Here is a 127,960-nt window from a genome sequence, read left to right on the forward strand (position 1 = left end):
TTCTGATCTAGTCACAGATCACATTATTGAGTAGCTTGTTTTAACTTGCAAAAAGTAGCAATTGTTTGTCTACGTCTCACAATGAAATGCTTACTCTGTATAGGAATAAATGATGCACCAGTGGGTTTCAAATTGTATTTTAATGAACACAGTGTCTGCATTGTAAAGCTGCTGTAACTTGTGTAGCATTCACACAAAGAAACAAAATAGCTCTTAGACTCAGTCTTTTTGTTTACGCAACTTAACCCAAATAGATGTAGTCCGGATATTAGTGACCTTGTAGAGGCCATTCTACAGCAAGGCTCTGCAAGCATTTCCATTGTATGAGAACTTCTCTCGCTTCTGTCCTAAGTAGTTTTTAGCTTCTTTTCCTATTCCTGAAGAGTACCTACAGGGAAGAAATATATATTAGTTTTTTCTCCAAAGAAGCTATAGAGACAGGGCTGGTATCCCTTGTGATACGGACAGCTATACCGGAGCCAGGCACCATACGCTTCATTTGGAGTTAATGGAGAAACCCCGGCACTGCTGGCATACATCTCCCTTTACCCCACAGCAGGCAGCTAAACCAGACTGCAGAAACCCCACTTGAAAGTGTTACTGCTCCCCATTCATTACAAAAGGAATTTAGGGGAGCTAACTCGTATGTTAATTGTTATGAACAACAACGAAGCATGGTGAATCCCTAGCACCACTGTCCAGCTCAGTGCCATTTTCATTAGGTTCTTGTGAATTAACAGAAAATTACACTTAGCAACATACTCTAAGCTGCTTTTCAGCATCTCGGTAGTGAGAAGGAAGAAGGAGCCAGCACCATCTGGGCAGCCAGCTCGCCACTGAGCTCCACCACACGCTCCACAGGACGCGCTTTGAGAGCCACTGTTACACAACATGGCATTAACAATATTTTCATTGCACTAGCGTCTGGGGATGAATCCAGCAGAAAAGATGCACAAAAGGCCCTTTACAAGCACACAGACGAGGGCTACTCTGGCAGACCTTATGAAAACGGTTTGGATTAGTGTCTGAGGGAGGAGGAAAAGGCAAAACAGCACAGAAAGCCACTAATTTCCAGGAGGGAACAGACCTAAGGTTAGCCCCAGCTCACACTTGACCAACAAATTATTTGCGTAAATACATGTTTACTTCTAGCATACATTCAGTCATTAAAATCTCTTGATGTTGTCCTAAATACTTTGTCTCTGCTACAGCCAGGTCTCAAACCACGCAGAAGCCATTTATTGGCATTCTTTAATGCTCCTTAATAAACATCACGTTTAATAGTGCCAGCAATTTCAAATATTATGACTATCTGTGACATTTTCAAAGTGCTCCCCTGCTAGGAAAGACCGTCTGGGAGTTGTTTGAGAGCAGTCACCAGGTCCCATCCAGTCAAGCGGGCACGAGTCCAGGAGAAGGGGAAACAACTTGAACCTTTGTATTAGGCTTGTAACAATATTTGGAAAGTAGGCTTGTCCTGACATGAACTTCCTTCAAAATGTGGAGCTCCTGATCCCACATGAATTGGCTTTGATGCTTAAGCAAATTCAATTTTCAGAAGAGTTTATACACGACTTGAGTAGATACATCAAAGTATTTTTCTCTCCATACATCCCTATTCAGGCTCACCAGAAAATTATTTTATTTGGCTATGGAGCTGTATTTAACTTCACTGAAGTCTATCAGGCAGAGAACTAGGATAGGAAGAGCACTTTCCTTTATTTTAGATATATGGCTTCAGCTTGGACTGCAGGACCACAGTTTTGTCTATGAGGGCAGAGATTTATGCGGCTGCATGCACTTGAGCACATTCACTTTGTTGACTCCCTGAGGCACACGACAGGTTTCAGAGTGGATAGGCACAGGCTGTACCCTAGAGACTAAGACTCCACGTGCCATATCGTAGATAATTTTAGTTTTTGTGGCTTCAGAATTGCCACTTTACACAATGCAATACAAATTCCCTCTCGTGTTTTCTTTCCATCACACCTCAGGACTTCAGATACGTGGACGCTCTGCACCTGGAAAATGCAGTCCCAGAAGAATCACTGTCGCAGTCCCACCACCTCATCACCACTAGCAACAGGAGTATGTATTGTGATAATGCTTCGCTCATCTGCCTGTTATGGGTGATATTCAAATTCAACCTGATCTGGGATGTGATTCAGTGAACAGTGAACTTCTTCCTGGCAGAAGGAAGCAGGAACAGCTAAGCCAAAGCCATTCCCATCACTTCACCTGCATACCTAATGAGGGAGGTGGCAGGCACTGAGAGAGCAAAGCAGGAAAAGAAAATACAGTCTCTTTCCTTGAAGGAAGAGAAATGGAAGTGAAGACCGTGATGTTTTTGGCTTTAAATCCACATAAAGGGGTCTTTAATCTCCATAAGCTCTGTATCCACTATAGTGAGTGAATAAATCTAATAGCTGTTAGAAATCCATGGCTTTGGGACAGATTAGGGAGTGTACAAGATAGGGAAACATCTGCTTTGTTTATTGCTCTCCTTCCCCAAACATCCATTAGGACCAGAGTCTGAGCTAGACAGTTCTTTAGTGTGACACTCAGTTCGTCCCTCAGTTCTGATCAAGAGATTGACTAATTGTGTTGGGTTTGTGTGGCAAGGTTTTGGTAGCAGGGGGGCTACAGGGGTGGCTTCTGTGAGAAGCTGCTAGAAGCTCCCCCTGTGTCTGATAGAGCCAATGCCAGCTGGCTCTAAGACGGGCCCGCCGCTGGCCAAGGCCAAGCCAATCAGCGCCTCTGTGATAACATATTTAAGAAGAAGAAAAACACTTAGGGAGAGCTTTTGCAGCCGGAGAGAGGAGTGAGAAGATGTAAGAAACTCTGCAGACACCAAGGTCAGTGCAGGTGGAGGGGGAGGAGGAGCTCCAGGCGCCAGAGCAGAGATCCCCCTGCAGCCCGTGGTGAAGACCATGGTGAAGCAGGCTGTCCCCCTGCAGCCCATGGAGGAAGGATGAGGGGGTGTAGCGATTCCACCTGCAGCCCGTGGAGGACCCCACGCCGGAGCAGGTGGAGGCACCTGAAGGAGGCTGCGGCCCGTGGGAAGCCCGCACTGGAGCAAGTTCCTGGCCGGACCGGTGGACCCGTGAAGAGGGGAGCCCACGCCAGGGCAGGTTTGCTGGCAGGACTTGTGACCCCGTGGGGGACCCCACGCTGGAGCAGTTTGCTCCTGAAGGTCTGCACCCCATGGGAGGGACTCCATGCTGGAGCAGGGGAACGATGAGAGGAGTCCTCCCCCTGAGGATGAAGAAGCGGCAGAAACACCGTGAGATGAACTGACCGTAACCCCCACTCCCCGTCCCCCTGTGCCGCTGAGGGGGGGAAGGTTGAAGCCGGGAGTGAAGTTGAGCCCGGGAAGATGGGAGGGGTGGGGGGAAGTGTTTTAAGAGTTGATTTTATTTTCTCATTCCTCTACTCTGTTTTGCCTAGTAATAAATTAGATGAATTCCCTCTCTAAGTTTGGTCTGTTTTGCTCGTGCCGATAATTAGTGAGTGATCTCTCCCTGTCCTTATCTCGACCTACAAGCATTTCGTTATGCCTTTTCTCCCCTGTTTAGTGAATGAGGGGAGTGAGAGAGCGGCTCTGGTGGGCACCTGGCCTCCAGCCAGGCTCAACCCACCACACTAATTAACACTGTTATGTTCTCAGACTTATCTCTTGGAAAGATACACTTAGATCCTGGAAATCACCAATGAGCAAAGCTGAGCATTTTTTTCCCCAAGTGAATCCCATGGTAACTGCATCTGTGAGCTATTTTAAATATCTAAGTATTTAGAGAATAGACTTTAAGGCCTAATTTTCCAGGTATAGGCCCCTTTAAGTCTGATTTTAATTAATGAGAGGTGCTTGAATACACTGGTAAAAATAATTACTGCTCCTTCTTTATTCCACTGAAGCAAATAGATTTTCTGTAGGCTCAGAACATAGCCTCATGATTCTTTTATAGCTGAACAGAAGAAATCTACAACAGACAGAGGTCATGCTGACTACAGCCCTGAGAACAACACTATTTCTAATTGATGTCTTTTGTTCTCTAAAAAAAAAAAAAAAAAATTAAGTCCCTAGTCAACTAGCCTAATGTTTGATCTGGCCAGAATAACACTATGGTAGTTGAATAAACAACTCATAAATTTTCTGTAATATACACTCATTTTATGTTTAAAAGCCCTCATATAAAATTTCATTACCCCATAACTTTACTGTAGTATGTTGGTTAATGTAATGAGAGCTCTAGCCAAGTAAAATACAGTTATGTGGTTTTTATTATACCCCTTCAAATAAGCAGGCACAACTTTCAGCCCTGATGTAAGAGGGCATATCTTAATCGCAGTCATTAGGGTCTGTCTTTAGCTCTTGATGTTGAAAGCTAGAAAGATGAAACCTGTTAGATGAAAGAGAATGTCAGTGTTTGATGTATAACCCTCCTTCTCACTCCCATTCCTTGACCATAAAATTTATATCCATGGAAAACCAGAACATTTTTCTAGCGCTATTATCAAGCTTTTATTCCCCAAGCTTTGCTATACATTTCACTTAAGGAATTATGACTTTGATTTATATTTACTCTAAATCGAAATGTTAATTACTCTACAGTCTTTATGTGCCTAAACAGAATCAATGAGAGAAAAAGAAAATACATCTCTCAACTTCTTTATTCTCTACACGCTAACCATCTACCAAAGTTGTTTAAATGGAATCAAAGACAGAATCTTCTTGGAAGTGTTTGTTAATGTGCAGAGGCCTGAAGTGAAGTCAGAAAATCTATTCCATAGTTATTTATATATGGTAATATACATATATATTTATCTGGGTGAGAATTTAAACAAACGCGCACAGTGACCCAGCAAAATAAACTCCAAATCACAAGTCATCACTACCAATGAGGGCACAGCTTCAGTAACGGTTCCATTTCCCACATCCATTTCTACTGAGACAAACATTCATGTTGACAATCAGTTACACCATCACCTAACTGTAAGCTGTTAAATTCACATCTTTTAGGAAGGTACTTCAGCAGAAGGAGCATAAATCAGCTTTATTGATTTGCTACATATTGCAAACAACTACAAACATGCACAGGACCCATCATCATGTTTCAGCTACAGATCTAACCAAGTAGGTTCACCACTCTGTTTCCAATTACGTGAACGTATCCAACTCTTCTCTTATTCTCTCACTTTCTCTGGCTCAGTGGATAATTGTTTAATACAAAGTAGAATAGCTCCAACACAACCTTCAGACAAAGAACTCTTCATTCCCTTTCTCCAAAGTGGAAGCAGATGTGGGTTCAAATCTTTCTTTCAAGTCAGTCAGTCCCAGAAGAAGCTGGACTCGGGCTTACTATACTTCTGGAAAGTTCTCCAAGTGGAAGGTTAATAGCTATTCGAAGAGGCCTTTCCTCTTCTCCTTATGGAGGGAAAAACAAGACTTAAGCAGGAGAATTTAAGCAGGACTTTGGCCAAGCTAAAATGTGAATGAATCTATTGGTTTCTGATTGGGCTTCTTAAGTGCTTTTAAACAGTAGTCCATCTGGTCTAAGTTAAATCAATTGGTTTTGAGGCTACACCTATAATCATAAAATATAATTTGATTCAAGACGGCCCAAGGTTGCCATGATTGTCCATATTGCTAATTTGTTAGCTTCTCTAGTACAGCTTTGGCTAATGCCAACTACTAATCTCCCTGACAACGTCCAGATTGGGAAATAGATGAGGCCACTCTGGGGAGGTGAAAAAGCCAGATGCAAAAAAATGCTAAAAGTCATTTGCCATCAAAACCACAAGCCAGGCCCTGGCACACTTGTTTACTAGAACAGGCACAGACAGCCTGACTTTCCTTGGGTACTTTACACTGTGCCAGACTGTCTGTACGAGGCAACAGGCGATCTAGAAGTTGAGTCTTGCAAAAGATAAATATCTGTGGCAAAACAGTCTTCACTTTCTCTGTGCCTTCCTTCATTATATGTACAATGGGATAAATTTTAATTCTTTTTCCCCTTGTTGGTATAAGTAAGTAGACTGTACACTGTGACACACACCCATCATCTGGCAATAGCCCAGTTATGCACAAAACCAGGGGAGAAATTCATCTCATGAATACATCCATTATCTTGAAGCCCTGGAAAGACAAGAGATGTGAACTACAGTTACCATTTGCCCTAGATGCAAGGAAATATCCTCGATTAGCGACTACACAAAAGAACAAAGAGGTCACATAACATGATGCTTTTATGTTGGCCTTTTGAGGAACTGCATATGAAAATGTGTTTGATAGATAAAACAAGTAGTATTGATCACGACAGAAAAAGAAACAAGGCCTTTATATCCAGGGACATTTGCCAACAGTGTTACCTTGGTTTAGAAAGAAAGAACGTTCACATATGGGGAAAACAGGTTCACTGAGAACATGCCAACAAGATGAAATTAAAGCAGCAAAAGAGTAGGAAGCTTTCAACAAATCACCAAGTGAGAAAAGGCAGCACCTTCTCATCTGTGAGGTTGCCATCTGGGGAAAATTTTTATCCTGTTCCTTTGCCTTTCTTTAAAGCAACAAAAGATTTTGAAACGTTGACTGAAAAAGCAATCAGACAATAATCACTCTCCTTGCAAAATGCAAGCAGTGCTTGCAGATGCATCGCCCAGGACTCTCCATGCTGAGGGAGGTTTCCAAAGGTGAGGGACCAGCTGCTGGGGAAAGGAGATATGCTATGGGGCAGCTCTGGGCCATTTCTAGGATAGTGCAATTCGTGGGAGCCGTGCCTGAGGGCACAAAATGGCCCGTTTCACAAGTTGTTCTGCATATCACTATAAGGCATTCCTTCTGATCACTTAGTCCTAAACCATGAGCTGAAGTTTAGGGCAATGCCCCTGTTCCTCTCCAAGTACGTGCTGCAGGGAAAGGGGAGGGAGCAAGGAAGGGCACTGCATGCCCAGGGTATAGTAGTAGATCCTGTCCTTCTGCAGTGACAAGATGGTCCCAGCAAGAAGATGAAAGTGGGAATGAAAATTAATCAGCAGTGAGGTGCCTTTTTCTTTTTTTTTTTTTAAGTTTAAAACACTCCTTTGTGAGCCTTCTTCCAAGTAGATCTAAAATAGAGCAAATCAAATTTAGTTTTTGTGGGGGAAAAAAGAACAGCAGATGATTTCCTTTCTAATTCCTCAGAGGTAAAACACATTGAAAAGTAACTGTACATTTTTAATACAAAGTCAAAAAATTCCAAGAAGAAAGACTGAGAGAAAGAACACCTGTAGAAAGATGGTTTAGTCACCCCACTCCCAGAACAAAGCAGATTTCAATTCAAGTTTCTGCTTCAAACTGGGCATACCAGGTCAGGTCATCCATGTACCCAAAGAGTGCTCTAGCTAGAAATCTGGTGCCTCCTCCTTGCGTAAATGCCTTTTCCTGCTAACTATGCAGCTGAAATCGTGGCTACCTTGAAGTCCGTGGCAATCCTTTCACTGAAATTGAAGAACAAGAATGATATAGTGTTATTAAACATATAAACTACCATTACATTAGGCTTATGAAAGGAGACATTGAGTGTTTAGCAATCTTGAAAACCGTACCTTTTATTTAGGTGCTAAGTATCACATAATCTTCGTAGCATAATTATTTTTCATCTCTTCTGCTAATTCCTGATTTTTTTCCTTTAGTTACTGAAAAAAAGTATGCTTATTTTTGGTATTGCAATTTCCAGAATTGAAAATAGAATTTTTCTGGTCCCAAAAACTCACAGAAAAAGGAGGCATTTCTTCTCAATCCAAGGCTAAATATCCTCCAGTCTTACTACTGGATACATATAAAAAGATCTTTCTTCCCATAATTCACTGTCCACTCCATGTTTTTTTTTTTTTTTTTAAAGGCTGAACAGTTTTACGGTTAAAATTCGTATCAGGACTAAAGTAAGACAACTTCTTTTCCTGGTGTGCCAGAGAGGACCTTTATGTGCTTCAGTCTGGAAGAAGTACCATGGCTTGATGAATGCCTCTTGGAACAGCTTGTCTGGTTTAAGCCAGAAAATTGCTTCTCTTGAGAATGCTCTGCTCTCTGAAGTATATATCTTTAAGTGTGCCAGCTTCTCAGCTGTAAAAATCTATAAAATAATGCCATGGTGTTATAACACAATGTATTATGAGGATAAGTTCTCTACTGTTTTGGAGTTGCATGAGAACCGATATAAAAATCATTACAGAAATCAATTCCTAAAATAACTAAACTTGTTACACTGCCACTCAGTGTTTAGTGTAGAGTTTCTCCCTACCACTGAGTTTTGCATTGTTTGGACTATTTACTTTTCCTCTTGCATTTGACCATGTGGAATCAATTCTTGGCTATCTTCCGCAGGTATTCTGAATTACTCTCATTTTCCTGTTTGACTTATTTCTCCATCTCTTTCAAAACTCTTTCAAATTTGATGTTATCTGCAAATATCATTAATGTTGCAGGTTTCCTTTTTAATTGTAAAAAATGCAGGATGGAACTACATGTTTTTAAGAGAAATGCATAAAATAGCTTTCAGTGAAAAAAGTTAATCTATTTGCAATATATCACTGACCAGAATTATTTGTAGCACTGCACAGGAATACGGGATGTACCTAAACTGTTGATAGGAACACCACAATCGGATATATTACACAGGCCCATTTCTTACCTGGCAAGATCTGATTCAGTGGGTTTAAGCCAAGGATGAACCTATCTAGCATATCTTTGCTGACATCCGTTGAAATTCTGGGGTCATACATTAACCATCTGTTGAAATGATTTCACGACATAAGAATAGCCAAAGCTTCTAAGGAGTAAGACATTAAATTTATCAGCACATATGTTCAAAGAATTTAAGGCCAGAAACTTTGTAAATATTGAAAGCACATTTACTTTGTGACTCCAATGTCATTTATTGTAGCTGAGTCTTTCTTCAAAGTGTGTGATTCTCAGATGCCAAACTAGGCAGTGCACATCATATTTATTTTGAAGTGGACTTTGAAAGGCCTCTGTCTTGTGTCACAAATTGGTAAGGCAAAAACTAAAAGTACAAAACAAAACTGGTTTCAAACGTCTGTATGAAACTTTACATATGCCCCCAAAATACTACTTCAGATTTCTGATTCCCGAAGTTTATCATTCATGGGTAATTCGTGTTGTCATCTGACTTCATAATGCAAGTTGGAGACATAAAGAAACAAAATCAATTTTGTTTTGAAGTAGATTTGAGGCAAATATTATTTTACTTGTATTTCCCCAGGACAACCCTATTTGCAGAAGTACATTTGCACAGTGCTGATTTTTTTTTCTCCTGTTGTTAACTAGGTAAATGTAATATAGTAACTGGGCTCATTTTGCAATGAAACAGTCCAAAAATGTAAACTAAAACCTGTTCATAAAGCTGTACTGATCTTCAGGGATTGTGGGTGTATTTGACCTTTCTAGATATTTGTGACATCCTATCATCTCCCTCTACATAATGAGCACCGAAGCAATTCCAGATAAAATATCATACAATGGCAATTAAATAAGATCAAACATTTAAAAAGTAATGGTGCACATGGATACCATGATAGCCCTTACAACATATCCACTGCTATCTAATAAGCAGTGTAGAGAAAACAGAGCAAGATTCTGACAAAAAATAACTTGTTCTGACTCTCATACCACTGCTCATGTCCCCTGCTTGATGCCCTTTCTTTTCTAAGTACCAGATTATCAATGCTACAGGTTACAAAAAAAAAAAAGTTACTTTTAATTATTTTCACAGCTATTTCAATTATGATCAAACAGGATAGAAGCGAGTTTAATTGCCTTAATGCTTCAAGTTTTAGAAGATTAGCTCTGGAAGCATCTAAATGCACATCCCTCCCTGCTTTCTCCTTGCTCCCTGGGAAGAGGGAGTTATCTGCCCACCTAGCCCAGCAATAAATTAAGGTACCCCCCTACTGTCACAACAGTTCCGAAGATTGCTTCCTTGCTACGCTGCTCCAGAAAGAGAGTAAGCAGGTGCATATATAACCTTCAATTAAGTGTATTATAGAGCACCATCTGTGCGTATCTTAGGGATGATGTTCAGCAATCAGACAGCATGATTCCTTAGCTCGGGCTGGACTGCCTGTAGATTTAGAGGAGCAAGGTTGTCACAGAAGTGGGTTTACCCATCCTTAGGATTTTTTCCTCCTTTCTACATTGGGCAGAAAGTTGAGAATCTACACATTTTCTGTATCTAATCACCTGAAACCTCTCTTGAGAAATTCAGAATATTTCATATTTGGTCTATCCAAAATGTTATCATAAAGATGTCTGAGGTGAAATGAATCATTCTTTTGAAAAAACCAAACCAAAAAAAAAAAAAACCAAAAAAACAAGGAGCTGATTTTGGAAATCAAGTGAAACATAGGGGTTTTTTTATAAATCATGAAAAAAGTGTATATATTTTTCAAGTTGGAAAAGGTTGTTTTTGAAGAATATCTCACAGTCTTGATGAATTGACACTTTATGATGGGAGACTAAGAAGTTCAAAGAACTTTTTCAAGTATCCCTGGTAGTAGGATCTTATCCTACATTTCCCTGTACAAGTGTTCTTGTCCTCTGTTTAAAATCAAACTTTGTGTTGCCAAAACTTCTCCTATCACTTCTAACGGAAATGCTACATTAATTCCGAAGGAAAAATCTCTATATCTAAAGTATAATTGATAGCACACTGTGGCAAGGGTCTCCATTTCATTTTGATTATGCGCCCCCAACTTCACGCTGTTTCTAAATAAAATGGCAATTCTCCAGAGAAGTGTCATAGCTGAACTGTCACTTTTCCCCTGAACTGTGATAAATATAGAGTAATGTAATTAATGCAGCAGCAAGAAAAGTGCTGCTCCTCGAGGAGAATTCGTAAGTTCCCTTGTGTTGTCCTAGCAACTTTGCAGAGTTGACATAGATTCTTCTCTTTGAAGGAGGAGTAGGTACATGTCAGTTCTGAAACACTGGTGTTATCTGTCATCAGATTACCTTGAGCACTGAATAGAATAAAATACTGTTTTTGCAATTTGACTTAAAAAAAAAAAAGTCCTGCATGCTAAAATAGATAATCAAGCAGATGAACTTCCCACTTCAAAGTTCACTGAAGTAAACAGAACAGGCTTGTCCACTTCAATTTGTTTTAGCTAAAAGAAGAGATTTTTTTAAAGGTGTCAAAACAGCCAAATCCCTTCATAAGCCCCTCAAATTACAGGAGAAGTAAGCATTAACATACTTTGAAAACTTTGGTCTGCATCACTGAGAAAACAAACATCATAATTATTGGTGTACAGAGATGTGTCTGCCTGTTTCTGGAGATCACATAGCAACACCGAAGTGAAATGCACCGTGCTATTGCATAGCACTGACTTCGATCATTTCTTCTCCTCTGCTGTGGGTTCTTCTTAGGGTTGGGCTGCTATGGGTTGTTTGTCTTGGACAACGCCATTTCCTGGTGCCAGCAGAACAGCTTCATACACGTGCCCATATCTTGGCATTCAAAGCACACAGTCCACCACTATCACAGCTTTCTTCTTATTCTGGCAGACACAGGTGACCTGCTTGTGGTTGTTCCCCTTCCTGCTGGGAAGCCTCCATCAAGAGTTTTAGCCAGATGAATTTTGCATTACTGTCAAGTGAAGCCTGTGGTTTCATACTCTATCCATAGTTTCACTTTCCTTTCCCAGATCTGCAAGAGCTCCCTGTTCATCTTGCCAGCGCATGCTTCGGCCATGCCGTTCCTTTGCCTTTTCTAGTATTTTGTTTACTTTAAGGATTTCCCTTCAGTGCTCTTTTTACCTCGATAAGGCACCAAATCTCTCAACTTAGATAATTCCTCCTCCACCTGTGTGACAGCTGCAGCTCGAATCTGGTCGTCCCTTGGGACAGCCCATTCCTCCTCAGTTCCAAGCTGCCTCTCACCCACCTCTGATGATGCCTCAGAAGGGCTCAGATTTGAATCTCTCCCTGCTGTCTCTTTAGTTCTCACTCGTAAGCTGTTGATTTTCACTGCCCCTTCCTGGTTAAAGTAGATTCAGTTTTATTTTCTGCCAATACAAAGACTGAGGTTGCTGCTCTTACCAGATGCTCGATCTATCCTTGAACCAAGGACGGGTGCTCTGAATTTCAATTATATGCAGGTTGATTTGACTTCGAAGGGGCATGAAAATATGGACAAAACCAATAATTATATCCTCCTCCTGCTTCATGTTTTGTCATCTTGCTTTTACCAGTGATTTGCTGTAAACTATATTTAATATTCTTTAATTATACAAGACAAAGTACTACTAGTAGTACTTTGGTTCTTTTTTTTTCTTTCATTGAAAACAGTATTAAAATAAAATATAATTTCTCCAGATTAACCTTTTTCAATGATAAAATATTTTGATGACATGTTCAAACTTTTTCTTACACATCAGTGATGTGCTACAGCTACCTGAGAGATATCAGCCTCTGCTGCATATTTTTAACTAATTCAAAAGATTGTTAATTGATGCATATACCTTCAAGAAAGGCAAGTAGGACAGTCAGCATGACTACAAGCCAATTAATCTAACATGGACAAATTCTCAATTAAACCCTATATCAGTTTATCAATTAAAAAATAAGTGCTGGAACATAATTACAGCCAGTGATGATGATTTTACAGAAAGCAATCTTACTGAGTAAATCTTATTTAATTACTTGATGAGGTCACTATTTTCTTTAAAAAAAAAAAGATAACTGTGAAGATATATTTCGACTTTTATAAGGCATTTGACTTTTGCATAAGCATATTATAAACTGATCTAAAAATTAACACTATACATTATTAATGAAGCTCACATTAAGTGAATTAAAAAATGGCCCACGAATCTCTAGGAATAGTCACAAAAGGGAAAACACCGTGGAACCCAAGTAATTTTAATATGATTCCTCAGCGTTGGCACTGGACTTCAGAATATCTAACATTTTCATAAATGATTTTGAAGTAAGGCTAATGTAATCTTAAAACAATTAGAGATGACAAAAGCAGGTGGAATGACAAAGAGCAAAGATGGAAGTTATATAGAATGATCTGAAGTAATTCAGCATATGAAACAAGCCCACAAAATATTTTTAAAAAAATCACATTCACATTATACATCTAGAAAGAAAAATGCAAATCATACCTATAGAACAGAGGGTGTATTGGCACACCAATGACTTAAAATGAATCTAGAGTTAGAATGGACAAATGAATGATAAAAGAAATTATTTTATCATTAGTATCTGAGTGTTCACATTTGGAAAATCATGGCACAAAACTGAAGAGACACAAACATGAAAGAATTAAAAGCTTATATTGCCTACCGTCTCAAGAAGAGACCTACAAGGATGCTGAGTCAGAGCAGGATTTGTAATCAAGCAGAGGCAAACTGAGAAGCAGTGGTAGACAGGTCAAGTTGAACAAATTCAAATTGGAAACAAGACTCAGTTTCAACTGCAAGAGTGATTAAGCACCAAGACCTTCAAATCAAGACAGAGTACATGTTTGGAAGAAAGTCACAGACCTTTTACAGTCCTTAGTTCTATCAATCTATTATAGCTTAATGAACAAGCAATCAAAGGTAACAGGGATCCAGCTTGTAGCTCATTGCCATCTGAAGACTTTTCCCATTGAGCTAAGGGCCACAAAAAGAAAAACTGTGACATTTATGAAGTTTTTAAACCTGTAAAGTAACACTTGAAATTGAAACAGAAGGTACACTTTCTTCAGCTCAGCCCATTCTTCTGTCTGGCTTTGGGCATTTCTTTGCAAAGAGCATTAAGCAAAGACAACGGTCAGACCACAGCATAAAGGACACACAGCCTCTACCTTATGTATGCCAGAAATACACATATTAGGCCAGACATCTATTAGCATAAATCATTGCAGGCACATTGTTGTGGCTCAGTCTCAAGGGAAAAGATGCAATTCCCAAAATCAAGGTTTTGTCAGACACGATTTTCACACAGCCTAGAAGAATCATTAACATATTCCTCAAATAGTTGTAAGATGCTCTGAAAAGATTTTGTGATGCTGTCCAAGTGGCTTGGAAAAGGTTTTCCAGGTAAGTAAGTATGAAAGGAGCTATAAAAAGGTTTTAAATGTGTATGGGATCTATTAATTCAACCAAATAGTCCAACTCAGTTAACCACTTCTTGTTTCCATAAGGCCTGGATTACATCAGAATCACCCCACATCTGATGTTTAACTTGCACGTTAAAAAGTGCAGGAGTAAAATCTCTTCTCAGTGTCCCATTTTGGGCTATTCAGCTGTTACAGTAACCTGTTAATTCTAGGGAAGAATCTAAGGAGGATCACTGTAAAGAGCCAATAAGGGTGAAAATCCAGTCTCTCCCCTCAAAAGACAACATTTCCTTGACCTATCCAATCTTAGCAGAAATCAAGAAAAGCTCACATATCTTGTCACTAGAATATAGCTCCAACAGCGTTAGACTATTAGGAATGAGTCACCGACAAATCCAAAGAGCACTACGTAGGCTTGGGGGAAGAAAAGAACCAGGAAAAATTAATCATGGTACTAAATCAGCTCAGTTCAGGATCCACGCAAGCAGACTAGTGCAAACCCTTGCTGAGAAAGCTATCCATTGCGAATGCAGGGCAGCAGTACCCAGTCTCGCTTCCCTGACAGCCATGAGTTTTGATAAATGACAGACCGCAGCCTCGTAGTCACGGCGTCAGCACCCTCAGGTGAATCCCAACCACCCCCACAGATTTTAAGAAAAACAGCCTTTCTGCGTAGTCTCTAACCTGTTGCTCCCCACTGTTGGTTGGCGTCTCCCTCCCAAACTGCAGAAGTCAGGGAGCAAGCTTGCCTATGAACAGCGAGGACAAAAGGTCTTGGGAATTTCAGCTCTGTCCCCCCATTGCCTATCACTAGGCTCTCATTCACCAAAAGGCACATTTTTTCCTGAACTTCTTTTGGTAGCTGGCACATTTTTGGAATCCATTCTTACCATCTTTAATGTTCCCTGCTAGTTTTAGCTCCAGCTGGGCTTTATAATTTCTAATTTTGTCCCCAAGCAATGCTTTTACATTCTTCCTTTGTTGCTTTTCTTTGTTGCTGTCCACCCTTTCCTAGACCAACCCTTGGAGAAAACTTTCTTCATCCCACTGATCCAGCCTCCGAGTAAACATCAGAGTAAAAATTAAACACATACATACATAAAGGATGCTCAAACAATGTGGTGGTGAGCGCGAATATGATACAAATACAGAGACAGAAGCAGAAGCTTGCCTTTGCTGTTTTTTTAAATAACCCTTTGAAGTCACCTTTTCACCTCACTAAGAGGTTAGCTGCAGGAGCACAACATTTTGCACAGAATTCAAATTAGGAAAAAATATGAATGCTGGACTCGTTGAGACCTGTGTCCATTTGCTTTGGTATCCTCCATCTGACAAGGGGTAACAGGAGACGTTTCAAAATAAGACAAGCTCATTGAGGGCAGCTATAGGACGACATGCTCTTTGAGAAACCAGTTTCCTCCATTCAGATATATAAAGGCTGTCTTATGACCTGAAGCATGTAGCTTTATGTCCTTTTTTTTCTAAAGTCTTTTTTATTTTAATCTCCTCTAATATGTCAGGAGATTTTCTCATTATCTATTATCCTTTTTTGATCCTATTAAGCTTCTGGCTGCAATGATATCAAGAGACAGTAGAGTTCAGAGGTTAATTGTGCCTTGTATTTAAAAAGTACTTCCTTTTTTCCATTTTAACTGTGTTCATTTTTAAATAATGCTAAAATAGAAACTGAAGAAAATCTATAGCTCAGTTTAAAATAAAAATGAAAGAAAAGAGATAGAGAGTTAAATTATGACATTCCAATAATTCTTTCCTGTAAGCCTTGGGGAAAACTTGATGGCACTGAGAAGTTAATGTAAATTGCCACTGTTAAGGTTAGATTAAAAAGAAAATTTAAAAAATAACTCTTTTAATCAGCTCCTCAGCTGGTGTGAATCAGCTCAGTTCTTTGTGAGTTATTGAGCTTGAAGTGATTTATATCACCTGAAGATCATGCCCTTTGATCTTTAAATATCTAATATTTTTTTATGAATCTCCTGCGGCCTTCTTTTAATGTGTGTACATCTTTCTCAAGACACGGTGTACAGAACCGGACCTTCTACTTCACATATGGTCTCACCTCCTGCTTCCTATGCATCATTTTCCTGTTCATAAATCCCAGAATTAGATTTATCCCTCTTTTGCAGCAAACCTCACTGATCCCTATTCATCTTGTGATCCATTATAATATCACCACCCAGTCAGTAACTCCCCATGTCATATAAATAATGCCCCCTCCCTGCCTACAAATACGCATCTCTTCCCATGTATTTAGCACTTGAACTTACTGGATTTCATCTCACTGATTTCAAATCAATTATGCAAGTAATCAAGATAATTTTGAATTCTAATTGTGTCTCTCCCTTTCATTCTTCCTCCAGGAACTGCCTCCTGCCAGCCAGGGACTGTCCTGTCTAGCTACAAACTCAGTTCTGCATCAGAATAATTTCATTCAAGGAATGTAACGAGTGGAATACTGCTGGCTATACAGCCACCTTGGGACTCGCTATACCCAAGCTCAAAATCAAAGATTTTAAGATTTAGTTTCCTCTTTCATAATATACATACCATTGCATTGTGTATTACAAACCTACCTACATAATATGTTTCAGCACTGAATATATATATCAATCCTGCTTCTGACCTGAAGTATGCACACACACAGCGATTCCAACCATCTCATGAAAAAGTGCAGATTTAACTGAAGTCATTCACCCATTTTTGCTAGTCCCTGCCTTTAATTATTCATTCTTGTTATTAATACAGTTGTCAAAATTCACATTAAAACCCCTTATATTCTCCATTTCAAGCACTCATTTACCACCATTCACTCCAAAATCCTCACAGTACCTTCCATGTGGCATAGTCTGAAAATGTAATAGGCATAACCTTTATTCCATCATCCACACTTTACAAAAAATTACAGATTAGGATTCTAAAACTAGCACCTTGTGCATAAGGACTATTAATGCATCCTTCAGGCTTAACGTGTCTCTAGAGGTTGCATTTCAACCAGCTAGGACTAAACTTCATGCTATTTTCATCTACATGGTCTTAATTCATTAGTCTAAGCATAAGTACCTTTGAGATATCCTAGGACAGGTGATAGATTCACACAAGATATGACAAAGGACCTAATGGGGGCCATATATTCCCCTGGGCCAGCAGCTGGAGACCTGGTGAGATACCAGATGAGAAAAGACAACGGTATCTCAAATTGCACTTCATGTTTAGGCAACTGAATTGTTCTTTACATATTTCCCTGTCTTATTATGTCGTGTAATGTGTCAGTGCTTGCTTAGGTATAAGCCTGGATTCATGTGAAAGATGCTTCCATATGGAAGACGACTATATTGCAGCTATGCTTTGCTTTTCTGAAAGAAAGAGTTTTGTGCCTCCCATCTACATGTGCTTTTGACAGTTAATGAGTCAAAGGGGAATTGTTCAAAGCTGCTTGTCTTAGGCTTAAAAAGGTCTTGAAAAGAACTGAGCACACACAGATCTTGTCTTTGCATGCACACCTTCCACTTGCTAGAGGAAAACACTGAAATGGCTGACATATTCAGCAACAAAAAGTGCAGTCTATTTTCAGTGTCAGCCAGTCAGCAAGCAGAACTACTCCTGTGGACATATACTGTGTAATGTAGGCAGTAATTATTTCTTTCAGAAAGATCCAAGGAATACAAGTGCAATCCTGCTTTTCATCCTCTTTACAAACCTTTGGTTGTGCTCTCCTACTGGGATCAATCTTATCTCCCTTTCTCTTCAACATCCACTTGAAGGAGGAATAGCAACCTATAGGTTTCTCTGCCAAGAACATACAGCCGATTCCCCATTTTACTCTCCACAGATGCAGACATTGCTATCTGTAAAATGCCACAATGCCTGGCAGGAATTAGTTCCTGTGCAAAGAGCAGCAAACTTATCCTGACCTTACAGAAGATCTAACAATGATCCACAGAGGAAAGTACTTCAAAGAACTAGCTGGGGCATAACCTGCTTCTTTTATCAGAAACATCAGTCCCCTATTCATCAAAATGGTGTGAAGCTGACGGATTCTGTTCCATCCCTGATTAAGCATTGACAATCATCATTTGTGGAGGAAACACACATAAAAAGCCGTTTCCCATTAAGTGCACACATTTAAGAACAGTATTTCCAGCCAAAGCTGATTGCCTGTTGACAAAATTACAAAATATGTCCGGATTTTACAAAATTAAGCCCATAATCTACTGAAGTGTAGAGGGGGAGTGCTGTGATAGATGAGTAATGGCAGCAAAGGGGTTCAACGGAACGTGCACCTGCATCAAGGCTTGATCCTGCATCTCAAAGTTGTCAACAGAAAACAGCTCATTGCCTTTGCAGGGCCTTAATAAAGGGTCCTCTTCTGGACCCAGAGGAGAAAAGAGGTGATTTGCCCTTTTTCCATAATACCAGAAGCTGGCTGTAAATAAGCAAGGCATGGGAGTGGTGGGGCTTCCCATCCAGCTGTGGAGGTACCTCTGCTGTGTGGTCAAAGCAATGACCAAGGAGCAGATTTCAACCATGATGCACTGAAGTATGGCTCCATGGACCTGTCTCCAGGTTGGCAGTGATGTGATAGATCCGCACTGGAACTTTCTTTAAAGATCATCAGGTGTCATTTATACTAGCTTGAAGTATTTATTATCATTATTAAAGTTAGAATCTCTCTACTCAAAAGTCACTCTTTCTCTGGGGTTTTGCTAAATTTTTGTCCATGGAAGTTCTTTCTCCAATTGCCCAGAAGAGGCAATGCTACTCCTTGGTTGGCTGTTCTTGTGGCAGCCAACATCAACATCACCCATTTTCTTTCAGTCTCATTATCACACTAGTGCTTCCTAATCTCTTTATGACCCTTTCCAAAGCCTTAGCACCAATACAACACGACACAATATCATCAAAGAAACAAACTGAAGGAACTCCAAATAAATCCAAAGAATAAATATTTTCTGAGGAAAGTATCAATGTTTAAACAGAGGGAGTGTTTCAGTGATTAAGACACCACGCAAATCAGCTTTACAAGCTCTGTGTCAGATGCAAATTGATGTTAAATATCTGGTGGCAAAGAGCAAGAAAGATGACAAGCTCTCTTATGCAGTAAGTTGAGCTACCAGTAATTACATGCCTGAGACACACTTTAACAAGGTACCTTTGGCCGTCCTCAGCCAGCATCTTGCTGATCACCCTTTCTTGCTGAACATCTGTAAGCAAACCAACATGTCTACTATTTTTACTGAGACATCTGGATTTTAGTAGCTAGCTACTCATTTGGTTTCTTTATACAACTTGTTTGAGAGCATGAAGTTCATAAATATCTTTAAACACCTTTTCCTATTGTAATGGTCATTTTACCTCCAAAAGTTGACTGAGAAAATGAAAAAGAAAAAAAGAATGAGTTCACAAAGGCACTTAACTGTACTTCACATAAGGACTCCTAGGAGACACTAATTTGTACCATTGTGCAGCACTTTCCTGTTTTGTTGTTACAGGTACAGAGATTCAGAGAAGCCTTTGAAAAAGGAAGATTGTGACATCTCTCTTTACTTATCAGGAGTTATCAGAATAATTCAGGACATTCTAACTTACCAGAAGAGGAGAGTTGGCAAAAACTGCCCTTCTTTTCCTGTTCACTGCAAGACCTAGACCACCACAGGCATTTTTAGAAAAGAAAGCAATGTTTCAGAGGAGGAAAGAAAAAGAAGAAAAAAATAATGGAACATTACTTAAATACCCAGCATCTTAATAATAATTTGCATTTCAGATTGCCAAGAAATGACTTGAAATAATCTAGTCTCTTTCATCTAATCAGGGCAATTATCAAAATAACACCACTTACTTGCAATAGACTTCATTTACTTCACTTAGGCAGTTATATTTATAAAGAAGGAAGATCCTAGAGAGAAGTAAATGCGGGTTATCTTTTTAAAGGAAAAATACAGGAATACCCTGAAAGAATGATGTAAGAACGAATTGCCTACAACGTGTAATGAAACACAACGCACCCACCAGCCCACTTTCCCCAGCACTGGAGAAGCAGCCCCCGGACTGCTGAACTCGGGGATACGCAGCTGCTGCTGGGGCTGCCTCTCTGCAGCTTTTTCACTTCCCCCACCTGCTGGCCATGCTGCAAAGCAGCACAGCACCAATGTAGTCTGTAATATGAAAATATCCAACTCAAGGGATTCACCGAGGTACTTTCATAGGCCATTCATGAAGTTTCTCTGCATTTTTTTACTGCTAAATGTGAGATCAGCATCTATGATGAGACATCCCAGTAAAACAACAATTAAAAAAAAGGGCAAAAATATCTGATCATTAAAGCTTTTCAAAAAACAGAAGACTTCTCTCACTTGAAAGCATTCCCTATCTGCTTAGATTCCAAATACAAGAAAGAATATGACTGCTGGGCTAAACTCAATGGAAAGGGTCAATATTTATGTTCACAGCGTTATCAGATCATTGCTAACACACGATGTGTTCACTACAGGCTTTTCAAGTCTCTGAAACGATCTGACAAAACAAACATTAAATAAAACAGAAGACACATCAAAAAAACCCAAAACCCACCACCAAAATTATTATGTCTATACTGGTCCACAGTATAAGAGAGATAAGGATAGCAATGCTTGTACGGGGTGGATTTCCTCACGATGCCCCAAAGCTACCGCGGTGCTGCAGAGTAAAATCATTGCCCCTGGGAAGGCTGCACATTCAAAGAAAACAAAAAAAGCACGATGTACTAGCAAAAGACAGGCAAGCTGAAAACTCTCTGTTCTCTCAGTATTTTGTACCTGAGACGAAGGCAAACAATTTTCCCTTCCTCTCTCAGTTCCATGTTTATTCACTAGATTAAAAACTACTAACATGAAGCCTACAATCGAATGCAAAAAGACTCTCATTTCACAGCTGTTGTATCTCTGCATACACCCCACTCATATCAGCAATTAGCAGTGAGGATAGTTTCCTTATTGCCACTACAGCAAAGCAATCACCAAAGTATTCAAAATTCAGGGCAGGCTTTCCGGAAGAAGACTGTTTTGATTTTGTATACTGCGTCTGGCTAGCTGTCAGACAGCAAAACTGACAGGCAGCTTGAATGACGGTGTTTTCAAAGCATGGCAGGCGCACCCAGCTTCAGCAGCGAACGCCTGCCCCTCGAGTGCGCACAGCACCACGTACCTGGGAAGGGCTGGACACGCAGCTTTGTGCGAAGCGCGGCGTGGCTCATCAAGAAGATAATGCAGGTGGATCCGCTGATCTCTGAACAAAAAATTGCCCTGATGCTCCCGCCACAAAGGAATCCAAAGCTACGCTCACCTATTTAGAGCTGTTGAAATCTGTTACAATAAAACTGTAGAGGGAAGAGAGGAACTGGGTTGCAACTACCAAGCAGATTTCATCCGGCAGTATTGCAGTAGCACCCAGACAGAAGTACCTTAAAGCAGTGCTTATAAGGTCATAAACGAGCACTAAATCAGTTATATCACCCGATAAATATGAACTTTAAGTTATAATACAAATGAACCGCATAAACTCAGCAGGTCCAAATAAGAGTGTTCATTAAAAATGACTCACAACACTCAAAGCCCAGTCATGAAACCATTGCCAGGTACATACAGTGCTGCTGCAGCAGGTTTCCACAACAGGAAACACATCAACACCCCAAAGGAAAATCTTAAGATGTTACTCACAGGTCTAGCACGATACAACAGCAGAAAAAGGTGACTGTGAAAGGTATTCTTCATAGTAACATGACGGCATTACATTCTGGGTGGATTCCCAAATAATTGCAATTTTTGTATGAAAACGTTCTCTCAATTATGTAAACAGAAGTTACCAGCAATAACAAAACATAACTTCTGACTTCAGCGGATGCCAAATATTTAGACACTTCAGTGGACACCTGTCTCAATATTTGTTATAGCTGTCACTTGGTAGGACTGTTACAGATTTTATATTTCATCTCTGTTGATTCTGAAATATTTCCCATTATGATGCCCTAAGCAAAGCTACTGATTGCTCACTCTTGCCTACTTTACATAGCTAAAGCTAGATTCCAGCTCATAATAACATGCTAAGATCACCAGAGTTAATTATCATTTAAAACTTTGAATCTGAACAAACGAGCCCCAAAACCCAGAAGCAGCAGCCTAATTTTATTACAAAGCATACCTAGAGGCCTGTATTTGCTGTCAGACAAGCTGTAAGCCTTCCTCTAGGAATTGGTCTAAATCTGGGCTAATAATTCATAACATGAAGTAGTGACAGTAATATTGTAAACAAACAATCCAAATGATACATACACAGAAAATTTCCCTACTTTGAAATGTGCCAGAAAATAGACTGTTCTGAAGCTATATATAGATATTTCATAAGTAAAAATAGTCTTGTGATTTTTTTGTTCAGTTTTAGGGATCTGATGAAAAACCAAAATTCAGTCCTTTACTGAGATTTAAGGGAGAACATAAACACACATTTTTGTTCTCATTTAATTTAGAATATTTCTATAGACTTAATGAAACTGTAGCTCATCTACAGATGAAAATAAAAAAATCTCTAGACTCCAGCGTTTCTGATTGCCGTCCGACATCTAATTTCTCTTTATATACTCACTCTTGTGAGGTACCTACAACAGCAAGTATTTTCCCTCTAGAAAACAGGCTTCAAATAAAGCCAAATTAAATAATGAGAGGTGATACTAATAAACTAAGGAGTAAAAGGACAGTGTCACCTGAAGGATTGAGACTTTATGCTTGAATCTCTTGTGGAGCAAGAGCTTTTTTATCAAGAGCGAAACTGATTCTTACCCCATATGAAGTACTACTTCATCCACTGCCAAAGCTGAATATTGTATTAATGCCATTTAAAGACTGTGGATCACAGAGAAAGCAACAAGATACAGAATTTAGATAAAGCAGAGCTATTTTATGCCTTCAGCAGTTACCTTCACATTTAAATGCAGAATTATATAAGGCTGGCATCTGGATGCAAAAACGTTCTCTTACCACTTCTCCAAACAACAGGGAAGTTTTGTAATTACAGGAGACTTGCTGGCTGGCTTGCCACCTGCGGTGATGCCAAACAGGAAGGGGAACAGCCGTCATGCATCTGACAGATCTGCATGCTGGTGAGCTCAGAAACAGTCTACACAAAGGAGGCAGTGTACTACAGTAACGCAGTGTGCTATGCTAGTTATCATAGCGTTGCACAAATAATGAAAAAGATAGTTTTAAAACTAATTCACTAGTCTTGTCATGTGTGTATTTGTGACTTCAATGAGTCAGGCAGGTATTTCATTCCCCATTTACTAGAAGGAAGGAAAAATAAAAACAAACCAACCTTCTTCCAGCTTCTTAACCCTGACTTCCTGCAAGCCCATCTGAGGGGCTCCACAGGTGGACTTTAACTAAGGAAATCACCTGTTTCAGGTCAAACACATCCTACCCCAAGGTGAATCATTAGGGAAGACACCTATGACTGGAAAAGAATTAAGTCTGGTTTTGCTTTTTGCACCATCTGGAAACAATCTCCATGTAGAGATAGCATTACCTTCATTATACAGGGGCCTCCTCCTCCTCCTCCAACATAGCAGTACGTTTACCACAGGAAATAAGCACTTCTTACTCTGCATGTAGCCAAAGGCTAACTGAAACAACATCATCACTTGATTACATGCAAGTTTATGCAGTTTCATGACTTTTCTCAACTCTTGTCCCCTCAATAAGCTAAATAATTTTCTAAGATTCTTACAATTTACACTATCAACTGTGTTCTCTTTCTGTGCTGCCCTGCTTCAGAGGGGCTGCAGTTCACGCTGCAGACCAGAGCCATGGGTGAAAGCTCAGAGCCCACCCCAGCTCAGGTTGGGGGCATACTGGATCCTGTGGTATGTGATCCACGAGGAAGGGGCTGCTGCAATTATCAGGGTCATTGTTCTCTGGCTCTTCCAGAAGCAGAAGAGAAATGTAAAGGGAGAAAGGGTTCCTTGCTCCTACCCCAACAGTGGATTTAGACCCTGCTTCCTCTGCAAGGAATAGACTGCAGCCTGTTGCCTTAAAGCTAGGGTGTGAGAAAAGTGGCTTCGGAACTATTTTAAAAGTCTCTTCAGTATCATCTTTCCTCTGCTTTGTCTTCAATTATTTCCCTCATTTGTTCTTCAGATTCCCCGGAGCAGAGCTCTCACAGGGCTTATTCCCTCTTACCCCATGACCTCATTGTCCTGCAGTCAGTTTCTATGTCATTGCTCTCCCCTCCACATTTCTTCTTTAATAAGGTATCCTTTTCTTTATTTATTAAATATTGCCCTTTCTTCAGCAGGATTTGGAATCAAAATCCATCTCAGTAGATCAGAGCAGAGTTCCCACACTATCAGTGTACAAGCTAGGCCAGAACCAACACAATTCCTTCTGTCAGCAGATACTGAACTTTACAAGTACTTAGCAGTTGGCATATAAATTATGACACTAATTCAATGACTGTCACTGAGTAATAATTAGGATTTTGGCTAAGTTAAACCTTTTAGAGAAAATAACAGGCTACCAAAGAAAATCATAACCTGCTGAATGTGCCAAGACATTCCTTTGTTATCCGATAAGCAGAAACCCTACCATTCCAATATTAAACACATTTTCTACTATTAACTCTTACTTTAAAAAAGGTCTAGAGAGCCCTAAAAACCTACATGTGAAGGCTTCCACAATAATTTCCCAGAAAGTTATTCTTCAAACCAACATTCATTTTGAATCAGCACAAAAAGGAAGGAAAGGAAGAGTAGGTCTGACCAAGAAAAGAAGGGTATCATGTAGTAGTACTCCACAGTAACATGGAGAAGAAGCTGCCAGGTCAGTACAGAGTGAAATATCTCCAATTTCTGACTCCTAAGAGCCAGTGTGTCATAAGAAACCATAAATCCTCCTGGAAAACGTGGAACAAAGCAGCTAATTTTCAGAGTCTGAAAATGCTGCATCATGTACATTTCATCTGATTGAGGATCATGAAAAGTGGCCTAGGCAATTAAGTTTTTAAACTTCTCTACTTTTACATGTTAGACAAGCCATGACAAAATCCAAAAGTATATACATACTTTACTATACATTTTTCATGTTAATAAAATTAAAAATTTAAAAATACAGGAGAACTTGTAAACCAACTGGAAAATAAGAGGCATAGGAATGGGGAAAAACCCCTCCGTATTGTACAGGTCTCCATGCACTAAGTAGTCCCGAAGTCAATCACAGATTCAGTTATGTACACAAGTTTAAACATAAGTGGCAGCATTTTATTAGTGTATATGTTTTTTCTTTTTAATAATCTGAGACTGCCTTAGCTCCTCAGTCCCATGAGCATATGGGCAAGATTCAGAAGGCAAAGAACAACCATCAGGATGATGAATGAAAAACCAACAGAGACGTGTTTTAAATGCTTCAGCTGAAAGGCGTCGTTTCACTTCAGGCTTAGTTTTCCTTGATGGTTTCTCTTTTCTCCAGTCACGAATATGAACTCTCCCATTTAGAACTAAGATTTAAAAGCAAACAAAAATGCATCTGTTAATAGACAGTCATGGGAATTATACTGGAAAAAATGCATAGTGACATTCTGTGAATGAAATATACATTCTCCGAATGGACCACTCAGGCAAAACCAAATGTGCTGTTTGTACAGAAATAGAAAGAAGTGCACACTAAACCAAGATAATATAGACACGGTCTAAAGAAGAATTGATTTATTTCCCTGTGAGATGTTTTACTGTGATGCTGAATAGTTTGAGGCACCTTTCTATCATCTTTGTAGAGGCTTGTTTGTTTAAATATAGCAGTTAGGATCATTTAGACTAAAATCCTCTGAATTTAGATTGTAAGTCCTGACAAAGAAGTTTCAACTTCAAGAACTGTAATCCTTCTTGTGTTCAAAACTATTACTCCATATTTAAAATGTGATTACCAGCAAAAATCTAGTAAGAGTCTTCTACTACTTTCACTACACAGAAATGCTATTGCAGGCAATGGTTCACTAACCCAAAAATATACTGCACCAAAGAGATGACAAGTATAATCCTTCATATGACTCAATAGTGAATTATCACTGGTTAATAAAGATTTGGCACTTTGGGTTTTTTAAATTCATTTGCTGTGTTAAGACCATAAACTGCACACGCACATTTGTGAATCTCAGTAAATTCCTTCAGTGTGAAACAAAACAGGATAAAAGTTAGTTAGTAAGAGAGAAGGAAAAATGTAGATGAAAGACAATGGTGAAAATTAGGAACTTCTAAGTTGCCATGCTCTATTTTCACATTCTGCTTCAATCATACCTTCTGTTTCACACACTTGTAGTTTGGAATAGTTAACTGATACCATTCCGCATTCTGATAATCGCTATTCAAAAGGTAATGAGTCTAGTGAAAGCTTAATATCACACATTCGGGCCTGGATGAATTCATCCCTCCAGGTTTCCTTGTGATACACAAACAGATCTGAACTCGTACAAAGCCAATCCAGAAGTGGGTTCAGCAAAGTTTTAAAATCTCTCTCAAAAGATGAAGAAAAATGAGCAGATATAGTGCTATTTATGATCAAGCCTATTTTCTTCTAGAAAATCAGTCCTGTATTGGACAAGATGCCTGATCAAAAGAAACTGCCACAAATCAGTTACTCTAAGCTCCTTCATATGTGTGTGTGTGTGCATGTGTACATACACGCATCTGTTTTCCATGCCTTTAAAAGGAAAATATTTCAGTAAAGATGACAAAAGAGCTGTAGCCATGTTCTTCTCTTCCCTCTTTGGCATGAGCAATGCCCTTCCAGACCACCTGTTGATAAAAGTCCCTTGTTACAGTGACATGCTACTGAAGGAAACAATCAGTCTCTACTGAAGCCCCAGGGACTCTCCATGTGATGTAAATTACTGAGAAAGATCTGGCCTTAATCCTAGTCATTCTTCAGAGGTAATGTGCAGACAGCATCCATGCCAAATTAAAATGCTCATTCCATTTAACAGGTTGTAAATCCATTCCACCTATCCCTAATGACAGGAAATCAAATTCAGACACATAATGAATGCAGTGTGACCAACTCTTTTCAATGGATGGTAATTCAAAAGGATTTCAGTATGGCTTCACATTTTATAACTGCCAAGTGTACAGAAAACTTTAGTGGATGCTAAACTTGGCTAAGTTAACCACTGGCAGCAACTAGATTGCATGCTCAAGATTCTTTGCCATGGATTAGTTATCAACATTTTACAGCTGATGTAGAATTGTTGGGACACAAGAAGTCAACACACTTCCAAATCTGAAGCAGCCTTAATACTGATAAAACCTTGAAGATCTTGCATTACTGCAAAGCTAGACCTTAATTTTGCAAAACCCCACGCTGACAAAAAACCAAAGAAACCCACACAAGACACACCACCACCACGTTACAACAGTGAAAAAAAGCCCCAAAACCAGCTTTTAACAAATGCAGCCAAGCACAGAAACTTGCTACTGAGTTCTTTCTGCCATGCTACCACAGGCTATATAAACACATCAAGCCTCACAGTTACAGGTTCTTATGGAGACTAGTTTTATTTTGTGTCAGCACTTACACTGTGGGGGCTTGGTAAGGCCAGACTAAGTCTGAGTTATGTGTTTGAGTGAACATGCTCTGCATTTCATGGCCCAAAGTCATCAATACTTTATAGGAAAAATAAAAATTCTAAGTCAAACAATAGCATCAAACTAGCCATTTTAACTAAAGGGTTGTCTTTTCAGATAGAGTCAGTCTAGAACACCACTTTGCTGATAGATGTCTTACCAATCTCATTCAAAAGAGTTTTACTAATAGTATTCTTGGAGCAATGGGCACATAAAGAATATTCAGTTTTCCACAAAGGTATAGAAAGCAGTTTAAAAACCATCACCATAGTAATTTTTCAGTTAACTGCATACAGAAGAGACAAAATAGATGACTAAACCAAAAAACCCCAACCAAACCCCCTTCATCACCTTCAAATACTTGATGATTGTTCTTGAGTAGTGTCTGCAGGCCTCCATATTCACTCTTTAGCCTTTTTAAAGTCTCTTTATTTAAGTGTTCTGCTACTTCTTTCAAGGAAAGGCTTTCTGCAATAAGTAATGGTGTAGCTATTAAAAATGTATATACATATATATATAAAATCCGAAAAAAAATTAACTTCTATAGAAATTAAAGATTATGAGCAGAATCTATGAATTATCTACCAGTATTGGAGCAACTTTGTACTCCTAATATCATGCATGATATATATTTTATACGTATATTGTCTGTAAAACAGCAGCTTTCATTCTGCTGGACTCAAGTCAGAATTTCCATAGCAAGACACATTTTTTATTTTCCCTGCTTCTTTTTTACAGTAGCATATAACCCTCATTGTGATAAGCACTGTTTACATGCATGCAGTTAGAGAGAATAGAGGAGAATGACTCAAGGGATCTCCTGTAACAGTAATGTATGACAAACTATAGCGAGTAAATAATAAAAATGGAGAGAGGAAAATGGAAAGATGGTAGTAGTGAGAACTAACTGAATGCTTATAAAATTAACAGTTACCTCTATTCTTTTTCTACCTAAGACTAAACTAAAAATTCCTAATCACATCATAACCAAATGGCACTTCAAAGCACTTATGCAATTCTTACAGAATCATAGCTAAATATTATGTGACTATCCAAAAGGAAATTAAATATTCTCCCCAAATAGATATAGAGTGTTCTATTTTGGTAAATCGGGAGGAGTTCTGGGTTTGGTTTGTTGGTTTTTTTAATAAAAATTGATTCTGTCCTAGTATTTAAGTATAGAGGGAAAAAAAACCCCACACCAATTTCAAAATACTCTTATATGCCTTATTTGCATCCTACTGTGCAATAAAACACAGCAGGAAAAAGTCTTTGATTGCTACTGTACTGTTCTTGGTATTTCCTAAAATGTATTTCACTTACTAAATGTACAAACATGTACATTCATTTGAAAAGACATCCTCTACCAGCAAAAGATAATGTAAAGGAAAGACAATCCCACCTCCTTGATTCCAGGTATTCGTATTTCCACCATACGTATTAGAACATGATTTTTGGGGGGGTGCATTTAACAGCAAGTTTGCCACATTGAGAACCACATCATCTACAAAATCCCGAGGGAGGGAAGCACAGTTTCTGATTTGTTCTACTTTTTCTCTGGGTTGAAATCCAGGCATCCAAATTGTAGCAGCAATCTCAGTCTCATTTTCAGGAAGTTCTGAGGCTGCTTCTTTGCATACACCATCAGAGTGATCCTTATGACTCAATCCAACTCTTCCGTTACACGTGACCACAGTACAGGTCTGACGATTATTTATATACTGTGTTATCTGCTTGTCAATTACAGCACGTTCTGTAGGTGGATATGTCCTATTTTTTCCAATAAGGCTTACCTATTTTAATAGAAACAGGTAAATCACTATTTACACAGAGTCCCAGACTTACACACAGTCCCGCAACCTGCACATGTCTTATGCAGGCTTCTAAATCTACCTACAGGAAATAGCCATTCAAAATCAATGCTCATTAACATCTGAGGGTATTTTAATTTTAGTTTTCAAATATTGGTGTCACAGAAGAAACCCAGTAATCAAACCATAATCCATCACACACAGATCAAAAAGATTGTTCCTGACCCTCAGATTATTTACAAAATGAAAGCTGGACACCTCTTCTTACTCTGAGAACATTTCACTTTGAATTTCACAGGACATGAAAAACAACAAAATTCAATAAAAATAAGCACCATAGGCAGCTGGAAAAATTAATGCAAAAAAAGTTTTGTAAATTTGCCATCCTGTAGGGTTGCATAAGAAACAACCATAAAATCTTCCATTCTTTCTTATCTTTAGGATTGTACCTATGACATCAAGAGCAGAATACCCAAGAAAACAAGAAGTATTTTTAGGCCCTCTTCGGAGCATATTGTCTCAAGTAATGCAACTGACTATAGTCTGATCTTACAACAGTAATAATGAAAAAACAATAATAATGAACAAACATCCATATGCTTCAGACAGCTAGCAGCTTTAAAACAAACAAAAAAAAGACAAAAGCCTACACAGTCCAAAATTACCCTCTTTGTTGACGGAATTCTAAGGCAATCTTCCTCCACATGAAAGCCACATACAAATCCCACTTGGGCAACAAAATCAAGATATTCTCTGTACTGAGTTTTCTTGCTTTGTCTTCGGCTGTATTTTCCATGGAAATCAAAGAAGCAACATGGCAGCACAAAGTAGCAGCATGAATAGGAAGACCTACAAGGATAACAAAACGCTGAATGGAAAGTTATTTCAGAGAACACACAAATTTAACAAATAACCCATCAGATAAAAGCAATAACGGAAATTTTTATTAAGTAACACAGCTTCATGAAATATTTATATGTTTCTCTTTCAGTAGATCTATTAGTATAATCAAAAATACTGTTTCACAAAGTATTTGCTATAGCAAATTATTGTGCCAACTTGGTTTGCAGGACTAAATCTCTAGATATTAAACTACTGCAGTTGGTTGTGAAGAGGACAACGGTTGAAGGAAAGGCAGAACCAACAGCAATTTGTATTAAAAAAACCCAAACACCACAAACAACAAAAAACCAAACAACAGATTCGTATCTAAAGAATAAAAATCAGTTCTGTTTTTTGAGCTTCAAAAGCAGAATGCTGTACTGAATTTTATAAGAAAGTAAATACTACATCTGTGCTTCTCCACAGGAACAGAAACATTTTGTAAAAATAATCAATCAGCATCAAAAGTAGCAAATCCTGCAAGGACAGCAGATGTGGCTGCAATAGTAACAGTTTGCATCTAGCCCACATAGGTAATTCTGTTCTGGTTTGTTTTTTGTTGTGGTTTGGGTTTTTTTGTTGTGGGGGGGTGTTTTTGTTTGGGTTTGTTTGTTTGTTTAATTCCCTCCCTCCCACTCCCTTCCCTCTGCAAATACCTAGCTGCAATTACAGGTATCCACGGTGTTAGTTCATCTGAATGGTTTCCTATAAGCCAGTCCGTATCTGGAAAAAGATGACTGTCACCTGGCACGATTGTAGATTCCTAAAAAAACAAACAATACATTAAGTGAAATTTATTACAGGTGTCTTAAAATGCATATTACTTGTTAATAAAGCACTAAGCAACAATATAGAACCATACAAGCTAACAAATAAGGTGAATGAGAACCACAGACACCAACAATGCTTTCCTCAATCTACATTTTTGCCAGGTAGTAATTTATAAGCTACAAAGAAGTAATATAGCAACAGCTACCAACAAATTATTTGTCAGAGTGGAATAACAATTCTGATTAAGATATCTGGCACCCTAAATATTTGTAAACAAATATCATACATTGAATTATGATTTCTTGCCATTCTCCTTCTGTCATGTGTATGTCTGGACTCAATTTTTCAGCGAGTCAATTTGCTGTGTCTTACAGTCCTAGAACTTGCACAGCAATTAATCAGAACACAGCTTCACTACTATCTTTTCTTTTTGCACAGCCTCTTCCCAAATCAAATCCTAATATATAGAACACCACTCTTCACACCCTGTCATTCACATATAACAAACCTAATCGAGCCTAACACTTTCCCTCTTGTTTATATTGCCATTCCATCCCTTTTCAAGTTGTGTCAAGACTACTTGAGGATACGTGCCAAATCAGGAGCAACAATAGGAAACAATAGGTTAGAGAAAGAAGGCTTCTTTGGTGGCCTTTAGAATAGTATTTTGTCTCATGGAAATTCAATATATATGGATTGAGGAGACATCAGCACAGAAGTCGTCCCACCACAATATTGACTCACAGAAGAGTTATTAGTCTCAAGAATACCCTATCCTGATATTCTAAAAAACAAAAGACAATAAACAAAGCAAAAAAACAAGACCAACCACCAAACAGGATGAATTCTTCATACAGGTTAAATATTAAAAGTTCTGGAGTGCCTTTAATGTTTGTGTCTCACACACACGTTTTCTTACCTTGAATTAAGTTTAGCAAAGAAAGTAGTTAAAGATGTTGATAATATGAAAGTACATACTCTTCTCTAAAAATGTGTATGACTCAAAATAATTATTGGGCGGGTTTCAAAAAAAAGTTTTAAATTTGAATCTCCACAGACCTTTAGGAAAAGTCCTGAAAATGATGCCCATGCTCTGTTTTTATATACAAAATGCATGTTTTATGAGCTCAAAATTCACATGAATATGCAAAGTAGTATCTGTATAGGAATTAAAACACCCCACAACCATAACGCTTATTAGGGAATTTCAGAAGACTGACTACCTCTATTACATCCCAGTTCTCCTCTTCAGAAAGCACTGTGTTAGGTGTTTTAAGTATTACTGTTCACTTTAAAATACTCAATCTCTGACCATTTGTAGTTATGTATATATATTTCTAGGTAATATATGTAACAAATTTCTTTTTGGCAGGTTAGTAGATGTTCAACCAAGTGCTTGATAAGTGTTTTCTTATGGTTGATTAAACAAGTTACTCCTACATTACATTTCAGTTTTGATCATTCCATTTAGGCATAGGATGAATTATCAGTGCCACACTCCACATTTTGACAGTCACCCATAATCAAATTTGCATTCACCATGTCTGACAGCAGCTTGGCAATGCAGAGTGCCACCTGTTACATTCATTTATATTGTTAGTATTGGCACTGAATGTCACAGATGGCAATATTCATCCTGCAACTCATGTTTTAAGTAAAGATCAAAACAAAATTAGCTTTGAGGGTAACAAAAGGCTGTGAGCAGGTGCTTTCTCCTTGGGTGGCTCCTGTAGCTACAAGAGCCTTGCAAAATCATTTCACTCTTCCCGTCCGTTATCTAACTCCTTCCCACATAAATTAGTACTTTCCTTATATGCATATTTTGGATATTTTTATTGTTTCTGTCTGTCTTTTTTAAGTGGTCTCTGTGAATATTTTTTTTCTTTTAAAAAAGACAAATAAAACCCATCCTTTTCTATTTTGTTCCCTCATGCTGCAGAGAGGGACAGCTGATGCTCAGAAGTTTCCTTATGAGTCAGGAAATCTGAGAAACTGTAAACGGCCAGACCTTAACATGAAATGAATATACAAAATGCAAAGATTTCCACAATACAGAAACATGGGCAGAAAAGGGAATATATAACATGAAAGGAAAAAAAGACAATGCTGTTTGGTATGATCAGAAGTGACTTAATATAGTACAACAGGAACTAAAACTACTAGAGAATAACTACGGCAAAATAACGTATTGGAAGCTGACAATTTTTGAGAGAACAGGGGGAGATATTTTAGGAGTCTAGAGAGTAAGAAAGCAGGAACGCCTCACCTCCAAAAGGCAACTGTTCATCAGTGCCGCACTTTCAGGAGTATCAGACCAAGAACAGCTGGAGTTAAAGAGAATGTTCCTGTGCTCGAATTGTTCCTGTTCTCATAAAAATGCTAATGTGGAACTTGAAATATAATCCCCCTTTCAGACTCATTTTCCTGTTCCTTTTTTTTTGAAGGCTATTATTGCAATTACTTACCACAAGGTCAGTACAGCAGAGGATTGTCTCCTTTGTGGTTCAACAACAATTTTGTCCCCGAAACATCACATAGCACTAGAAGGTCAGAATCACTTTCAAGAATAAACTACTCACAGCTCTGGATACCAATATCTTTTATGAGGTACCGCAGTGCAAATAAAGCTGCTTAATATTGGTCTTCCCATAAAATCAAAGATTTTTCATGGTGTGCATGTCTGTACATGCAGTATGAAATCATGCTAGTCTTCTCAGCTGAAAAATAAGTTGCAAATATGCAAGAGTATGATACAGCACTGCTCTCATAATCCCTTTTACAACTTACTTTATAGCCCCACAAGACATACAGGTGGCATCATACCAAACCCATAGATCACTTTAGACAATTGTCTGTAACCCAGTATGTTTGATTACATTTGCATCAATACAAATGAAGTAATGAACAAATGAATAAAGTTACAAATCAGTAAGATTGACATACATTTGCATAATACCTCTAAACGAGTTTCTGGTCCATACATGTCCCATATTTTTCTTCTCCTGACATCAATTCCTCTACCTGAATGCTGAAATATTTGAACAGCAAAAAAAGTATTATTTTTAAGTATTATTTTTAGCAGAAATTGTCAAACAGGCTTACTAAATGCACATATTAACATTGATTATTTCATTGGAGTCCAAGCACACTTTTCCCTGTGTGAACTGATGGGAAAAGGAAATAGGACTGGAAATTAAAGAAATAAAGAATGTGTATGTAATTGTATTTGAACTTCAAGAACCCTGTGCAGAACTAACCAAAATCAATTACTAAAAAAGTCTCATAAAACTCTCACAAACATGATTTTTGACAGTCAACAATGTTTGTCAGTGCTACAGCAGTGATGACCTAATGATGTACGAAAAGAAATGTCTACGGGGAAAACAACATCTTGTATTAGATCAATATTTTCTGGCCACACAAGGATAAACAGCTTGTGTCAGGTCAACTTGGACTTTTTCCCCCTCCCAATGACATCTACTGATGTAACATGAGACTATTAAATTCCTCTACAAATTTTACCATGTTCTCTCAAAAGTGGAAAAGAGGTTTCTGAAACAGACAGACCCAACTTCATCGGGTTCTGGTCAATCTCACTGACCTTTTCTGTTGTTTCAGAAACTATGCCTCAAGAAACTGAACATTTTCACTCCCAAAAGCACAGTATGTTGTTAGGCATTTTCACAATTAACAAATCCCAGGATGTTTTTAAAGATATAGAAAAACATTTTCAGGACATGAAAGTAGAATTCAACTTCAATAAAATAAGTTTGTGAAAAACATCTCATTTAAAGGCTCTTGTGGAAGAATCTCTGTGTTAAGATTCCCCATTCCTTTTTGCTTTGCCTACAGCATAACTAAATTACACCATTACTTTTTCTTTTCCCCTCTTAGTTTCTTACCTCAGAAAAATAGCCTTCAATTGAAATGAAATGTGCTCATAAAAACAGATAAATAAGTGGAAGGTTTCTATAGCTCTGCTAGGACTTTTTCCTGGTAGCTAGAGTGACAAAATCCTATTTTAGCAACATGAATTAACTGAGTTTTGGCTATCTGCATGCCGGATAAAAGGAAAGCATAACAAGAATATTGACTATGTCTATTTTTTAATTATTATTTAAACAAGCACTCTATTTACCCCTTCATTGTTTAGAATATGAACGAGTAGACCATTTCCACATCCAAGGTCTACAAATGACTGTTTCTTGGTCAACCCTTTTTCCTTTCTCTCTTCTTCCCAAAGAACCTAAGACAAGAAAAGAAAACATTTTAGACTTCTGCTCTCAAGTTTTCCTGTAAGAAAGCAGCAAAGGTTAATGGAAATGAAAGGAGAAAGCTAGGAAATGGGAGATGTGACAGAAGACACCCCTGTACTCACAGAGAGAATAACTTGAGAGGAGGAAAACAACAACACTAAAACTGTTTATGGAGAGGGGCAGGAATTCTGTTGCAAAACATTAATCATTTTTTTAAGTGCTAAGCACATCCTCCACTGCCTTCTGAGTCACTGGAAGTTGAAATTAATCAAAGCTATACAACGCTGGGCTACAGTGAGCATAAATGTATAACAGGTTGTTAAAATGAAGGGTACAAGAGATGACCAGAGGAAGCAAGGGAAATAGTAGCAAGTAAACTTCAATAAACTTCCCTGCTTTGTACATAAGTAGTTACTTTTACATAGTTATGTAATTCATAATTAGTTATTAATTGGATGTTTGTCTGCAGGGCATGGATTAGTGTCTATCATTGTCAAACTCTTTTTCCTTCAATGAGAAGCTACAGAGCACACATTCATCAACTCTGCACACATTTTTTACTATAACTAACAAATCATCGAGAGTATTTAACAGCAAAAATCAGTATTTCTAACATTGCTGCTTGTTAATTTGCCGGTTTTGCTAGAGGGAAATAAGAGGTAGAGAATCCATGAGATTATCAGGCTGTGTTTACATCTTTAAATGTACCAATCATTGCACTTCTGCACTCCAGGCTGTATTCCAGAAATCCCTAATCATCTCCTACGCAGATCACACCTATCCTCCATCCCCTGCCGAGTTTCTCACGATACAAACTGAATAGCTACTTCTTTGGGCTTGTGCCTAGACAGCTGGCGACCCTAATATGACTGCAGAGTAAAATGAGGTCAGATGCCCCTCCTCACATCATAATCAATGTAGATGCTGTAAAACCATAAAAATTTAACACTGGACCTACCTTCTCTTAACCACCTGTTTACATACTTCTAAATAATGACATATACTATCATACAGATATCTGAAAATTTGGCAAGGAGGTTAGGTTATTAATACCATATCTTAAGCTTTCATTTATGTAAGCCAGTTATTAGATGACTTTAATAACTTTTTGAAAAGTACTGCTATGTCAGTTTTAGCTACTGCTAAAACACATTATCACTGTAAACTAACGTACCTTTACGTAAAAATGTGCAAAACATTTTCAAGAGTGTCATTACTCTGCCACTCACATGGCTACAACTATTTTAATTCCTAACATACAGGACCTAATTTTCAACATGTAGCGTTATCATGGTGGTAAAAATGGTACAAAATAAGTCTATTATATAGCTCTTCCCACAAGCCAGTATCATAGAATAGTTCAGATTCTTATACTGGTAGGTGCCTTAGAAAACTGCACCAAGCATTTATGTGCGTTCCGAGCATCTACAGTTGGTCTTACTGCATTTGAAGATGGGATTTGAGCATAATTTTTATCAGGGAAAGGCAAAGCAGTGAAAAACCTTTAGCATAAAATTAACAAGTCATAGAAATATTTATAAAACATAGCTTCTAATCTCCAAATCCATCCGTCTAATCAGTATTTTTTTGCTACATCAGCGCTTTTCACTTTATCACTTTAAAAACTCAGAAACATCTTGTCCATGTAGGTCATAAACGTCCTGTGACAGAGAACTGCAGATCTTCATCATATCTTCACAAAAAGTTTTAGTATCCCTCTAAACTTAATTCTCATTCTTATTGTACTGATTTTTGTGGTATAGGGCAGTATAAAAAACAAATTTATTTTCCCTTTGCTTTGTCACATTAATCTTTTTTCCAATTCTGTTACAAAATGCTTACCTTCTGTAATCACTTATTATACGTAAATCCCTGAAATGCTGTTGAGACTACTACCGAAGAAGATCAGAATACAAACACAACTTGAATAGGGTTATAGAAATGAATTTCACTTCCAGTTTAAGTTACGCTTGAAAACATTGTAATAAGAACTTTGTCTCTCTGCTTAAAGGAGAGCAAAAGCAAAAAACCCCACCCAACAACAACAAAAACACAACCCCAAACCACAAAAACCCCACACCCTTTCTCCTACCCCCTTCCTTTTGCCTTGTACGTCTGTAAGAACTTCAGGTCATTATATTTTAAAGAATGTAATAACTATAAAATGAAAATACTGATTTTGTTTAGAGAGCTTCTATTATTAGGAACTAGAACCTCATAGAATATCATTAGGCAAAGCAGTTCCCTACCAGCAAGTAACTGGCAATGGCAACATCTTCATAAACAAATTTCTCAGGATCTGTCACTTCAGGCCACACCTTTAGAAAAAAAATAGAGAAAAAATATTTCCCATACCATCTGAAATTACTTCAAAAAGTGCTCAGAGTCATCTTCAATAGGTTTCTGCACTTCACAAATCTTGCATTTCAACCTTATTAAAAGCATACACAAAGAATGTAAATAAAGACCATTTGATTTTGTGAGTCACACAAAAGAATAAGGGCATAAAGAATGTCTGCTGTCATCCAATCAATAAAGTTTCCAAGAACATTATGGCTCCATATGTGCAGCTCACAAGTAAATTGCTGCATCTGCTCTGTAATAGAGCACACAACCTTTTGCTTAACTGTCTCAGAAGAAAAATTATTCCCGTTACATGCAACATTGATAACATGAGCATTTGTAAATTTATTTTCACAATGTAACAGGCATAGAATTATCCTGGCATGACAGAACACAAAGAATAAAAATCTGAAGTAGGAAGATAGAAAGTGGAAGTATTATCCCTATTTTGTAAATGAGGAATTGAAACAACAATTAAAATGCTCAACATGACACTAAGTCTACTGCAGAGCAAAAGACTGAACCATTACCCTACCCACAAGTCCAATTTTCCTCTCAAATATATCCTTCTATTAATACAGAAATAGCAATAGTAAAACCTCTCAACATTTTTGCAATACGTTGTACAAAAGCATTTCCTAATTTTTTTTGCTTGTAGCTAGAGTCTGGTGTATAAGGATATAGGTATTACTTCACACAACACTTAAGATCATTATCATTTTTCAAGATACCCAGGATAAAACAATACAACATTGCCCCTCTAACTCAGAAAGACATATTAATATTGGATCTACATTTAAAAAGAGTAATAGGAAATTTAACCTGCTTACTAACCAGTGTTGTTTCCAGACTCTTTCAGGTTTTGGAGAAGGTAGTACTTTATTTATGCCTTCTAGTGTGGACGACTTAGTATTTACATCCACTGACCCACTGTTTACTTCTTATTTGAAGGCAAACATTCTGCAAAGTATTTAACTCCTCCAGATATTTAGTGTGAATTTGGGTCCAAATCTTGCTTTTCCAGTTCAGTTCTAAATTGTTTGTTTCCCACATACACAAAAAAACAAATCAAAACCACCAAACAATAAAACATACCTTTCAATTAAATTGCTGCTTTTATTAAAAAAAGAATCCAGTAAAAGAAGCAGTTTCACTAAACAAACAACAACAAAAACAATGATAGGAAAGCATGTTATTACTGCATTTACTGCCAAACTTACCTTTACCATCTCTTTGTATTTTTCTTTAAGCTCTTGATAAACTTTGCTGTATTTTGCTACAGAAATGAGTGAGAGCGTACTTTTAAACTCACTGGGCTTTTGCTCCACAGACCACTTCGCCAGTTTGGACAAAAGCTCATTTCCAAGCCATGCTAGTTTGGGGTACGCAATTCCATCTGAAAACCAATGTTCTGGAAATGGAGTTACAATAGACACAGACCTTTAAAAAGAAAATAAAAATTTTATATAAATGCGGTGTATTGCATTACCTCAGCTACCTCAAAAAAAAAGAGAAAAGAATGATGAAGTTGAAAAAAAGCAGCAGCTCAGAGGTGTAAAGGTTGACTGGGTAATAAGGAAATACCTAATATGCACACAAAAAAAAGGACAATAAAACAGTGAAGTTATTGAATGACGGAACAGTCTCCCCTGAATTTTGTTAGCTCATTATATGCCACTTCAAACCCTGTATATGAGAGTCCATGCTACATTTAACACAATGACTCGCATATGATGAACAACCCAGTTTAGCAATATAACCAAAGACTAACTAGTAAAAGTGAATTCATGAAATTCATGAAAAGAACAGGAAAATTTAGGAGGAAAATATATCAGTTGGCACCTTTCATTATTTCATCATCTGTAACTTTATTTAAATTTCATTAGAGCTCTACCCTCAGATGCTCCGGTCTACATTTCAATGACTGAAGCTCAGTTGGTTCCAAAGAGCAATTCCAATTTGACTCTCAACCTTACTAATATCCACAGAACCTGACCCCTCTCACAGGCACAGAATACACATACTTTTTCTAGACCACACACAAGTACAGTCAATGTATACATGCAAAGTTGAAACAGATTTGTTTTGTGTTGATTTGGGTATTGTAGATGTTTCATTTTTAACTGAACACTATGCACTAAGATCACACCACTACTGTCATTTACTAATCAAGCAGGAAATTATGCAAACCAAATCGCCTAGACAGCAATACTAAAACATGGTGCAATCCTTGCAATAACTCAGGGTTTGCCTCCTCTCTCACTCCCAGCACTTACCATTCCTCCTCTTTCATGTGCTTAAGTTGAATTTGATAAATATTGCACTTTTTAATCTGGTATTTTCCTTCACTGTTTTCCTCCAGAGGCAGAAAGGTCACGGTTCCATTGTAAACATCTGGAAAGATATGTAAATAGTGATATAATATTCCATGGTGCTAATCAGGATGGTTAGCACCAAAATTGTTTTGGTCTCCTTACTATGTTAAGTGCAAACCAGTGAGGCAAGATCTAAGACAACACAGGAAGAACCACAATGCTAAGAACAGATCTGTTTCTCAGTGTGCCTGAGATCCAAAGCTACTGAACTGTTTGAAGTCTCAAAATTTAGCAATCCGCTGCATGTTTCCAAAATATCCAAGGCAGACCAGTAAGGTTTAAAGAAAATGAATAGCCTAACTATTTTAATAAAGTGAAAGCTTGACAATGAGATTTTTCTAGCACAGAACTGCTGTTTTCCCCTACCCCACAGTAAATCCATAATCCTGGGAAGCACATTCCAAATTAATAGAGATTTACATATCACGGAAAAGAAAAAAACCCAAAAAAGAGTCAAGCTTCATTTTTTAAGCAAGACTAAACCGTAACAAAGTCAACATAAACAGTTCAACTTGGCCTAGCAGGTGCCACAGCTGCCTACTTTTTCTTCCTTAACTCTGCATTCTCAAAGGACACCGTCACTCCTTACAAGCCCATAATTAGGTTTGCACTACAAGCAGTGTTTTTGGGTGGGCAGCTTACTCACAACAGAAGCTTGTATGATGACAGTCCTTCTTGCCTCTTCTTTTTAAGGTAGACAAAAAGATGACCCATTTTCTATACCTCTTCCTCGGGAGCGGGGTGCTTGGCTTCCCTACGTGCTCTTCCCCTCTCAACAGTCCTTAGACATGACACATTACCTCTTTGCCCTACTGTGCTTTCCTAAGGTTGACGGAGGGGTTGCTTAAACCACTCCTACAGGTGTTTGACCTCTATAATTTGTATTTCAACTGCTGATACTTCCTAGCACAACAACAAAAGATAAAAATAAAATATAAGTTCTAAGCACCCCATAAGGACAAAAATCCACTGGCACTCGCACAAACAGGGGGGAAACAAACAAACAAACCCAAACAAAAAAAAACCCGGTATTTATCTCATTTGCGACAGTCTCGGATGGGACAGGTCTGCAAGAGACGCAGCAGCCCCAAACGCTGCGCTCCGGCGGGCACTCCCGCCGCCCCCACGCAGGAGCTGCGGCCCGACATCCCGCCCTCTCCCACCGCCTCGGGCCCGAGCTCCCGCTCACCTTGGACCACCAGCTCCTTCGTCGGCGGGGCGGCCGGGTCGACAGGCCGTCCCCGAGGTAGCAGCGTCCTCAGCACGGCGCGGAGCTCGGGGCGGAGGCCCGGCCCGGCCCAGGGCGTGAGAGGCGGCGGCAGGTGCCCGTGCCCCGCCGGCAGCTGGCCGCACACCTCCCTCCAGAGCCGGCCCAGCTCCGGAGCCCCGGCAGACGCCGCTCCCCCATCCTGCATCCCGCCGCTCCCGCCTCCCCACACGGCGGCGAGGTGGGGAGATGCTTCCCCGCCCTCCCCCGGCGGCACCGGCCCCTCCGCCTCGATGGCGGCGCCGCACAGCCGCCTGTTGGCCACCTGCGGCTTCTCCAGCCAGACGCGCACCGCCGCCCAGAAGCCGTGAGGCAGCGCGGCGCCGCCATCCCGCACGGCCACCGTCCCCACCAGCCCCATGGCCGCCCCGCTACTGCCACCGCCGCCGCGCAGGGGGAGGAGGCGGGGCGCGTCGCAGGCTGTTCTCGTCAGTTCCTGAGGCGGGGACGGCGGCGGCTGCCGGTGCGTATCGCGTCCCTTCGCCCTCGGCAGGGGCTTGGAAGCCCCAAGGGACGCGGCCGCGGGCTATCCGCCTCACGGCACAACGGCCGCGGCCGGCGGGAAGCGCCGCCTGTCAGCCCTCCCCGGGGAGCCGCACCTGCCGCTGTGCGGGGCGCGGTGAGAAGCTGCTGCGGTCCGTACTGCAGCTGAAAAGTACGGGGTACCGCCTGCTCCCAGAACCAAGTGCAGGCTGGAGGATTTTTACCCTGTTTACAGCTTCTGTCTGAGGAAGACGGGACTGTATTGTTGGGACAGCGGCTACGGCACCTCAGCGCAGAAACGCCTCTCTGAAAGCGGACTCAAAACCGGGAACGCTGACTGACAACCTGGCAGACCCCCAGCTGCCTGGCTCTTCAGGGAAACAAATCGCGGTACATTTTTTTGTAGTAAAACCCAGTACATTACGTAGCCTTTTTTCTCCTCCGATCAGAAACAAGTCCCCGCCCTGAATTTAGGCAACTCAAATAGCGGTTTTGCCGTGAAATCTCAAAGGCCTCCTTTAAGAAGTGGTTTACTTCCCTGCGTTTAACCTCTCCTGTGTTGTCTTTCTCTAGGCAACTGCCATTACTGGCTTTTCATTTTATTTTCTAGTGGCTCTGCACGTGCAGAAACTTGGTGTTTCTGACAGAATAAGAGTACAGTATCGTTATTCTTGACAGCTACCAAGTGTCTGGGCTGTCATTATGCAAGATAATACGCTGCAAACTGAAATATTCCTTTGTGATTTGCATACCATAGTTGTGAATTTGAGTTACTAGCAGGAGCACCTTCCACATAAAAAGGTTTTTCAACTTGGAGTATCTCAGTGAAACTGCAGCAGTTCTCAGCAAGTTGAAAATAATGTGTGTTATTTTTTACTGCCACATCCACGTGCGGATTTCGAAATCTCGGTGCAAGGCAGAAATTAACACTGAGGTTATTCCTTAGGGCAGTCCTTTGTTAAGTTCCTGCCTGGTTTGTTTTCCTAATTAGTTTTGAAACTGTTTGCTTGGAACCAAATTATATTAAAACACTGTGAAGACGGAGAAATTATAATCTTTTTCTTTGAAGTACAGGACCTTTTTTTATGAATGCTTAGGTTTTCTAATTTAAGCAATCTCATTGACTTGCAATGTAAATAAAGTTAGATGCAATAACTGCGGTATTTTGATGTAAAATTTTTCTCTGTTCTGAGCCAGAAGCCTTGAACTTCTGCCTGATTTAACTGTTTTCCAGTTAGAGGAGTAATGTCTGTTTGTTTGGCTTCAGGTTGAAATGCTCTTTCTACATGCCTTTTTTTTTCTCCCTCTCTTTTCTTTCCAAACCTGTTGCTCAATACTGGAACTGCACCTTCCTAGAACTGATTTGGAAGCCCCATGCAGAAATGGTGTCCTGCAGTCCTCTTCTACTATGTCTATTCTGTCCAGAACTAGAAGATGACCCCTGTAAGAGAATTAGGTTGAAAGAAAAGAAATGTAACAAGGAAATGTATCAAGATGATGAGGAAAAAAAGCATAACACAGATCTCTGCCATCTGCATGAAATATCAGAAATTGCTGGGTGTTATATGAGCAGGTAGCAGCAGAGGGAACTCCGACATCTGCTTCTGGAAGCAGACAAGGCATAAGTGTTTAGTCTTTGGGCCAAGTTCTCACACAAAGCGAGATTCCCCTTCTCTCCAAAACCAGTGCGGTTGTACCTACTGATAGTGAATTCCTGCTGGTTCTGTGAAATTTTGCAATGCACTTGCATGGCCCATAGATACAACAAAATGCCAGGAGATTTCATGGGGCCTTACTGCTTTTGATCATGTACACAAGAGTCTGAGGTCAACTCAGCACAGAAAAAAGTGTATTCAGAAAAAATGTTTAGTGGGACGACAGACTAAAAATGTTATAAGCCACCACATAATAGAAACAAAAAATTAAACTTAAGGGAAGAAAGAAGGAAAAGTGAAGTTTAAGTGTGTTTGCAAAGTTCATGCTTTGTATTATTTTAAATTTATTCTTGAGTATGACAATATGACACTTAAGTGCATACCTATGTGCTTACAGTTTTCCAAAACTGCATCAGCCATGTAGAAGAAAAGCCCTGTAGTTTTGTGTGTTTTGTAGAAGTCACTACTGTGATAGTTTTATCTGACTTCATTTATGCAGGTTTAATCTGTACCTTTTATAGACCCATTGCAGACAGGGCTTCCTGCTTGTCCCATTCGCCTGTTCTCTTCCAGTCAATGTCTGTGATGGAGAGCGTGTTGATGTTGTTCTAGTCTCACAATTTGAAATGTTCATCATATCAAAGCAATGGAATAGCATACAGGGCTGTTGGTGTTTATGCTTCCCCTGTGTAAAGCCACCTATTTGTTTCTGCACCATACTCCTAATGGCCTGGGCAGATATACCCAGGTGGCATAGTGCTCACATAGCCAAGTGGATCTACCGGAGCTAACCCAATTCATAAATTACCTATGTCTTTAACAAGACATAAATTAGGCAGAGGAGATGCAAATGTGCAGAATTTTGCAGAAATTTGTTTCTTACAATTGGTGTACATGAAATAAAGGTTTTATTACCCATTTATTCTTACATATATTCAACCAGTGGAAGACAAGGGAAGAGTTCCTACCGTTTCCCTGATGTCTTCTGTCTCACGTCTCACAAACAACAGCTCATCACTTCAGTTATACAAACAAACCTTAACATATAACCAACATGCCATTTAGTTAAAAGTTGTTTAAATGTTAACTACTAATGTGGAGATAATATAGGCATCTCCTGCATTTGAACAGGGCTTTGTATGCATGTTTGGGTGCTTTAATATTTTATTATTTTGCATTTAACTTAGAAGCGAGGTAACAATTATTCACATTATGTTATTTAAGACATGTTACTTTCTTGCCTGGATCTTTTATCTCACACACCCCCTCCCCTTTCTTATGCAATATTAGCCAATGGTGTCCCTGTTTCATATTTTGCTTATTTTAAAAGGTTTAGCTCATATTTTAATAGCAAAGACTCTGTAATTCATTTACATTTGATCAAAGGCATTTTTTTCTTCTTAGCTTGTACCAAGCCAATTGAATTAGAAAAATGGAAGGGCAAGCTTTTAGTTGGCTCTACACTGCTGCACTCATACATTTTTGAACTCTATGGATTTAATTAACAACCCTTTTGGTTTCTTTTTGTTATTAAAAATTAGACATATGCGGTGCTTCAGTTCGTTATGTATCTTTTCTTGTTTGGTACGGTTTAGCTAACAATGGCATCCACACCGAATCTGAAAGAAGCCACTGGCAACCAAAGTTCATGGGATACCTTGCTACCAGATTTCCCTAAAGGACCGCTTTGCAAATATCGTAAGAAAGCTTCCTTCAACTGGAAGGAGATGGCAGTGTTAGTAGATGGTGAAGATATCATCCAGCTTAAGGTAAAGTTTGCAAGAATTGTAAGTACGTTTTAGTTTTGGAGATAGTAGAAGCAAGTATGTGATTTTCAAAGGGAGAGTATTTACTGTAATAATACTCTGTACGTATACAGCATGAAGAAATTGGTTTTGCACATCCAATTTTCAGAACAGAACTGAACTTTTAAGCATCCTACTGTGCTGTCTTGTAAGGGTTATTTCATTACTGATCATCAGTACAGGGGAGACCATCAGGTGCTACATTACAGAACTCTAGTGTTCATTTCAAACTGAGAAAGAACTATATTCTACCATATTTCTTTACTGTAATGTTTGCATTAAATCATATATTTCATGGTTTTACAATGCGCTTAAGCTGAGCTAAGTTCATGCCACTGTTAAACATAGTATTTCTGTCTGTCTTTGACCTGATGTAATTTTCTATGATCTTCTGTGCTTGCATTAATGCTTATGTGGCATTAATGTGGACATTATGCCACATAAGCATGTCTACATAACATTATGTAGACATCTGTGGACAGATTAGCATGCCTACATTGCTGAAAGTTAACCCTACCAAAAAAGAAGATTAATTGCGGCACAAGAGATGATGTGAGAATGCATGATTTGGAGAGGGAGGAGGAGGAGACAGAACTGGCTTTTTTGAAGATGGTAAAGGTTTACATAGATTTAAGTTAATCTTGAACATTCATCATAATTACTAAAATCTTAGGTGAATCAGAGAAACCAAAAATTCCTTGTTCTGCATCTGACTAATATACTTAAGAGCAAAGAAAAAACACAGTGTGCTGTGTCTCAGGGAGTTTCAAAGCTGTATGGGCAAATAGCGTTGTTCATACAGAGAAAGGGAATGACCCTACCTTTGCAAGAAAAGCATAGGAAATCTTCTGGTTTTCTTCCTTTCTTCCTTCTTCAGAGAGGAGGAAAGGACTTTAAAAACCTTTTTAAAAGGTTTTGGCTAAGGCACCGCACCTTTTTTTCTAAATTACATGAAAGACAATTAAGATGTGGATATATTGAAGATACAGAGATCTGAGGTAAAAAAGTGCCATAATATATCATTGTAAAAGGGTATAAGAAATTCACCAGGTGTGAGTTACCCTAGGTTTGCTTTATTGCAGCGCTGGATGCACGGGGAATCAGCTGCACCCAACGTGCATACAGGTGATTACCAACACACAAATTATATAGAATCAAAACATACATATTCATCATTTTTCTCAGAAAAGACAGTCCTATGATAATAATTTCTTGGAATTCATTTACATATTCTCCTCCCTGTCACTCATGCTCAGTGATTTGGGTTGGTGGTCCTCAAGGGGTCTCTGGTGGTTGTCAGTGGTCGCACACCCGTGTCCGCTGGATAACCCTCTTCTTGTAGGCATGCTCAGTATCCTTCCTGTGGATGTACCTGTCCATAACAACTTACTTCATAAGGTTAATATTCCTGGGCCTATTGTCCGGTTGGGTAGGGACAGTACATGGAACATAACAGCATTGTACATTGCCGTGGTCAGCTTCATCACCTATTACCTTGGTTACAAACTAATTACTCCAAGCTAATCATTCCATATTTTCTGTCTCATGGCCTCTATCCCACGATTACATTTTCCCCTTTTTGGAAGTTTTCCTTCCAGGCCTTGAGTAGCTTTCTGGTTAACATAAGTTTTTCTTATAGCTAAGCTTCTATATTTTCTACAATCATCTAATGAAAAGAAAAAAAAAAAGAAAGATCCAAATGAGAACATTTAAAGATGCACATCCCTATGTTGAATGGCTGCATATGATGGTTCTATTAAATGGAGTACATTTCTTCTTTCATTTGGGAACAGAACAGTTGTGGTAGCTTAATGGCTTTACCATTGGATTATGGCATATTTCTAACTGAATGTGGCCCCTGGAGTTTTACCTTTATTCTCAGATAGAGGGCCAATGCCCTTTAGATCCTGCCAGCAGCTTCATATAGGGAAATAATGAAGCTGCTATAAAAAGGAAGTAAGTTTTACCATACTGTTCTCTTGCATTCAGAGTGAACCAGTTCCACACTTATTACTTCATGACAAAGGAGCTTTCGTAAAATTTAGCTGCATGAACTGTATATATATAATGACAGACTGTTTAAATATATTTTTTAATTCTCTGGAGTTTTGGCTTTATAAATTTACATCTATCAAACAATTGTAGTTTAAAGTGTAGTATTATCCTAGAAGAACATTAACTTGCTTTGTTAATGCTTTTAGATTAACGTTCTCATGTCAGTTTTCCCCCCCTCAAGAACAGAATCTTCTCTGCTCTGGAAAGTGATCCTCTCTTTGCACATCATCCTGGAGAAGATTTGTGCCGTGAGAAATATCAGGAGCTGACATTCCTGCGCTGTAAAAGGCTCTTTGAGTATGATTTTCTTACCCAGCAAGAGATCATAGAGAACCCATTAAAGATATTTAATATGGTCATCTGTATAGGAATGTACGATTGGTCTCCATGTCTCCAGTATTTCTTACATTGTGGTGTAAGTACAGTTCAAAAGGTATAGTGGTGTATATTTGAATTTAAGTGTCTTGTAATACCATCATTCTGTTCTTTTTGCCTGTTTTATTAAAGCTGTATCTTTTCTTAGTCCTTTGTTTTCAAAAATGAAATTCATTTTAACTGTTTAGAAGAATTGGAGAGCTGTGGGATGAGGTTAGTAGATCTCTCTCATTCAGCCCTGTTTCCACTGGAATCCCACCTGGAAAGTAAAGGTGGAGCAGTATAGACAGAGCTACAGAAAGATATTTTGATACCTACAGTTCCGCCTTCTTTTGTCCTCTCCTCTGCCTCCTCTCTAGGGCAGCAACAGCCAATGAACCTGGTTATTGGGCCCTATTGGCTGGCTATGTCTTTGCTATAGATACAGGTATCAGAAACTTCCTTGCCTCACCCTCTGTGTTGATTCAGGGCAGAATCCAGAAGGAGCGGAAACCAGCGTAAAGTTTCTCACTGCCATCAGCAGCTGGGATTCTGTTCATCAGTTGCTGCCTAGATAAATCTCTCAGAAAGAGTACTTGACATAGCTGGTCAAATAATATTAGTTAATTAATTATTACTATTCACATGGCAGGGGAAGGTCTGGGAATTATAGTTTTGTTATGTGACTATCCATCTAGAAAAACTGAAGGTAGCTTTAAAAATGGTGTTCTTGTCTGATCTTGAAGCAGCTACCTTCAGTTCCCAATCCATTTGCAATAAACCAAACTAGAATAGTCTTAAAGTTGTTCTTTACTCAAGGGGACATCAGTAAGGACAAGTGGAAAGTGAGCTCATTAAGCATTTTTCAGACTTTGCAATGAAGGCTTGAACAGAGATTAGAGCTGTGAAAATTTCAGTCCTCTGTAACGGGGCCTTGACAAGATCAAATCCTGACTTACCTCATACAGCTGTAGTCTAAGTAGTAGTTCACTGTGCAGCCTGCTTTCCCTGGTCTCTTTAATGGATGTTGCTATTACAAATTACTATGCATGTGCAATTTGTGCTTTCCATCATGGGGTCACTGATTTCATTCATAATTCTCTGTTTTTACAGATGTTTGCAGGTACAATTTTGAGTGCTTCTAAGAGGTTTGCAGACTTTGTGAAACAAGTTTATAGCATGGAGGTAAATTTTTTTTGATAACTTGTGAGAACTGGGCACCAGCTCACTGTGAGGGTCAGGAAGCACTGGAACAGGTTGCCCAGAGAAGTTGTGGATGCCCCCTCCCTGGAGGTGTTCAAGGCCAGGTTGGATGGGGCTTTGGGCAACCTGGTCTAGTGGCGAGTGTCCCTGCCCATGGTAGTGGAGTTGGAACTAGGTGATATGTAAGGTCCCTTCCAACCCAGGCCATTCTGTGATGTACATCGTACACCATGCAACATACACACTTGCCATGATGGTATAAAAATTCAATTTTGATGTTATAAAATGGAAAATAATAATGTCTTAATGCCACAGAAACACCACATAGAGTCCCATGGAGACTCGGAACCGAGTGCCCTGCAGAATAAGTGCAGCCTCTTGCCCTGGTTTTTGGCTAGGATAGAGTGAATTTTCTCAAGAAGCTGGGACACCTCTCTGATGTAGAAAGAGTCAATCCTAAACAGCTTCTCCTGTCTATGCCATTTGGCCATGTGGTCAGCATTCACTTTCTGGCCTGACCCTCTTTGATTTTGCAAGATATATGTGCTGAGCACACCCAAACTGAGCTTCATGTTTCTTTTGTTATTTTATCACTTATCTTGGTTTGTTTTCCCAACCATTCACCTTCCTTGCTTGTTTAATTTTCTGAAATTCTGTGTTTATCTGTCTGCTCGTAGACAATATACTGCTACATAGTTCTATTAGAGATCAGGATGAATTCTTCTAATGACTCTTAGCCTACACAAAAGCCCGAGGATATGAGTTTGTCAGAATAATTTTGCCTGAGGCTTCAGGTTTGTTTATTTATTTATTTATTTTATTCTCACTTGCTTTTCAAAGGTTTGTTACTGAACAGTATGTACTACAGGCCAAACCAGTCTAGGATAAGGGATTCCAGTATGCACATTTCAGTGTGGCTTCAAGTAGGCAGTGTTTCCAAAGGCTGCTAAGAGCCAAGTGTATGCATACATTGATCTGATATACATTTATCCCCTTAAATAATGTAGGCTATTCACAATTTTAAAAATAAACATCCTCATTCTGGTTTTCTCCTAACTGGGAGTTCCCAGAACTGCTTGTAATCTAAGCAGACTTGCTGATTTTCACCGCGCAACAATTCTTTCAACCCAGACAGCTGAAAACTTAGTGGATGTAATATTCTGTACCTGCCTGAACGAGTCAGCCATCAGCAAAGGGAAAAAACCCAACTGTTGCCCTACTGCAGGCATGATGTCCTGGCCTTAGGGCTATGTTTGATTGGTTTCTTGCAGTTGCAAGTTACTTTCCGACCACTGAGTTTGCAATAATTTGAAAATCTTACAGTTTGAATTGTTGTAATAACGTAGTCTTAAACTGTGCCTTATGTCTCCTTATTTAGATTTTTGGATGTTTTGCTCTGACTGAACTCAGCCATGGAACTAACGCAAAAGGCATACGTACTACTGCCACATTTGATCGTAGCACTCAGGTTAGTCCTTAACGCACAGGAATAATGTTTTACACCGTTAAGAACTATTATTTACTAACACGACAGAATGATCCAGGGATTTCTTTGATTAACAAGAAAGAAGCAAGTTCAATTCCAAATGTTAAAAAAAGTCAGATATTAACATTATTATAAATATTTACGATAAACCCAACAATTTCTGTTTTCTTGCACAAATAGTTATTTTAGCTTCTGGTTGTGATATAAAATAAGGATAGCATCCTTCTCCTTTGTTGTGTCTCTTAAGGAATAGTTGGACATACAGATTAAATTGTCTTTTGTCTTTAAATATGAAGGCTTTATATACAAAGATTAGGATTCTTTCTTGAGGATGAAAAAAAGAAATACAAAAATGAGAAAAGACTATCAGAGACACAAAGAAAAAAACAATAAACTGCTTTTTCCATTAGGATGGTGTTACTATTAATAATTTGTTTTCTGAAATCAGCACTACTGCAGAAATAAAATCATCATCCTAATTTTTTTTTCAGTAAATGAGTAGAATTCATCGTAGTTTTACATTAAGAGAGAAGAAAATAGAAGTTAAGAGAGGAGGCTGATAGAACTTCCTCTTTTTGTCATCTACATGCTTGGTTTATGCCAAATTGAATTTAAGATACTTTATTTAATGTCCCAAGAATGTAGGCTTATCATCTCCACCAAAGACTCTGGCATTTTATTGCACCGTGATGTACAAAACTGGGTGGTATTACTGTCAACAATGTTACATTATGAAGTGACTTCAAAAGAATAAGAAGCGAGAATCATAGCTTTGAAACATAGGATTTTATATTCTTCAGTAGGACAACTTTCCAGTTTGCATTTTTTCATATATAAGCAATTCAGTGAGCATTTATGCAACATGGATGATCAGATCTCTTTCCAGGAAGTAAACCACACCAAAACTTGTGAGATTGGCAGCATGAAAAGTTCCATTTGAATAAATTGAGTTTTAGGCTGGTGATGAGTGCATTGCACTCAAAGTGACTGAAACGACTAAATCTTTCTTAAGGTCATGAAGCTCTGAGTTCAGATATTTTTAACATCCACAAAGCACACTATTTGCAATCTAAAAATCCCAATGCTGAAGCTATGTCTAAATTTCAGGATACATGTATTCTTCAGAATTCCCACTACTCATGGTCCCCAGTTGTCCAAACTGGGAAGTGTGCTGCCTTTCACACTGTCAACAGGCTTCCTTCCCATACAAAACTGCGTGAGAAGGAAGTGGTCCCTGCACAGGTTTCACCCCTCACAGTCCCTCACATGGACTCACAGCTCAGCTGAACCTAAGATACAGGAAACGCTTCTGAGTCCGTCACTTTGCTTTACTTTTTTTGAACTGCTTAAATGAGCAATTAAAAGGCTGAGTTTCAGGCTTTGCAATGAAGTAATGAACTTTTTTAGCTCTAAATTTTTCCTAGCTGCATGTGTCCTCTCTAAAGTTAAACACAGTAAGAGAGATCTCAGCTGTTGGAGTGGAGTACAGAATGAAACCCTGGCAGTTAATGGGTGTTTTCAAAACATTACCACGGTCATGAAAAAAAAAAAAAAAGAAAATAGTCATGAGTTGATTTTTATGATTTATATCATTTACTCCTTTCTTTCCTGGCTACAGGAATTTGTCATCAATACTCCTGACTTTGAAGCTGCAAAGTTCTGGGTTGGTAATATGGGGAAACATGCCACTCATGCAGTTGTGTATGCCCAGCTCTATACTCCCGACGGACAGTGCCAAGGATTACATTCCTTTATTGTACAGGTAGAGTAGAAATATTGATAATATTTTTCTTTTTTTTTTTGGGGGGGGGGGGGAGTGGGTTCAAATTAAAGACTTTCTGTTATGCTGTTATTTATATCTGACTACCAAATTCTTTAATTAGTGCCTTCAAAATTTATTGCAAATGTAGAAAGTGTACTTTTTTTAACTGTTCACTGATTTTGTGATGGTTGTACAGCCAGTTTTATACTCTCAGTTTTCTGAAAAAAATGCTGAAAAATGCAAAAGACCTGAAAAGCCTCAAGATTGTCATGCTACTGATATAGCTAGAGCTAACCTACGCTTTATGAAGTCCTTAAAGTCTTGTATGAGCCTTACGATGACTTATGTCTGCCAATGCTGAAGTCTGATCTGCATGAAAACTACAAGCTTCTACCACAGAGATCAGTTTATAAGATTAAACGCATCAGAAATATGTCAATGCAGCAGAGAAGTTGTACATAGTAAAATGAACTAGTTGCAGAATGAACAGAATTTATTACAAAATCGAGGAATATCTTGAAGCTGATTGTTACATAGAAGTTTGATTGATTCCTACTATGTCTGTGTACATCTGAAGAAGGTTTCAGTGCTAGTCTGATGTAAGCAGTCATCAGTGTTAAGGCATATTTAACACAGTGATGTAATTACTGTCATATTGCCAAAGTAATTTTCATTAAGGGATCTGTGTCCTGAATGAGAGGATATATAAGTACAAGTTATATACAGGGCTACGTGCTTTAAAAAACCAGAGAGTTTTCTTTAGCATTAATAACAGAATACAAGTTGGGAATATATTCACTGTTTGAAAAGTTCAACCAATAACTTTCATTGTTCCACAGCTGAAATAATGTTTTATTCCACTTCTATGCAGATTCGAGATACAAAAACTCTCCTACCAATGCCAGGTGTGATGGTAGGTGACATAGGAAAGAAACTTGGGCAGAATGGGTTGGATAATGGGTAAGTCAATCCATTTGAAGGAGGAAACATTGTAGACTATATCACACTGTAGTGGTGCAAATATCCTTCTGTGTCAGTTCTGTCTTTACTTCTCAGGTATTCACTAGTGGTTTTAAGTTGTTGATATTTTAAAAAAAAAAACAAAACCCAAAAAAAACAAAACCCCAAAAAAACCAAAATAAAAAACCCCGGGTCTTTCTGCTTCTCTCACTTTTTAGAATATGAAATACCATTGGTACTCTGTGAATGTCCCCAAGCATTCTTGCAGTCATAGACTCTGTAACAATAATAATGAAAAAACCACCCCAAAATCCATTAAATTCTGAGTAAAGAACTTAATCATCTTCTCTTACACCATCTGGGCGTAAGCCGTTAATTATTTTTTCTGTCAAGTTCCAGCCCACAGGAAGGCTAATGGAGGTCCACAGACAAGGTTTATTGTTAGTAAAGATGTAAGATTAATGAGATTCAGTAGAGAAACTAGGTATCTTTAAGCCATGGGGTTTCTGGACTAATCCTGTTCAGTGCAAAAGGAGAAGGTTACTTTGTTGTTTGGGTTTTTTTTTTTCCTGTATTCTCTGTGTACAGTTGAAATAAAAAAGGGCTCTATTTCTGAGTCATGAACTTCAATGGCTTTACTGTGTCTCTACTTCACTAAGCAAAGGCATCCGATGGGGAGGAGAGGCAGTAAGGAAATTGAGGTAGATTTCTAAATTAAAACAGCCATTATGTAAAATTTATGATTTAAAACTCTATATTAGTTACGTAGCTCTGTGTAAAGACAGAGACCTAAAATATTAAGAGGAGGGTGAGGTGAGGTCACTTCTTTATGCCTCAAATTTACCATTTTCTGTTGATTCAGTTCATTACAGAGATTATGTATTGTCCTTCATAACATGCCATTGCAGTAAACAAAGTATAGACATCCTAAGGTATCCTGCTTTCAAATGTAATGGCTTTGACTGGCTTTCCAGAACGTGATAGGTCTTTCGTAGTTTGTTGTCTGTACCAGCCTCCTCCCGATGTCCCAAATAGCTTGTAGTGGCAAAAATAGCACTGACTTGTATATTTATGTAGACCATTCTCATTGATGCTCTGTTGCCTGAAGATACAGACGAAATAAAGATGAAAAAATATATAGGAAATTAAGTTTTATAGAGGAAAAACGTGAGAAAAGGTCAGGAAAAGAAGGGGGTTTGGTTTTGGTGGGTATTTCTGCCTGCATCTGCATTACAAACTAGTAGCCACCAGATGGCACAGCAACATGGGCCTGAGTAATCTAAACGTAATTCAGCTTCATATTTCTGTAGAAATGGTCAATTTCTGCTGTTCATTCTTAATTTGCAGCATAGTTTGTGTGCAACGTGAGGAAGGAGAAGAGTGTGCTTGTCACATAGCATCAAAATGCATATAATTTTAAAATCTTTCATCTACTGGGAAAAAATAGAGCATTTGTTAAAATATCAGTAACAACTGAATAATCTGAAATGATAATCCACATAATACACTGTAAATAAGAGATACCAGTATCTTCTATCTTAATGTCAGATGGAATCCCCTTTCTTACGTATGACATCACATGTCATTTAAAGCAATCATAGGGTATTCTAATCTTTCACTTTACTGTGCGTATGGTGCTTTAAAAATATATTATTTTCTGCTTAAACAGCAGATTAAGACAGTCCCTGCACTAGAAACCTTAAGTTTAAGACAGCACCTGCAGATTAATATAGAGGGACAAGGGCCCAAGGATACCAATAACAAGCTCAATTCAGCTGAAAACTGTCAGAGCCTACGTTCCTGATCTACCTCAGCTATTTTCTTTGGAGACGTCTTAGGCTAGATGCCAACATTGTTGTGGTGGGTTGAGCCTGGCTGGAGGCCAGGTGCCCACCAGAGCCGCTCTCTCACTCCCCTCAGTCACGAAACAGGGGAGAAAAGGCATAACGAAATGCTTGTAGGTCGAGATAAGGACAGGGAGAGATCACTCACTAATTGTTGTCACGAGCAAAACAGACTGAACTGAGAGAGGGAATTCATCTAATTTATTACTAGGCAAAACAGAGTAGAGGAATGAGAAAATAAAATCAACTCTTAAAACACTTCCCCCCACCCCTCCCATCTTCCCGGGCTCAACTTCACTCCCGGCTTCAACCTTCCCCCCCTCAGCGGCACAGGGGGACGGGGAATGGGGGTTACGGTCAGTTCATCTCACGGTGTTTCTGCCGCTTCTTCATCCTCAGGGGGAGGACTCCTCTCATCGTTCCCCTGCTCCAGCATGGAGTCCCTCTCATGGGGTGCAGACCTTCGGGAGCAAACTGCTCCAGCGTGGGGTCCCCCACAGGGTCACAAGTCCTGCCAGCAAACCTGCCCTGGCGTGGGCTCCCCTCTTCACGGGTCCACCAGTCCGGCCAGGAGCTTGCTCCAGCGTGGGCTTCCCACGGGCCACAGCCTCCTTCAGGTGCCTCCACCTGCTCCGGCGTGGGGTCCTCCACGGGCTGCAGGTGGAATCGCTACACCCCCTCATCCTTCCTCCATGGGCTGCAGGGGGACAGCCTGCTTCACCATGGCCTTCACCACGGGCTGCAGGGGGATCTCTGCTCTGGCGCCTGGAGCACCTCCTCCCCCTCCATCTGCACTGACCTTGGTGTCTGCAGAGTTTCTTACATCTTCTCACTCCTCTCTCTGGCTGCAAAAGCTCTCTCTCTAAGTGTTTTTTCTTCTTCTTAAATATGTTATCACAGAGGCGCTGATTGGCTTGGCCTTGGCCAGCGGCGGGCCCGTCTTAGAGCCGGCTGGCATTGGCTCTGTCAGACACAGGGGGAGCTTCTAGCAGCTTCTCACAGAAGCCACCCCTGTAGCCCCCCCTGCTACCAAAACCCTGACACGCAAACCCAACACAATTGTTCACAAGAACTAGAGAACTAGTTTTTTCTTTGCAACCTTCCTGCTCAGACTGAACTGTCAAAAGCGTCGGGACTTGTGCATATTGCTTCTCAGGTACGTGAAGGCCTCGATGGGGACTGGAAAGGTAGTAGCTTTGTAGCTCTGCATTTGTTTACAGAGAGGACAAGCTGTGCCGCTCTAGAAGATGGACAGTTGGTTGCATGATCTGCAAAATGCCAAGATTCACAGGGAAGCATTTCATCTTGGGCTACCAGACACTGCCTTGTCAAGGTGTTCTCCTAAACAGTTTAGTAATCTTAATTTATCCCAGTAATCTTTAGTAATCCTAACTTATCCCAGAGAAAGCACAGCCTGCAGTTTTTGGGCACTATAGAAGGTGATGAGAACACATTCAATTATGCTGTGACTACAAGTGTTAGTCTCTACTGCATGCTTTGCTAGTTTTTTGAATGTATGTGTGACATCTGCTTCAACCACCATAGACACTTAGTAAATCAGATATATTTCCATGTAGTTGCACTCAGGATAAATGGTCAGAGTGAAGATCAGTCTGACATCTCTGGCACAGGTGTCAGATTTTGTTCCTGCACTTCAAGAAGTTTATGCTACTAATTTTAAATATGACTACAGAGAGTTAAGCTCCTGAACACTTATGTAGGACAGAGAGAAGAAATTCCAGAACTTCCCTGGAAAATGCCATTGATTTATGCTATGTAAGAGAACAGAGTAGGTGATTGTAGTTGTCCGTTCTGGCTTTGGAAAACAATTAATCTCTTGGGTCATTTGGCTGAAGGCTGGTTTCCTGCTAATGCACAGTGTAATGTTTTCAGTTAGAGAAGGAATTTCAGAAGTAATGTGGGAATTTTTGCAGTGTAAATCCAATTGACTAGCCTGTTCCTTTTAAGTCTGTCTTTCCAAATAATTCTCATAGCTTCATAATTGGAATGTCCAAAAATCATAGGGGTTTTGCAAGTCTTTGTAACTTCAGCTACCCTGACAAAAAAGACAAAATCACTTTAAAGTATTTTAAAATATTTTTCTTTCTCTCTGTCATTTACAACAATTTGTGTAATCAATACATAAATGGTCAAAAATAGAACTCCAGTTTTTCTTATAGAGAGTTTAGACTGGTTTTGTTTTGTTACAAAAAAATAAATCAGACTGCCACCAGGGGATGCAAGTGCTTCAGTCTTTAGTTTTATCATATAAAAATGTCCACCTGTTGCCAGTGCTCTGGCAGTCTTTGAAATGTGCTGTTCACTGAGGTCCCAAAATGGATGTAGCTGAGGAAAAAACTCTATTTGAGATCCAGGAGCTTTTCAATAAAATGCATGACAGGCATAAGAGGAGGCTTGGGTAATTGCTGATGTGTATTTCTCTTTCTTCCCTTTGGGCTTTTATTTTTGTCTACCCTGGCTATTGTAGCATTACCAAAATTGCCCATTACTGCAGTGCATGACAATAAATGATTGCCGCTGAATTAGTGGTGAACCAATTTCATGTCCAGGTATAACTAGCAGCAAATTGCTGCTTTCCCCACTCCAGAAATAGAAATGATGCCCAACTGAGTCTGCATGGGGAAGAGTTTGAAAATCAGTTATAATTGTGTTTCTTAAGTGATGCTTAACATGCCTTTCTAAAACATTCTCTGAGCTCGTTCAGCTGTATCCAGTGATACCGTGTGTAGTTTGTTGAGCAGACAAAACCTATGATAAGGGAAGAACTAGTGAAATGAAGCTATCAAAGATTCAGCAAACCACTGCCAGACAAAAAGCTATTTATTTTAACTGAATTGTTTGTAGGGGAGAAAAGGATCTTTCTGGGGAAAGAAGAATTGTTAGCTGTATCTAATTATAATGATGAATTTCAGAAAACTGAAGGTTTTTATTAGCTGTTTAACAGCCTTTCATGTACAATTAAAGTGCGTTCAATCTCTCGGCACATATAACATGCTAAGACATTCAGCATGTTCTGTAGCAATCACTGAGGCCAGTTTTCTGGATGCTGAAAACAAAGGAAAACACCCAAGAGGAAATGGGTAAAGGGGATTTATTAGGCAGAAGAGCAATAAAAAGAGATTGAAAGTTCTGAAAGAGATTGCAGGTTCTGAAATCCTTCACTACAATTCCTTGTATATTGGCAAAGATGGCATACATCACACAACCTCCAGGCCTTTACGGATGACTTTTAAATGGTTAATTCTTTTTTTTTTTTCCTTCGTTACTATTTCAGTATCAGTGTCAATAATATGTTAAGATTCTGCTACTGCTAGTTTAAGGGTAGAACAAATGACAGTCTAGTCCTTCAAAGGGTTTTTCTTTCCTAGTGTTTATCCTCTTAACTCTTATTTAGATTTTGCAATGGTTGCAGTTATTTCACTAGGAAGATGAAAGCTGTAATACATGGTTGAAGTCTAAATAGTCTCTTTGAGCTTCATCTTATAATCTGAACCAGTACTTGGGTGAAGATAATTTCCGTATTCAGCTTCTTTGGTTGTTTGTTTCTACTCCCACACTGCCTTTTTCTTTGTGCTGGGACAAACATTTATATAGCTGTGTAGGGGACTCATCTAGGGAACTGGAACTGCCTGAAAACTAATCCAACAAACCCTTTAAAATTTGGCTGTCTTCAACCAGATCATTTGTCAGGTCTGGTTCACTACAGAAGAGGCTGTTCCAGTACAGGGAAAGGGACAGTACAGGGATGTGAATAAGAAAGCAAATGCAGAAATCAGTCCTGCTTCTCAAACAAACAAGCTTGTGCTTGTTTAACATTTTTATTGTCTTGCAGCTTCTGACCAGTCTCGCAAACAGTTGTGATAGTAATGAAACAGCTATAAAATAAAAATAAATGTTAAAAATGCCTGTACCTGTATTTACATTATCTGAATACAGTACCATCAATCCTTCAGTCCTTGTGCACAGTGCCAGTTTCACAGTTAAATCAAGTATCTTGCAAGACACATCTTGCATATTTGCAATTTAAGTCAAAACAGTGATTTTTGCAGTGGAATCATTGATATTTCCATTTTGCCCTCTCCACTTAGTCTCCACAGTCAAGGTTAGACACTATATGGGTACATACAGCGCTGTGCACGTTGCTAAGATATAGTCACGTTGCTAAAAAGTGCTGCCTTATCCCCTCATTTTTGTCACTCACAAGCACCTCAAAACTGTGTAGCCCTAGTCAGTTCATTGCATTGCTGTCACACTGACAGGCACTTGGTGGTGCTAATGGGGAAAGGTAGATTCAGATCTGGTCACGCATTTGTTTTATCACCCACAGAAAAAGAGCCTTTCATCTGCAGTGGACTTCAAACAACTGTTTTTCTTCCTTAGCAGAGCTCTGTCAGCTCTCAACAGTTGCAGGACTCTGCACCTCTAAAAGTCCTTGCAAGACTGACAGACTATAAGAACTCTAGGGTAAGTGAGGCTTTGTCCATGAAGTCCATTAAGATAAGATTAGTAGACCTATACAATGCTATTGTAAAAGGGTATAAGAAATTTACCAGGCGTGAGTTACCCTAGGTTTGCTTTATTGCAGCGCTGGATGCACGGGGAATCAGCTCCACCCAACGTGCATACAGGTGATTACCAACACACAAATTATATAGAATCAAAACATACATATTCATCATTTTTCTCAGAAAAGACAGTCCTATGATAATAATTTCTTGGAATTCATTTACATATTCTCCTCCCTGTCACTCATGCTCAGTGATTTGGGTTGGTGGTCCTCAAGGGGTCTCTGGTGGTTGTCAGTGGTCGCACACCCGTGTCCGCTGGATAACCCTCTTCTTGTAGGCATGCTCAGTATCCTTCCTGTGGATGTACCTGTCCATAACAACTTACTTCATAAGGTTAATATTCCTGGGCCTATTGTCCGGTTGGGTAGGGACAGTACATGGAACATAACAGCATTGTACATTGCCGTGGTCAGCTTCATCACCTATTACCTTGGTTACAAACTAATTACTCCAAGCTAATCATTCCATATTTTCTGTCTCATGGCCTCTATCCCACGATTACATTTTCCCCTTTTTGGAAGTTTTCCTTCCAGGCCTTGAGTAGCTTTCTGGTTAACATAAGTTTTTCTTATATCTAAGCTTCTGTATTTTCTACAGCTATATTGCTATCGAGCGTTATTATTATGGAGCAGCATTCTTAGATTAGAGCCTTGATTGTAGAAGCTAGAGCTACAATACTGCCTTGCAGTTTTCCCCAGCTTCTCTGTAACTCTTCTGAACTCTAACTCTAATTCTGTGAGTTTCAGTCTGGAATATGTGGCTGTTTTCTTTCCTTCTGCAAGTTTTTCACCAAACCTCTGAAGTGTTATTCTTCTCAAGGTTTACTGTATCCCATAAACAGCCGTGAGATCACTTGACTCACAACTTTCCAATACCATTCACCTGCTTTGTGTTTCTGGCTGGAAGGATTGAAGGAACTGTCACTGCACCATCTCTAACATAGTCAATAACAAAAGCTGGCAGGAAAGGCATTTTACTGAGTCTAAAATTCACCAAAGCATGCTTGAGCTATTTGTACTATAGGTAACAGCTTATTAATTTAGTACTGGCAACAGGAGCTCGTAGCTTTTCCAGCTGCTTCTTTTTTACCAGCGTTACTGCACACCAGATGAATTACTATTGCATGATTTAAAGTCAGTAAGATTACCTTTGCTTGAAATGTTCTCTAAACTACTGGCGAGAGAACCCAAACAAGAATGCTACTATTGGAAGAGCACTTCAACCTGCTCAGCTAATCTAGGTAGAAATTTATGTGATAACAGGGTTTTTTTACAGGCTAGATGATGCAAAATTGCACATTGCTATAGAGCCCTATGATATATATTTAAAGTGGCAGCTGTCTGTCTGTCTTGCTGAGAGGTCTTCATTTCAGTAACGCTATTTGCTATGCAGAAGAGGCCCAAATTAGGGTAACTTTCAAACCTATGGTCTTGTCATCACCATGTGAAATTTAGCCATTTTCCAAACTTGCTGGTACGTGATATCCCCATGACTGTGTATACAGTTCCATTATTGTAAGATATTTCTTCAATTCTTTAAGGGGATTTTTCCCCTAAATGCGTTGACAGATGTGGTCCATGACTATTCACTATGCTTTCTAGGCTAATAACCATTAGAAATGTGATCGTTGACTTCATTAAATCTTACTATTTATTTTTAATATGTTCCAATATCAAGTTCAAATTGGCCAGTATGTCTAACAATTTCAAATAGCAAAGTTCTTGGAAAAGGAGCGTAACAGCAGTTGGCAGTGATCGCACAAGGTCACCTAACTCCCAGGTCCTGTAAGGTTCAGCTTTTATTTTCAACACTGGTGCTTAGAGGCAATATATCTTATTTCTGGGAATTTGCTGTGTGATTTTTAATTGCTTGTTTTGTCTCTCTTTTGCTTCATAAAGTTTTTGCCATCTTATGTGCATTTATTTTGATAAGAGCTTACAGAAAAAGAAGGAAATAATGTATCTGTAAAGGACAATATCAAGAAAAAAAATCTAAACTTTCAGAAACTGTTATTTGAACAAATTTTGACTTTAAGAAAATAGATTGTTATATAATGATTGGAAATTGAGTATTCTGGTTCACTAGCTGGGATGGAAGTTATAAGAAGGGTATATGGTTTTTAATCAAAATAATTCTAGGTAGTCTTTTATGTGGTACAGAATTAGCTACATTATATTTATGTAGGACAGATTATAGTAAAACTTTCTACAAGATTTTTCACTCTTTCACACAAAAGACTTCCTCTAGATTTAACTATTCGGGATTGTATCACAACAGGTGAAAGTGGGTAAAACTGTTTAGGTCATTTTGGGAGCTGTTCTGTTTGGCACACATCTGCCACATGTTCAGTATTAGTAGGCTTGAATTTCCTAAAAATAGGTTATTAGTATATACATTTATATATTAGTAGATCTGAATTTGCTTTTTAAGATCTCTAGAGTTTCAAGCACATATCAACATAAATAATTTTCTACAACTGCACACCTTTGCTGAATGAATTGAACTAATCACTACAGCATAAAACACAAAAGGACCATTTGCTATCTTATTCATTGTCATTACTACCAAGAATCTTACTGTTCATCACACACAGGACTAAACATGCTCCAAATATATATTTGTAAAGAGATGGCCCAAGAGCTAGAGCCCTTTGAAATTTCTTCCTAATCTGTGCCCCAAAGATTATATCATCTCTCTGTTAGGTCAACTTTTCCTTTAGACTGGCTTATGATTCCAATTTTTATCACCCGTTCAATAGCTTTTTGAAATAATTCATTGCTTTCTTCCATGCATCTTTTCGTACTTGGGAGGGATCCTTTATAAACGTCCATGAAGCTCCCTTACTTTTATCACTCAATTCCTCCTTAAAATTCTCGTTTGCTCTAAGGGCTTATAAAAAAATGCCAATGCTTGGCTGCCAACAGGCTGTGACTGGGAGGTACCAATCACATCAAGAAAGTATTCTTCAGTAGTTAGTGTCTGCCCCACCGTTCGTTTGAACGCATTTGTAGCTTCTTGCCTTATGTAAGCTTCTAGGCGGAAGCATCTTCTTGTAGTTCTATGGATGTACAGTAACTAGGAAAAGAGAGTGGTAAACTAGGGACCTAAACCTCACCATACACACTCTCCTGTAAAAAAACTAATGAGTAATAATAATTTAAAAGCTCAAGTTCTAACATGCATACTGTTGTTTAAAAGCATTGGAGTTACTATACAGTTTTAGTTGTGGTGGATTTTATTTGGGATACAGGGAACAGAGAAAGTGAAGTTAACCAAAAGATCTTTTTTGAATGAAATTTTTTATTTTCATGATATGAAAAAAATATTAACAAAGATGGAAATCAGATTTTTGGAAATTCTGAATTTGATTCTGTTACAAAGTAGTGTCTTACTGAAGCTGGCACTTAATAAAGCACTTTTGAGCATGGTTAAGGCCAGTAAGCAGCTGGTTCTTGGTTAGGATAGCATGCTTTTCTCTGTGGCTAAGTCTGAAAATACGGTGTATCTCTAAGGATGAATAAATTCAGTATGCAGATATGTTTCCTTGGAAACAACTCATAATTTTAAAGCACATGCAGCAATGCAGCCCTTATGTAATTTATTAATGTGAAAGATCTGGTTCTCGTGAGCCTTATTAAATAGATCGGCCTGGCAGAAAAAAGGAGTTTGCTTTGATTACAAATACAGCTTTTCAAGTGCTATTAGATACTGAGATATTTGTGAGTGGAGCTGTTATTACTGCTGTTGTGTCAAGTTGCATTGCACATTTGGGTGAAACAGTTCATACACTTTCTTGCTGAAGAATATGAATAGTCAAGACATTCTGCCGGTTCTAACAGTTTCCTTCTTTATTCCTGCTAGGGTGCTACAATTTAGAAATGATTATCTTGCTCTTCGTTTTTAAGATGCTGCATTCCAGGGAACAGAAATCCTAGTTTGAGATTAAACAAAGGAAAATTCTCCATTCAGTCCTTTCCAGGGCACTATTTCAGCTATGTCCTCATTTGTATTGCAATAACATGAATGATCCTCACAGATCTATATTTTAGACTCATAAAAATATATAGTGTCTCTATTCCAAGGCAGTCTCTAGACTGGACTGAACAACACTTTAGTAAAGCACATAGTTCAGCAGAATTGTTTGTGGCGGGGAATTATTAGGAGTCAGAATGGCCCAGTCAGGTTCTAAGCAGAAGGAAGTTCATCTTCCCAAGCTTTTCGATAGCTGAGATATCAAGCTATGTAACTTACCTAAACTCATGCAGACTGAGAATTCAGTTTGGGTTTCTGGGCTGTCGGTGAAAGTGTCTGTCATACTGCCTCTGTATAAGGTCTCTAATAAGTAACTTTACCTGTCCCTCCCCTCAAGCAGAATACATTGCTCATCCTTCCATTAGTTCTTTACTTCTTTACTTACAAAACTGCTGAAATGGTCTCTTAGAGTCAATGAAGTGCTTGATTTGGTTTTTTTAAGCATCATCTTTGTTTTTTAAAAACAAACTGAAGTTAAGAGTGATAACAAATCATTTCCCATCATCTGCTGGCCTGAGTCTGAAAGCCTTTGTTCTCCCAGGCATACTCTACTGAAACTACCTACCTGGTTTGATGGCTACTGTTTTCAGTTCACTGATGTGCCTGAGACCATTGTGCAGCCCTGTCTTTGTTGTGACCTTTTTTCCGTAATGTAGACACCTCAGACTATGTCAAGGTAGATTTTACATTGCTTGTGTATTTGTTTAAACAGATTTGCTATGTTCCACAATGTCAGGATACCTAAAGAAAACATACTGAACGTAGCTGGAGATGTCACAGCTGAGGGGAAGTACTCAAGTTCAATCAAGGTATGAATCATGTTTTGTTTCATCAATACAGTTCATTAAACATACAAAGGTATAAGTAGGTTGAGAGACAGAGCATGGGCCTCTCATGTTGAGAAGTACTAAATACCTTGACTTAAATAAGGCTGTTGAGGATTTCACATTACATAGTCAAAATGCTGGTTTGTTAATTGCCTTGCAGAGATGTCTCAGCTCACCTTACTGGTTTTACTGACTGCTTGCTCTTTGCGCTACCGCACTGATCCCACAGTAGTTTAGAGAAACTACTTTGAGTCTTGCCTGAACGCCTTATCTGAAAGGCATTATCTGTCAAGAAATAAAATTGGCCAACCCTCTGGGTTTCTGATCATGCTACCAGAGTTGTATCTGTAGGGGGGATGTAAATGAAACATCAGCCTCACCATTCTGAGACCAGTCTGTGTCTTTTATTCATTCAGGATGTTAAAGAGCGTTTTAGTGCAGCTGTGGGATCCTTGTCCACTGGCAGAATTCTGATCACAGCAGTTTCCATGACCAATTTAAAGCTTGCCTTATCGATAGCCATTCGCTTCTCAGCGGCTCGCCGTCAGTTTGGACCAACTGATGAAGAAGAAATACCTGTTCTTGAATACCAAACACAGGTAAATTCTTTGGAATTCACATCTACAGACTTTATATAATGAAACTTGGATTGAGAGCTACTGCACATCAAAATAGTAACACTGAAGTTAGTTTCACCACTGAAATTAAGGTTGTCTGTGTCATCTGAAGTGTCATTCTAGTGCGGCAGTGGGGGGTTCATTCCAACTCAAGACCTTCTCCTAGCATGATCAAGCTTTGGACCTAATTTCTTGGAATAACAAAACCCATAATGTTCATGTTTCTCTGAAGCACCTAGAAACATTTGTCTTCTAAAACAGTAACCTTTTCAGAGAAAGACTGTTTTCTATGCACATGTGAAAGTACTGCAGATACAGAAACTATTTCTTTAAAAATGTCAGTGCCTCTTTTGCTGCTATGCTAATTTTCTCCTTTTTAGCCTTTATTCTTTAAAACTATAGAAATCAGTGACATTTATGGTGGTGAAGTCTCAAGCTAGCACTGATTTTGAGAGGAATATAACCAGTGTTTTTCTGCAGATTATACAGATGAAAAACACCTTTTGCTCCGAAAAAATAGAACAAGTGTATGTACAGTAACTGGGAAACAGAGATAATTCAGATCTGCTGAATGAGAAATGTTAACATATAAGAAGTGCTGAAAACAAACCAACCCAGTTTGTCCTTGCAAAGTGGGTTCTTTTTTCCAGATTTGCACTTAGTCTTGCAATTTTGAAAGATTTCATGGTTTTCTACAAAAACAAAAGCTACCTTCTTTCCACCTCTTCTGAATAAGCCAGGATCTGCTTCCCGCTATTCTTTGAGTCTCAATTTTGCTCAGTTTTTGTTTGTTCCGTAGGCTCTACTTGCTGAACCTCTCATTCCCTTCTTGCTCTCCCACAAAAGCATCTTCAAGCAGTTTCGCTTTTCCTTCATGGGCTCCATCTGAGTTGCATGGAGCAACAAAGATGTTTTTTTCTCTGCTTCCCAGCCCGTTTTTTTTTTTTCTCCTCACAGAATGCAACCAGCACTAACATACATTCAGCAATGAACAAGCAAGTGAAACAGTTACACTCTCTGTCATGTTGGTACTGAAGAAACACGCGAATCATGAGTGGCCCTGGCATGCCAGGCATTGTATAAACACAGGGCAAAAAATGTCGTTGGTCCCCAAAGTTTCAGTGAACTTTTACACTGGTTTAACAGAACGTTTATCACAAATTCATAAAATGCATAAAGTAGAATAATGTGACTGTAAATTGTATATAGAGTAGTTACACTTAATTATGTTTATAGATGGTTATTTTTAAGTTCTCTTCTCCATAAAAGTTGTCCAGTTTGAACAAAGTAAAAACAAATAGGTTGGTTCAATATTATAAGATAGTTATATAAAACTATAAAAATATGTATCAATTTGCAATCAAATCTATTCAATTTTTATTCTAGCAATGGCGTCTTCTTCCTTATCTGGCTGCCGTATATGCCTTAGATTATTTCTCCAAATCCCTGTTTGAGAACTTTGTAGAATTTTATGCAGGCTTATTGACAAAGCAAAGGAGTCAGAGACAGGTGAGATATTTACACATTTCTTCATAGCTGACTTGTTGTAAACTGGGTTTACTGTTAAATGAAGGGTCTACTTAGAAGTCTTCGGCCATCTTAAAATAAAGAATGCTAGAACAATGTCTCAGAAATATGGGAGATACAAAGTAATGATTAAAGTTGCATCCAAATTAGTTTTGGTGGAGTGGTTAAAGTTTTGTTGGTTTCTGTTGGATTTAAGGTTATGTTCCCTTGAAGAATTTTTTATCATAAATACATGATGGTAGTGCAAATTCAGATTATAACTGTGTAAATGACACTGCAGGGGACATATTACAAAGACTTTCTGAAATGATACTATTCTTAATTCCCACACAGACGCCGTGAGTCTGGCTTGAGTTTGCAATTCATATTCATGCATTAGGATAAATATTTTGTGTCATTTGAATATTTTGAGACTTGTAAGTCTTAATGCTGAATTTCTCATCCACAATTAGACCATTGGAAGCCACCCCTTTACAAAGGAAGTAGTTTGATCTATTTGTCTCTGTGCACGGAGTGATTCTAAACCAAAATAACTGCAATTTTTTTTATAGCATATAATTTTTTTTTAAAAAAAATTTTTTACAAGATTAATTGTTAGGGCCTACACACTGGCTATGTATTGCTCAGCTTTCGCTTAAACATTCAGGCATTTTTCAGCTAAAATAAAGCTCGTAAACAATATGTTTACTAATGGCTGGGTGTTCTAATTTCTCCTCTTTGCACAAACGACAGAAGAATCTGTTTGATTTTTTAATCTGATGTTTTATCTCTGGAGGTGTCCAGTGCAGTCACTAATCTTAGGCAAAACAGTGGCTATCAGAAAAAAAATCATGATTGAGAAAAATCTGATTTTTGACAGTGTTAAGAATGTAATCCTTATGAATTCCTTTTGTTCTACAGGAGATCTTAAAAAAAAAAAAACAAAAACAAAAAAAACCAAACAAAAAACCCAACCAGGGAGTTGCTGTTAAAACAAGCTTTGGTAGAATCAAGCCACAATCTCCAGAAACTAGAATTCCAAACACATTTTCAAAGGAAGGCCACCAGATTTAGTGCAAATGCAGGCTACTGCGGTTCTCTGGAAATTGAGGGGGTACATTTAAGTTTTCCGACTCTCTGCAAAATCGATGCTTGGAAGATCAGTGAAAACCGTGTAAGACGGTAAATATTATAAATATCCCCTTGCTGACTGGGGAGAAAGGGATTGCTTATGTCTCAGAGGGGACAGAAGCTTTGGGCATGCCACCTTCAACCACCTGCCTCTCCATCTCTGGGAGGAAAAGATTGGCAAGCAGTGAACTGTCCCATGCCATGCCACGTCAGCTGGCACATCTGAGCTGAGATGTACCCATGTGTCCATTACCTGGCACAAATTATTGCTGTCCCATATAAGAATGTTAGTGCCATAGGTTTTTCAGTTGTGGCAGGGTTTTTTTGTGGCAGCAAAAAAAATGCTTTACCTTTACAGAGATCTCAGAAAATTTTAGGTATGTATCACAAGTTACTCTTTTCTTTATTATAAAGCAGTACACATAGCTATGGCTTTAACCAGTCACAAACTTTGTGTGAAAGTTATTACTCACTTGTAACTGCTTTTCACAAAGGCTGATTTGGGACGTGAGATTCATGCCTTATCTGCTGCCAGCAAACCACTGTCCTCTTGGACTGCTCAGCAAGCAGCTCAGGAGTGCCGAGAAGCTTGTGGAGGACATGGTTACCTTGCCAGTAAGTTACAGACTGCTACATACGCTGATGAGAAAGAGAATGGTTATGTTGATGTGTTCTTTGACTGTTGTTGCATCATGATGTCTGAATTTTAGCAATATTTTTAGAAAGGGTTTTTCCTCATATCCATATTTTTAAAGTTCATTTTATACCTGATACCACAAAAAGCACTAAACCCATGCAGCATCTGCACCAGCAGTTGGACAGAATAAGACTGTAAATGTGATTCAATCTCAGTTCGAAAAATAAAGATGCAGACTTTATAGATTAAAATTCCCCTTGTAAGCTGAATGCCACACTTTTCTAAAGTCTTTCCAGTATATTCATTTTCACAAGCTAAACAGTGAACTTTCAAGCTCATCTGTTGGTGACAATAGCTATACTTACAGGAACAGATATCTGTCTTACATTTTGTCACAGAACAATTATTTAAGTCCTCTTAGCTTCCCTTAATACATTGCAATATATTAAATTGTGTACTTGTTCTTATTAAGTGAATCGTCTGGGTGAAATCCGAAATGACAATGATCCAAACTGCACATATGAGGGAGATAACAATGTCCTGCTTCAGCAAACCAGCAACTACTTAATGAGCTGGATGAATCGCATAAGAGGTAAGTTTTCATTGTGGAATCCTATGCTGGACCCAACAGTGTGTAGCTAATGGAATTAGGAGGTAATTTCATACTGCAAGCAATTGACAGTCATTTAATCATTTTGTGGAGCATAAATAATGTGCTTCAGACTCCATCATATGATACATTCACAATACACAGATATTTGCTGCAAGAAATATTCTTTCTTCGAAGTCTTGCAGAACCTAGCTAGATGTTTGGCCATTCCTACTCAGGTTTAGTATCTTACTCCCTGAGAAGTGCAGTTTAGTTCAGTGGAATTACTCCTACAGTCATTGTAAGTCTGGGTACCCACTGCTCATTGTATTTAAAACAGCTCATATTGCCTAACTTGGTAGCAATATCCATCAGTACATTTTGTAGTTCTCTAGATAAATGATTTTGTTTCAGTTTTCTAACAGTGAGTTTCATCAGCATCTTACAGAACTGGAAAACTCAGCCATAGGAGTTGAATCTTAGGGGCCTTACAGGCAGTGATGTCAAGTTTTTCAGCACTTGTCCACCGGTCCTCATTTGGCTGGACCAGGCCATAGTAAAATAAATGTTATGGCCTAATTGCATTTGGCCTAGCAAGTGTATGCATGGCTTTGCAATAGGCTTTTAGTTCCAAAGAGTCTGATTTCTTTTCTCATAAATAATTTTTATTTTCTTTGGTATTTCAGATAAAGCTCCTTTTGAATCCCCTTTTGGAACAATAAACTTTTTGCAAGACTACCATCATATCCTTGGCTGGAAATTCACAGCCATTAGTGTTGAAGCTTGCATGGACTCCTCAGGTAGTTTTCTGCTGTTGTTAAACTGATTCTAGAATCTGAAATTCCTTTCCAGAAATTTGAGATGCAACCTCTGCTACTTATTAAATATTTGTCATATTACTGTTTCTTGACTTTCTTTGTATTATATGCATTTCAATTTACTAAGAACATAGTTTGCATTTCAAAATAGGTCCTGTTGTCCCCAGCCTCAATTCTGGAATGGAGGATAGCATCAGATATTTTTCTTCCATTTTTGTTCCTCTGAAATAGCATTTGTGATCTAGGTTTTTTGCCACTGTATTGTTGTTTCAAGTGAAATTGTTGCAAGGGGCATTAATTGCCACTACCTTATATCACTAAAATTTCTTACTTGAGAAAACCATAGAAGTGATTTAGAAATAAATTGAAAAAGCTTTAAGTGTGTCTGCTTTTGACAGTTGCTTTTGGTTGCACAGAGAAAAATGAGTAATGGTGAAAGCAAATTCCCTGAGGTTTTCCTGGTTTACTCTGCTATAATCAAATCAAGTATGACATTAGATCCCATTCCCACTTTTGTATCACTGTGAGCCCAGATTGGCCCTTGGAGGCAAAAATTAACAAAGAAATGAACAGATAATGAGATAGTGACAGGGCACTGAGCAAAAGCAAGTCTGTGAAACTGAGAACATATTGAGTGAAGAAACTCCAGTTTTAATATATAAGGGGCAATTGAGTTGATTCCTAGAATTCAGTAACCATTTCAGTGCTCAAATAATTGCAAAAAAGCTGAACTTTGGATGGTGATGCATAGTACCTAGTGAGATAGCATCATAATAGCTGTGGGGTAAAATCTGAGTAACTTCAAAATAGAAAGACTTATAAGAAAGACTAGTTCAAAACAACTGCTTGCTTGCTTCTCTGTTGGATGTCTCCAGCCTGTGAAATCCAGCAGAGCATGAACTGATACCTAAGCACATGTTCTCTCCTCTCTTGCAAATGCCTACTGAACCAAGCTATAGTTTTAGAAATATCTGAATCTGTTTATTGTTTCATTCTGTTAGAAACTAGACTGTTAATTTAGGTGCCTAAATTCAGGCAGCATGTGAACACTCACAATTGCCTGAATAATATTGTACATTAAATCTTAAGCTAAGGCACAAGCGAGCAGGATTTGTACAAGGAGTTTATGCTGAAGTACTTTTTCCTTAATAGTTCCAGGCTGCTCTAAAAATATAACAAACTTATGTACAAAGTGGGTCATTCAAATGCGATTATATTCAGCCACCTTTGCAATGTTAGAAGTCATGTGCTGCCATGACATGTGGGCTGTCTTCTGTTCTTGTATTCATAGAATTGTAGAATCATAGAATCATAGAATGGTTAGGGTTGGAAGGGACCTCAAAGATCATCTAGTTCCAACCCCCCTGCTGTGGGCAGGGACACCCTCCACTAGACCACATTGCCCAAAGCCCCATCCAGCCTTGTCTTAAACACTTCCAGGGATGGGGCCTCCACAATCTCTCTGGGCAAAAATGTTCCAGTGCCTCACCACCCTCACAGTAAAGAATTTCTTTCTAACATCTAATCTAAATCAACCCTCCTTCAGCTTGAACCCATTACCCCTTGTCCTGTCACTACACTCCCTGACAAACAGTCCCTCACCATCTTTCCTGTGGGCCCCTTCAGGCACTGGTAAGCTGCAATTAGATCTCCCTGGAGCCTTCTTTTCTCCAGGCTGAACAACCCCAACTCTCTCAGCCTGTCCTCATAGGAGAGGTGCTCCATCCCTCTGATCAGCTTCGTGGCCCTCCTCTGGACTCGCTCCAACAGCTCCATGTCTCTCCTGTACTGGGGCCCCCAGAGCTGGACGCAGTACTCCAGGTGGGGTCTCACAAGAGCGGAGTAGAGGGGCAGGATCACCTCCCTTGACCTGCTGGTCCCCCTTCTTTTGATGCAGCCCAGGACACGGTTGGCTTTCTGGGCTGCAAGCGCACGCTGCCAGCTTATGTTGAGCTTCTCATCAATCAATACCCCCAAGTCCTTCTCCTCGGGGCTGCTTTCAATCCATTCCTTGCCCAGCCTATAGTCGTGCTTGGGATTGCGCCAACCCACATGCAGGACCTTGCACTTGGCCTTGTTGAACTTCATGCGGTTCGCACGGGCCTACCTCTCCAGCCTGTCAAGGTCCCTCTGGATGGCATCCCTTCCCTCCAGCGTGTTGACCCCACCACACAGCTTGGTGTCATTGGCAAACTTGCTGAGGGTGCACTCGATCCCACTGTCCATGTTGCCAACAAAGATGTTGAACAGTGCCGGTCCCAGTACCGACCCCTGAGGAACACCACTCATCACCGTTCTCCACTTGGACATTGAGCCATTGATCACAACTCTTTGAGTGCGACCATCCAGCCAATTCCTTATCCACCATGTGGTGCATCCATCGGATCCATGTCTCTCCAATTTAGAGACAAGGATGTCGTGCAGGACAGTGTCAAATGCCTTGCACAAGTCCAGGTAGATGACGTCAGTTGCCCTTCCCTTATCCACAGATGCTGTAACCCCGTCATATAAGGTCACCAAGTTTGTCAGGCACGATTTGCCCCTAGTGAAGCCGTGTTGGCTGTCACCAATCACCTCCTTGTTTTCCATGTGCCTGAGCATAGTTTCCAGGAGGGTCTGCTCCATAATCTTGCCAGGCATGGAGGTGAGACTGACCGGCCTGTAGCTCCCTGGGTCTTCCTTTTTACCCTTCTTGAAAATGGGGGTTATGTTCCCCCTCTTCCAGTCAGCGGGAACTTCGCCAGACTCCCAGGACTTCTCAAATATGATGGTGAGTGGCCTGGCCACTTCATCCGCCAGTTCCCTCAAGACCCGCAGATGCAACTCATCAAGTCCCATGGACTTGTGCACCTTCAGGTTCCTTAGATATTCTCGAAGATATGTCTTAGAGATATGTCTTCTTCTTAGATATGTCTCAGAAGAGACAGAGTACTTTGCAAACCTAAGTCTTAATATGGGAAGAAAATAACAAAACATAAGATTTGATTGAGTCAGAAGTCTAAATTGAGCTGTGGATGTACCTTGTCTTTTAGCTTGGGGTCAATTTGAATTGTGGTATGATCAGGCATGGTATGTCTTCACTGTACAGTTACAGTCTATCTTATCCAGATGTTATTTATTGCATCTACAGTAATGGGCAAAATGTCATGTTAATGGATTGATTAATTAACACTTTCACTTTTCATCTCAGGTAACAAAAACTGAGACTGCAGTAGAATCTGCATATGACTTCTTGCATTGTAAATGTGAATGTTAAGAATTTTGTTTTTCTCTTTTTCACAGTTCCTTTAGCAGCATATAAATGGCTGGTTTGCTACCTGCTCCAAGAAAGTGACCTAAAGCTGAGCAAGGAGAAGCAGTCTGGGCGAAGTGATTTTGAGGCAAAAAACAACTGTCAGGTAATACTTATTTAGCTTTCTTATTTTATTTACTTATTTTCACCCAAGTGTGTCAGATCCCGTTAGTTTTATCTTCTTGTGTCATGAAGTACAATTTCCTCAAGCATAAAGCAGCAAGTCAAATAGCTAATAAAATGTAATACCTGACCATGTGCACGGTGTTGAACATGATAGCAAGAGGACAGTTACCATCAGCAGAAGTCTTCCAGGATATATTTCCCTTCAGAAAGGTTGCAGGCATGTGCTGGGTGATGTCTGTAATTCTGATAGCACAACTTCTGAAGACTAAATCTACTACTATTAAATCTGCTGCAGCATCTGATTATTACATCTCCATCTGCTCTTGTGGCCAAATACATACTGTAGGAAAGAATCTTGCTCTGGCAGGTAGGTAAACTAGATGACCTAATAGGTCTTTTCCATCTCTAATTTCTATAGTGCAAAGTACTCATGAAAGATACCAGACTGACAACATTGGAAACTGAAAAGGAAACACTGACAATCTACATATAGCAGATCCACTCTCTCACCAGAGAGTTTTAACAGCTAGGAATGGCTCAACTCCAAATTTCAGTGTATATCCCCAAGGTCCCCAAATTCTTCCGTTACCTCCCTTAGAAAAACTGGCTTGCATCGAAGGAAGAACACTTGTCGTTTGTCACTGAGGAAAGAGATCTGTTCTCTGAAGATGGCCAGTGTCATTCACCTTATCTGCAAAGCTCGTTAAAAAACATCAGGAAGGAACATTCAACTCTACACCTAGAAAGAGCCAGCCTAGCTTCGAGGGATGGTCTGTGTGAAACCACTGGTAGAGTGGAGGAAGTCTTTCCTGTTTTTACCCTAGAAGCAGCTTATTAGAGAAACTCTTCAGGGTCAAATTCTGAATGGCAATTGCCAGATATTCAAGTCTGTCTGTCAGTTGGCCAGCTCTTGGGAGGCTGGTACTGGGGCCACTGTGTTAGAGGGAATGGTTTGCTCAGAAGTATGAAGGTTCTCTTCTTTTTTATGTTCAAATGTGCTAAAATTTAAAGATACTTAGGCACACAGCTGCTTCTGAGATAGGATTTTTTATTTTAAATGGCATGCCTCAAAAACATCTGAAAATGATTTACAATCTGTGCTTTAAAGACATGTATATATTTGATTTAAAACTTTCTGGGCATGAAGAAGCACTTTTCTGTCATCCCAGTGGCTGACTAATATATAATATTTGTTCTTGCTATGGGAGATCTGGAAGAGATTCCTAGCCTATCCCTCAGTTATTTTGGTTTGGGGATAGCTTGATAGAAACAATACAGAAGTGCAAGCAAAGGTAAAGAAGGAAATAGAATTATAGGGGAGAAGAATAGAGAATTAATTCTTAATGCTTCATTTGCAATGTTAAGACATTTCATTCTGGCTAGGGAATTGACATTCATATCTAAAAACATCCATCTAGTAAGGCGGAAGTCATCCTTAAACCTGCAGAGAGTAGATGTGTGTTTTGCAGTTCATAGTTGTATCTGAGCTTGGTCATAAGTATGCCACTGAACAGCTATCAGAGACAGTAATTTTTGGAATATGCCTTTTTTAAGGCATGTTTAAATGCCACAGTGCATTTAAACACAAGGATGATGCAAGTATTCAAAAAAAAAAAGAAAAACCTAATAACTAATTCTAAATTTAAAAAAATCCCTGAACAAATGAGCTAAAAACTAACACCAGTTTACAGAATTGCAACAAATCATCCACAACAGCAATGGGTATACATTCCCCCTTCTGTTCACCAACTAGAATGTTTTCAGTCAGCAGTCTATTTCATGGTAGGACTTATGCCATGATACAGCAAAGATGAAGTATTTAAAAGTAGACAAGTGTTCCTATGTGAGTACAATCACTTAGGGTTTTATACTGTGTATTAACACTAACTGGTGACTTGCCTTTCTGATCAGATATTTGATGAGGATTAGATGGATAATTCTTTCAAAACATATTGCAGTCCATAAACAGAATCCACTCACGCTACCATTATCAGATTTTTTATTTATTATTTGAAGGGACTGTAATAAGTTTTCGGTAGGTTACTGAACCACTTTGAAGATTTTATCCTCTTTATAAAACTCTGCATAATATTAAATAAATGTAAACCTTCCTTTATCTTCTTAGAGTTATATGGGTTTATTAATGATCCTAAGGTCAGCAAACCTGATTTTGCCTGGTCTTCTCTCTGATGTAGCTACTTGATCCCATACAGTCTGGGTGAAGCTGCCAAATGACACTGGTAATAGGCATACAATCTGCGCTACCTTTGGATTGGTATAAGAGAGTACCTAAACTGGAACACAGTGGAAAATTAGGATCTTATTTCTAAGAGACATTTCATGAGCCATTTCATGACTAACCTTTGCAAAGACTGTGCAGAAAGAGTTTTGCCCTAGAGTTTCTTCTTAGACTTTCTTTAATATCAAGCTAGATCAGCAGATCTAAATCAACAAACTTCACCAGAGCAATGCCATTTTGCACCAGGTGAGGATTTGCTCCTTGTGTTTTGTTACTCAGTGTCCTTCTTTTCCGTTTCCTAAGGTGTACTACTGTCGATCATTAGCCATTGCTTTTATTGAACAAACAGTCTTACAAAGATATCATGACTACACTCATGATCCCAACATACCATCTACTCTGCAACCAGTGCTTAAGAATCTCAGTGCTCTGTATGGACTCTGGTCTTTAAGTAAACATCTGGCTGTGCTCTACCAAGGTGAGATCAGCTCCCTGAATATATTGTGCATATTACTCTATAAAAGTCCTAACTTGGCAGGGGGAGGGAATCCTAATTAGGACTTAGATTAGAGCATTTTCTTATTGCCTGTGTAATATAAAACAGTGATTCTGGACAAAATTTTCAGGGGCAGGAATCTGGAGCAACAAATTAACCCAAAAGACACTCTCTCAGCTCAGAGATGATGGAGGGCTCACAAGTTTTGCCATGGTCCACTGCTTGGGGGAGAGGATGGGGGACAGGCAGCAAGATGCTGTAGTGTAGCTTGCTAATGCTAAAAGCTCCAAATGTCTTAGATTAAGGGTTTTGCAGTCAACTCATTAATGAAAGACAGTCAATCCAATTACACAGGAGCATCTATTTAGTCTCCTGAACACTGACTGATAAATTCTTTTCTAAAAGGATTGTATCTTAACTGGTAATAAGCTTCTTTGTGAATGTATTCACAGGTGGCTATGCTTCAGGTGAACAAGCTGGTAGATTTATTCAGAATGCTATTCTGGAGCTCTGCTACAGGGTAAGCCTTCAATATTGTTTGTTGTGATTAAATAATGATATAGTATACAAATACTAAAAAAGAGATATAGCAGTTATTCTGTAGTTCAAGGGGTAACTTAGCAGCATATTACATTAATAGTTTCTGAATAACTTTCTGTAAAGTTTAGTAACTCATTGATCATGAATCTAGTCCTAATTTACCAAAAAATTAAAACCAATAGATCTTACAGAGTAGCACTCTGTCGTTTCTGGCCTTGCAATCTTCATTAGAAAGCCAGTGAAATACTGCAGTCCAGTTCTATTTATTTCATTATTATGTTAGCTCATGAATTTTTTTTTCTCAACAAAAAAGCTTTTCAAACTGAATTATATTCTTTGCAGGTAAGGAACATTTCAAAGAAGAATCTGGACATTATGTTTTTAAAGTTCAAAAGTATGTGTTTTTATGTGTGTAAACAGTATCATCTCGGCTAAAATGTGTTTTGAAACCCATTAGCAAAGGAGGAGAACATTTAAAATACATTCTCTTTTGGCGATTAACCTGGGAGGAAAAGAAGGATAATGAATCTAGACTCCTTATTGTGGATTTCTCTTAAGTTACCAATAGCTAGTACTTCATGAAAATAATCTTTATGCTGCTCTGTAGTTTACAGGTAGCCATAGACAACAACAGAAGTTGCCAAATGTATGTCTTTTGTTTGTAAACAGTTGAAAGATGATGCAGTTGCCCTGGTTGATGTCTTTGCTCCTCCTGACTTCATTCTCAACTCTCCCATTGGTAAAGCTAGTGGAGAGGTAAGAAAACCCATTTTAAAATTTCTAAGTTTAGTCATTAGGAAGGGTATTGCCTGTAAATAGCCATAACATATTCAAGACACTTCATCAGCACAGATACCCATGAACAAAAAAAAAGTAATTGTAGCATCTCCTAACATTCCTTAAGCAGTAACATGTCTTTAGTATATAGCTTACTACCTTGATGATGTAGTAAGGTGTATTTCTTCTCTGCCTAGGACTTTTGCTGCCTTTATCGGTATTCACATTACACCCAGTTTGTGATATGCATATAAATGGTGTAGAAATTATTTATTTCTTTTAATTCTTCATAAAATTTTTATTTTAATCAGAGAAAGGAAAATTTAAAACTTGTTCCAGCTAAAAATATCAGAAATTGCAGAATTCTTTGAGAATTCTGTTTATCCAAAAGGAATTCTAGGATATGACAGAGTATCTTGTAGCACCAGTGCAAGGTACAGCATTACCCAATGGATCTCAGTAATCTTAATACAGACTTGAAGGATGCTGTTTTGTTAACATCTCTCCTTGCTTTAATGAATATATAATCATTCTTCTTTAGGCTGAGAGAGATTTTTTTGATTAGTCCAGATTACATAAAGCAAGCATTGAATCAACAGCATATGGGATCCAGTTCACAGAATACTCTGTAACTGACAGTGGCCAAGGAGAACACTGTATGAAACAGATGAAAGGTGTTGCTTCCCTGGTATCCCTACTGTTGGCAATTGGTTTAAAAGATATCTCATGCCATAGGTTGTATTTGTATCATTCTGTTTAATAGCCACAGATACATCTATACAACATTCATTTTCCCCATCCATTTTCAAGTTCAGCTGTCTTTTGGCTTCCATGACACCATGATTTCCATAATTTAATTATGAGTATTGTGAAAAAATAATTCCTAGTCCCAGTCCATATACATTTACTATCTGGGGGGGCTTTTTCATTCCTCTGGCAGGCCTTGTTTTCCTTCTCTGTATCTTTCCTGGTTCTGCCATCTTCTTTCTGAGGTGCCATAACCAGACCTACAAGCAGGATTCAGAATGTGGGTGCACCATGGATTCGACTATACTAGGTCATGGTCCCTCACTGCTTTTTTCTCCTTGACATATTTAAAGAGCTGTATTTCATTCCAGAGTCTCAGCAAACCAAAATTCTTGCTTACTGACCAACCCTACTCAGCAGGGCCAAGCTGTGGGATAACTGTTGTGTAGAAACTAGCGTCACAGTACGGTAGGTTGGTTTGGTGTGGATGGACCCTGTGGAGAATCGCTAGAGCCTGGGGAGACGGCCAGGAAGTTTTACAGGATTGCTGAGTCAAGGGTACTCAATGCTTTTCAATATTCTGTGTCTGTGTCTTCATGTCTAAAGTTGTGCATCGTTCCCATGGTGATCAAGCAATACAGAAGGCAGTCCAGATGTTTCTAACCAGACGCTGACCTCACAAGAATGATTACTTTGGTAACACAGTCTCTACAAATAAAGGAGGAAAGGGTAGCTCTACATATCCAGCCATCTCCACAAGAGGACTATAATCATCACTGGAAACTTTGTTTCCGTTTCTGTAGATTTTTGAGGATTAAATTAATGAAAGAGGTCATGGGAGGGAAGCTCCGAAGGTAATTCTAAGAGGAGGAACATCATCTGTAAGAATGTTAAGAATATCTCTGTTAGCCAAAAGCCCATTTTCACCCATTATTCAGTCTCTAACAGAAGCTGTGAATAGATGCTATAGGCAGGAATATAAAATATGGTGCAAGTACATAGCGATCAGCTCCTGGAATACTACCCCTTTTCTAGCAGTCAGCTGGAGATTTCTTATCAGCAGCCGATAAAGCTGTCATGTAATGGATTTGGCTCAGTCCTCCTTGGCTAGCTCTTAGCTCACACAAAAACAGAAGCCACAGAGGCTTATTAATATTAGAGATTAATGTTAGGAATATTACATGTGAGACATGCCGATAGGACTCTAAACACTATCAACTTCCTCGTGTACTCAATATTTGCTAAGTTTTTTGTAAATTCATTGAGTCATATTGGGAAAATAATTTCAAGCAGTGATGTTATTCAGAATTCAGGAAGGTTTTCTGAACTGCCTCTAAATCTGTTGTTTTCAACTTGTGCAAATATTTTCAACTGAAATTTGAAAAAGGCTGCCAGTCCCTCACTCAAAGAAAATACTTAATAAAGCTCCTTGTCTCCTGGCTGTCTGTATTTAATTCTCTATTCATTGCTATCTTTGCAACTTCTAAAAAGCAATGCAAACATTTTAGTAAAAATCACAGTGTGGTAAAGAACAGATTATCCAAGCATAACAGGAAAATTAATTTAATTCAGGATAACCTATGCAGTACCACAGTGGAGTGCCTTGCACCATGAGACACAGATCATAATGGGAGCAGAAAAAAGTTTCCAAATTTGTTGTGGGCAGCTTTAAGCACTAAGAATTCAGATTCTCTTTAAAAGAAACTTTGATGCTGTGGATATCATTTCCCCATTGAAGCTTTAACAATCTCAGCTTAAGTATGTGAAGTTATTGCCACATTTATTTCAAGATTAATTAAAAGTTCTTAGACAATATTAAATCAAACTTGGAATGGAATAAGTAGTTAATGCTAGCCCACATAATCAAGTTAAAATATATTTAATATTAGGTATATTATATTTCAATATTTATTTAAATCATCACAAATACATAGGGCCAAGCCGTCTTTTGATGTAGAAGAAAGGCTTTTCATTTTACGTCACTGACTGCTTTTATACTACGTTAATATTGTATTATACTGTACCCCAACTTATTGCTGAAAATATGATCTTCCTTTCCTCATCTTTCTATAATGCTATTTAAAGTTTTAAGCTTCAGTTAATTATGAACTGCCAAATATTGCTAAAATTATACTTTAGCAGAATTTACTTCCCATGTACTTTTTTTTAACTGTTCCACATAAAATTGCAAATTAATGGAGATGATGAATTAACAATCTGATTATGAGAGAGGAATTTCTTATTCTCAGATCGAACAGTTCACATCTGGGAGAGAAGTTATGTTACTTTCCAGAAATGTGTTGAAATAAAGGTAAAACCAGACATGCACAAGTGCTTTCAGACACAGTCTTCAGGTTTGGACAGAACAAAGATTAGTTTAATATAACCTTGTTTCCAAATTTCTGCCTTTGATAATACAACGATGTCAAGTTGAAAACAAGAAATTCAAAAGGTTACTGGTTTCCTGCTCTTATGCCAAGGACAGTCTAAATGATTTACACAGGTATCTGGTATTTGCAGTACTTTGAAAATTTGTGCTTTATCTTCATGTTTATTCTTGCCTATATGTAATTATTCACAATTGTTATCTAGAAATTCAATCACAATCTCATTTCAACCAATAAGTTCGATAATTTATCTTGCAGAAGTTTTCTTTGTTTTATTTTCTGTATGAATTAATCCTTTTTTATCATTATTTTGCAGATATATAAAAATATGTGGGCAGAGATCCTTCAAGGCAGCAAAGCTCTGAACAGACCTTCATGGTGGGCAGAATTTTGTATTAATAAACCTGTTACAGGCAGGCTGAGGTCAAGATTGTAAACCAAACAACTTGTAAGAGGCTGGATGGGCCTGAGATGGATACTGTATTTCAAACATCACGAGGAAATAAGACCATATGTCAAACACTGAAAATGAAAGAGATTTTCATAGAGAAGTGCCAAGTTTTAAAATAACTTTGAAATGAAGTCCAACTTGGTCTCAGGGACCGTTAACATAATAATGACAGAAGCAAGAGCAACACATCTGTGCACTATTCATATTTACTTAATTAAATACAAAAAAAATGAAGATTCATTATGATCACTGCTTTGCAAAGGTTCTATAAAAGAAAAGTTCCAATCAGTCTCTTGACTTCACTGTCATATTACAGAAGTTAAATAATTAAAAAACACTTCCCACCAGGGACTATGAATAAGCTGTACAAAACAAAAATAAAAGAGAATTTGAAGAAAAAGAAAAAAAGACATCAAGAACACCAACAGTGATAAACCTGTATTAAGGGATGGGAATCATTTCCGACAGCCCTTTTGAAGTCTGTGAAGCTATTCTGATTTACTTCATATGCCTCTGTGTTAAACTACTTGATTGCTCTTTCAATGCTGGAGAGGATTGGGATTTTAGATAATCTGTTTTATGAATTGTGTAGAACTCTGAAGATAAAATTAATTGAAAATAACTCATTTATACATCTTTTTAAAAGAAAGTATGGTAATGCAAACTTGTAAGTCTTATATACATTCTTGGCAGTATCAAGCCTGGAATACATTGACGCACATAGAAACAGCATCTGTGTTTCAGGTCATAATATACTCGAATTATTATAAATATGATCTTATAAGAACGTACAACAGTGGTAGGCATTATTGAATGCATTAGGATTTTTCTCTTTCAGCTATGTTAACTGTCGCGTGTTTTTATTTACAAATGGAAGAGACATGAACAAAGCTTTGAAAATTTAGAATATTTTATGGCTTAGATATGTTTTTAGAATTTTTGTTTTAGAAAAACAAATTCCTTTTTTCCTTTACTGTATCTATGAACTGAAGTACTGTTAAAACCTAATTCATTTTGCCATTACTGTTGTGAGCAGTCTTGTCAAGCCAAAGAGATTATTTTGTAAGTTAAAAAATTGAGTATTATTTATGATTAACCAGGGATGAATTATGGTTTGGGCTATTAAATAAATGCAAGTTCAAGACTTGAGTGTTGAATTCTACTTTAGCAGAATCAGACCCTTGTCCTTGTGGGGTTTTATAATTTCATCTATTGTTGCAGTGTCAATATATGAAAGTTTGTAAGTCCTTACAGACTGTCACAACGTGACCAAGTAGTTCTGCAGAGGCTTCTTTGGTTCCATCTAAACCTGACAGAGCTCAGGAAATGTTTTGTGGCTGGACAATGCATTGAAAGGTGAGCATTAAAAAGATTTCTCAGAGTACCTCAAAGTACATTTACTAAACAGATTTTTTTAAAAAGTTTTTGTTTGTATTTTTAGGAGCAGTTTATCAGAGACTCTGGGGACTCCAAGTGCCTCATAATGCAAGTACAGTTTAGAAAATAGAAATATAGTAGAAATATATCCCTAAGCTGTTCATGTTAATCTTATTTATTATGACTATTTAGTCAACATCCAAACTCCCTGATAAAAGCTGAGCCCCTCCGTGCTGATAAGGACTGTACGAACTGGCAGGAAAGTGTGCACTCTGTTCTGAAAAGCTTCTAACTTCGCCTAGAGCAAGCACTGCAGAGGGTGCATCAGCCAGAACATGACGATGGGCAGGCAAAATGGGATGCTCAGTAAAATATCACGATAATGGACTCTAATATGAACTGTCACACGGCTTGCACTAAACGTAGAGCTTCACAGGATCCTTGGATCCCCCGCGCAGTTAATGGCAGAAGTTAAAGACCTGAGCACCAAAGCTGAAATAAGTAAAGTCAAAGCAAGGGTACCATGAGGCCGTGGGAATTTACTCGTTACAACACCACACATTGCTGTACCCCCAGCCGTGGGGTGACAGTGGCTGCTCACCAGGACTGTTTGCAAGCTCAGCGCAGCTGTTCAGCAGCTGTTGGGCTTTACATGCTGCCAGCAAAGGCTATCTCCATTTATTCTCAAACCCAGTACAAAGCCAGACCTGGGTAATCAAATGACCAAAATATCCTTTTCCTCTGAAGTCAACAATAAGCCAAAGGTTCTAGAGGTCTTCTACATCCAGCAGAAATTGTAAGTGTGAACTTGCAGAGCTGCAGCATGGAGGGAGAAAGATGTCATGAAATTTGGCATCCAATTATCTACTAAATCATAGGGCAATAATTCAACAACTACCACAAGATGTCATCATTATATGCAGTTTGTTCCTCTTTACGGGACATTAAATAAAAGGCCTCTGGCAGAACAGAAGTTATTCCTCTCACAGTTCAAATGCCAAATAAAGTTGGATGTGTCATTTTAACTTGGTTGGGTAGCTGGGTCAGAGGCTGTCAGATAGCTTCGGTGCAAAACGATGTGGCCGTGAGAATCTGTCCTTGCAAGCTGCCACATGAAGGCAGCTAAATCTGTCACCAGAAAGGTGAATCCAAGTTAGCCTGAGAGAGCCCCAACCTACTGCTTCCCCTGTGCCCATGATGCTTTTATCACTATCCACTCGTCTCCTGGATAGTGGCATCTTCCTTTTTTCTGACCTTGTCAAACCGCCTACCTGCCCCTCCGCTCTTGTGAGACCCCACCTGGAGTACTGCGTCCAGCTCTGGGGGCCCCAGTACAGGAGAGACATGGAGCTGTTGGAGCGAGTCCAGAGGAGGGCCACGAAGCTGATCAGAGGGCTGGAGCACCTCTCCTATGAGGACAGGCTGAGAGAGTTGGGGTTGTTCAGCCTGGAGAAAAGAAGGCTCCAGGGAGATCTAATTGCGGCTTACCAGTACCTGAAGGGGCCTACAGGAAAGATGGTGAGGGACTGTTTATCAGGGAATGTAGTGACAGGACAAGGGGTAATGGGTGCAAGCTGAAGGAGGGTTGATTTAGATTAGATGTTAGAAAGAAATTCTTTACTGTGAGAGTGGTGAGGCACTGGAACAGGTTGCCCAGAGAAGCTGTGGATGCCCCCTGGATCCCTGGAAGTGTTCAAGGCCAGGTTGGATGGGGCTTTGGGCAACGTGGTCTAGTGGAGGGTGTCCCTGCCCACAGCAGGGGGGTTGGAACCAGATGATCTCTGAGGTCCCTTCCAACCCAAACCATTCTATGGTTCTATGAGTCTATGATCTCTTTTCTATCAGAAAAAAACCCAAATTGTTCATGTGCATTAGGACACTGAATGCAAACACCTCCCTTGCTGATGTGGCAAGATAACTACATGATTATTTCACGTCACTTTTTGTAGGAGTGATGGTGTCAGGAGAAAGGCTTAGGGAGCCATATGGAAGCCCTGCCATGCTTTCAGCTGCAGTTCTGTGGATACAGGTTTCCCAGAGTTGCTTGTTTTCTGCAGAGGTAAGTAGACTCACACACTGCCATTTCTGTCGGAAAGCCTCTTTCCCACCATAATAGATGATTCATCATGCATTCTGCAGGGTAGCAAGTTTCTTTTCTGTTTGCCTTTATTCATGTATTTTCTTTACTGACTTAATGTATTTTCAAACTTGAGTGGTGACTTAATACAAGCACATGCTATCAGCATGACTGGTCTCCCTCTCAGATGCAGCCATATGGCCATCACGGAGCCCTGTGTGTCCTCTGGTAGCACTGTACCTCCACGAGCCTTAGCAATATTTTGTTCTTCCCAATTCTCATTAAGCCTGAGATCAGAGTAAGGTTCCAGATCCTCTGAGCTCGGTTCACTGGCCTAAGGAGCACCACAAGCAAAGGGGAGCTCGCTGCATGAGACATCCATGTGATAGTATAATCTGAGACAGACCGATCCAGCCAAGGGAAGGTCAGCTGTGATCACAGCAGGCTGCCCACAACACTGTCAGTGGGAACAGAAGCGTAAAGCTTCACTCTTCTCCAAGCAAGTCAAGCTGCAGGTTTATCAAATACAAGCAGAGCACTTCACATCATTTGCTTTCAGAGGCAGAGAGACAGGTGAATGCAGTTTTTGCTGAGAGCAACAGTTCTGCTAGCTACCTGGCCTTTTTCTTTCCCAAATTTTTGCAGTCTGGTTGCATTTGTTCAGCATTACCACATCATGAATCTCTCTTGAATAAATGCAGTTTCCATCAGGATTTTCTTCGCTGTATTTATCAAAGACTAGACAAGCAAGTGTGTGGCTAAAACAAATCCCAGTAGATTCCCTGAAGCAAATTTACACTTTTTTTTCACATTTTTGTTCAGGAACTATGGTCAGCTTTAATATCCAGCATCTGCTGAGATTTGCAGAAGACTCCAAAGACCCAGCATCAGAAGGCAATAGCCCCCCTCACCTGCCCATGTTCTTCCATCCTTCCACAACATCCAGTTGTGCCCTCCTCAACTCATTTCACCTGCTTGTCATCTTCTCTGTACTCATAGCTTTGCTAAAAACTCATTTTTGCCAACTCATAAAATATCCACTGTTATTCCTCCTTTTAGGCAAAGAATATTTTTAAATTTAATTTAATTGAAATTGATAGAGAAAACACCTCAATGCATAATGACAATTTTGTTTAGAAGGGCAATTTCTTGCCACAGAGAGATAACCATGGAAACGGTGGAAAATAGCCCGTGGAAGGACCAACATGGAGCTCTAGTTTGGTCAGACCTGTGACTGTGACAGAGACATGCCTCACGCTTTCAGCAGGTTATCCATGGGCCAGGACACCTTCTAAAGCATCCACAGAAAAGCCACTCTACTGCCGATATGCCCTACAGCACACACTGCCCGCTGGCCCTACCACCTCCACGAGGTCTTTTGGGACAGCCTGTGCATTAGCAATGGAAAAGCATTGCCTGAGAACGAAACCTCTTTTAGCTGTGTAATACATCATTTTTGTAAAATGTATGAATCAAACAAGGAATTTATGGACAGACATCATTCCCTGTAGCAAAAATATGAGCTGTGATGATCAAGTTGTTTATAGCGAAGCAAAGAAAGTACTCAACAAGTAGTTCTGCACTGTATTTACATGCTTTCATCACTGGGATGTGCTGAAATACTTTCCAGGCCCTTAGTAACCAGGAGGATGTTAAGCAACACGTACTATAGTAAACACTTTAAAATCAGCAGACCCATATAACTGGCAACAAAAGCTTGTGAAGGCTTGACTAGGAAGACTTGAGTGGCCTGCTCATACTCATTACTGTTATATTTAAGAGTGTTCTATCATAAGCAAAAGAATGGAAAATCTGAAGGAGGATTCAACTAATAAAATTATTAGCGTATAGTAATACAATAAATATCGATCAAAAGTTTTATAGAAAATAGACCTGATTTAATTCTTGGAGGAGTTCCCAGGTATTCTAAAACTCTGGTTTTTGGAATATATGTGACATGCAATGTACACACACACACTTCCAAGACACCATAGTTAATGTTACATGACACTGTGAGTAAAAAATCAACATTCTGTCAGTAAAGCACACTTTAATTGGATTAGGAACTTCCTGACTGACAAGATCTCAGAAAGCTATCAGTGGAGAAATCACTGTGTGTGCTTTAGGGATGTTGTTAAGGATAATCCTAGACCTACCACTGCTTATTATTTTCCTCGTCGAGCTGGAAGTAATTGTAAAATCTCTTTTACTAAAATGTGCAGAATTGGTGAACTGGTAAATAAAGGTGAAAACATACTTGACATACAGCATAGTCTGAAATGCTCAGTAAGTTTAAACCAGCCTGGTTTTGCTGACCCAAATACGCAACCCTTTAAAAAATATTTGGATAAAGAGAGTTTGTCATTCTAGGTCAGACAGAGCTGAGCCAAGGTGAATGCTTTCCTCTCCACATTGGCTGATTGCTTTCACCAACAGCCAACCTGCACTGATGTACTGGGAGAGAAGGATGTGTTTTATAATTTTTTAAAAGTTACAGGAGTGTCACAGGAGGAGTAAGAAAATGTGTGATCCTTACAACCTTGACATCATCACAGAATTGTTTCTTGTCCAGCCCTAATCTGAAAAAAAACCAAACCCATAAAAATGCAGGCCTGCCTGGAAAATGGAAACTGTGTTGGCGCTGTGGAGAAGGACCCTGGAGTCCTGGTGGACAACAAGCTCTCCATGAGCCAGCAGTGTGCCCTCGTGGCCAAGAAGGCCAATGGTATCCTGGGGTGCGTTAAGAAGAACGTGGCCAGCAGGTCAAGGGAGGTTATCCTCCCCCTCTACTCTGCCCTGGTGAGGCCACATCTGGAGTTCTGGGCTCCCCAGTTCAAGACGGGGAACTACTGGAGGGAGTCCAGCAGAGGCCTACAAAGATGATGAGGGGACTGGAGCATCTCTTGTATGAAGAAAGGCTGAGAGAGCTGGGTCTGTTTAGCCTGGAGAAGAGAAGACTGAGAGGGGATCTCATCAACGCTTCTAAATATCTAAAGGACAGGTGTCAAGAGGAAGGGGACTGACTTCTCAATGGTGCCCAGTGACAGGACAAGGGGCAACGGGCACAAACTGGAACACAGGAAGTTCCATCTCAACATGAGGAAAAACTTCACTGTGAGGGTGACCGAGCACTGGCACAGGCTGCCCAGAGAGGTTGTGGAGTCTCCTTCTCTGAAGATATTCAAAACCCACCTGGATGCGATCCTGTGCAACCTGCTCTAGGTGATCCTGGTCTAGCAGGGGGGTTGGACATCTCCAGAGGTCCCTTCCAACCCCTACCACTTTGTGAATCTGTGAATCTGTGAAAGTGAAAATTTCTACGAGTAATTCTGCCTCTGTGCTCGCAGAAACCGGGTGCCAGACTACTGCTTCTTCAGGGCACAAACCAGCAAAGTATGCAAAAAGGAGGAACAGTATTGACTTCAAAGCTGGAGAAAAGTGTGGTTCAACAGGAAACTGGACAAACTCAATGTTTAGCATGTCAAAGAGGAGCTTAAAATATGGTGCGATTACAGTATTACCGGCTTGTCCAAAAGTGGAAGAAAATGTTGAATGTCAAAACAAATGTAATTTGTGTCCGAGAACTAGCGAGAGATTTAAGGAAATGGTTTACTTTGAAGGAAAGTGTGTGCATATACACACATTATTTGGGATGATCAAACAACAGTCTATGGTTCTGTTATACACTGTACCAAGATCCTTTAAATCTCCTTTTCAGAACAGCTGGTGCCATTTGAACTGCCCTCCAAAAAAGTGCTTCTCTGAGTGTCATTAAATAATGATTTTTTTTTTAAGCCCACACAAACACTTGGCTTTTTCCATCTAGTTTATCAATGATGAGTGTTTGCAAAGTCCAGAACAGAGCACTGGCTGTATTTCACTAGTGTGATGGAGGAGCCAGGAAAAACATATCTCCTGGGGAGTATTCCCACTTGTAAATTTATTTTTGACACATATAGGGTGGAATTGGGTTTCTGTGCTTGTTTTGATCTCTTTACAAATTCTTATTAAAAAAAAGTCTTCCAGCTCCACAGAAACTGCATATCCCATTCCAGTCCAAAGCTGTGGATAAGTCCCACAGCCAAAAGCACGGGGCAGTGGGAGCACAACTTTTCTGTAGAAAATGTTTCTGTAGAAAAACTACCTTTCCCACCTGAGGAAGGGTACCACCATCCGATCTTTGACAAGATCATAAAAAGGAAGAAACACACAAGTACCTGAGACACTGAGCAAGCAGCAGCCCAGTTCTTCGTTCAACACAGGAATATCCGCGTGGTTGAGCTATGCTCTACGGCAGATGAAAACCGTTTATTTTTTCCAGAGCAGTCAGTTGCACTGAGCGCGGTCCACCCAAGGGACAGCCCATTGGCAGGGATCCAGTCAGAGCCACTCTGTGGTCTCACTGGTGGGGTCTGTTCCAGGGTGGCCCCACAATTGTCACCAGATGATATTTTGAAGATGGTGCAGTGCCATCCTGCTGTATTCTGCTTGAGTGGGAGAAATCCACTCCTAGCCTGCATAATCCATCGTGGTTATAGTGAGAGCACGTGTTCAGGGACTTTCCCTTTATGTTCTTGGCTCACTTTTGGGTTTCATCTGGGGTTTTTTTGATGGGGAGGGCGAATTCAAGAAAATGTTACCTTTCCATCTACCAGGCTGTCTGTTCTGACAAGCAAAGAAATAGGCACAGCATTATTTAGCCATGTTATGGTTTCTCCTCCTCAGACTGTCCATTTTTCTGATGTCTCCTCATTATACTTCAGCCATGAGACCAGTTCTACAGCAAAAGTTGGAGCATTTGCAGTTTTATTTCTGTTGCCAGGCTTCCTGTTCATGATGGGAGGATTCCATATGCAACCAGAGGATGATTTTCCTCTGTGTTAAGAAATAGTCCTGGCACTAAACTATTTGAGTCATCTTTCTGTTTGCTTGACTTGTCCCATAATAATATTATCCAAAACTTGATTCACCAGCTAATCTCACAAGACAGGATTGTAGATGTTTAAAGAAAAAAAAAAATCTTTTCTTGTTTTTTTCATTTTGACCTAAGAATGCTCAGAGTTGAAAGAGTCATGCTGCATTTTGCCTCGGTTGAGGTTAGGGAGCAAAACCTTCTACAGAATGGTACCTCCCATAGATGTTTAATTTACAACATGATCAATTATTGTCTGTTTTATTTGGGAGGAGGATGGTAGCATCATCATTAGTAATGAGGTGTGTCTTACCACTTCTCATGTTACCTCTGAATTACCAGAATGATTCTCCCATGTGTTTCCAAATTCCCATTCAGGGATGCAATAATAGTTCAAGAGAAACAATTAAAAGGTCCCACATATACTCATTCATAGATGTTCCTACTTCATAAGAATCAAGGTGACTCAAGATGTCATCTGGTCATAAGCTGTTCTTCAAGACAAGGTGAACTATATCTGTGTTAGTCCTTAAACCTGTCATTTTCTTGGATACAATTTCAATGTTAAATTGTAATTAACATATGGGAACAGGCAAACATAGCTGTTATTCTAGAAATCTAGTATTTTTTCATCGCACATTTTTGTGGATTCTTTGTGGGGAGACATGAATGGCTTACTGTGGTGCGTGAGAGATGAAATCACAGACCAGGGTCCCACCATCCTAAGTGCTGTACAAAGCTCTCACAAATACTGCAATTTAAATAGAAGACAAGAAGTGGTGCACTATGAACAAATTAATATGTCAGTACTGGAGAGCACTATGTGTAGCAATCTCAACGGGTGCCATTTTTAGTCAAACTTTTTATCAACATGGTGTCAGGGGGGTTTAAGGGTGAGATATAAAAGAATCTAATGGCAAAGTTATCTGGAAATTTTCTGAGAGCTTCCTAATTTGGGAAGGAAGCTTATGAGAGAAAAGGTAGCCAACACTTGGCATCAAGGATGGCATCATAGAGGCTGGAGTAAGTATCCTATCAGTGAATGAAAGATTTCAAAAGTAGGATGAGCCTATGACGAATCTGGAGAGTAAAGACCAAGAACTTATGCTTAATCTAATATAGAGGACAGTGGAAAGACATAGAAAGCAAGGGACAGTGCCAAGGTCCTGTGCTGAGAGAAAGTGAAAATTATCTCTTGTATTCGGCATGGACGTGATAAGGACAGAGGTGCATTTGCCAAGGACAGAGAAAAGGAAATAATGGGTACATATTTTTATGACTAAGTTTTACTGTATGAGAGAGGGAAGTCAATAGCTTTTGCAGAAAACTTGAAGGAGTTTTAAAATTTAGAGATAGCTTGGACATGAGGACCAGACTGACCGACAGTAAGTTTTTATCATCAGTGGAAGTCCCTCCTTAAAGCACTACTTTTAGTAATTACATCTGTTGCAATTTTTGTTCAGTTATTTTTTGCTTCCATGTGTATCTAGGCAACACCTGGAATAATATTATTCTCTAAAAACTTCTAAAATCCAGTGGTTCGTTGCAACGTGTTGCAACATTTTCATTTTAAAGATACAGATTTCATACCCACACATACACACACAGAGACATGGACACACACTTCTTTACAAACTCAATCCATGTGTGTTCAGATGCAAAAATAAACAATTTTTAAGCAGACTTAGTCCAATAGTTTTCCCCCTGGTTGTTACTTCTTCTTGTCACAATTCAGCCAGAAAAAAGCTAGGTATGTGTGAATGTTTTTTTAACACAGAGTCATAACATTGCCACAGTAATCAACTCCTTATGAAAGCATTACGAATGGCAAAGAGATAATAAGGAAATATCTGTGATAGCGTATATTAATTAGAATTATCATGACAGTTAATAAGATCATTATCTCAAGAGTTACACTGTAAAATGTGGGAGAGAGAATTCTCCTATTACATTCAACAACTGAAGTAGAACTATGAGCATATTTTACATTTCAAGTTTATGAAACAAAATGGATAATCTCATTTGTCTAATGAAGTTGTAGTTATATTTTTGAGTAATAAAGTCACGTAGGGGAATTACCGTTACTTTAACAAATGCATCCTACAGAAGATATTATCATTTTAATTACCTCAAGATGTTTAGAGCTATTTCCTTTTAATTAAAAATCAGAGGACCTAATAGCAGTGGTATGCCTAAATAGCCCAGGGAAATCATTTGTTGATCTGTGGTTGCTATGAGAATATTCAGAACTATAGATTGTCTGTGGATTAACATATAGCTATGTAAATATAAATGCTTTGAAAAGCTTGAAGGTTTAATGCAAACTACATTTCGATGCATACACCCTCTCTAATTACTTAAGCAGTGTGTTTTAAATTATTACATTGCATGATTTCCACACTTGAAAGGCAAACTCTGTCTAAAGCCCTTCCCTATGAATTTCCCTGCGCAGTGCACCTATACAAACTCTGCCCCGTCTCATGCAGGTTACAGTGCGTGTGTGTGTGGCAAAGCAAGCAAGTCAACATTTAAACCGCACAAAAAAACCCCACCACTGCATAGCCTGGAGGAAGCGGTGGCCCCCGAGCTCCATAAAAGCGGTCCTTTGTTATGCTCTAGCTGAGCCATAGCATACGGACAGGCCACCTGTCGTCTGCTGGTCTAACAGCTTGGGAAACGTCTTGTTTCTTTGTCCTCAAACCTCATGACGTGTGTAAGTGATGGGATGTAAAACTGGTTAAATCTGGCAAAGATCACAGGTATGGGTTAAATCCGAGCAGCAACCCAGCGCCTCTGGCCGCATGGTTTGACGGCACCTGCCCATCCCCAGTGGTCCAGACAAGAAGCATCTGCGGAGGCTTGGGCTGAAACATCTGCACGTCACTCCATAAACACAGCTCACCATATGTTACCAAATTACCAAAGCAGCCTGTGATTCAAGAGGAGGACTTCCAATAAAAGCAGAGGAAGATTGTATGAAAAAAACCCTTGCTACAGTGTGACCAGAAGCAGATTTATAATTGCATTAAATTGCTTACACAGCAAAGTAACAACTGACACAACTGTTTTCTCCTCCCACTTGTCAAATTCCATTTTATTTTTGACTCTTTCAACATTTTAGTTATTTTGATGAAATACATTTTACCATATTGCTTTACTGCCTTCCCTGATTTGCCTCATGATTTAAAGATACTGTGAAATTATTAAAGTCCCTAATATCGATAAATTGGCATGTCTACCATTACATGTTCCTCAACAGTGGAAGAAACAGGGATTTATAGACAGAATTCATCCCTCTCAGGGGGCTCTGCTAGACACAAAAAGACAGCTCTGTTTAGAGCTGCCACTTTGCAAAACTGAAGTAATGCCCTCCAATGCCAGTACACCAGCGGCTCAGTATGATGAAGCCAAGCTCTGCCTTGCCTATCACCTCTCCTAAAAATATTCCTATCTCCAGGAAACAACATCTCAGAAACCACTGTCCATTTGTTGCCAGCTGGCATTTTTGTCTCAGTAGAAGAGCCAGAAGACAACCACGAAGGCTGAAAAGCAAGATTTCTGATTTGTGTGCAATTTTAGTCCGATTCGAACAATTACCGTGGGTTTGTTTCTTTTTTAATTTCCCACAAACAACAACTCAGAAATCAGTTGCAGAAATGCTGCTACATGGTCTTCCAGAAACTACATTCCAGAACCCTCCTACTCCTTTGGAACTGGCCTGCTGTTGTGTCACAAGATCTCCAAAGCTTTACCTCTGGGTAAAATGTGGACACAATCGAACATTGTTCAGCCCCTCTCTTGTGTCTTCATCATTTGTATACCCCCACCTTTCTATAAGCTTACCTTCCTGTCCTACAGCAACGTAGAGGGCAGGGTCGCATGTATCATTGTTGTCAGTGAACCATACTGGTGGGCCACCAGCTCATGCAGCTTGTCTCTAGTCTTTCTTTCAGCCACTTTTCTTCTGCCATAACCTTAGTCCACCTTGACGCACCCCCCTCCAACCCTTTAAATTACCAACACGAGGCATCTGTATACAAAGTCACATAATGAGATGACCCTGTGGGAACCTTATACCTCAGATCAGGGGACAGATACACATCTGTGAGCCTGCCTGGCCACATACTGGCTCATGTGATGGTGAAAGGAGTGCATGGGGGTCATAGAAGATTTGCCGTGCTGCACTGAGGGTGTCTGAGATGCACTCACCAGGATGTGTGCTCTCTGAGCTAGTGTGTCACCCTGGTTTCTTGTACCTGGACATGTATTCTGTCTCAGGATTTATCACATCTGACCTATATGAAAAGGAAAAGCAAGAAATTCAGTCACCATAGGGTTAACCGAGCTGCACAGATGCCACAAAACCATTGGGAGGCAGGGAGCCATGGCTCTTCAGCTACCAGTCCAGAGACTTGAGCATGTAACAGCAAGTACAAGCCACTACACATCTTGCCTTGCTCTATTTCCCATCAAGTCCTCTCTTCAACCTGATGTGCCCTCTCAACCTCTCTCTCTCTGCCACCAAGCCAAGCCCAGGATCCCCACAGCTCCCCTCTCATCCCACAGCACTCTACCCATTTCCCCTACTCTCCTCTACTCCCCTATGTCCTAATTCTCCTCCCCATAAATATTCATGTATGACATTCACTCTATTCTTGTGCCACTCTATCTGAGTGCCACTATAGTTTTTGACACAGTCAGTTTAACATACTGGAAATCCTCCTTTGACTCAAGTGCATTTATAGCCAGGGGCTCCTTTTCTTTCTTTCCTGGCTCTGGGGTTTTGCCAGTGGGAAGATTTACACTGACGCAGGCATTGCATTGGTAGGACTCCTGCTCATGTCCCCTGGAGTCAGTGGGTATGAGGTGGCCCATGCTCTTCTCAACTACTTGGCATGTTAGCATTAAACTGTCTGTGGCTTAACTCTTTGCTGGGAACTGTGTTTGATCTAGTTTCCCCAAAGAGCCAGAGAGAACAGTAGCATCATCCTGTACACATAAGTAAATAATAAAAGGCAACCCGTGAAGAAGCTATTGCCATTTTTCTTTCTACTTACACCCACTGCGAGTAGCTAACCAAGGAAGGACCTCCTAAATGTCCCTCTGCGAGTACTGAGCAACCCTTATCATATTACACATCTTCCTCGTATTAGGAGCTCTTCGGGCACATTGAGCTGAAATTATGTACTCACGTTTGAAAAATCTAAGCACTTGCAAGTTAGACATCTGTACTGAATGTCAATGGAAGCATGACCATCACAAGACTTTTTTTCAGCATCTTAAATAAGCCAATGACTTGGGATAACGGTATATAAAATGATAGTTTGTATGGCAAGATGCTTTTTTATCCAAGATAAAGGTCAAGCACATCTGGAAGACATAATAGCTGTGTCCTATAGAGACTACATCAACTATCTTGCTGCCAAAATCTACTATAAACAGGCACAAAGGGCCAATCTGCTGTTTTTCCCAGCTGTCACTGGTTTATTTAAGGGGCTAAGTCGGTTTTCAATTATTGTTCTGTTAAGAAAAAATGAAATCTATTGTGTAAGCTCTGTGCCAAATTACCATTGCTGCATGCTACATTTCCTTGAATTTTGAAAAGCTCATTTTCTGTTGTCCTATTTATTTCCTTGGACTGTATATGATTACTAAATGGTCCCTAAAATTTTTTAGCCATTTCACACAACAAGATAAACATATTTTCTTGAAATTGTTATAGCAAGAAATCTGTTTTAATTGGGACAAACCGTTGCTGTCCCAATCTAAACTGTCCAATACACCTTTTAAACACGCCAATATTCATTCTGACTTTACTTTTGAAGTGCTAAACTAACTCACTGTATTCACATTACTCAAAACTGCATGGCACAACTATGGGTGAAAAAGGTATCATATGTAAGAACACAAACATAAAAAGTTCTATATTTTATGAACAGGAAAGGTGCAGGACTTGCTAATGGGAAGCACCCTGCAGACAGATGCATCCAAACCCCTACTCCTCTCTGCAGCTACAGAACATAATTCAGATGGTGGTTGACACCCAGGAGAGTGCAGAGCCCACAACCCTCCTCTATGGGTAAGGTTGAGTCTTTGAAATGATGCTGCCAGCAAGGAGGTGGCACTCTCCTTTGAAGTACTGACTTGGGGAAGAGGACAACATCCAGCTCGCTCCTTAGCTTGAGATATCTGAAATGCTAGGAAGTGCCAGGGAAGTGTCTTTACTACTTGCTTCTGAATGGCATTGGAGTCCCTCCTGTTGAAACTAGGCGTGCATGCATCCTGAGATGTTAGAGGCAAAGCTACAGCTTGACAGTAGAAGTTTAGACTTGGTCCGCAGGTCCCACTTCCTTCTGTGCTCAGCAAACCCTCCAGCACATAACCTTCCTTGATTTGCTTGGCCGAAGCCAAGCAGGAGGAGCGTGGTCAACTGAATAATTGCATCACGTAGAATCATAGAATCCTAGACCGGTTTTTGTTGGAAGGGACTTTAAATATCATCCAGTTCCAACCCCCCTGCCATGGGCAGGGACACCCTCCACTAGACCAGGTTGCCCAAAGCCCCATCCAACCTGGCCTTGAACGCTTCCAGGGAGGGGGCATCCACAACCTCTCTGGGCAGCCTGTTCCAGTGCCTCACCACCCTCACAGTGAAGAATTTTTTCCTTATATCTAATTTAAATCTACCCTCTTTCAGTTTAAAGCCATGACCCCTTGTTCTATCACTCCCTGCCTTTATGAATAGTCCCTCTCCTGCTTTCTTGTAGGCCCCCTTTCAGGTACTGGACATCCTCAGTGATGCTACGCTTCTGACCAGGGTCTCCACCAATTACTGCAATTCAAAGTGCGATCAGTTTATTTTCACCAGACTGAATATTTTCTGTGTTTAAAAGAACATTTAGAACACTCTCAGTCTGACATTGGTTTGTGCATTTCATTAATCACCTGCAAAGTAATACATGCTTGAAAGCTTAAAAATTAGCGAAGGAGTAATAAATGCAGAAAAGCATTAAAAGGGATGGACTTGAGCAGCTGGTTCGAATGGACAGGCAGGAGGTGAAGGACAGCATCAGACACTGGTTTGTTTTTATTCCTAGAATCAGAGCAAGTGAGAAACTGGCATTGCAGTTGCTTCTTTTGCACCAGCAATTTTATTTCTTTGGAGAAGTAAAGTAAGGAGAGAGGGATAAAGAAGATAAGAAAATAAGAGTCAAATTAACTTTTACTTGTAATTTATTGCACTAATTAAATTAAGAGATAACATTTGGTGATAAAGCTACATCCCAGAGAGTTTGTTAGGGATTTACAGCACTCCCCTGTGCAGTAGCTGCCTTCATACTTACTTGGTCATGGCCTCAACTAAATTTTAGACTGCTGTCTCCTTAATTAGCTCTTAGTGAACTGTTCTTTGCCCCCAAACTTAAGTGCTTGACTGGCAATGTAGTTATATATGAACACACTGATATACATAAAGAACAAACTTTCTTCCACCTACAGATCAGCACCTCTCCAGTCTTTGGCTACACTTTGCCAAAGCAGGGCAAACTAGCCATGTACAGTATATGTATAAAAATCTTCTTCTGCTCTTATTCTTTTTTACAGACTAGGTAGAGTTAAACATTTATGAAAATTATGATTCAGCTCCTTTATTTACACAGAACTCCTGTAGATCCCCACAGGTGGTGGACTATTAACTGCCTGCCTTACGAGGTGATTCACGAAGGGTAATTTGTTTTCCTGGGAACCCTGTGCTATCAGAGATAAAAGGGTCTGGACTCAGTCCCAGGAGAAAGGGGAGGATGGCACCAGCATGCAATGGGAAAAGCTCTGATGAATCAGCACATCTGAGACAACAGCAAACCCAGACCACCACCAGTACGTTGACTGGGATCTGTTTGAGCAGCAGGTGCATGTTAGTCAGCATCTACCAGGAATATTTACAAATGCAGGCTCCACTGTGCTTCACTGGGCGCAACTCCAGCTCCTGAAAAACTGCCGAAACTGCTGATTCTGTGACATGAACAAGTAGGTCTTCCTCAAATACAAGTCAGGCAGGGTGAGAGGAGAACTTGGGCTCGGTCTGCAAGCTGGACATTGGCCAAAGGGCCTTGAATACATTGGGGTGTGGAGGGACATGTAGGAGAAGCAGAAGATTTAACTTCAGATTTTTACTCCGTGCATAGTAGCAGAGTGAGGAAATCACTTATGGTCTCTGATACTTCATCAAGCTGCGAGCTGAGCAACACTCCATCTAAACCTACATTTAGCACAGGGGATTGGTGTCTGAACCAGCCTCTCCTGGCCTTAGATATTGACTGAATGGTGCAGCTGAGGTGATCATCAACGCGCCTCTCCTGGCCTTAGATATCGACCGAATGGTGGAGCTGAGGTGATCATCTCTAATCCCTTTATAATCACTGAATAGAAACAGGCACTTACAGGGTATGGTTCATAACAGCTGTTTCAGAGCGGGGTGAGATGAGCAGCATTCTCTGCCGACACTAACAAAAGCACTCATTTCCACACTGGAATATCTGTTAGGGGAGATATCTGTATGTCAACATGGAACACGTCCCCAGATCTGCTGTTCTTGCACCCAAACAGCTCTGGTGAGATCCAGAAACAAGCCTGTGAATATCCACCTACAGCCTCTGCCCTTTTCAGCTGTCATGGGGGAAAAAAGAGTATCCCACCGACGGAATGATGGTCCCTCTGCTCCTGAAGCGCTGTTACTGAAAAAATAAGACCATGAGCCAGAGAGAGAGAAAGAAGATGAGAACAATAGCAACATTTCAGATTAGTTCATTTTTTGTGCCTCAAGAAATGAAACTTTAGGCAACATCTAAGATTGTTTGGGGGGGGGTGTGTTTATTTATTTACTTAAGTCCTATGTTGGATATTGGACACATCAATTAAACTGCAAGTTCTGTAGGAAACAACCTGTTTATCCAGAGTCTAACACAAGAGAGATGAATCCATACCATTCCTCTTTAAGTGATGTTATAGACAAAGCTAAAAAAGGAACCCAACCTGTACCTGCCAGTGGAAGGCACCTCTGCAGACTCTGGGGTTAAACCTCTGCTGGTAAATTAAGCAGGTTCAAAAAGGCAGTGAGGCACTCACTCAGGCCACCTGGCACAGAGCAAGCCCTGTCTGATAGCGAACTCGCCTCTGCTCCGAGACAGGCCACCAGCCGTGGGGAATGGCCCCGGGAAGGCTGGGAGAGCTGGCTGTCCCCGGCCACCCCAGCCCAGCCACTGCTCCCACACCCCAACGCCACAAACAGCCACCTCGGCTCCAACGGCCGGGAGCGGTGCCTGGCATTGCCTAATTCTTTGTACGAATGTAACCGGTAGGGGAAAACTGGCATTTAGGAAGAAAGAAGTAAAAATAAAAATAAAAATCATACCTTCACTTTTGCCTTAGACTAAAAAAAAAAAAAAAAAAAAGAGATGTAAGCAGGAATTTTCAAAAATGAAGCAACCCATGGCATATTGTCTTATTCTTTGAAAGCGGTGGAAAGTAAGGAAAAACTCTAATCTATAGAAATGCTCTTAAATTCACTGGGATCATCAGAGACGGCAGAAGGTCAAGAGGACTGTCTTTAATAGTGCGCAAACGTGCTTTGGTTTCAGAGCTGGAAAAATATCCAGTACTCCAGATGGAGAGCAATTTGAAAAACATGCTTTGTTTATATTTATTTATTCAATCTCATGGTGTCCTTGGTTGCCCAGAGGAGCTACTGAGAGTAGTTTCTACTGTGCTGGTGGTTAGAATTAGGTTACACACACTTTTAGAAATTCAGCTGTCTGCCACTAATGAATTGTTCAGCATAGCTTGAGGATAATGACGCAATTAGCAAAATTAGGCCAAATCCATCCCAGGTGAAACTCTACTGATGTCAATGGGTTTATTCTCGATGATGTGCTTGTTCCAGTGTGTGTAGAAACAACATGTAGAAAGGACAGTCTTGCAAAAGGGCTTACATGGATTTAATTTGTCTTTTCTGATACTAATCCTGCATTACACTGAATAAAATGTAAAATCGCAACATTTGCATTGACAGCAACAGTGCATTTCTGTGGACGGACTCACAGGTTCAGCCCATTAATAATTATTTTATATTTTTAACAGTGTCTTTTAAAATTCTACCCACAGGCATATAAAATAATAGCTATTCCGTTCCTTGACTTTTTTTTTGAATTTGCAAAAATAAAAAAAATCCTGAAAGTTTTTGTTATTCCTGGCTGGTTTAGGAATGGATTTGCTTCAGAGGAGCCCACAGCTAGAGCATGGCAGGCAAAAAGAAGGGTGAATTTTGCCTTCGCATCCCTCCTGAATGGGGCATTGTGTAAAACAAAGAAATAGGCTTTCCCTGCCCAAAAGGCTTTTAAAGTCTGTTCCATCAATTGTTTAAAGATATATTGCATTGCAGTGAAGTTGCTGGGGTTCATTACTGGTACCCTAATAGATAAGAAAGGGAGTCCGGATCAAAACTGAAAGCGCAAGCCAGCCATTTCACTCAGGTCATGCAAGAAATCTGTGTCAGAGCTCCCAAACCATTCTGATTCAGGGTTACTTAATTAGTTTTTCCGGACTTTGCTGGACAATTGTATCACTGTCCCCCTGGTAGAAAGCAAAGCCTTGATACAGGTCTCCCTGGCCAGAAAGGCTCTCCAAGCTGCATGGAGCATTCGCCTGCATTAGCATGGGAGACATCAACATCTGCGACTGTGATAAAATCCAAGCAAATCAAGTTCCTGGTCAAGATTTTGTCCAGAAACCACCAACCCTGCTTTGGTGTCTTTAATAAAGAGCCATCCTTCCTCTTATTGCTTTCTAAACAATGACAGTAATGAGGGCAAATTTATGACTAGCTGGGTAGTCCACTTGATTCTAATCCAAAGAGTACAACCTATGGTCCTCAGTTTTATTATCCCTGAAAAAAACCCAGTGCTTTTGTAATGGATCTGCTTAAGTGTGACCTCTTAAATTATCTCTGCTAGTGGGTTGTAGCAACAGTTCCCCAGCTGTGCTGTTATTCATCAGTAACCATAGAAATTAAAGTGCTGCCAAGTATGTGCTCTTTGTTTTTTTCGAAGGGCTGAAAGATGATGCGGTGATGTGTTTGCCCCTCCTGACTCAGTTCTGAACTCACCCACTGGCAGACCTGATGGAGAGGTGAAGATGAAACTTGCTGTCATTGGAAAGCTCCGTCACCAGCGAGCTCAGTCAACAACGCCGCTTCTGCGACTGGGCTGTTGGTGCATTTTCGAAAAGCCCGCAGCTAGAAATAGGATGTGGTGGAAAGTCATATCCTGTTATTCAGTAATTGCAGTCCTTAATGAAAAACTTTGTTTGTTTGCGTATTTCTGTTGAGAATGAACTGAAGCAGCCCTGATATTTTTAGCCAAATGATTTGTTTTGGAAAGAAAAAAGTTGAATAAAATCTCTCCTAAAGGGATGCCTGCAAGTTAATTATTGGCCCACATTAATCTTTGAGTTTTTGTGGGGAATTCTGTTATTAGGATAGGATTCTTTGCCTCTGAACCGGCATTCAGGCTTTTTCAATAGTCAGTAGAGAGAGGCGCATTTCCAATGGGCAGCACTAGTTATGAGTCAAGATGGGATTAATCCTCTTTCTCCCCAGTCATAGCAGGACACAATTAGCTGAGACCAGACTCCTAACTTTTAGGCAACTGCACTTATGTGAGAGAACTACTCATGGTGGCTTACTGCCCGTTTACTGCCCTTTTTTTTTAAGACTGACTAAGAAACCTTGGTATTTCAATTTGCATTCCACTGGTTGCTTTTCTGCCACACTTTGTATCGCCCATTAATTGCCAGCTATCTGTGGGCAATGCCTCACCCAACGTGCTTTTACTTTTTGCTGGGTATGCAACATCTGTCCTACAGAAAAGGAGACTGCTTCCCATTTGCCCAGGAGAACTTAGAGAACACCTACAATGTGCAGAGAAGCGTGGCACAGAGATTTCTGCAGGAGCTTTTTAAGAGGGAAATCACACAGGAGGAGTTTCTAGCTTGGCTTGGCATCAATAAATAGTGCACACCAGACTCAGGTGTCTCTGAGCACTTCTGGCTTTGGATGAGCGTGAGAGGAAGCAACTTGCATATCTGTACAACCAGAGTGAAAGTAACACCACCCCAGACTTTTTTATCAAAGTTAAACAAAAAGAATAGATTTGGCAAAATTGTGTAGTTTCCCTCTGTCACTCTCTGAGGGTTCACTAATGCCCAGTTTGACTTCTTCACAGGAACTTTGTCTAGGAGGAAAAAATCTGATTTTAAATTTTGACTTGTAATTATGAGATATTCCATGCTGATGTGTACCAAAAATGTTGGATCATTGAAATGCTTGGAGTACGGGGGGGGAAGCACTTCATATTGGTTCAAATAAGGAAATCAGTACAAATACCATAAAGACAAAACTGCCAACTCCAGAATCCAAATGAATTAAAAAGTCTATATTTAGCTCCTACTATTTCTGCTTCAATTATAAAACATTTCTTCTTAAATACACACCATCATCTCAAATGCTCCACTCAACATAGTTGCTTGAGGCCCCATAATTCATCTCTATTTTTAGTTTGCTCACAGATAAGGTAATGGCAAAGGACAGCAAGTAAATGACTCGGGCTGGTGTTTTTACAGGACCTTCACGTTTGCTGCTCTAGGAATTGCTCTGGAAGCAATCCAAGCCTGGCCCAACTCCCGTCAAACAATTTCTCTTACAAAGGTAAGTGTCAGATCTCAAGCAACCCTTTCCCTGCTTTTGGGAAGGGCAGGAGAAAAGGGTGCATGAATCCTTGGTAGAGCAGAAGCAGCAGATTTTCTCAGTAGGCACCTGACATTAAATGCTGCTTTGTGGCCATGAAAGGGAGCGTGAAGAGGGTCATACCTTGAAAGAGAGAGATGTTTAATTTAAATGCCAGGCCTGGACGTTACAAGGGGTATTAAGCTCTTGGAATTTTTTTATCCCAACTATTTGGATTTTCAAGAAAGATTTGCAATTCCCTAATTGCACATTAGAAACAAAAGTGTTTCCATCTTCTAATAAACTCTAAGCTTCTTTCCAGAATCTCTTCAAAATGCTCAGCATATGTTGCATGTGGCCTGCAGTCTGCCACAGAGGATTTCAAATTTACCTGTAGCCTGGACTCAAGAAGTGAAACAGGGAGGGGAAAGACAGAAATAAGATTCAGTCCCAGTTGTGGCAAATACCAGTGGGCTGAAAAACAGGTGTTTTATTTTATTTTATCTCCATAAGTAGAAAAAAATCAACTTTTTTAGCAGCTTGTACAAGGAGAAATGGAATTGATGGAAAATCTGGATGGACAGTGGAGATGTGGGCCCAGGCTGTCAGCTTTCGCTCAGGCTCATGCCAAGGTGTGAAGGGGTGCAGGTCGCAGGAACCCCATTCCACACTGCTAGGGGAATGTCTTCGCTTTGCCACTCTGTCACATGCACGGTGCTTTTCCCAGCTCAAGGGAAGTCAGATTCACCAAACTTGAACTTAGCCAGTGTCCATTTGGCTGACCCGGATTTGACTTAGTTGCTTGGTATAATTAGACGGGCTCTCATAGGATGAAGTTAGGAAAAAGGAAAATTTAAACTGGAATACAATTTCTACCACTAGAACGAAGTGGGACGTGAAGCAGTCCCATAAGGAAAGAGGCTGATTCTTGTGTCCAAAGTCTTTCAAAGCTGGACCACACAAAGTCCTGAGTACCTCTCCCAGGAGCAATCATACACGGGTGGGAAGACGGAAGGGATGAGGTAATACAAGATAGATATCAAACCCCTCTTTGAGGTACAAGGAGGGAGGTATATAACCCCAGTACAGAGAAAAAGGCAGGCAGAGAGGTTAAAGGCTAGCTTCAAAAAAGTCAGCTATAATTTATTAATAACCTAAATTCATAAGTGTGGTATGGAAAACTCTCGTTCAGCTGCTGTTAATCCTGGAAACAGCAAAGTTTTACTGGTAGCTTACTTTTCTCTGTAGTCTCCCACATGCACATCCATGCTTGCCTCACCACAATGGCCCAGAGAAAAGCCCAGCCAGGAGCCCTCTTACGCTGCAGGAATAGTTGGAAACCCTCAAACAAATAAAAAAAGAGAAAATCAGCCCACTTTTCTCATTTCCTAGCCCAATTTGTAGTCATTAGGATATAACCTAAAATGTTAGTATTGGCTCAACCTGCTCTACCCCCAACTATTCTTTAAAAGTCATCTTTGAATTAAGTCTTTCAAAGAGTGAGTGTCTGTGCTCAGGACAGAAGTCCAGATGATGCTCGCTAACAGGATGACAGCACATCCAGGTGGCCCCGGTGTGGTCCCCAAGGCTGTGCATGAGGGCTCCGGTGCTTGGCAGTTCCCAGTGCCTGGTTGTGGCACCAGGCACGTTTCACCCACTGCGACACCCTGTCTGCAGTACCAGCCCAACGCACGCCATCTCCAGCCCTGTCCTGCACACAAAGGCGTTTAACTAACATGGTGATGCCTGCCGGAGGCTGCGCACCAGCTCCTAAGGGACAGGCAATGCCATATTTCTCCCTTTGCTTTGTTTGTTGTTGGCCAAAGTTTGATAAATTCATCAGGAAGTCTGCGATTTCAGCCTTAATGTGTCTTATGAGGACAGGCTGAGAGAGTTGGGGTTGTTCAGCCTGGAGAAAAGGCGGCTCCGGGGAAATCTAATTGCAGCCTTCCAGTACCTGAAGGGGCCCACAGGAAAGATGGTGAGGGACTGTTTGTCAGGGAGTGTAGTGACAGGACAAGGGGTAATGGGTTCAAGCTGAAGGAGGGTTGATTTAGATTAGATGTTAGAAAGAAATTCTTTACTGTGAGGGTGGTGAGGCACTGGAACAGGTTGCCCAGAGAAGCTGTGGATGCCCCATCCCTGGAAGTGTTCAAGGCCAGGTTGGATGGGGCTTTGGGCAGCCTGGTCTAGTGGAGGGTGTCCCTGCCCATGGCAGGGGGGTTGGAACCAGATGATCTCTGAGGTCCCTTCCAACCCTAACCTTTCTAGGATTCTATGATTTCGCTACTCTCTTAAATATGGGCTCGCATCTCCTATTAGAGCTACACACAGGAGCAGACAAGCGTAGTCATATATCCAAACTCAGTCCTAAACATTAAACTACTTAACTGTACTGGAGCATGTATATACAAGCTGTCTAGGAGGCAGAAGATAAATGTAAATATCTTAGTGTTTATATGAGAGTAACAGCAGTTTCTTCATGTATGTAAGAATAGTTTAAAACTTACAACACAGAATAAAAATGATCACAAGTTTGATCTTTTTTTAATAAAAATATTTATATCAGAGGGTTATCCAAATTGATTAGAAGGTTTTTAGAAAGTAGAATTGCCTTGAAATAGGTACACATCAAACATCTACTCTATCTCAAAAAAAATATTATTAAAATATAAAGCCCTTTATACCTCTATGTCAGATACAGGCCATGATAACTAAAATGGTTCAGTGCTTCTATACTACACAATATTTAAATATAGAACTATGTTTAAAACAAATTGAAAATGAAGAGAAGTTTGACACTGTAGGAGATCATTTCACATAGCAATTTTTTGCAGCAACACACCTCTCAAAAATAGCAAGAAAATGAGAAGAATCTTCTAAGAAATAAAAAAAAAAAATACCTTTTTAATAAAAGCAACTAACAAGAGAAAAAATGAACAAGGGAAAACAAAACTGCCAACTTCCTTGTGTCCACAAGCTTTGGCTGAGTGCTAAATTTGCACTTGCGAAGACATTTGTTTTGCAAAGTATAAAATTTACCCTAGCATGTTCTGAACTGCCTGTGCCTAGCACATTTGTTTTATCAGTGTTCAAATAGCATCTGATGTTGCTGATTCCTTGGAAGATACTTGCTTTGTAGAGCTTGTCCAAGTCCCCACACCCAGTGATGTCTAGTAGACTCCTTCTCCTCCTGGGACAGACTGATTTTTCATTTGTTGCAGCAAATTCCTGAAAACATACAGTGAACTGGAAATCATCCTAACTCAACTGCTTGTTCTCGGAATGACACGTACTGACTGGCTACGTTTAGAAGGACTGAAAATATATAACCTCATTTTATGATAGGTTGTCCCAAATGGCTTTGGAACAATTCTCTAATAATTTTTATTCTCCTCGAACTGATATCACGATTTCATTCCATCTCAGTGTAAAATCTGAGCAATATAATGAACCATGAAAGCTCAGGCATTGCATGTACAAACTTACTAAGGGGCTGGAGACAAGACCATGAAAAACAGCAGAGCAGCATCTGCAGACTTCAATGAACTTTGGGTCAGACCTTGAAAGTACTGCCTTTTTTCTTCTCCAATGACCCACAAATTAAAAAGAAATTAGTTGGGTTTACATCTAACTTATGTTCATTTCTAAGCACAGAAGCAAGATCATTTGCTCTATTAAGCGTAAAATTCCCACTGCTTTAGAAGGTGTATTTCTTCACTGATAAATGCATTCATAGTCAAATTCGCTTAACCATTAGTGGGTCATTTGAGTTGTAAATAATGCCATGGATGAACAGGCAACCAGCTCGATCAACACAGATCCTTCTGAGATGTCTCTGTGCTGCATCTCTCCACTGTGTATCTTTACCAGTTTGGACATGAAACTGTTGCTTCTGGTCCTAAATTAACTCCATATATTAGTGCAGAAGTACTACTGGGTTTATAACGCTCTCTCATCAGATGGTACTCACCAACAGTCCAAGTGTGAGCTAGCCAGTCCACATCCAGGGTTTTTTTTCATCTGAATGTCCTAGGTTTTTATTACCCTGCAGCTGGATATCTGGCTGCAACTGAAAGAGAATAGAGGTTTCTTGGCTGAAGTTTGATGTTGTTGTCTTCCTTCCCCTAAAGAACTAAAACATCAAGGATTCATCAAAGCATGGCAACACTTGTGTTATCCAAAATCAGATCACTGACAACACATTTCTAAGTGCTCGTGTCAGACTACCAACATCAAACACTTGGCACGCTTGACACAACTAGCTGTTGAAAGACACCACAAAAAATAAAATGTTTCCAATGCCTCTATTGGAAGCAAGACATCTCTTTAAATATGTTTGCTTAAGGACTATTCCCCAAATGCAGAGGAGAGTAAAGTGATTTATAATTTGTTCACAAAAAATGGTCAAATCTCTAAACATTAAGGTTGGTGCCATTTTGGTGTATTCTGAAGAGATGAAGGACGTGGGCTCACCTAGACAAAAAGCTATCATGCTTCAACTGCGCTTGGCAATGGTATAAACATAGTCGTGCTTACATACATATGCTTACATTTGTACAGCTGATTTTGGCCAGGGAAGGAATTATACCCATAAAAAACTTTTTATTAATATACATTCATAACTGTGTCCAAACCAGCATTATGCCAGCATATATACACTGGAAAAATAATAACACTCTTAAGCAATCCCAGCTACAGGATTATAAGCACTGCCTGTCTCCTCAAATAGCTTTTTATCCTTCTTCTGAACATTTACTTTAAGGATGAAACATATAAAAGTGGATTGCACTCTATCTTTCCTGCAGAAAACAACATAGGGTATGGTCCATTTAATGTCTTGAAATAACATTAAGTGAACCAAAAAACCTGAAAGTTGAATTTGGCATGTAACATATTCATAAATCAGCTTTCCATTGCATCAAAACCTCCATTATTTTTAATCATGAAACTGATGTTGCAGCCCTTACCTAACTTAAACATTCACTTAATATCACTGAATATTTCAAATGAGTATTCAAGGCAGGAGCTGGTCTGTTATGCTATATATGTTGTGCTTAGAAGCTGAGGAAAGTCTCAGTCAAAGGTAAGTCAGTAAGAGACTTCCAAGAGGGCTTTGGATGTGTTGGCAGCTGTTCTGCAGGGCAGGTGCCATCAGGCGTACGCGCCCAGGAGACTTCCCAGGGGCAGAAAGGTCCGTCTCACTCTTCCTTGCTTGCTCCATCCTCAGAAGTATCTTTACATATGAAGATGATTCCAAAATTATTTTTTACTGATTGTAAGGGCTATTTAAAATTCTAAAAAAAACCAAGTACGCACATATAGTTTAAAACTTCAGTCACCATTGTTTGGAGGGTTATTTTCTAAGGGCTTTTGGCAAATTAGGAAATTCCTGCCGCAGCTGTGAGTACTTCTATTTGAACATCTGAAATTCCACAGCTATCAGCACATTAGCTCGAGCCTTGGTGACTCGTAAATCTTTCTCAGCATCTTATTTCATGAGGTCTAGTTCAAGCATTAGATGGAAATTACATTTTGCGGAGACCATATTTGAACGGCATTACTTAAAGAGAAGCAAAGGGATTTTTACTTTAACAGTAGTCCAGGTAGACATTAGCGAGTGTTCAGAAAAGCAAAGATCCAGTTTGACCTAAACAGCAGGTCTTTAATAGAAAAAAAAGACAGAGACATTTTTATCATTAGTGATGACATGAAACATCAGGGATATCTGAAGATCTGAGATGAGAACACATTGTCTAAAAACGCGAACTTGAAGGCAGGCACAGCCCTGACACAGCACCTACCCTGCCAATAGCTGGTGACCAGCAGATCCACCCACCCAAAGAATGCTGTTTCAATTCCCGCTCCTTCAGCCTCACTTTCCACACATCCTGCAGACACCAGAAAGGCTGCTTGCAGCGTTTTGAGGCTATCAAGTGCTATCTAAGCCTGCGTAAGAGCTTTCTAAACATCCATCCTGGGCTGACCTGTGATACAGGTAATGGTATATCTAGTTAAGAAACCAGAAAACTGTTTCTGTGATGTTCCCAATGGTTTTCCTGCAATTGCCACCCTGACATCCATTTTCCCTGATCATTAAAATCCATGGCCTGCTTGTGCCTGCTCAGAGACTCATTTTTTTTTCTGCATCACAACCTATTGCATGAGTGCTTTAACTCGGTTTATCGTAGCCCCTAGACTGGTGGTTAGGAACTCCTGCTCAGTCCTATGGATCTGAAACTTCCCAAACTTCAGAGAATCTAGATCAGATCTTCTGCTTTCTATTCCATCATTGGCCTATGGATTTCTTGCCATGTTCCTGAAAATGTAGGGGTTTGATCCCCTTTCTTAGGACCCAGGATAACTTTTGCCTAGAATATGGCCTCAGCTTAGCCCAGCACTTTCCTCACAAAGCACCTTAAATGAAGATGCAGACCCCTCTCACTGCCAAATATCCAAACCTCAAGAGCAGCCCGAGTCAGTTTGTTCTCCAACAGCCCGATGGTTTGAAACCTCTCCTGACAGTGATGGGCACTTAGACAGGCACTTGTTCTTCTATAGAAGGTGTTCACCAAAGACTGAGGTGAGCTACAGACGGGAGAGGCTTCATTGACCTATGTGAGAACATGTGGATGAATTCCAGCAAACACGCCTGGGCCATACTAGTGGAAGGGGTTTCATCCATGAAGTGCCTTAATCACTGCTCTGTCAAAGATTAGGAAGAGATTTCACCTCCTCCTCCAAGCTTTGCTCCAGGCAGAGCTGGAACATATCCTGAGAGCATACCCCAGAGGACAGGGACTGACAAAACGTGGAGCCGGGGAACCCTGAGGGGACTTAGATACTGAGCTGCTATCAGGATTTTGAAAGAAATCCATATTTCCACACCAGAAATGTAGATATCTAGAAATTTGCACTGACAGGAATTGAGTTTCTTTGAAAGCTATGAAAAAGTTCCAAGGATCTATGTTTTGGATTTAAGTACCTTAAGCTCCTTTGCAGACCTTGGCCTTTCCTTTTTATCTCTGACACTGATGTTATTCATGGCTTGTGTATTTTTACAGGGCATGTGACATAATAGTCTACTACATCCAGTCAATAAAAATCCAAACAGAGCTGCAAAAAGCAAAAGCCTTTTTTTTTTAAGCCCTAAACATGAATTCTGTGTTGTTTAATGGACTACCTGCAGTGCAGGGAATTGCTTTGGGGCAGGTGGAAACAGGGTCCAGAACTCCTCAATATAGTCAAAGCAAATTGGTTCCAGACAATGACAAAGTTTTCAGGATTAATAACACAAGTGATGTAGTGCAAGCAGGTAGCCTTCAGAGATAGCAATCCTCCACTCCTGCTTCCTGAAAGTCAGCTCTGGAGCTTTTATTGACTGTGTGACTATTCTTTCCAGTGAATTTCCAGGCAGATGGTGTTGTCAGCACATTATGTTTTTCAGAATCAGCAATATAAAGTCAGATATGGAACATGGGCTGCATTTAGGTGCTTAACTCCAAAATGGTGGCCCTTTGATGTCTCCTTTTTCACCAGTAACTTATGTACTGGGTTGACACCAGCCACATATGCTATAGCACTGACAGTGCAGAAAAGTCCAGCACATCAGTTGCATCAGAAGAAAACAAATATTCTTCTATCTCTCATCTATATTAAAGATTTTTTTACAGCATGTCTACTGAGGAAGGTTCTCCATGGAAATGCCAACAAAGGTTTTGGCAGTTGTAGCATTGGTTTGTCATCCATTAATGCAGTGGGCAGAGCACTCACACAGCCTGTGGAACACCTATTTCCAATTGTTTTTTTAGCCTAAGTAATATCAAATACGCGTGTCCCAGGAATAGGATCTAAACATTGAACTGTTGGAGGATGACTTCATATACCCCTCTAGACAGCCAACTTTCCCTGGAGTTATAAAAGAATCACTAGGCCAAGAGATAATCCTTCTTTTTTTCAGTTTAAACAATTCCTTTGCAAGAGTGGACTTTGGTTCCAGTCCTTGCTGTAAGCACTGTTTAAATATCTTGTCCAATCACTATGGATACTGTAGAAATCCTAAATGCAGTAAAATTGGAAAATCATGTTCACATCTTTCAGGGACAGGACCCAACCACTATATTAGAGCGTTGATTGCATTACTTCTTCTGTCTAATTCATTTTTCCTTGGTCAAGCCTTAAGAGTGTGATCAAAACTTACTACAGTACCATAGATAGACACTCTTTTCTTCCGTCTTTAGAGAGCCACATTCATATTTCACCTCACTTCTGATTTGCCCGTGCCATGATTAGCATAGGAACACACTCCACAGCGTGCTCTCATCATTTTATATTATATAGTTAAAATTAATCAAACTAACAACAAAAAAAGCACAACTCTGATGTTATTTGTCTTCCATCTTCTTTCTTGCAAAATATTTCAGTCTGAAGAAATTTAGTATTACACAATACTTTTAATATTCAGCTTATAGTTACACTGAGTTCATCCTCCTTACTCATGCCCCTTGGGCTATCACTCCCCTTGCTGTTTTCATCTTTAAATAAATACTTTTAGCAGGTTTTCTTTTCCCTCTTAGTCATTATTTGGCCAAACTTGATCCTTTTTTTTTTTTTAAACTTTCAATATATGATTTGTTGAACTAACCCCTTGACTTATTCAATACTGTTACTCTTCAAATTCAGCATACATTTCTTTATTATGGTTGCAATTAATTATTTAATACCTATCTGAGTTTTACTTATGAAGCACTAAACCACTTGACTCTGGAACTATTTAATGTTAAAAGCTGATCTTTACTTGTTGATGTCTGTTAAAGCTTCTTTATTGACACTAACATTTCAAAACATCTTTCTCCAGCTGTATATCTCAGTCCAAAACAAATCCAACGGGGACACAATTTAACTTTTTTCCAGATTTAATCGTATTTATTCATCGAGAAATTACTTCAGTCATCTGACTACTACACTCATCTGGGCTTTTTCCAAATGTATGGAAAGGTGCTTCTAGACAGTACATCCTTCCTCCTAGCCTGGTCACTTCTTTTTGAGGTACCTTTTTCTCTGCATTTTTTTTTCAGGACAATATAGAAAACTAAAATGTTCCAAGCAAGTAATGCTCAGATATCTGTATCTAGGCAAGATGTCTTCTCCATCTTCCATAGATTTTGGCAACTGCTTTGACTTCAGTGTTCTTTAGTTTCCATTAACATAATAAATAATGGCTTTTAGTAAAGCTGGGCCTAGCACCAACTCTTGCAATACTCCTTATGTTCATCTTCCCTTCCAAATTGGTATGCTGCCATTATCATTAACCTTGATTTATGGTCTTATGTCTGCTTGCCAGCCTACTTGAAAGTGTAGTTATCCAAGTAATTTTTAATTCATTGCTGACATGTGACTCCATGCCATGCTATTATAAAGTCCAGATTCAGCAGATATTCTGAATTCCTATTGTATATTAATCCTGCCATTCCATTTTACCAGAGATGTCATTTTGAGGAGAACACAAAGCCTAAGGAGTGTTAAGAACCAGCATTCCCAGCACAGCAAGAATCAGGGAAATAGGTCTGACAGGTTGAAGAGATGACTCTAGATTTCAGGAATACTCATTTGCCTTTCATGTACAGACCTTCTATTTCATCATTACGCCAAGGAGCTAGCATGAAATTGCCTTTATTCATTTTCCTCAAGAATTCATAAGCCCGGTCTCCATTCATCTACATTATTAGAAACATAGTTCATTTGTATCGGTATTTGTCTTCTAAATACTTCAGGAAAGTTGGCATTCTGAGGGGGAATTAGTTTAGTACGATTATCCTTGATTTATTAAATACAGTCCCATTGTATTCTAAGGACTAAATCTTCCTCTTTTTTCAAAAGTTTCTTTTAAAATAATGTTTTTTCTCAAAAGTCTTGAGACTATATTAAATTTACTCTATCTCACCATGCCTTTATTGCCTTGATTTTTATTTCTTGTTACTCTGTAATAATCAGTGAGAGAGGTGGTTAAGCTTCTCCTCACTGAAACTTCATCTCTCTTTGATTTCTTTCCACCTTCATCTTTACTGACAGGAGGAGTGGAGGCAATTGAAAATCTGATTCCTACATGCAGAAACTCTGAATCTAGATAAGGAAAAGCCTCCTCTCTGCAATGGGGCAAACCAACAGCCCATCACCCCAGAGAAGAGTGTCTAAAGTGCAATGCAGTGGCAGAAATTAGTTCTATCAAATCAATGGGGAGAGGGAGCTATACAGACGTGCTTTTTCCTTAAACCAGTAAGAAGGGGGAAATTTTCTCCCACTTTTAGGAAGGAAAAGGAACCAGTGTCTGCTTTTGTTGTCCACTGATAAAAACTAGAATCAGAGTCACAAATATATTAACTTGATCTTGGTGATGTGCAGCATCACAGTAAAAGCTCAGATAGCAGCCTGCTAGTCCCCTAGCAACAACTCAACAACTGCAATTAGAAATCTCTTGTATTTTCTAAAGGATAATAAAGAATATAAATAAGGATAGGAATAAATTATAAAGCCAAGCTTTCTACATCCGCTGTGACCTGATAGCAGATGCTTATAGCTGTCTCCATGCCATAAGATAACAGAAGTAGTACAGGAGCCTTATACAGGCAAAATAAACTCTTACAAAGCAACCAAAAATGTTATGCAAGGACGTAAGGTGGAAAGGGAAAAGGTACATGAGAGAAAAAATAATGTTAGGAATCCAAGAGAGGGTAGGGAATTAGCTACAGTTGGTAGAAGAAACAACATGATATGGTTCCTTCAGGCCTGGGGCTATGAGAGGTGGGAGGGTGTCTTGGTTGATCATGAAGTATCAAAAGGAAGTTGTGGTAGGTATGAGAGCTGGGTCACAATATGCCTATTTCAAGACATCTAATTCTCTTTGTCCCATCTCCTTTTCTTTTCTCTTTTTTTTTTTTTTTTTTTAAATTTAGGATTTGAAGAAAGAAAGAGAGGAAGGGTAGGGGGGAGAGAGAGAGAAAGAGAGAAGCCCATCCTTTCATCAGTTTGTCCACCAGCTTTATCTGCCAATAAAACTCCATTTTGATCCCTAACATTTTGTTGCATTCTCCATTTGCTTGCCCGCCACAGTTTCAACATAAACTTTGGAAAACATTAGTGGAGCTATTCATCCAAAACAACTGTTCTTTCTTCATTTTGATCCCTTTAACAGCTGCTTTCCAGCAACTGAGAAAGAATTTAGGTCTGCTAGATGTTAATTATTACACTGCTCTCTCACTCCCACCTCCACATGTACACCCTGATCCGGCTCTCCCTTATCATAAAAATATCACAGAAACTACACTACATGTCAGAGTTACAGTAAAAATGTTTCTACACATGAAGGTCCTTATTCAGTGATTGCTCAATACTCTCTCGGAGAAACTTGGCTTCAGTGGGAGTTGGTCCATATAATGACTGAGCAGAGATTTCAGGACATGAACTGCAGAGCACAGGAACTCCCACAGAAATTTTATTTAGCAGATCAAGGTAGCGAAGCTTTGCCAATAGGCTGTTGTTGGAATACCAACACCGCAACTGAAAAGCGTTGACTTCTGCCTCTGCTTAGGAGGATCTGCAAGATCAGAACATACATTTATATATCAGCTTAAGGATCTATAGGTTTTTATTACATTTCAGGTTTCATAAAAACGTGTTTGTTACTTTTGTATTTTGCTATTACTTTTAGCATGATCTAATTTATAGACCGAATAGTAGATTTAAGATATCCTGTAGGTGGGGTTGGTAGCACTGCCTACTATTAAACCCTCCTAACACTTCCACTTACAAGACTCTGTATTCAACATCTTATAGCTTTGCCAGATCTGAACCATTTGGGCTGAAATTTTGAATGGTACTCAGAAAATTTCGCCTTAGGCTGAATTTTACTGGCAAGTATCAGCCAAAATTGTGCAACTGTTCAGCTTTCTCCAAGAACAAAACTGGGAAAATTAAACATTTTTTGCAACCTTAAAACTACACAGATATTTTCTTGGAGAAGCTAGAAGCCTATGCTACAACACGTATTGGAAACACAATAAAATAACACTTTTTACAGGGAGTATGCTTTCACTGTTTTCCATCAAATCTAGACAAAGTTTTACAAGATAAACTTGATGAAATCACAGTTTAAATGGGCTCAGCAGAAACAGCTTCTGTTTTAAAAGCTGAACAGCACCAATTCTGTTGTCACTGAGCAGCCTTAAGCTTCTCACATCTCCTGTAGTGCTGGACTTTCAGAATGATAAATACCTGTATCTTCCAGATTCCCTCCTTTTTGGAGTACAGACATTTTTGTACAGAAAACTAGCTGATGCAAATGCAGATGAAACATGAACTTGGATATGAGGGAACAGAGAGGAGAAATGGTCTGCTAAGGATGTGAGAGGGGATAAAAACAGCTCAGCGAAGGGAACGATGCTCTGAAAATGAGTGAACAAAAATTTAAACCTTTGCTGGAAGATGGGGACTGTGGCTCATCATATTACATGGAATAAGAAACCCAGGAGAATCAATGCAGTCATAGGAAGATGTTGGAGAAGGTGAGACATGAAGTGACAGGTTGGGAGTCATAGCATACTTTTTTTAGCCTGTAATGGATACCCAGCTTCCTAATTCTCATCATTTGCTGTTGCCAGATAGTAGCTGTGAAACCCATTGGTGACCTATGTGCATTTTCCTCCTTCACAGCTGGTCTCTATAAATTATGTCCATTTACTTCTGCTATAAATTATTTAACTGCTTGATGGCACCCTGCTGAGTTCAGCAATGACATATTATGAATACCTCTATTTCTTTTACAAGAAAAGAAATAGGAAATCAGGCCTGGTCAGAAATGGGTACCGTAGTTTAAGATGGCACTGCCCTCTATGCCAAAAAGTTAATTATTATTCCTCTGGTGAATTTAGCTGTCCCAATGGACTGCATCAACACCAGATGAAGTGCCTAAAAATTTCTCCTCCATATCAGTTTAAATTCTGGTAACTTCTTGCTGAAAGATGCTCAGACCTGTCTGATGTTGCACTGAACCAAAGAGCATTCACACAATCCGGTCACCTAACTCATAATGGCAGTAATCTCCAGCTAGGACGTGGCCTAAACCGTAATGAATAATAAAAGAATTTGAATAGTACGTAGTCTAAAACTCAGAAGTCAGTGTAAAAATAATAAATCGGCCTTTCTTAATTCATTTGGTACCACGATGATGTAGTGGGCCTGTGGAAAATGCTGCATGATGTCAATGGAAGAAAAATGCTTGTGCACAAAGAATTATTTCCTAAGATTTGAGTGCCTGATTTGGATCTCTAAATATATCTGTGGCATATTAAAAGATTCCACATGTGCCTACACATATAATTTCCTAATATATGAATTGCTCATCATGGTTTTTGTTTTTTTTTTTCATCACATCAGATTTTGTTCTCTGTGTTCCTGGTATCAGGAATTTTATCCTGGGTATCAGAATTTACATTGTCCAGAGTTCAGTTCCATGTTCAATTATTTATTTGTACAACCAAACTAGAAAATTACAAATCACTTTGGATACTTTTTCTGAGTTTTGTATACTAAACAAAAAACCCCCAGAAATTTCTGACTTTTTAGTTGGAAAAACCTAAGGTGCTATTTCACCTACAGCTAAGCTTAAGAAGAGTCAGTCACTGCTTTTTCCACTGTTTGGCTCGGCCTCAAACTTTATACAGTTTCACTTTGTGTCCACCACTGCCATCAAAGCTTTTCTTTTCATTCAGCATCAACCACAGAAAGCTCAGCTCCATGGAATTAAATTCTTTCTCTTGTCTACAGCAGAAAGGTTGACGCTTATCTCGAGCTAAAGCAGCTTATGTTTTGTCTTTACTCTCCAAGTCTTCATACTGCAAGGATCAAAAGAGAGGTTTCATTGACTCGCTGGGATTCTGATCAAGCACTGTTGGTTTGAGGGTTTCTTAGAAAAGCCTTTTCACCTTCCTGAAATGGAGGAAATCTGAGAAAATTATCAGAGGAGGAAATCATCCACAAACTTACAAGCCTGCGGGCTGCTTATTAAAACAGTACTATATACTTGAGGAGCGATGGCTTTGTAATAAGGCTGTAGGCTAGACTGAGGTGATGTGGGTTCAGCCCTTGGTTTAAACAGTGTAGATTTAAGCAAGCCATCGAGAACTACAGCCAGTGAGGAACTTAGACCATGAAGAGAAGATTTTGCTGGAATAAAGGTACCGATACCCCAAAGCCTCAGGCTAGATGCTGCCTGCCCTGTGCCTATCTGAGATACAGGAACAAACCATTCCTCTGGTTGTGCCCAAAGAGGTCCAACCAGCTAATTTAGAGAGATGCCTAATCTCAAGAAAATCCTAATCCTGAAAAGGACAGAATAATGTTTGTATATGTAATACAAGTTTTCTTCCCATATTCTATTCAAAGACTTTTCACTGCAAATTTTAGCTGTGCTAGAACAGACCAAAACCTGAGTCCTCCCTCCACACTAGCCCCAAGTTGCATACCCCTTCTGGCTTTGTTTCCTGCTGGACCTTGGATTCTTTGGGCACAGTGTAGAGGGAGAGCTCCAGTTCTCTGGCCAGGGCACTGGCGTCTAATATGAACACCACCATCATATGCCCTACATTCAGTACCTGCCTGGACCAGCTCTTTTCCTGCTAACTGCTTAAATCATAAAACTATTACATAAAACAAGGGTACCACTTTTGTCTTCAATAGTCCTATTTTTAAAGAAAAGCATGAGTGTTATTCTTTCAAAAACCAGATGTAAATGTCTAGCCACAGAAGACCCTAGGCTCTAAGATGAATGGATACACCATTCTGTAGGCTTGAATCCAGAGTCTATGCTCTGGAGAGGGATAGTATTCATAACATATAAAAACCCCGCTCTTAGTTTTTCCTATTGGTTAGCATTAATCTTCTGCCTGCTTAATAAATGTGTTATGTATTTTCCAAGATGTCTAATTTTCCCCCTGCTGTTCAAAGGGAGCCAATGTACTTCATACACACTTATTCTTTGCACTCAGAGGGTTAATGAACTGAAAATCCTGGTGTCTAAAGGCATCAAAGTCCTCTTAGGAAACCAAGTCAGGCACCTATGGGATAGATTCATATCATCAAATTCCTTGCCTGTGTACGTAACAAAATTTGGTATCTCAGTTTACTTGGCCTATCTGAAATATCCACAGCCACGGACTTACCATCAAAACAGAAAAAAGAATTCATTAGTGTGTCAAGCAGAATATTTACAAAGCATATTACAGAATCTAAAAACTGATTTTTTGGACACAGAAATGGAGGCATAAAGGCCCTCTGTAGCAGAGTCACAGCAAACCACTGGCTGGTGCGTTGCCACTTTGCAATTCTGATTAAACACTTTTCCATCCAACCACTGAAGCCATCCAGCATATTCTGCTGAAGTCTGTGCGACTGATCTGCTAATACAAGTAACTGAACCAGCTCAATTTATAATCGCTTCTCCTTAATGTGAATGGGACTACAGAGACAAATACTATTACACTGGATTCATCCACATTTTCCAATTATGGTCCTAAGTGTTACAAATGCCTCACCACAAGAACTGAAATTTCTATTTCAGATCCCGTCAACCACATCAGTTATCACAGAATCATAGAATGTCAACTGCAAATGACCTCTGGAGGTCGCCTTGTCCAGCCTCCCACTGAAAGCAGGTTGGTCACCAATGCTGGATCAAGCCACCTGTAATGTTGTCCAGCCTGGTCTTGAAAACTTCCAGGAATGAAGATGTGGTGGGTTGACCCTGGCTGGAGGCCAGGTGCCCACCAGAGCCGCTCTCTCACTCCCCTCATTCACGAAACAGGGGAGAAAAGGCATAACGAAATGCTTGTAGGTCGAGATAAGGATGGGGAGAGATCACTCACTAATTGTTGTCACGAGCAAAACAGACTGAACTGAGAGAGGGAATTCATCTAATTTATTACTAGGCAAAACAGAGTAGAGGAATGAGAAAATAAAATCAACTCTTAAAACACCTCCCCCCACCCCTCCCATCTTCCCGGGCTCAACTTCACTCCTGGCTTCAACCTTCCCCCCCTCAGCGGCACAGGGGGACGGGGAATGGGGGTTACGGTCAGTTCATCTCACGGTGTTTCTGCCAGTTCTTCATCCTCAGGGGGAGGACTCCTCTCATCATTCCCCTGCTCCAGCATGGAGTCCCTCCCACAGGGTGCAGACCTTCAGGAGCAAACTGCTCCAGCGTTGGGTCCCCCACGGGGTCACAAGTCCTGCCAGCAAACCTGCCCTGGCGTGGGCTCCCCTCTTCACGGGTCCACCGGTCCAGCCAGGAACTTGCTCCAGCGTGGGCTTCCCACGGGCCGCAGCCTCCTTCAGGTGCCTCCACCTGCTCCAGCGTGGGGTCCTCCACGGGCTGCAGGTGGAATCGCTACACCCCCTCATCCTTCCTCCATGGGCTGCAGGGGGACAGCCTGCTTCACCATGGCCTTCACCACGGGCTGCAGGGGGATCTCTGCTCCGGTGCCTGGAGCACCTCCTCCCCTTCCATCTGCACTGACCTTGGTGTCTGCAGAGTTTCTTACATCTTCTCACTCCTCTCTCCGGCTGCAAAAGCTCTCTCTCTCTAACTGTTTTTTTCCTTCTTAAATATGTTATCACAGAGGCGCTGATTGGCTTGGCCTTGGCCAGCGGCGGGCCCGTCTTAGAGCCGGCTGGCATTGGCTCTGTCAGACACAGGGGGAGCTTCTAGCAGCTTCTCACAGAAGCCACCCCTGTAGCCCCCCTGCTACCAAAACCTTGCCACGCAAACCCAACACAGTAGACTGTACAACTGTGCAACCCTGAGTCAATCTAACCAGAGAAACCAAGCAATTTAAGGCTGAATGTAAGGCACCATCCCAAAGGGAGAACCAGTTCTGGTTGTATAATCTAGCATTTTGTCTTCGAGAATACTCTGCAGATGCGTAGGGGCAATATATTAAAAGAGGGAGTATGTAGACTGATCCTCTTATAGCAACCAGATAAATTAAATGAAAGGGAAGTCTTTTTAGGAAACCTATTGCACACAAAAATGCAGATACAACCTGAAGCTCACATTCACCAAGTCACATGGGAATATTTTACTGGGAAAATAATACTTGGACTACATACCACTGATTACTTGCCCTGTTCTTACTCTCTTTCTTCATAAGATGTTACTGGCCACTCAAAAATACAGGATACTTGGCTAAAAAGACCTTTGTTCTTTCGGTACCCTCTAAAGCTCCTCAGCAGCATTCTTGTTCCAAAAAGCAACAGATTAACCACCACCACCCCCATTTGGATCACGATCTTTAATCTCATACTATCAAGAAAGCTAAATGTTCCAAAGTATGAGATTTTAATCATATGGATCAAGACAGAAAAGGATACTTAGACATTTAAGGAGGCTACATATTTCCTGGCTGTCATCAGTTTTAGGCCAGTACATGGTTGGTTGCTCTGGGTTGTCCTAAAAATTATGCTGTCTTTAAATCTCTCTGTGTGCCTCTGCTTCACAACTTCAGTAATTACACTGCTTAGACATGTTTCAAGAATGTATACCTAATATATGGTTAAAACACTCATATGTCATGCAAACAGATGTCATTAATAAGTATCCAGGTGAAAATTAAGAATTGCATCATCACATTTGAGGTATACATATATATTAAAAACAATTGCCCAGAGCAATTTACACAGTAAAGAATTATTTTTTAAAAAAAAAATAAATAATCAAATGTCTAATTTAGCAATATCTTTAAAATGGCAAAACCATAATTATTTCACATCAAAGTCTTTGAAAGACAAATAACACCATTTTGATACTGAACATACTGAAGTATTCATGTAAAATTATGAAGACAACAAATTCCAGCAGATTCTCTTGCATTTTCATCTTTCTGTGCCTGTATTGTTTATTGACCCTTTGGTTTCTCTATCCCTGACTCAGACATGTATCATCATCTCTATTTCTGGGAAAATATTATTGACATTTTGTCCTTGGGTGTCCGTCACTGGTGGGGGGCAGGGTGAGATTATCTAATGCATGGAATGTAGGTCATGAAAAGCTGAGGGCACTCAAGATGTTTTTGAACCAGAAAACAGGCTTTACTGGAAGGGAAAATAAGAAATTAGACAGCTTCATGTGATTTAATTTTAGATGCTTCACTAAAACACCACAGCTGCTCCGCTGGTAATGTGTTTTCTGGAGACAATGAGCTGAGTGTTCTTACAATGGCTTAGTGCTGGTAGGCAAACTGGGCAAAATTCAGCAATTGAATACAAATTATTCTTTTTTTCTCTGCAGCAATACTGGGGACTCATCTTTCTCTTCTCCAGTTCGGTTTGCATATGCGCGAAAGCTGCTAGGTACATGCTAAAGCTTAGACACTACCTCACCACCTCCAGCCCCATCCAAGGCAATCGGTAAAGAGCACTTTGCATTACTGACAAAGGAATTTGGGACAGTTGGAAAGTGCTTCACAAGTTTTTTCCATTCCAGCTCTTCCTTCTGGGCGGTCCTTACCAGAGCCTGCTCTGGGTTTTGGCTCTTCTCTACCCAAAGCTGGCCAGAATAATTTCAGTTATGTAACATTTGCCAGACACTCCTCTATTCTTCAGACTGTTCCCTGTCACCACATTACCCCAGATTTCCAATTTACCTAATAGCATTTCCTCCCCTACCTACTTTATCAAATTCTCTCCTTGGCTGTCATTATCTCTGTGGGAATCTCTACGTAATATTTAAAATTATTTTACATCCTTAACTCTTACTTCTGGACTCCAAAGTTAAAGCATGGTTACCGCTCCCTCCCTACCCACACTCGAATGGGTACCTAACCTAAGTTACAAAAGGACATATTCATATATTTCAGCCGTAGGAAACCTATCTTAGGGAGCTCTTATTTCCTATAGCCAATGGAGAATAATGCTTTTTCTAACTTAGGTGCAGGTACTGGGCACGGTGAGTATCCTTAAACAATCCAAAGTACGTGACACAGAAGCCTTAGAAGCATTCATGTAGGAAACATAATTTCCTTCTAGGAAAGCAGGCACGTCTCTTTCATGGTTCTGTAGTCCAGCTAAATTTTTAAGGAACTAAAAGGAGTGATGACTTGCAAGGTATAAATATAATGTTGTTGGTCCTTGCTATTTGTCCTTTTTATCTTCTGCTCCCCTCCTCTGCCCTGATCCAGTGATGTATGAAAAGCATCCCTTTGGCTGCCAGTTGTCACGCCAGCTCAGGTGTTAGTCACAGCCTGGGCATGATCCCGAACCCACATCTCCCAAGTGGTCACTCACGTCCTGAAGTTAGGCTTGTACATGTAATTTCTAATGGTAGCCAGGTGGTTACTGAGGATTTCGAAGCCTACGGAACCTAGTGGTTTCCAAACCGATGTTTATATAAATGGGAGGCACAGGATGTTTAACGTCTGTCTGCTACACTTCAAGTGCAGTTACCAGAAGCCATGCCATCCTCTATCATTATTTAATAGCTCATTTGAGAATAACAGGGTGATTCCCTTTTCAACAGTTGTGGCCCAGAAAATACCCGATTACATAACTTCGATCACCTATTGACAGCTGACAAGAGAGCAAATTAAAAAGGTCTTCTGGTGTTTGGAAGTTTCTCATTGCAGAAGTCTAATCTTAAATGGAGCAGCATAAAAAATTATCAGAAAATAAGAGACATTCTTCCAGAGTTACAGACAAATGCATATTGCAGGTAATTTCTCAGTAAAAATGCCTACTAGGAAGTTTGTCTGCAAATGTAATAATGTCCAGGAGAGGAAGCGATGTCGTAGGCAAATGACGCAGAAGGATCTCTGCACTGGCAGTGAGAAAAATTATATCACTTAGTCAATCGAGGATATGTGTTGTTTCTCCACCTGAATTTTCACAATAAAGGGAAAGAATTAAGAAGAATAAATTTTAAAGTGCCAATTCAGGTGCACATATGTTGTAGTAGATCTAAATAACCCTTGTAAGGACGTGAAGAGAACTGTTGCAAAGGGCAGATCAGATTGGAATGCTATTAAAAAGAAGAAAACAAATTTGCATATGAAAATTCCCACCTGAAAATGGCATATCCAAGGCCCAGACATTTCAGACTTTCCTGTAATATCCAAAGTATAACACAAGAGAATGTACTAAACTGACATTCAGCCCAAAGGAAAAAATTTGGATGGATGCACTGGTTGAGCATAATGTAACTCCAGATATGAGTGAGGCTGTCAGGATAAGTTTTCTGGGTAATTAATCCACAGAGAAAAAAAGTTCAGAGGTAAAGCAATTAGGAATGACTGCACCAAAGTGGAGAGACAAGTTAAATCAGATGTTTCAATTACTGACATGGCTGTATTTCATGTGCACTTTATCACTCCGTTTACTATGAATAAAGAATCTAGTAAAAGAAACACATTATGGCCAGTACAGAATGAAAGATAAACCTTCATTAAAAAACCCAACAAAACCAACAAAACCCCAAACCAACTTTAAATCCAATTCAGCAAAGGCGTAATTCTTAAAACTGTCAGACTGTTAACTTCTATTCCAGTTGTTCAGTTAGAGTCTGCACTGTAACCTTTGAAAATTAACAGACTCCCACAGGAATGCAGAATTTCAAAATATAGTGCTGTTGCATGTCTTTTTCCACTCATCTACCTGATATAAAACTAGCAGATTAAAGTCAGATTGCATAGGAGTTTGAATTTTAAAAATCTGGATATGTTATTAAATGCAGACAATAAGCAGTAGCAAGCACATAGGGAAAATTCTACAGTTCAAGCCATGATTTTTCTTTTCAATAACATTTTTGCAGCTCTGCTCTTTATATGGACTGAGACTCCTCAAGTTCAGTCTGTCCCCCCTGCAATTCTCTGGTGATACAGTCTGCAAACATGCTAAGTACCAAAGCACTCAAATATACATACCAGTACTTCAAACCCTTTGAAAACCAAGCCTCTCTCAGCTTTTCCCTTGACAAGAGCTAGTGTGACAGACACACCAGCTGCTCAGATCTGAATAAGGGCTTTGAAGCAAAACCCACGAGCACACCAAACACTCAGAATGAGACTGTAGCAGATAGATACTGCCTGAAACTTAGCGACAAGTCAGAGCTGTGACACCTATAGTAGTATTTGCATTTTATAGGTAATATTAGTAATTGGCAGCATCTTGGTTTAAACAATAAATCAGTCAAATCAGCCACCTCTTTGACTTGGCTCAGTGTCAGGTGACTTAGTTAAAGAAAATGAGTGCCTGTAAGACTGAAAACTTCTCAAAGTGATAAGAGGTTTACAATTAAAACAATTTCATGCCAGGTTCCACTACACTGAATGCATCAGCAGATAACTTGCACATCCGCTAATGGCATATGTCATCCCTTGACTGTTGCGGTTTATAGTGAACTCTCCTCTGAAGAAAACAGTCACAGATTTTTAAAGCTTTATCTCTAGAAACTTTCCCCTTTCCAATAGTTTAACTTCTGAAGAAAACAGAAATCTGCTTTCCACTGGAGGCTAGCTGGCAGGCGGGATGTCAGCATGTGTCTGTGACTCTAGAAAGGACGGGTAACCATCCCTGAAAGATGTTGTCTGGTCAGTATTGTAGTTGCTCTCCATTTTCACATTTTTCCTCCATAATAAGGCTGAAAGGCACTGAGATTTCTCCCTGGCCGCTTGCTGTATCTGTGCTATGGAATGAATACAATTGCTAGAGCAGCAAGATTGGCCATGGCTCTCATGCTGATACTAATGAGGTTCCTGGTATAATTTCCATACCCCCTCTAAGCTGGTGCTATAAATAACAATCAACGCAGCCTTACATGGCTACGTCTTGATAAAGTTTCTGATGGTGCCAAAATATCCCATTTCTCTGTGTGCCAGATGCTTTTAATAAAGCAACTTCCATCTTATGGAACTGTGTTTGCATTACCCTCATCCCCCTGAGCTGCTTACAGTGATGGTTACAGTTAGGTCAACCTTTTCCCCTGTCTTGCCTTTTTGCCTCTGTATAAGAAATAGGATCATTATTCTCTGGAGCCACCCACAAAGAAGAAAGGATGTGTATGGACAACCTCTTTCTGAGAGCATTTCACACTGATTTAAGGCTTTGTTCCATTAGGAGAGCCCATTCAGGGCTCTCTTCCACTGCTTTTAGAGAAAGCTCTCTAAAAAATAGCCAATAACTAAGCACAATTGGAAAAAAAAAAAAATCATGTGAAAGGAAAGAACTGTCAATAACAGAGGGACTTTGTGTCCAAGTGACCTGCTGTGAAGTACCTGCTCCCAGAGCTGAGTCCAGAAATCTGTGCTAGGTCCTGAGCACCTGAGGAGCATCCCATTAAAAATGTCTTTGGGTAAAATTCCAAAATTAAGACCCAAGGACCAAGCCTAGGTGACTCTGCTCAATAAGCTAAGATAGTGCTCGTTGCTATGCTCTCGTTCAGAGATGACAATTCTTAAATATTTTTTCTCACCAAAGCACAGTTTTTGCCATTTTCCCCAACAGTGACTTAGTTAAGCCAACTTAGGAGGAGATGAGACACGTCAGTTTGAACTCCCTTAAACAACGAATAGATTCCACATTTCCTGGGCAAGTGGCAGAGTCACAAGCATGCTGTATTGAAAGCATAGTTTGGGGTTTGTTCTGTTTTTTAAAGAAGGATGCAACCACCACAAGGAGCCAGATAATACCATAGCATAGCACCCCTTCAAGGACACCTACAAGAGCAAGCTGTGGAACAGAGACTCCAACATCCTACATAAATTTTGGCATAACTATGAAACTCATCACAACTGCACTGACAGGATACGTGCAGAGATGCAGCTGTGGGTATGTGCAGCTTTGGAGTTTAGATGCTTCTCAGCATTGATGGTGCTTGAGGAGAGAGGTTTCAGTATTGTGATACTGGACCTCAGTACCTAATCTCAGTTAAAACTTATCTGAGATAGCTTCTCAGACCCTAGTCCTCATAATCTGATTCAATTGGGTCTTTGTTTTTCCCCTTGGGGCGGGAATCACACAGCATTCACAGGACACTGAGTAAGAAATTTCAGTTTTTCCCATTCTTGCTTCCAGTGCAATTAGCTAACATATTTATTGTGATTCATGAAATGGATTTGTTGATCTTTCCATCTCAGATGTGGAAAGGAAGAAATAAAAGACATGGAAAAAATCAAACAAAAAAACCCCTTTCCGTAACGTGTGTGTTCCTGTAAGTACAAAAGTGAGGCAATTGCTGTCCCTTCTTGCTCTTAATGACTAAGCTCATTGCTGACTGCAGCACTTCTGCTGTATGGGGTGGACTGACAGACACTGCCCGTAGCCCCCATGGGGATAAGGACTTCAGGAGAACATCGAGGAAGCTGCAATGGAGGTGACAGCTTACATGTGAGCCGTAGGACTGATCCCAGAACTGCTCGGTCCATGACTACTTAGGTTCAGTGACTTCTACCTCTGTGGCTCCACTGTTGCACTCTGGTCTACGTTAGAAAATTTCACAGATGAAGTCTTTTACTATTGATGAGGGAGAAGTAGAAAAAAAAAAAAAAAGTGTATTCCCACACTCTTGCTTGTGTGTTAAACCATATGCCAGGCACGCAAAAAATCTCAGACTAAATTCTCGAAGCTTTTGGGAAATCTATCAAACCACAAACCCAGGCTAAGTCCGAGTGAGTGTGTGAGTCAATGCACTTATTTAGAGTTCAGTAGTAGCTGGGCTCTGGCTGTAAGCTTCAGGCTGCACACGCACAGAGCGAAGTCAGTGGTTGCTCTGAAGGGGTTCCAGTCCGCAGTAAGAAAGGAGACCCAATTCACTGCAGCGCATGCAGCAGTTAGATGTCTGGCTTTCAAAAGGGGTATTTGAATTCATTTATGCCCCAGAAAGGAAAATCCTAATAATAGTCTTATCAGAAGACTTTATTTAGAACTGGAAAGTAGGGTTGTAAAGGTTGTTTTCTGAGATCTGATAACTCTTTACTAAAGGATAGAATTTTATTGCACGCTATTGAGGATCGGATTAAAGCTATTCTATGGGAGTCTTCTAAATCTTCCATTATTGGTCATATTACCTTCTGCATCACCATAAATGGATTTAGAAAAGTAACTGGAAAAAAAAAAGCTGATCTAATTGCAGAAGTAAGTACAGCCTCAAGATTCAAGGCAACGATAAAATGCTACGGGTTGTTTTTTAAGTTTTCAGCCAAAGAAGTTAGAAGCCTCATTTAAACAAGCATTCTTACAAAAGGCCACCACTAATTGGGAGATTCTCCCAGAGGAACAAAACATCTGTTGTAAAGAAACAGTTGTCACAAATTTGTAGAGTTAAAAAAATATATCCACTTCATATTCAAATCCTATTTGAACAATAAGATAATGTTGCAAGAGATGTCACGAGAACAATTTCATTGTGTACCAAAAAATGTGTCTTCGGGCTCTAAGAGACTAAGGGTAATTGTTGACATTATATCTGTCTATCACTATATCCAGCTCCACCACCAACATTGTGAAACTGGCTTTAGTGTTGATTCAAATTTTGTCCTGCTTCAGCATCAGTATTAAAAATCAGTATTAAAAATTTTGTTAATTCTGTATTTATATATCTGGGGTAGACCAACAAACTCTCACAGTATTAGAGACTAGGACCAGATTTTGCTATTGCAATTTATTCTAATTATACATTGGGTTTAGTATTTTGAATCGAAGCGTAATGATTTTGATTATTGAGATATACCTTCATTAGGCTACAAAAAAAGAAGACGACATCTAGGCCATTTCTATGGAACCATGTGTTCTGTTTCTTTTTCAAGTAACCAGAGTGACTTGTGCCTTTGTATTTCTCACTTCAACAGCAGCAACAGCTATCTATTTAGTGTAAAAGCCTTCATAATTTAGGAAATGTTAGTGTGAAATATTGTAGCCCATCTCTTCAGTGACAATTTGGGTGCAGCTCTGATTCTTCACATACTTTGAATGAAGCTCAAGGTCCTACTCGCTTCACTTCACAATGGTCAATATCTGAGCTCAGTATATTTAAAATGCAGCATACACCTAAGCTGTCCTGGAATTCATCCTGATCAGGGTAAAACTCCTCTGATTTGAGGAAAACTTTTTCTTAGAGGTTAAACTCGCTCTGTTTTATTTAACTAAAAAGTACAGACCATTGTATAATCATATTGCTTTTACTGACTATATGCACTCCCTGAGAAGAGTATCAGAGAGTATCAGTCACACCTTGTGACTGCAGAGTCACATTTTTATTTATTACCATATGCAGGGTAGAAGAAAAGAAAGGTGAAGAGAAAAGAAAGGTGCAAAGGAGAGGGGAGGAGAGGAGAGGAGAGGAGAGGAGAGGAGAGGAGAGGAGAAGAAGAAGAAGAAGAAGAAAAAGAAAAGGAAAGGGAAAAGGAAAGAGAAAAGGAAAGAGAAGAGAAGAGAAGAGAAGAGAAGAGAAGAGAAGAAAAAAGAAAAGAAAAGAAAAGAAAAGAAAAGAAAAGAAAAGAAAAGAAAAGAAAAGAAAAGAAAAGAAAAGAAAAGAAAAGAAAAGAAAAGAAAAGAAAAGAAAAGAAAAGAAAAGAAAAGAAAAGAAAAGAAAAGAAAAGAAAAGAAAAGAAAAGAAAAGAAAAGAAAAGAAAAAAGAAAAGGAAAGAGAAAAGGAAAGAGGAAAGGAAAGGGAAAAGGTCTGATCTCCATTTGGTTTGATGTGTCTGCAATTTGATTCTTGCAATGTTTCAAAGGGATCTGAACACTTTTAGCTTTGTTTCTTCATAAGGATTCAACATAGTAATTTATACAGATCCTAAAACTGGCTGTATATTTTCCAGCTGGCCACTTGGCTCAAATCCAAGTCACCCCTTCACATAAAATTATGGCTGTTCCATGACAAATGCAATAGGAGTTTGTTGCTCTTAGTCC

General features: G+C 39.6%; 2 protein-coding genes across 4 annotated transcripts; one reads left to right on the forward strand and one right to left on the reverse strand.

Moving 5' to 3' along the window:
- Positions 1-25,382: 25,382 nt before the first annotated feature.
- On the reverse strand, positions 25,383-42,064 carry TRMT44 (tRNA methyltransferase 44 homolog). The gene is made up of 11 exons (XM_054823686.1): positions 41,387-42,064; positions 40,099-40,216; positions 39,043-39,262; positions 37,729-37,797; positions 35,362-35,469; positions 34,180-34,251; positions 31,109-31,215; positions 30,236-30,419; positions 29,162-29,552; positions 28,111-28,227; positions 25,383-25,640 (listed from the first exon to the last, which is right to left on the reverse strand). Exons 1-11 carry the CDS (start codon positions 41,823-41,825, stop codon positions 25,408-25,410), a joined length of 2,058 nt encoding a protein of 685 aa, XP_054679661.1. The 5' UTR covers positions 41,826-42,064; the 3' UTR covers positions 25,383-25,407.
- ACOX3 (acyl-CoA oxidase 3, pristanoyl) lies at positions 42,064-82,016 on the forward strand. Of its 3 annotated transcripts, none has more exons than XM_054823683.1 (18): positions 42,064-42,337; positions 45,198-45,389; positions 47,644-47,877; positions 48,930-49,001; positions 50,398-50,487; positions 52,124-52,267; positions 53,139-53,227; positions 64,405-64,501; positions 64,936-65,118; positions 66,523-66,645; positions 68,268-68,388; positions 68,883-69,002; positions 69,686-69,799; positions 73,100-73,215; positions 75,778-75,952; positions 76,423-76,490; positions 77,180-77,266; positions 80,738-82,016. In XM_054823683.1, exons 2-18 carry the CDS (start codon positions 45,204-45,206, stop codon positions 80,855-80,857), a joined length of 2,139 nt encoding a protein of 712 aa, XP_054679658.1. In that variant the 5' UTR covers positions 42,064-42,337; positions 45,198-45,203; the 3' UTR covers positions 80,858-82,016. The 3 variants fall into 3 exon arrangements, with proteins under 3 accessions (XP_054679658.1, XP_054679659.1, XP_054679660.1); XM_054823684.1 differs by having other exon boundaries at positions 45,198-45,371; XM_054823685.1 differs by having other exon boundaries at positions 45,198-45,371; positions 47,649-47,877.
- Positions 82,017-127,960: the final 45,944 nt, after the last annotated feature.

This window comes from Grus americana, chromosome 4 (genome assembly GCF_028858705.1).
Source record: "Grus americana isolate bGruAme1 chromosome 4, bGruAme1.mat, whole genome shotgun sequence".
NCBI classification, from domain to species: Eukaryota; Metazoa; Chordata; class Aves; order Gruiformes; family Gruidae; genus Grus; species Grus americana.

Bases quoted from the DNA above. Each gene is read 5' to 3' on its own strand.
- TRMT44 (XM_054823686.1), bottom strand. From the start codon at position 41,825: ATGGGGCTGGTGGGGACGGTGGCCGTGCGGGATGGCGGCGCCGCGCTG. The intron at 30,420-31,108 runs GTATTTGCAGAG...TTATCCTTGTAG, and splicing joins ATACCTGTAATTGCAGCTAG to GTCTTCCTATTCATGCTGCT. The intron at 29,553-30,235 runs GTAATTTTGGAC...CTATTAAAATAG, and splicing joins GAATTCCGTCAACAAAGAGG to GTAAGCCTTATTGGAAAAAA.
- ACOX3 (XM_054823683.1), top strand. From the start codon at position 45,204: ATGGCATCCACACCGAATCTGAAAGAAGCCACTGGCAACCAAAGTTCA. The intron at 66,646-68,267 runs GTGAGATATTTA...CTTTTCACAAAG, and splicing joins AGCAAAGGAGTCAGAGACAG to GCTGATTTGGGACGTGAGAT. The intron at 73,216-75,777 runs GTAATACTTATT...CCGTTTCCTAAG, and splicing joins AGGCAAAAAACAACTGTCAG to GTGTACTACTGTCGATCATT.